General features: G+C 40.8%; 4 protein-coding genes across 4 annotated transcripts in view; 3 read left to right on the top strand and 1 right to left on the bottom strand.

Moving 5' to 3' along the window:
* Positions 1 to 25,195: 25,195 nt before the first annotated feature.
* cspg4 (chondroitin sulfate proteoglycan 4) lies at positions 25,196 to 80,436 on the top strand (the record flags this gene model as incomplete). The annotated part of the gene is made up of 11 exons (XM_083893998.1): positions 25,196 to 25,299; positions 56,714 to 56,877; positions 59,572 to 63,129; positions 65,140 to 65,328; positions 65,468 to 65,743; positions 68,761 to 68,937; positions 73,111 to 73,306; positions 73,680 to 73,811; positions 74,618 to 74,778; positions 77,905 to 78,088; positions 78,608 to 80,436. The coding sequence occupies exons 1-11, from the start codon at positions 25,233 to 25,235 to the stop codon at positions 80,434 to 80,436; spliced, it is 6,933 nt and encodes a 2,310-aa protein (XP_083750124.1). The 5' UTR covers positions 25,196 to 25,232.
* A 22,932-nt stretch (positions 80,437 to 103,368) lies between these two features.
* snx33 (sorting nexin 33) lies at positions 103,369 to 118,517 on the bottom strand (the record flags this gene model as incomplete). Its single annotated transcript, XM_083894415.1, has 2 exons — positions 103,369 to 103,622; positions 117,086 to 118,517. 2 exons carry the CDS (start codon positions 118,515 to 118,517, stop codon positions 103,369 to 103,371), a joined length of 1,686 nt encoding a protein of 561 aa, XP_083750541.1.
* Positions 118,518 to 119,874: 1,357 nt separating this feature from the next.
* snupn (snurportin 1) lies at positions 119,875 to 126,587 on the top strand. Its single transcript, XM_083893224.1, has 9 exons — positions 119,875 to 119,947; positions 121,364 to 121,528; positions 121,828 to 122,011; positions 122,295 to 122,399; positions 124,392 to 124,488; positions 124,860 to 124,957; positions 125,125 to 125,202; positions 125,607 to 125,687; positions 125,832 to 126,587. The coding sequence occupies exons 2-9, from the start codon at positions 121,371 to 121,373 to the stop codon at positions 126,144 to 126,146; spliced, it is 1,116 nt and encodes a 371-aa protein (XP_083749350.1). The 5' UTR covers positions 119,875 to 119,947; positions 121,364 to 121,370; the 3' UTR covers positions 126,147 to 126,587.
* A 5,033-nt stretch (positions 126,588 to 131,620) lies between these two features.
* ptpn9a (protein tyrosine phosphatase non-receptor type 9a) overlaps positions 131,621 to 144,179 on the top strand; it is a gene marked incomplete at its 3' end in the record, with an annotated part of 24,962 nt that continues 12,403 nt past the window's right edge. The window contains exons 1-2 of the mRNA XM_083893501.1: positions 131,621 to 132,044; positions 142,436 to 142,579. Coding sequence (XP_083749627.1) covers positions 132,012 to 132,044; positions 142,436 to 142,579 — 177 coding nt within the window. The 5' untranslated portion in view covers positions 131,621 to 132,011. The remainder of the gene's footprint in view (positions 132,045 to 142,435; positions 142,580 to 144,179) is intronic.

A 144,179-nucleotide genomic window follows, 5' to 3' on the forward strand; every position in this document is an offset into this window, starting at 1 on the left:
GAGCAACACACAAAGCTAAAAATCAGTATTATCCCCCCTTTTAAGCCGCTGTCAACTTGACACAAGAATTACTCCATCAACCTTCAGGGAACTCTAATACACCCAGTACTGAATAAAAGCCTGATTTAAGTGCCCATCACTGTTCTAATTGGTTTCCTCTGGCTCTCTGTCTACTTTCTTCATCCCTCACTAACATTCTGACCATCTCTCTCCCCCTCTCTCGTTCTCTCTCCCTGTGGCTTCAGTGACATCTCTCCTGATCTCTTCCCTCTTACAATACCTTCCCCTCCCTGGTCTCATCTTCGGTTATCAACACCAAAGAAAGGAATGCCCTGTGTTTTTGTGGCCTCTCTAAAATATCCCTTTCAGATCCAATCAAATATACATGCAGTTTAATTATTGTTCTGCTTTCCCACGGGAAGACACACTTGTATTGCCAGTGTTTACTTCTGTGAGGATGGGAAATAAAAAAAAAAGGCAGTGACACCACCTTGTATCATATTGTGGGCACATGGATACATTCTATTTAAAAAGGTGCCATATGTAAGAATGTGGCCAAAAACAGTTACTACATTCAAATTCAAAATACAGAGGTCTTTTAGGTTTCGTTTTCTGACGTAACTGGCAACCCGTGGTTGCTCGGCAGCTGAGACTCTACTGACTGCAATGACTGGTAGACGACGGTAGGTGGCACCACATGCCAAAACATGATTTCAAAACATAAACATGATTTGCAGTCTGCAAAAGATTTTTGTTTTATGCAAATATTCTGGCTGTACTGTTGTTGTTGGTAAGTTCAATATGTTGTATGAACATTATACCTGAGTCTCTGTGACATATTAGGAGGATTTTATGGTCAGTTGCTTTAGATTTATTACATAATGCACCTTTAAACAAAACTGATTTCACCAGCTATACGAGGTACATTTAAAAGTATATGGTCTATGTGGACTTTGCCGACGCCTCAAAATGGGAGTTAAGACGTTTGCACGCGGATATATGGGGAGAATCTGGACATTTTTTTAAGACGAATTGAACAGTATTCAAGCGCATGCACATCAAGTGCAATGTGGATGAAAACTTTTTTGAAGCTTGATTTTACACACACCGTCCCACTGAAGCTCCATTACAACATCCCTCCACACATATTTTAATGATTTTTCTTTTTGTTTTGTTTAGTTTAAAAAGTTGTGAATTTGTTGCTTGGCAAAATCGTCCACGGGTGAAATTACGAGGCCGAAGTGCTGTGTTGATTAGACACAAATATTTCAAATATTATCCTCCACATGAGGGTAAAAGTTGGGGTCCCACCCTGGACAGGTTGCCAGTCCATCACAGGGCCACATAGACACAAACAACTATCCACTCTCACTACTCTTTATTGTCAATTATAGAGTCCAATTTGCCTAATTCCCAAATCTGCATGTTTTTGGACTGTGGGAGGAAACCAGAGGTCAAGACTTAATAACCCGAGGTATATTTGCAACTGTCAACTAGTGCAATTGCAGGTGTTTGCTATGCAGGTCTTGTCTACCTTATTTTATATGTAGCTTTTTTACCCATAGACTTTGACGTTAAAACTCATTTAAAACTGTCAGCAGCAACAACAATGTCCCAGATAAGGCCACATGCTCACACAGACGTCCTCTCTTCCTGTGGGTATCAGGTGATTGACAGGAAGTAGAGCGTGATGTAATGTGTGCAGTGATGTGCAAAAAAAAGAACAAACACGGACACTCAAGCGGAATGAAATAAACACATGAACAATAACAAATTAAAATTTAGGATTTTAGGTGCTTGCTGTGCTGGATTACTTGACCCAAGTGGAAGCATTTTTGTTTGTTACTGTTCCTAATATTGGCACAAAATGGAGGGGAACAATATCTGCTACATTCAGATGAATTTAAGCAGAAAGCACCGACAGCCACACAATTTGCAGAAGCATAATGAGTGCACTATTAAGAGCAATTTTCTGGAGAGAAAAAAGGAGAATGAGTTGAAACTGCATGTTGACTATATTAAAAATACATATTGTAAGAAGCTACGCAAACAAACAATGATAATATGTTTCTGGTTGAGCAATGTGAGAGCAGTGTATTTTACTTTTAGCATGAATATGTCCAATGCAATGGTTATATTCAGCAGTGACATCATGCCCTTTCTGACAGATGTTCGTTCTTGTCATTGTCCTTTTTCTTGAGTATCTTAGTGCATATATGTACCCATCTAATTGTCGAAAATTTAACCACTTACCAAAGTTTAAAGGACTTTTAAACATTTTTTTAAGTGCAATGTCTTTACATATTTCATTCATGTCAGATTACATTAACCATAACACAACCACATGATGGTGGCAATCATTATAAATATGTTTTTTAAGCAGAGAAGCTTTTTCTTTTTATCCAAAAGCAGAGTGAGACATTAAATAGTGCACAACATACACTACAAAAATGGTCTCTGACAGGACTGTCATGTGCATTAATGTACAGCAGTGTAGAAGTTTCACATGGGGAATTGTGCACAACAAAAACTATATAAAATGCAGCATGTTTATAGTTCAACAAACAGCACAACATTGCACTGACACATATTATACAACACAACTTCAAGACGAAAACAAAGAAGATACAAGCCAACAACTACACGGACTACAGATAACCACACATATCACGTGTCTAAAACAATCATCTAATCCAGGTCTATCGGTCAGCCCGATCAATCGGGGGCCCGGGGGGCCACATGCAGCCCAGAAACAACACTAGCCTTCAGGAGAGATCTTCAGCAGCTTCCCTTCATGTATCCTGAATTATTACCAGAGCAAAGCAAGTTTTCCCTTCCATTGACTTGAGCTGCAATGTTTTTGGCTGATGTCAACAAACATCGGTTCCCTCAAGATTAAGAAAGTAGCAATCAACGTGCTTTGGATCAACATGCACATTGCAAGTATGAATCAAGCTTTTCACATTATGAACTCAAGTGCTAGTGATTGCATTGACATCATAAGAGCAGTAGCTGAATATCAACTTAATGTGTGGTACACATGGTGATTTAAAACAAACATGGAGGTTTAGTAGAAATATTCATGTCATATGTTACTTACTTACTCTTGTTATGGGTTTGCACACGAATAGATTTGACAGTATTGATAGTTTGTTTTTTATTCTATAAAATGCACTGTGATGTGCCTGTCAAATGTGTTCAAATCATTTTACTCTGCACTATTTTGTTTTAATGCACCTTGAGTATGTGCCCTGGGTCAGATGTGACCAAAATATTCTAACAATGTATAAACATTGGTGTTTTTTTTCTCAGTACATTAATGTGAGTTTTAAATCTAATCTGTATTTAGACAGCCAACGTTGACAAACCTGAACCATATTTCAGAATTATGACACAACATTCTGTCAAATACATTTAAACCCACAACAAACAGGACGAGCTCGGCGGCTCCTGTAGCCCACAGAGGTTTGTTGTACTTACCCACACGTCCATCAGCTCTCCTTCAGGGCGGAAAAAAGATGTCCAAAAAGTGATGCTTCATGCGCTTTGTTTTCCAGGTCCAGTCTCTCATTCTCTATTCTCAACGAGTCTTGTTTATCCTCCGTGAATGTGAGCTGCAAAGTCTCACCAAAAAAAAACAACAACACAGTGCTTAATAATAGCATTAGCTAAACATGCTGTATGTGGTGAAGCTACAGGACTCCGGACACAACTTTCTTCTCCTGAGAGTCATCAACAGTTTACCTAAACTGAAAGTCAAGAGAGGGCAGCTTCAAAAGGTTTATTCTGCTTCGACCTGACCTAATAATATTAATAATAACATTAATAATAATAATCGATTATCCAGTAGCAGACTGTTCACGGAGGAAGGGTTTGGGATGGACACTAGGACCCAGGAGCAGTTTGGCCTGCAAGGTGAGGTGACCATCCGGAAGTAAGTGACAGGTTGTTGGAGCAGCGGTGTTTCTCCTTTGATTAATCCTGAACAAGTGTGTCTTAATGAGACAAAATCATTGCAATTATTTGATTGTAGAAATACAAATATGTTCCTCCAGGTGTTGGGTTTCGTTTGTCAATATCAAACGTTTTTGTAAAGGCTCCTATCGATCCAGAAGAACAGTACTGAGGCAGTAGTGAGGTAAGATGTTTCTTTATTAGTATTATTAACTCGATTAGTACAAACAGAGTGATGGTTGCCTTTCAATTTATATTATTATTATAATTATTATTATTACCTCCACTAAGGAAGTTGTGTTTTCAGCCACCTGTTTGTTTTTTTCTGACTGTGAGAAACACAACTCAAAAAGTAAATTGTAGATTTCGACTAAACCTGTCTGGGATGTAGGCTGTGGTCCAAGAAAGGAATTATTCAGGATTTGTTGTTTTTTGTTTACCCTTGGTGAGATAGATAGATATATTTATTTTATGTTAAGTTTGCTGTGGTTAAGGCACAGTATTCCTGTGAGGGTGTTTCTGGTGCTGGTGAGGAGGAAAAGTACTTTTATTTTGGACACATTTTGGTTATTCACTGATGGAATACCGGTGGAATGATGTTAGTGACTGATTGTATTTAACAAAAAAAAAAGAACAGGCACACAGGCAAACATTAATACATTAATTAAAAACACCTGTACTTGTTTGACTGTGTTAGTAACTGTAGATTTTCAAATCATCAAATATGGACAATTGCTGTAGTGTTTGATATTCTTTATCATCGTAGCATTATTGTATATCATCAAATAAAATAGTGTAATTCTGTACAGTTAACATTCGTTTAATCTGTTTTGTGTGACTGACTACACGTTGTTTAAGCTTCCCCAAGCTGCAGCATCCTCAAATCTAATAGTGCCATTAGATATTCCATCTAAATTGAAAGAGGAAATGAAGAAGGATATTAAAATGATCGCCTGTGCCCGTTGTAAACATACATCATAGTTTGCCGTTTGTTTCCGATTTGACCTTTTGCACTTTTTTTGTTTTGCTTTGTTGGTGGGAACGATATTATTATGACAAAAGTGGTGATAAATCAAAGTTATTATTGCCGCCATTACTGAACATCTTTATCGTGACAGTATCAAATTATGCTCCTGATGTCGGTTAGTTTGAGTTACTCTACGACTGTTTTTTAGTGAATGAGTCACCTGTTCAAAGCTCTAAAACTGCTGTTCACCAATAAATGGGAACATTTAAACATGGGTTTAAGTCTCAAATTGGAGACAAGGGAATGAACACAAATACATTTGTTTCCCAAATATGTCATCACCTTAAAAATCTGCTTAAAAGGTTTCAGTGAAGAGCATTTTCTCTGGTTCCCAAAAATTATTTATTTCATTTTAAGAAACGAGCATCCTTAAGGTGGTAGCATTGTTAGCCATCTGTATACAAAATATTAATAGTAAGTTTCTCATGTATTAATAAGGGCTTGATAATTACTTATAAAAGCCAGCTGCAAGCAAGTGCTATTGCCGTATTCCAAGTGCAGCTTCACAGCTGTTTTGAAGTAAAAGCACTTTCCCTTCCCGTGATGGTGGAGTGATATAAAAGAGATGTGAGATTAAATTGTTTACCTATTTTTTTTTTTTTGTGCATAAATAAATAAGAAAATGCAGCACGTTATTGCATTTTTTTCCTGACTGGAGTCAGCCTTTGACACTAAAAGATGGCAGCTCCTGTTTTTCCACTCCCTCTCTCAGTGCCTTTGAGCTGTGGTAGAAAAGTGCAATCTGTTTTAGTGATTACTGACTGACTCATGACAAACTGCCCCGCACTGAAGTGCTGAAGGTGCCTTGCCTCCATTTTACAGAAGCCTTTTTTCTGCAGAATGTCTCATGGCGTCTTTAAACAACAACAAAAAAAAAACACTTCAGCAGTCAGCAGCCACGGGCTGCTTTGTGGCTGGAGCTTTTTTTTTGTCTATTATAGAACACAGAGATAGCAGTGTTGCACTAAACCTCCTATCTCCTACTGTGAGATGTTTACATAGGTGGAAGGAATGAGACTCTCCAGCTTGTTAAATGCGCATCACATGGCAGCTTTACGTCGAGTTGTAGCTTCACTCTGACGCACATAAAATACAGAAATATCATGGTATTAAGTGTGTTTTATGACAGTATAATGTGAATGTCATGTCAATTCTGACTAATCGTACCTGCCATTGTTATAATAGGTATTGGGGGCAATTAATCATCCACAATTCTGAATCGATTCATAAACTTAAAAAATCTATTTTTTATTTTTATTTCTAGTTTCTATTTTTTTTTTTTTTAAACACACAAAACATCAGTTTGTTATTTGTGTACAGTTTATTTTTGTAACTTCTGGAAGAAAAAGGCAGCTAGCCTAAGCTTTTATTTATGTAAGTTATTATTTTGTACAGTAAGTAAGTTTTTATTTGTTTTGAATGAATAAATGTTCACTTTTGTCTTAAGTTTGCCTCTGTTTGATCACATTATCTTTTACAAACTGTATTGTTTTGATGCCATAATTTGCCTTAACACACTATGCATTGTATCAATGCTTGAATCGAGAATCAATTTTGAATCGAATCGTGACCCTAAGAATCAGAATCGAATCGAATTGTGAGACACCCAAAGATTTACATCCCTAATAGGTATTATGATTTTATAATACTAACTAAATGTATATACAGTAGGCAGAGGTGGAAAGGAAAGAAGTACATTAACTCAAGTTACTGTATTGAATACTTTTTTGTGGTTTTTTTTTTGTATTTTTTAAGTACAATTTAAAATCAGGATTTTGTATTTTACTTGAGTACGTATTGACTCAAATATTGTACTTAGTTACTTTATAAATCCTATCCGCTACTGAGTAAAAATAAAAATTCAGCAAAATGAAAACCTAAATAGTTTTGGATTTCTGACCCCTTGTTATATTTCTACTACCCTCACACCCCACGCAAAGTAACTAAGTAACGTTTACTTGAAGTACATTTCAATTGAACTACTTGTAACTTCTACTTGAGTACATTTTCAGATGACTACTTTTACTTCTACTTGAGTAATATTTCATCAAAGTATTGGTACTTTTACCTGAGTACAATACTTTAGTACTTTTTCCACCTCTGACGGTAGGTATTATGTACAATATTATAAAAAAAAAAACCTGTGCTTTGGAGTTAGACTTGAACATGTTCCATTTCCATATTCATATTGTGTCACACTGGGTCTGCTTCAGTGTGATTTTGTCAGGTTGACGTGTCTCTGCATATATTCTGATATGTGAACATCAGCAAATGGTCCATCTAATTGTCGCCTCAGCTCAAGAGCAATGTTGATTTGATTTTATTCCTCCTCTCACAGCCGTCCGCTGATTTGCGGCATTTAAAAAATATTAAGTGTAACGAGCCAGCGACATAAAACAATCACCATTATTTTGGGGGAGGGAGGGGCACAAATAAAACAGGCCCAGCCAGTGGTTTTTAAGAGATAATGAAAAAAGAGGTTAGGAAAGCAGCAGAGGAAGGAAGTCATGTCATCAAGCTGTTGAACCATCTCCATCAGGTTAAGTGCCTAAACTCCCGACACTCTGACTGCAAATGAGTTCTGTGAGCTCCTGTGAGCTGTGGTGTGAAAAGCTGCCTCTCCACAGACTGAAAAAAAACAACAAAAAAAATCGAGCCCTCTAGTGGTGCCTGGTGATCTGCTGATCACAAGGTCAGCAGATGTTGAGCTTTGGGCAACAGCTCCCCCTCTAGGGCCCAGTCAGTTTTAAAATTAGTGTTACAAAGAATGTAATAGGAAGTAGGGCCAATTAGAATTGGGTCTGTTGAACTACACGGTCTAGATGCCCGGAGGAGGAAGTTGGCCCGTCTCCTCTTTCTTTCCTTCCTGAAACAGAGCAAATGGCCATTCATATAATTATGTACACATACTATACATCTGTACACTGAGCTCAATTACTTTGACAGATGCACAGTATGTGTCTGAGACAGTTTTAACAGTACAAACAAAACATATGGTATGATTTACTAACTTTATGCTTTCATTGGCATATGCAAAGTTGCATATTTTTCACTTTGCACACACATGCAGTTTAAAGTAAACCCAAGTGTACTTATGTTGCATGCATTTTGTCTTTATTTTATGAAAACTCAGGATGTCATGTTTGATATTCTAAGAAATCGAGACTTTTCTGGTTGCCCCGTCTTACATGTGTCATATGTTCTCACTTTCTTATGTACATTTTATAGCACGTACTATATATTCTTAGTGTTTCCAGAGTGTCTCGACCAAAAATAGCCACTTCAACACAAGTATAATAAATACATGAAAGTGGAATGTAAGGTTAGCGAGGCTTGCGTACAATACATTCCATCTACTTCAGACAGTAAATATGAAAAATGCACAATGATTAATATTTAATATTCACTAATGCCCTCATTGTTTTCATCCTTAATGAGCCAAGAAAGACCCAAATGGATTTCATATTCCCACTGCTGTAAATATCAACCCATTTCAATGCCTAGTATGGGAGCAGTTCAGAGACGTGAGCTGCTGCTCTTGGGATACTCCGTTTGCCAGCTCTGCCTCTTCCTCCTCAAATACACTGATTTCCCCTTGTTTCTCAGCATCTCTCACCTCTCTGCGTTGCTCCGTCTCTCGCTCACTTGAGCGGAGAAACGCGTCTTTATCATAATTCTCAACAATCTGTGTGAGTCTCTTCCAGTGCTTTTCATATCTGATTGAAACTGACACTTTAACCTGAAATTCAAAGTATCAGAATGGTCTGATGATTGGTATGTATCCCCTCCTGGTCTACAGTTTGACATTAATGGATTTTATACTAATGCCATACTAGATGTATCCTCATCATCTGCCTCGGATCATCCTGCCCTCTCCCCTGTGTCCTCAGATGTATCCTCCAGCATGATAAGGAGCTGATAATGCTGTACCTGCAGAGTGTTCTTAAGACCGGGCTGCAGGACATGAAGTATGAGGAGGATGCAGTAGCGCTGGAGGAAAATATGAAGGTGATGTGTAATTGTGGCTGTAAATACAACATTTGTATAAATGTTTGTCATTAACAGGCAGTGTGTAAAGATTAAGTAAAGTCTGAATAATTAAATAACAATAAATAATCCAGTGAGTGAATTTATTTGGTTCATTGTGGTTAAACATTTTTAGTTTGAAGTCGGGTTTATTCATTTGTGGGAGAAATATTTTTCAACCCAGCTGCAAATGTCACAAATTACAGAAGTATTGACACTTGCACATGTTGTGAAACACAAAAAAGCAGCTTTAATTTTAACCTCTGTGCTGACACAATGGTGGTGTTGTACAGTATACGCACATTAGGTTACTATGGCTGTTCTCCAATGCTTGTGATATGTTTTTTCACTTTGATTAAATGAGTGCTCTGTGTTTTAACACCTACAGTGTAAATATGCTTGGCCTTGGACAGACTAAAATATTTGATTGTTGTTACCCACATACTTGAAATAACAAATGTCTGTGTTTAAAGCTCGAGGGACACTTCCTTCAGATAATTGTTCATTTTTGTCCACCCTGTGCTCCGGTGTAGTTCCGTTCCCAGCTGCTGACAAGTCCACTTTATATTTGTAGACATTTGTAGAGTAGTCGGTGTGCTGTTTGTTTGCAGGTGAAGGCTTATGGGCAGAGTGACACTCAACCTGTCGCGTAGCACTCAGCGCTCGATGAGGAGAGCCTTAGGCGCGTTGGAATGGAGCCTTCACCTTAGCCTCCTGTGAGTCTCCTGCACCAGTGTTTCACTCATCGATATTTGATGAGCTGACATCGCAAGAATGTCTCAGAATAATGCTTTGTTTGGCATTGTTTTTCTTGTGTGCGAGTGTGTGTTTACGCATAATTTAATATAGTAGGATAGGTGTGTTTGGTTTTCAGAATGTGGGATGCTGCACAGTTTGAAAATGTATCCTGTGGAGTCTCTTGCCGCTCAGAAATGTAAGCTACGAGCTAAAAATTGCTCCATTACCATCTGCTAATATTTTCCTTTTTGTTTGATACAATTTTTTTTTACCCCATTTGACATCATTACACATCACTGAGGTTACTTTTTTACAAAATGTTTCTTTGCAAACATCCAACACGTCATTATATTGCAAGGATGCAGTAACGCTTTTCTTCATAACACCGTTTCCATGAAGGTTATATTTGCGCAGGTTCTGTATGTAGAACAAGTGCACCATCACTTTAGGAGCCTTTCTGGAGGTCTTTTGCAGTCACGGGGCATTTATTCTCCCTGAAAGTTTTCTTTGTCTTTCAGACCAAAACTTCACCCTTCATGTTAACTGCCATTTAAGTAAATTATAGGCGCTGAAGCTTTGTTATTCCCTCCTGCTTGATAGTCATCAATTTCTGTCATTTTCAGAGTGCGTTAGAGGAGCCGAAGACGAGGTTTGAAGAAGTCAAGGGTTTTACAGAGTTTCAGAATTAGGATCACTTGTTAATGGTTGAAGAAATAGTACTTTTTTGACACAGAATGTTCACCTTTAACTTGATGTGTTTTGTAGATTAGTTAAATGGATTTTCATCTGTGTGTTTTTTTTTAACGCCATGACATTTGGAATCAACAGCCAACGGTACACATAATAGCTAATTCTTCAGTGGTGCTTCCACCTTCAACATGGTGTATCTTATCTAAAGCCAGGATGCCTCAATAACAGATAGCAGAAGAATATTTACTCTTTTTTTTGGTTGATGTAACAGGTAGTGCGACAGTGGATGGTTGTCTCTATGTGGCCCTGTGATGGACTGGACGACCTGTCCAGTGTGTATTCGACTTTCACCTCATGTCAGCTGGGATTGGCACCAGTGCCCCACGCGACCCTCATGTGGAGGATAAAGGTAAGAGATAACGTTCTTGCATGTTTAATTTATTCTGTACGTTGCTCCAAGAAAGATGACTGGTGTACAGTTAGCTTGTATTGTTACGCCCTTTCCAGTTGCAATCACTCATCTTAAGCACAAGCACCAATGCCCCTGTTGCCGATTTAGTGAAAGTGTTGCGTTGAAGTGTCATATGTCAATTCAAAGCCAGCGTTGTGTATGAAGATATTATTGCAATTACTGGCCTTTCGTACAATTATGAGTTTTGGTATCACATGAATACTTATTTGAATAAGTATTTTGGTGGCTCTGTGTGTCTGTTTGTTTGTTTGTTTGTGCTTCCATACTTGCACTTGCCAATATGACCAACAGAGGCCGCCAGCGGTTTATTGTGTGAATGGAGTGAAGTCTGCTATCTCTGATTGCTTTTGTTTGGGTTGCATTATATTATGTGGCTTATGATTTAAGATACATGAAACAGGGCTGCATGTACACATGAAAATGTGTACTTTGTGTGTGTCCAAAAAACATTTTGACCCTGTAGGGACATTTTGCAGGGCTTTTTTTTGTGTTTAGGTTTGGGTTAGGGTAGGGTAAGGAGCTAGGGAATGCATTATGTCTACACTCTTAGAAATAAGGGTTCCAAAAGGGTCCTTCTACAAGGGCTGAGGTCCTACCTGGAACCATTTGCTTCTGAAAAACCGAAGAATTTTTTTTTTTTTTTCAAAGGTTCGTGGTAACACTAATGGTTCCAGTAAGAACCATTTTGATCTAGAGAACCATTTAAAATCCCTTTCCTGAATAAAGGGTTTTAAAAGGGTTCTTGGTGGAACCCTCCATAAGGGTTCCAGGTGCAACCTTTATAAAAAGGAGCCAAAAAGGGTTCTCCTATGAGGACAAGCCGAAGAACCTTATATGGTTCTACTCAGCAGTTTTATTTCTAAGTGTATGATGTGTCCCCACTAAGACATAAAAATAAGTTTTTGTGTGTTCGTGCACATTAATATTAATGTGCACCTGCTCGCATTTAGACATCACTTTCTTTGGAAAAAAAAACTCTTTGAATTCACTGTCTGGGTGAATATTTGTTTACACCAGCAAATTTCGTCTATGTGCAAACAAGATCTGCTTTTGAGGGATGTTTTAATAGGTCAAGTCAATATGTTGGTACTTTAGGAAAATTCGGCAGTCAATAGCCTGTTACCTTCATTAGAGAGTAAAATAAGTCCTTCACAGTATATAATGGCCCCTGTATAGATATTGGAACAGTAAACATGTGAAGGTCTACCTGTAGAAAGCCTGATAAATCACATTCAAAATAAACGTAAAAAGAAACACCCGTTTATTTTTGTGTGTACTTGGGAGTAAAATAATGATCCACCACTTTCCCCTTCCACCTCCTCTTAACTGTCTTTTAGGTTTGTCTTTAGAGCTCTTAAAGCAAGGAGAAAGGATTAGCAGAGGAATTATTGACTAGTTTTACTTTGAGGCGAAAGCATGGAGGTTGTCCATTTGTCTCTGGCTTGGATTTACCAGGTGCAAAAGTCCAGTAATTACTTTTCCTCTGACTCTGACCTTAGGGAGCTCAGGAAAGTAGGTTTCTGTAATCCTTGCTTTTGTGTGATGGAAGTGTCTCCTTATATTCACTCCAGCTTACATTAGAATTCACTGCTCATGTTGAAGCAGGTATCTAAGATCAGTCCCTTCTGAAGGTCTAAGCATGGAGAGGCTTGACGGTTCTGTGTTGTTTAGCTGTCATTTGATTAATTGGTATATCTCAGTAGTGCTAATAAGAAAATACAGCTGTGCTTGTTCATATTAAATTACATCTCTTTGTATTATAAGAAACAACAGTGTGCGTCACTTTTTATAATCTTAAAAGTGTTTGACACGGTAGACCACAATATTTTGAGTTTGTTACTGTCCACAAGGGGGTGCCACAGGGTGCTGTATTAGGTACCGTGTTGTTCATTATTTATATCAATGATCTCGGGCTAAATGTCAGATGCTGACTTGCACTTTTATGCTGTTATTTACTGCTGTGGATCAATTCTTGTTCAGGCCATTGAATCCCTGCAGAAAGCCTTCATTGCTGTCCAACAGTCATTTGTTCTCAATGCAGACAAGACTAAGCTTATGTTGTTTTCCAACAAGGGTGGTTCACATGTGTAAAATACTGTCATAATTGATGACTCCCTCTCTTTGAAATCGCATGTGGGGAAACTCGAGAAGAAGCTGAAGCTTAAATAGGGTTTTTTATTTTCAAGACTAGTTTTGTTTTGCAAAAAAGCGGCTTCTCAGATTAAGAACCCTTTAAGTCCCGCAAGGGGAAATTCAATTCTGCAGTGAGTTAGTGAACACACACAGCACACAGTGAGGTGGAGAACATGCTAACCGCTCGGGGAGCAGTGAGTGGGTTAGGTGCCGTGCTCAACAGCACTTCAGCTGAGGACTGGTCGGGGATTAAACCGGCTACCTTCCGGTCTCGAGCTCGATGCCCTAACCACTAGGCAACAGCTGCCCCCAATTCTCAATGTCTTCAAAAGCTTGACACTGCCTATCTTGGCCAGGACTCCCTTGAAAAAGAGGTTCTCGATCTCAATGGGATTTTCCTGGTTAAATAAATGTTAAATAAGTATTAAAAAAAACTGCTAATTTAATTATTGTGGTAGGCTAATTGAAAGCGGTAGGCGATAAATGAATATGTGATTTAAAAAAAAAAAAAAAAGCACCTCAACAAATCGGACATCATTTTTCTACTTTATTGCGATGCTAAATAGACACAATGATGATGAGGCAACATACGCTAATTGAGAAAATCTGCTATAATGTAATCAATGGCGTTAATGTTATCCAATCTTAATAGAGATCTAATGTTGATCAGTCTCGGCTGCAGATTTGAATGAATGAAAAAAACGATTACACCATCTGTAAATGGACAGCACAATGGCTGCTGCCTGATACGCCATTAACAATGAGTATTGCTACTTTACCTACGCCAATCCACATCAGATGAAGAGCACTGCTATATATCTCTATATCTCCGCCCCCGTGCTCATTGTGGAACCTGAGTTTTTCCGAGCATGTCTCTATTGGTGCAAGTACGACAAGTCGCAATGCTATTGTTTTCTTTTTTAACCAGGACATAATTCTTCAGTACATACAGAATAGTGTTTCACCATTGTTTAACAGTAGAAGACATCTATGACAGTATCCTAACAAAGAGCAACAGACTTTAAACTGTCTGGACACGCATCCTGCACAGCTAGAAAGATAAGCTATTAAGCCGGTCAACTGCAGCACAGCGAGGTGAAAAATGTACCTGACAAAGTCAACATGAGCTGTTTGTGAAATAAGTAATGCCATTCTTATTTTTGCAGTACTAGTAGGTGTGTATATTTCATGGTGTGGAACTGTATCAAGCAACTCTTACCTTCCTTCCACTCCTCACATTAGACAAAAGAAAACTGTATTATTTTTTTAAATGTATACTTGTATGACGGTGGAAACATTAGGAACAGCCTGTACACTCTGGATTCTGGGTTTGTGTTTCTGTCTTCTACAGATGCTAACTAACTAATTAACTGTGTCAGCTTGACGTAAAAGAAGACTTTTGAAAGTTCGAAAAAGAGACAAGAAAGGGATAAAGTTGCATATAGGGTGCAAAATGTACAAATGCACATTTGCAGTTCGAGCAGCACAGAGCTTTACCGCAGAATTGTCTTTTGGCCGTGTGTGAGGCCTTATTATTGCAACAGAAGCCAGGAATCCTTAATCCACAGGGGTCTCAGTGGGAAGGAAAAGCTTCATGAACAATCCCCGGTCGAGGAGCTTGTGGTGAAATCCAGCGATCAGTCAACCCTGAGCCCCTGAGCCTCCTGAGGGTTTGGGACTCGGGCCAGTGTTTTACAATGGGCCCCCATGCATTGAGAGGAAGACAAGGGGGGAGACGGAGGACATAGATGAGGGGGGTGTGGGGAACCTCCATAACATAAAAAATTGGCCCAACATTTGTGTATTCATAGAACTGAGTTACAAGGCTGGCGGGACACAGTAGACGGTGTTGATTTCATGCAATGCCCACACGTTCATATACACATCTCCACATAGTTTATCAGTATCACGCTGATGCAATTGTGTCTGGATAGAAATCTTTGCACAGGGGACCCTTTTTTTTATTGTTTTATTTTTTACAACTCTGCCTTTTAGACTTCACCGTCAATACCATTTCAGGACATCAGAGTCCAGCCGAGGCGCGCAGGAGGCCATCTTGTTCATTTTAAAACTGTGATTTAGAAGTCATTCATGCTGCACTGTGCATAATCTTGCTATGGTGCTTAGCAGAACCTCTTCTATCACTCTGCGCTGTTGTATTGTTGAATTGTGAATGGGCTGCCACATGGCTGTGCACTGCTCATAAAATAAGAAAGGAGGCTTTTGAATGATGGCAAGCCTTCCGCAGATTGGGTTGGATTCTTTTTTTTATTCATAAAATTACAGGGAAAAGTGAGAAATGACTGGTTGTAGCACATGTGTATATGCAATGTAGTTTCAGACATAGCAGTTGCTCAGGACCGTTTTCTTTGACTAAAGTTGCCTTTAAGTAATGACGACCTTTGACCACAAATAAATAACGCCTTTATCTTCACATGCATGATCTAATTTCACAAGCATCCTGCACTGCCTTTGCACCCATTGACCCACGGAGCATTTCTGACCATTTCGGCTTAACACACCGGAAATTACTGTTTACCCTCCACAGTTGTGTTTATACGGTTGACTCATTGCAACATACAGTAGAATGTTTCTACTCAAGACTTTGAAGTAAGAATTCTCTCATGGAGCCGTTTCTGGTGAATAATGTGCGCCTGACAGGCTCTTTAACAGGGAAACATATCCTCTCTCCCCCTTTAAACAATCAGTCTTTTACAGTAATTGCAATGTCACACTCAAGTATGTGCAGGCAAACAGGCCTGATGGGCGGTCATCAAAGCTTATTTGATCCTCCACCAGAGGGCAGTGCTAAGTGCTCTCTTGACCTCAGATCTCTGCTCAACCTCCCAGCTGCTGCAGTGGCTGCTTCTCCTCCCACAATCAAAATTGTGTTTATTTGTGATCAGTGCACACATTTTATGCAATGTAGTGTTGTATGTGTATTTAGGAGGCGGTGTAAAGCAATCGACTCTGTGGAGTTAAACCTTTCCTTTCCTTGACTTTACAAACCTTAATTTCCTTTTTTCACAAAGCATAGATAGGAGGTGCTTTGGGTCAGTGCCAGAAAAGAGGATGCACGGCATCATTGAGTGTTGCAATTGAGCTTATTTAAATAATCGCCTCATCGCGCTGCGCTAAGCTTTGAATCTGAACGTGTCTTTTGTGTTGGAACAAGCTCGGAGCGAGCACAAAAGGCAGTCGAACGTGGGGTTTTTTTTAGGCTCTCTCGGCAGGTGTCGTTAAATGTGAAGGATGTCGCCGCACGGTACCTTCAATCAAGGTAACAGAATAGGAGGTAATTAAGTCTTTCAAGTCTGCTGAGTGCATCATGATGCTTATTTCTACGTTTTGACAGAAGCCCAGAGCAACGACTAGCTTGAGAGAGAAAGTATGTGATGTTTAGAGGAGAATATTACAGGTGTGTAAAGTCTGTGTATCCTTCTGATAATGCAGTGTCCTTCCACAGTCTAAAGACATGCAGCTTATAGATTCATTGGACAATATACAAATATATAAGTTCATATTGTGTCATACACCCGAGAAAACAAAACAAGACATTTTGACGAAGACTAAAAGACACAAAAAATGTTATCAGTAGTTTACTTTAAGGAAACCTGAGTGCAAGCCAAACTGTTCATCTTCCTGTTTATTCACTGCTATAGCTGTGTGTCGTGACCCCTGGAAAGACAAGTGTGTCTCACCACCCACAGCCTGACATTCAAGCTACGCCTTGACTTCACATTTTGAGATATATACGGACCAAAACAAACCCAGAAAACTAATTGTGCAAACAGGATGACAAAGCCCCTCCATCTGTAGCACGTCTGGCGTTACTGTATATGAAAATAATGTGATCATGTGCTCCATTGCAGACCTATGGCTGCATTTTGGACAATGTGTTAGACGGCACTCTTCAACCCCATCATCAAAATCCCAGATTGTTGTATTTCTCTGGATGAATGGTTTCTGTCCCTTCAGTAGAGACTTGTAGAATAAACTCTCTCTGAGGCACTAGTAAATTGCAGCTCTGCAAAGAAAGAAGGATGCTATAACAGTAGTCTGTCTGCAAAGAAAGATGAACTTCATGAAGGATGAAATCGTAAACATCAGGAAAACATGATTTAAGGCTTTGGATGGCTAATGTCCAGTTCGGCTGGGTCCACATCTGTGGAGCTTTTTTTTTTTTTTTTTAACCCTGATCTAAATGATCGTTCGTCAGTTACAGACTCTTTTATGTTGCAATTAAAGGTGGGGTGGGCAAAAAGAGGACTTCTTTGAGCAGTAGTTACATAACCTTTCATCATTGTGTAAGTCAAGTGATCTAAGTGAGAACTGGACTTCTGCATCTCAGCTAGTCTCTGTTTAGTCTGGCCTGTGATGGGAGATTACGACCAATCGCAAAGCAGTTCAGAGAGTGCAGGTGCTATTATTATTGGCTGTTATATTAAAGAGCAGCATTTAATAATTTCTCTGGTAGAAACATTATTATAGTATATGCAGCAACTATACACTGAAACCCAGAAAGGAGTTGGCCAATAATTATAATAAGATGCATGTGCAGGCTGTTGCATATTCTCTGTTGTGGTAGGACAGATAACTCAAATCCAAACTACAACAATAAATGGGGTGATTGATATTGTTTCCCACAAAGACGCTTTGTTATTTTTTTTCCACTCTTCTGTGTTGTGTTAAATTATAGACAGATTAAATGGTGCTTATCCAGTACAACATGCACTACAGTACAGTATAAACTTCATCTTTTTTGTGCGTTTACTTCTAAAACTCGGATTTATATTGACAAAAACAAAGCTTTTGTGCTTGTGAGAATAACCTCGATGGCTTCGAACTCCTCCACATGCAAAATGTCCACGCTCGTTGATCGTGCAGTCAAGGTTTTCATGACTAATTAATCGCATAAGTCTTAAGTTCACAACACTCGCGCATCCCACCGTCGTGAAGAAGAAGAAGAAGAAATTTACTTTGCTCTTCACTTCATTCCTGTGGGTTAATGAGGTCAGTTGAGAACAATTAAAAACATTTTTTTGGAAAAGAAAAACCACTTTCAATCACTGCCCAACTGTCTCTCCAAAGATAACTGACAGCTTCATATGTTCCGTCTTCACGCTGCATATTTGCTGCTTGAAAGCACAGTGATGTTTCGGAGCTCAGCGGGGAGACTCGGTGTTAACAGTAACAACATTTGCTTCCCTCCCATCTTTTCTTCCATTTAGCAAATCCACAGGCGAGCAGCTGAACAAATGACACTTCTCTCCATCTAGTGAAATGGCGCTTGAAAGACTGAATTTAGTTCTGTGTGTATGCCGACATTGGCACTTGGTTAATTGGTAGAAAGATTTCTGTCACGCTGCTGCTCTCTCGGCTCCGATGACGGAAGATCCAGTTTTTTAGTCGATCAGCTGCAATGTTTGTCTCACAATAATGCAAAAGTATTTTTCTGTAACAAAGCAAAGATTTGTCACAGTTTAAATCCAGGAACAACCGAAATGGTTATTTGTATTGGAAATAGTTTGGGTAAGCGATGCGAATCAGCTGAAGCAGAGAAAAGAATTGAAGTGCTTTTCATAGTTACTACAATCATCAACACTCCTGCACAGTTATTCACACTCTGTTTGTCGCACCTAAGGATCCCCATCCATCTGCAGACAGTATCACCTGTCATAGCACTCCTCAATTAATGGAGATTCAGTCTAAAAAAAAAGCTGCCAGGAAAAGAAAATAAACTAAGTGGATGATGATGCATTAAGTGAGAGAAGCGAAACAAGTTGATGCCAATGGATTGTCAAAAAGGAAAAGTAATAGGCTTATGGTGAGGAGATACTACATTAAGTACCAAATATAGCATCTGATTATGTCATAGCAAAAAATAGAAGGTTTAAAGGGGACATACTATGCAAAATCAACTTTTTAATCATATAAATCCTTATATTTGGGACTCTGGAGGCCCTATCAGTCGGCAAAGTGTAAAAAAAAATGACTCACTCATGTTTTTGTGGTCCTCCTCAGTCTAAGTACAGGAGATGAAACACGTGATGATTGACTTCCGTAGTCATTGGGACGTCACAATGCGCTAAATTCCTGGAATTGTTGTCTGGCGTAGCTCCGCTTAGTCCGTAAAAAGTGCGAGAATTCTGGCGAGGACAACGGTATCTGAAAACCGGAAGTCCGCAAAAAGTTCTATTCTTGGCTCCACAGTGCAGCACAGAGTTCTACACAAACTTCCAGCCTCAGAGGATTTATCTGTCCAATGGATACATGTTATATATGACGGCAATGTGCCTGCTAGAGCCTGCAAATGATCACTTTTCCAAATGCTAACTGATGTTAGCTCACAGTAGCCTCTGTGGCTGATGTCATTTCCTGTCTCTTAATTTTTGTTTTACTTTTTTTTAAGGTGGACCTAAAGAGATACTACTAAACCGAGCATTCTGAACCGGGCTGTTTTGGCAGGATGATTGAACTGCTGTGGTGCTTATGGTATTTTTGAAAAAAGCATGACACAGACATGTTCATTAGGACACCAGGGAACTAGTTTAACTTGGAGAAATAGGGTATAATATGACCCCTTTAAAAATGATATGCTTTTTTATAATTACGAAATGTTTGCTGTTGGTCCCTGACTTTTTTGAAACTTGTGTCCTGTGATTGAACAGAATTAATTAGCAACTTTCAGTCAGTGGGCAGGAAACCAGTGTAGCTCGGATGATTTATTAATTAAAAACCCTTCACTATATATAAACGCCAGGCTACAACATCAGACTATAAGTTCAATGAACACCTCGACAGCAATGTTAAGCGTATTTATCACACTGTAACACCTCACTTTCTGTCGGCAGGCAGATTCCCCAAGCTTAAAATGGATTTATTTGAATTAATACTCCAGTAAAATGTATCTATATAAGCCTGTTAACATCGTCTGTGTATGACATATTTAGCTGTTTGGCAATAAGCCCATGTGCCAAATTATATATGGGACTTTGGAATTATCTTATCTTAAAGCCTCTTTGCGTTCCAGAGCTTCTTAGACAGAAACACTTAAAATTCATGAACATTCCCGCCATGCATCATGTCACAAGTCTTGAGAGCAGGAAGGTAATGTGCACAATATTCGCATGTGAAGGGATTACTGATTATTATGCAGTAAAGGTATATACATGTTTAACACGTTTTTTAGACCACCACCCAAAGCCACAGCTGCCCTAAATTAACAGCATTGATAATTCATAAAATATATTTTTTTTATGTTTCTGTAACGGTTAAAGGCGCCATATGTAAGAATGTGGCCAAAAACGGTTACTACACTCAAATTCAAAATAACGAGGTATTTTAGGTTCCGCTTTCTCTGCCATTGTAGCTCAGACATAACTGCAATGATTGGTAGACGGCGGTAGGTGGCGCAATGAATTACAGTTGATAGTTTTAATCCAGGAGCTACCAAACTTGTTAAATGTTTATTGGATATTACTGGATACAGACCAATAAGTGTAAACTGTAGAACTGCAATCTGGTCATTAAAATTATTACAAATGAGATTTCTTTCTGGGTTTTTTTCTTTCTTTTTTTTTTTCCTTTTTCGGCCCTCAGTCCAATGTTGGGTTCCTAAATTGGCCCTCAGGTATCAAAACTTTGAGAACCCCTGCTTTAGATTTATTACACAATTCACCTTTAATACACCAGTATGTAGAAGCATGTGAATTTTCAAACCAGAAAAAATAGGAAAACACATTATTTTCTGATTAAAATGTCAAAATTATAGCTATTTACTTACATTCATGAACAGAAACATTAGCTTTGGTTGAAAGTTATGCTTGATTAATTTCTGACTTCTCAGAAAAGAAGTCCATTGAGCTGGCTAAAATTTGTTATTTGCCAAATAAATAGCAATAACAAGTTGTTTTTTTAACTAAAAATATTGATGTTTTCTCATTTCCATGACAGGTGGTCTAATACAATTGTTAAGCACTGTATATTTCTGAAACATCTGGAAATGGTTGCTTACGTCTCCAGGGTGTTTTGCAATCTAAAATTGTAAATTGAGTAATCTTCCTCACAATGGACCCCTCATAATTTGATATATAAACAATAATAAGGATGACTTATTCCATCCTTTTATTCTTTCTTCTGTTGTGGCTTTTCCCCCGAAATGAATGATCCATGACAGATTACATTTTGAAATGACCTTCTTTGTCCTGCTCAGAATCAAGATTCCTGTGCGCTTCATCTCTCTGTGCTGTTTTCCTTCACACCTCCTCACCAAAGTGTTGACATGTGTTGTTAACAGACAGAGGTTGCAACCTTCAGCCTCCTTTTTAAAAGGTTTTCTACTCGTACGTGGGACACATTGACGTTGTGCAGGTAGTTTCAGTTTATTCTGAATTTGGGCGTGAAGTCACAAATGAATGTGATAATTTTTCCATGCACTTCCTTTTTGAATTGCCCTCAAAGAACAACGAGAGCTTTGACAATGAGTGAGCCGCTGCACTGTAACTGAGTGGGCTCATTTTTAAAGCATAGAAAAGTGATATCTTCTGAAATGAAGTATTTTAATAATGGAACAATTCTATTGTAGGGCACTTTGTACGGTTCTGTCCCACTGAAGTTCTCTCTGTTTCTAAAACCCCTTGATTATAACAGAGTATTGTAAGTGTATTAAAAATCTGTACAGACTGCTGTTATCTGGACATTTTGGCTCAAGACCTTATCCTGCTGTTGGAAAAACAACGCCGACATACTTACTGCGGTTTAATCAAGTCTGGGGCTTTTCCCGAGGATAGCGGTGGTCTGGTCAGACGGGTGCAGCAGCCACACAGCAGGGTGATATTTGAGAACGTGCGGTGAAAACTGAGCTTCATCGCGCTGCCCGAGATAACTCGGTGATATTTCAGCAAAAATGTCCCCAGTTTACCTCTCTGTGTGAAGATTACATCAAGTGGAGAGAGAGATTGTATCTGATAAGAGTTGCTGAACCCACTCCAACCTCAGTGGATTGACTGAGATAGAGTAGGTAATAGGATGAGATGGTAGAATCAAGTGTAGGTCATATTTGCACAAGTGTACGCCTGCATTTGGGGCTATGTTAACATTGTTTAGGTTTCTGATTACATCGTTTACGCGATCATGTATTTAATTCTGGACGTTAGCGAACGCTGTAATCGGTGTGATCAGCCCTGCGAGGCTGTGCAGTGTTTTCCTCCCCACCGTGAAGAGACTGGGGGGGACACAATTCTACTGTCTGCTTATCAAAATTAATTCTGCAGTTTATCTGATGTTCACGTTGGGTTTCCTCAGTCTGAGTTAGTCAAGTGGGGGTCTTGACTTCCTTACGAGTCTCCCCTGCTGAGCCAAATGCAAATAAGCGATTTTCATACTAAAAAAAAAAAGAGCAAAAGATGTGTTATTTTGGGAGATTGGCCCTTGGTTTGTTTAATTCAGACTGCTGATGTTTCATATCGGCCCGTTCTAAAGTGTTGAATCAATGTTTGGACTATCTCATCCTCAGTTTTCCACATTTGTAAGGGATTAGTTCACTGTCGACGTGGAGGAGGAGGATTAATCACAGTGAACAATAACTCTTTCAATACATGTATGGGTATGTGCGTTTTGAGATGAACATTGATTTAGTGACCCTCATAAGGACACAGAGTTACCAACGAGGCACTTCTGTGTAGCCTCTTTTTCCTCATTAATTTAGCTTCCTGGTCTGCAGACTTGGCTCATTTTTTTTCTTTTTTTTACATAATTGCTGATAGCTTTGGGCTGAAAAAAGCTCTTCTTAATGCGATGTACAATACCTGACCTGTGCCGAGCAGCAGATACTGTAGACACATGAGCTGTTGAACACAGTGGAACGTTTAACATAATAATAGCCAGATCATTTACCCAGGCGTAGAAACAGCACAGCAGCTCCAAATGAATACTAATGTTACTTGGGGTCTGCTGGATGTATTTATCGGTTAATGTCAAACAGTTAGGAATAACATTTTATATCCGGTGATGCTTTCAGCTCGTTGAACTGCGAGATATTTTAGTGTTTGTGTTGTTTCCGTTGTGCAGTGATTTCCTGTGTTGTTTTTATCTCGTCTTTAACCAACACGAGGCTTTGTATGCACAGTGGGGGGGGTTACATAAATTAAGATTCACTGTAAAACGTTGCACTGAAGATATAAAGGTAGATAATGAAAGGAAGACGTGCGCATGCTGATAAAAACAAAGCACCTTCACAGGTTTAAAGGGGTTTTATGAGGAGGGAAATGCATTCAGCATGTTTGTTTTTTTTAGGCCTTGAGGGGCACATGGATGTATTTTGGTGAGAAAAGTTGATCATAAACAGACCATAAACAAAGAAGGTTCTCTTTAGGCTCCACGGAACAAACACACAAAAAATGCAATAAATAATAATCTCATGAATTGATTTTATCATGAAGTGGGGTTCACACACTTCTACTTTCATCATCTGGAGTGCTCACACTAAAGGAGCAACAGATTGCATAAGACTGCATGTGCTCGCTCACATTCTGCAGGAGCCCACTCATATCAGTGGGTGACATCCCTCTTGGGCAAATTATGCATCCCCGGGGAGGCAAGAGCATGTCATCGGTGCAAGCGTTTTGGCTTAGCCTCAGAGGGAGCATTTTAATTGTAGCTCATGTCATGCCGGAATAATCACGGAGGCTGTAGTGTCAGAAAAGCTCCTCTGCAATAAATGCTGTCGTGCTGGAGCTGCCATGTGTTATTTTACAGGTTTTCCTATGGCTACAATCATTCACACTCTTCTGTTCTCTCTGTGGCTGTTTTCCCAACAAGTTAATACGCCTCCAGTGTGGAACAGTGAGGTCATTTTGCCACTGGAGGTGCTGCTGATCCAAAGGAAAAGCCCTCAGATTATGTTTGTTTGAATAACTTGCTCTTCTCTGTGTAGATCATAGAAATCAAGAGGAAAGTGTTTGTGGGCCACAACAACACAGACATGATATTATACATACATGACAGTGTTCATAAGCCAGCTAATATGAGGATAATTTCTTAAGGAACTGCTTATTTGGCTTCAAAGAACTAACAAGAGCTGGCATCAAAGTTATTTATCACCTGAGAGGCAGTGTTTGGAAAATACTAATTGTGTTGTCATTTCAGCTGTCAGAAAGTACAACGAATAATTTGCAGACTAGCAGACTGAACAATTGGAGAAATTCAATGCTTGAGACTGTCATCGTGAATGTTGCAACTTAATCTCAGCATTCAGCCACAAAATACTAATCCTTTGAGAAGAGTGTTGGCGTCTTCATAGAGAAAAAAACAAGCAAGTAACCGCACGGCGGAGAGCCGTCAGTGACAGCACTCACCAGGAGTGAATGCTTTAGAAAAGCTTGAGCACTAAAACTTCTCCAGAGTGCCTGACCTGATCAGTAGAGGAGAGATAGTCAATGCAAATCCAACACAACCTCAGTGCTGCTCCACGCTTAAGTGTGAGTTTAATTAGCTTGAGGACAGAGGAGGAGTTTTTTTTCAACAAAAAAAAATATATAGAATGAGACACCGATCAAGGGAAAAGCTTAAAAAAAAGTTAAAGCACAGAGTGAATAAAGCAACCTGATTTTTTTCTTTTCTTCTTTAATTAAAAGTAAAAGGTTTATTCTTGCATAGGCCTGGTCTCTAAAGTCCACTCCAATTACTGAGTTAGACAAAAGGAAGGATTCTACAGATTCAGGAACAGCCACAGTGAGCGATAGAGAGAGAGAGAGAAGAAGAGATGTGTTGTTTCTGTGGTTGCGTTTGATTTACTGCATGGTACAGGGAGCATGACTTATATAAATGTATTTGTGTTTGAAGGGATGGGTTTGTATGTGTGACATTTTGCACATTTGTGTCGACTGACAGGTGTTGTGTAAGCGCTGTGGCAGCAGAGAGAAAGAGAGAGAGAGACGGGGATATGATGTTGAAGATGTGTGTGAATGTACTGCAGAGTGTAGGCCTGTGTGTGAGTGTGAGTGTGAGTGTGTGTGTGTGGGTTAAGTCAAAAAAAAGGGCGTCCCTCTTATGGTTCCTCCCCAGCCCTGCCCCTTCACATGGAGGAGTATCCTGTAGCAAGTCCCAAAACTGGAAACTCATTCAGTCCCTTTTTGAATGGCGTGTCTTTAACGTGAGAGTTGAGGACTAAACTTTCAGCACGAAAAAAATATGAGAGCCCTTCATTCAGTCGTGGTCCTGACCCTGCTGCTCTGTCTCCCCAGCCCTGGTCATGGAGGTAAGTGAAACCACATAATATCTGTGTTAGTCTGTGTCACCTTTGTCACAGATGCATGGTAGGAAATCAGATAACTATAACTCCAAGAGGCTTCCCCCCAAAGACATCAACTAAACAGACTTTAATTTATACCTGCAACAATTAAAAATATTGAACACAGAGTTCAGGCATGATCTTATTTTCTTTACCTTTTCTTGTTCTCCATTCTCTCTATTCTGTGCCCGGCCCTGAAACCTTTATTTTCTTGGATAAACTTAATACATGGGTGGAAAAGATGTGCCAAGGGTAAGACCCTGTTCCAAGGTCTGAGACAACATCTGTCGGACTCTCATCTGATGCCTTTTTTTTTTTTTCTTCTCCCAACTTTCATTCTGTTCCCAGTTGAATGTGTGAATGCATTTACCTTGAGAATGTTTGCATTGAAAGTGTTGCCAAAGGCAGGAGCTAGTGAAGCCGAAGCCCTCTGTGGTTAAGAGGTGAGCCGAGGTTTCTCTGCCAGCAGCGATGAATGCCTCTTTCAGAGGGAAGTGCACGGTGACAGCAGGCACTGCGTCCACTCCACCCAAAGAGGAGAGATGAAAGTGAGCGAGTGAAGGCGAGGAGATTGAGGGAGGCTGTGAGTGTGCACTGCACATATATGCAAGGGAGGGGAATGCTAGGAGGCCAAATCGTACAATGGCCCTATAGAGCAGCAGTAAAGTCGGCTACAGAAGCACGTTTCTCATGCTGTAGATCTTGTTGTATTTTCCCTTGAGAGCCTGAGTACAGTGTTTCAGTGAGGTAAATCCAGTATTTGGATTGACTTTTTTGTCAGCTTCTGCATTCTTGAAACAGCTTACCCACCTCAGTGAAAAAAACTGCACATATGGAGAGTTTTGTGGGATGAGCCTTGGACTCTGAGCAGCTGTTGAGCCCATTGTTTTCTGTCGGCTGTCAAATCTGCAGACTCTCGGTGCAAATTTCACTCCTATTAAGTCTGGGCAAACTTCTGCATGAGAGTCTCATTGGCAGCCAAAGGGGAAAAAAAAGGAGTCTCTTCATCAGAACAAAGGAGCGTTGCTTTGTTTCAGTGGCACAGAATCAAACCTCAGCTGCTCAGAGTTGGATGCCGTTTTTTTTTTTTCCTTCGCTGTGATCTCTTCACCACAAGCATGAAAAGAGTCATCTGCCCCTCTCTTTGCTCAATTATAGATAAACCCCACTCTCTGCTGTGCTTCTGCTAAAGAATTAGACATGCACCGGGTAAACAGTGGCTGCTGATGGAGTGTGGTCACTTTGCATTTGACGGCAATTTACCGAGCCCTCTTGCATAACTTTGCAGTATCTGTATGCAGATATTGATACAGTAGTTGGCAAATAGTGCTGATGTGTTTTTCCACATTATAAACCAAATGTTCCTCTAATCAAAATGATGGCACAATATAATGGGAAATAACTGAATGAAGGAACAATTTCTCCTCCTCTAATTATGTGCTGGCACAGTCCTTGCTGCCTCAGTGTGAACAGTATTCACCCACTGACCCTGGAGAACTAAATGCTAATGTTGACCAGATGTACCAAGTCACTGATTAGATTTTGCCCTCCCCTCTTTTTCTCAACAAAAAATGCTTGCCACAAGCTGTCGGGGGACTCGTGCAGAGGGAGTCATCTCTTCCATGTGTTTACGTCTTTCAAATGCCACAGGCCACATGCCACGTGATGTCCACATACCTGGGTGTTTTTGAAATGACTGACAGCTTTAGATTGAAAGAAAACAAACACACAATCCACGCTGGGAAAAGTCGGTCTGCATCAACCCAGAGACTTTTTCTTTCTCACAGAAACGGATTCAAAGCAAATAATCATCACGGAACAGTGAATTGTTTTTTTTGTATTCTAAAGCTGTGCAAGAAACAATTTCTCATAGTGTGAGCTCACCAGATCAATACTGTAATTTCCTGTGCATTAAGTTAATATATTCTCTCTTTCATTCTCAGAGATCTAACTGTCCTACCTCCTGCTCATTGCATCCATATATTACAAACTTCCGTCTTCCTGGGTTGACTAAATACTGATATACTGGTGTCAGTGAGTATTATGTCATGACTAAATTTAGAGTGGATGCCACACATAGGTTTGTATTTGGCAGACATGTGGCAGCCTTTTTTTAGGGTTGATATAGGGATGAATATTATATCACGACTCAATCTGAAAGTGGACATGACATGTTCCTGTTTGGAGTCTTAAAAAATGCCCTGTAGCCCTTTATTTCGTCTGTGGCTATTAAGGCTCCCCTTTAACCACCGCTCCACCAGAATTTGGAAAAAATGACAGGGCAGCTCTTTCCGAACCATAAATGGCTCCCTTGTGCTTACGTGTTTTTCAGTTGGCCTGGCAATAGAAATTGTTCCCCGTCTTCTCCGTCTGTTGATAGGCGCGCAAAGTTTGGCGTTTTCCTCGTGTAAGTCGACCCGAGTCTGCTGCTACTTGAATGTTTGTCTCCAAATTGCTGAAATAACATCCGATGCAACAAGAATTATCACATCTGCTACAAACGAGGCTTATGCAAATGTGTCAGTATTTTCGAGATGTCTTGCTCCTGAATGTGTTTGCATTGTCAGCTGCAAAACTCAACGGAGGGGATTTGCATCCTGAGACACCGCGAGCCTGCTGTCTCCCCTCCAGTGTATTTGTCACTATGGTTACAAGAAAAAAAAATAAATATAGATTCTGCCTGAGCTTTGTGAAGTGTCTGTATACAAGGTTGCCGTGTGTTCCTCAAGAGTTGGCAGAGAGAATGGTGCGACTACAAGTGTCCGCGCAGGAGATTATTAAGTCCAATATTTGCATTGGGGAAATTGATGAGATTAGAGTAGCGAGCGCGTTGTCTTGGTCCCACAGGCGCACTGTGTGTGTGACCCTGCCCTCACCTCTTAGTTTAAACACCACACAATGTTAGGACAGTATAAAAACTGGCCATTTGGAAGAGATCCATGCGAGGAAATAGGTGTTTATAAATGCAGAGCCTCTTGCCTGCTCTTTCTCCAAGGAAATCCTTCCATATGTGACCGCAGGACAGAATGTACAGAAACTAGACTAGACATTGTGAAGCAAGTCTTAGGAGTGAGTTTTGTATGCTGCTATCATGTTCACTCACATCAATGAATGCTTGCAACTAAATTAGCTGTTTGTCTGTCTAATCCATCCCATGACTGGCCCTTGGAGGTTTCTCTGCTGCAGAGAAAGCACTTTCCCTCCAAAACTAAAGAAAGTTTACATGGGTAATTTGTAAGCTTACTGCTTCCTGACAATGAAAGCATGGGAGACGACCATTATTTATGTACTTTCTATTATGAAATAGCTTCAGAGAGAACATTTCAGTGAGTCATAGTTTATTTTGTGTATTTGGGGGGGAAGTCTGGCCCAAGGCAAACATCGTTGCAAGAATCTGTAAAAGCTGTATGAGCAACCTGATTCACCCTCACTCCTTTCTTCTCTATAATTGTGTTAAGGATTTCTTTTATCTGACCTGCAGCAACAACACGGGAGGCACATATGTCCAGTAATTAAACAACATGTCCATAATGGAAACGTTAGAGGCTTGATCCCAACCAGCTGTAACTCCTGTTTCCTTGTGCAAGACACTCCACCAATGTTGCCTGATGACAGGGAGCTGCTGTCATCGCCGAGATGTCTGCTTAAAGCCAGACATGCAAAATGAAAGTGACAAAATAACGTGTGATACCACAGGAAATGTGAGCAGACTAACAAGAGGACATTGTATAAATAATCCAGTTCCTTCGGGTTGTTTTTTTTATTTTTTAGACCAGCTGTGAATGTGAATGCGTCTGAAAAGCATGTGGTGTGATAATGGTGTGTATGTAGGTCAAAAATGATCTGCTGACTGTGATGGATGTTCACAACCAGCAGAATGGCTAGGAATATTTCTATTCGTGTATTTATTCCTCTTGCAAAAAAGTGATTTGTCTAATGTTGCTGCAGAACTGCACAATCTAACGGCAACTCCCTCGACAAGGACTCCTGTGATGTGTAGAGAGGCATAAATCTCGTTTAACACCTTTGTTATTAATTTCTACCAGTCTTAAATCATGTATACACCCATTTAACCTTCACATTGAGCTGGCTCACCGCGCTAATCTCTAGTGTAATTCCACCAAAAGCATTAACAGTGCAAATACAATTGAAGACATTAGTGATCAACAGGCACCAACCAGATGATTTTTGCCTAAAACTCTTTATCAGAGCCAGTGTGCAGTATTATTTAAAGCTAGTCTGAACATGACTGCTCAGGCTTTTCCTCCAAATGGCATCTTTTACACCTTCCAGAATTAATTTAGCTATAATTACTAAGATTTTAACAATAGGAACCCAGTTTTAATTTAGCAGAATTATCCTTTAAATCGGGGGAAGCATGTGAGGTCACAGTTGTTCGTCACAGGGCTGCAAATGTGCCAGATGCACAACAATTCACTCTGTGTGTTGTAAGAAAAATACTGCAATGTCTTAAGCCTTGAAGACTCTATACTCTCCTGTGGCAGATGATCTTTTCCCACATACATTGCTCCCTTTGAGTTTTCTGGCTGTCAATGTCACGCTCAGATTATATTTCCAGGCCATAATCTGTTCATAGCAGGCACACAGCCCACACACAGACTTAATTTAGCCCCGGGTTTGTATACAGAAGATTTTCAGTACATAAACACAGGCCCAGATTCTGTCCCCAGGTGGAAGGTGAAAGGCTATCTCACGGTGTGTTCCAGTGTTGTTTTAACCCCTGTCACATCAGTCTAATAAGCTGATGGTAATGGGCTTTGCTGTGTAGTTTAGTGATGGATGATTTGCACTGTGGGGTGATAGTTATATGAATGAAGGAGGGAAACTAGTCGACATTTATTCCACGACACTGCAACCAAAGAGCTTTACAGCTACAGGAGTGGAGCCAGTGAAGATTCTTCATGTTTCTCTGTGTTGGCGCAACGAGTACGATAATAAAGTTTAAACGACCGTATTTAGTTATTTACGACAAAATACTGAATGTCACAGATGCTCATCAAAGTTCTCATTGAGAAAATCACTTACCCTTTTTCTTTTTTTTTTTCTTTAAACCGTTCATCTTCAGAAAAGAGTTCAAGGAGCAAACCATTGACTATGAAGTGTGTTTAATGAGCAGTTCTCAAGAGCCTGACCAATTTAAATGGTACATTGCGGCATAGAACATGTTAAAACTAACTTCTTTCTTTATTACAATTTACTTAAATCATGGTTGGCTGAGTCATGGACACAACAAAAGTGTTCAGGGCTTTGTGTTTGGGCTTTGGCCAAAAAAAAATCTTGCTTCCATACTCAAAAATGTTCATTATATCAGGTTTGATTAATGACATTAGATTACCATACATTAATGTCATGAAGAAAGATATTTTTACATTATTATTATTTATTTATTTATTGTGACAAAATATTTATTGGGTTTTTTGTTTTTTAAAGCATATTCCCCAATGGGGGGAAACAAGACATGGCATACATGAATGCATCATACATGGGTAAACGCATGCACACATGCACATTAAAAAATGTCCATCCCTACATAAATAATAATAATAAACAATAATACACAGTCATGTTCAAAACAGTAACACAAATAAAAAGAAGTATATTCTTCCTCTACAGCAACTGCATGAAGGGAAGTCAGTGTGTTTATGTTTGATAAGAGCTGCTGGAGAGTTTAGTGCCCGAAATGAAAATTCTCATCACCACCGAACAGCCAAGTTTTCAATAAGCAGCAATTATGCATGAGCAGATGTCTCGATATGAGTGGCCTCTACTGGTTTTTCCTTCTTAATTCTTCAGATTTGTTTTATCTCTCTTTTGGGGGGGGAGCTCTTTTGGCTGCCATTGATTTTCCTATCCATTGGAAAATAATTAAAAGGGAAAGTGAATGGCAAAAGTCTTCTTGCTCCTGAGGGCTAATGTGGAATCATTCACAGGTCACTGGCTCGATTTATCATAAATGTTATCAATTGGTAATATCCGATGTCATTATCGTACATCCTCATATTAGAATTGGAATTTGATACAAGGAGCTGCACTTATCTGTGCCCGGGGAGCATTGGAGATCAGCTGCCTTGCTCAGGGGCTTTGAACCGGTGACCACTACTGGTTTTAAGCCCAATCCTTTTCCTCTTGGACATGTGGTCCCGCCCCAAATGTGATGATAGGAAACAATGCCTGCTTTGTCTTTCTTCCTCACATGCCATGATCAGTAGCTTCAGACTGTTGTGTCCATTGCGGTAGCATAAGGCTACTGGAAAAAGCAGAGTGTATCATGGGATACCACGTCTCCACTGTTGCGCTGACTCATCAGAGATGTGTTCAGAAAAGAGTGGTTTCCACTCCAACATCTGGATGTGGCTTGGTCAGTTGGTGCTGAGCCAGAGCAGGAGGCATTTATCAATCTGTCCCTCTGTTTCTCTCGCCTAATATAGACAAAACAACTACAATGAAAAGAATATGTGTGCCATAATTAGCCAGCATTTGAAGAATGTTAGATGTGAAGGAGCTGTTGGAACGGGAATAGAGAGACGAGCTTGTTATCTGATTGTGTTTTATGTTCCCGCTGCAAGCCTTCATCCCCTGAGAACTTTTTAGAAAGTTAACCTACACACAATGTTCTTCAATATTAATGTGTACCATGTTCAGTTCCAGTCCGCACTCAACTATTCCTTTAACACTGGGGTCTCCTATTTTTACAAGTCCTGCAGCCAGGGACGGAACAGCTCACACATGAGAATGACTCACTATTTTTAAATATAGAGAAGCCCACTGTAAGTCTGGGGACTCCCTCCAGTCCTGGGGACATATGACTCATAAGCACAAGGCAGCTGTAGTTAATCATGAGACATCTGTGTATGAACTAATAGTTTTTGTGATTCTTATTAGGTCGTCGTCTCTAAATATCATTAACCTTTGCTCCAAGACAAGGAAAACAATAGAGCTTTAGCGGAAGGTGGTATTGTGTGGATCTACTCCATGGTGTTGAGTCATATAAAAAAAAAAGTATAGATACCTTCCTTTCTCTTCCATATAGTCTTCCATGTTGTCTCGACATGGCAGTGGGATGCTGCACCTACAAACCCTACTTTTCACAACATGCTGACATGAAGGCATATCAACACAAGCTCCCATCCTGTTAAAAACCTTCATCAGCACCACTGAGGCGCTGCCAAGGCACCATGAAGTGTTCAGAGTAATTTGATGCCAGGCGGCCTCATTACAGGCAGACAGAAAATGTGGGGCTAGGGATAGCACCAGGCCTGGGATCTACCAGATGACAGACTGAAATAGCATGCACCAGATAAATATAGTGAGACAAAATCTCTACATGCGTCTGACGAAAGATGGAAAGGGGGGTGGAGGAAATGGGGGAATCAGGGTGGGGATTGTGTGTGTGTGTGTGTGTGTGTGCTCACGGGTGTGTATTCTGTATGTGCTGCGGTTCACACAGATCCCAGTGTTAAGAGTCTCGAGCAAGCGTCATCGCCCTGCTGGTGATGAAGGCTTAAAATAACCAGAGGAAAAGATGTGTCCCATTTGGTTTGAGTGACTGTGTGGCAGCATGCGGTAGCACGGAGCAGAGAATAGTTGAGCTGACGCACACGTCACTGGTCCTTGTGTAATCATGTGTTCAATCTTTCACACGTTTATGGAAAAAAACACACGCAAATAAGGTAAAGAAAATTTAACAAAATACTTGGAAGAATTGGTTCAAATGTGATCCTGAAGTAAAATAGTTCCGTTTTACATAATTAGCGCTAAAGGAAATGTCTTACAGAAGGTCATTTTATTCAACTAACTGGGACAGAAACGGACAGAAAAAGCTAGTTCAGGTCACTAGAAGGTCAGAATGACCACCAAGAGCTCTCAGGCTCATTTTATCTTCTTTAATCCATAAAAGCATAATAAGTGATTTTTTTTTTTCCCCGTTAGCTGTTTTCCCTGATGCCAGACCTTGTGCTAAACTAAATATAGCTTTACTGTAAGAGAATCAGATCAATCTTCTCACGTGAGCACATAATGATGCTTCTCAAGATATTGAAACTAATTATTGTATCTTTCAAATCATTTTTGCAGTCTTCATTGTTATTTCTTTCTATGAAACACTCGAAAGGAAGGATGTACAGTAATGTAGGTGTGCAAATATGCCGTTAAAATGTTTGTATCTATTCTCATCTAATGATGAACTTAATGTGAAAGAATATACTGAACACTCTACTTCTGCTTGATATTGATGTTTGACTAAACTCGGTTGCCTTGTTAACCAAATGATTTGTACTTTTCATGTGAAAGTGGAGGAGGCTTGAGCTGAAGTACAGTAAGAAGTAACAGAGAATGATTCAAACCAATTGGAAACCGACAGCAACAGCTGAACACACTGAGGACAACAAAGCGTCAGCCAAACCAGAAGAAATGCAGATGACCGTACATACGAATGTGCACAAAGAAGAACCTGTATTTTTGTGGCCAAGTGTGCAATCTGATGTTCCATATTGTACCAGACTTGGCAATAGGACCTTGGGGAGGGATACAGAAACTGGGAAGCTGACCATGTGACCATGGAGCATCAATTTTCGGGCCAACATTGCATTCCCAAGCATCTCCTCAGAACAGATCACTATTGTGCGAGTCACAACGGAGGGGACACGATGAGTGTTTTAAGCATCAATGAGTCCGGTTAAGGCTTGTGAGCTTATTATCGTTTTGTTCCGACCTCGTTTGCTGAAGGAGAAAGGACAGTGGGTTTAAACGCCATGGAGACATTTGCCACAACATCCATTTACTTGACCTCTCTAGCTTTTTTCAGTCTAACAGCGATGTGGTCTGATCCTTGCACAGCTGTTAGATGGCTAATTTGCACTCATACTGTATGTTGATCAACAACCTTTGGATGGTAATTGGCTCTTGGCCAGCTTTTTCTGACCGCCTGGCTCTCTAAATGTACATCCATATATTATATACAATAGGACATTATTGGTGTTTATTCAACCCCCAATTGATTATCTTCACTTATTTTGTAGATGCTTTGGATAGAGAACATTTTAAGTAAATAGTTAATGGGTTCTTCTCACTTGATGTCCATTAATTGAATGTTGAATGAGGAAAGAGTCTGTTTTTATATCATATAAATTCATATATAGAGTCAACTCTTTCAGGTACATTCTGGTGGAGTAAAGACAGTAAAAGAGAGGTCAGCAATTTAACGTGGACATATTTGATGGTTGGAGACTGTCGTCCGGACTAAAATAGTTAACATCTCCTGTGACTACATTTTACTCCCATCGAAACACTTTTTTTTTTTTTTTTTTTTTTTTACTGCTCTGGCAAACTTTCCCAATCAAAATGAATGTTTTCCACTTTTGCAGCCAGACATAATCAGACTAGATACGACGTCAGCTGGTGTGTTCAGAGAACTGATAATGCAATAAAAAGAAGACTTTGATACAGTCCATCATTGAGAAAGGCTCCTTTAAAAAATAACACCAAGATGTATTCTTATCTATGTGGCAGTAAATATTTCCCGTCTACAGTTTGTCATTTTCGTGCGTGTTGGGTAAAAGTCACCAACAGCGACTTGCTCAACAGCTGCTGTTGCACAGAAATCTTAAGTGTCATCCAACTCGTAGCTACTCGCGAGCACAAATATTTTCCTGGCAGCTGAAAGTGGAATAATCTTGGTTCACTCTGACTTGCCAAATTACAGACTTCGTTTCCAGCCATTGAACATGGATGTCAACAGCAGCAGCACTGTCTTCAAGGTTATATGTGACGTGCAGTACGTCTGCTCCCCTGTTGCATTTTACATGACAAGTCGATACGTGGCAGAAAACATAATTGCGTTGGTGATTAATCAGTGTGATAACAATGGTTGGAAATTATACATAATCAAGAAGGACTCTGAATAGTAAGTGAGTGATTGGGCCTAATTATAATATCTTTATTTTTGACTTCACAACTACCACTCGTGCTTGAGGCCCTACAACTAATGCCGTCATCAATTGTGACCTTCCCCTCTCCCCTAATTGGAAACCGTCACTTATTATATTGTGATTTTCATTCTTTCGTGCACAGATTCCGCAGGGCGACCGGCCATACCGCGGGAAAAAAAATATCTTCACAATGTTTTATTTGGAATCCTCACATCCATATCACACTGCAGAGAAGGCGTTTGTCAACATCACACCTAAAAGTATGATGTTGAGCGATTAAAATACAGTCCACATTGTAATAAAAAAATACAGTACAGCATTTCTCTTGAAATATTGAAATATGCATTACTGCCAGGGAAAGTCCGGCCGTTACCTGACATCTGTCTTTCGTGTATGCACTTCAGCATTCCTGAGCCGTCCGCTGGCCTGAGTGGATACAGTTAAGGGAGCTGATGCAGCGAAATTAACTGCATGGATGTGTCCGTGAGGTTTGGGATTTAGTCCAGAGAGTTTTTTTGTAAGCAACACTTATACTGATTCCTGATGACTAAATAAGAAAAAAACAACAACACCATTAAAGGATAGATTCACATATCTTCAAGTCTTTCCTTCTGTAAATAACACTCGTGCACCCATGAGTGCTGTAAAAGTATTGGCCCCTGTCCATACTGCGAGAAATATTGCTCGTCCAATCCAAGAGAAATCCACAGACTCACATTGCTCTGTGGAGCAATATTGTCTAAAGATAAAAAAAAAAGGAAATAATGCGAGGTTGTGGGGTTAAAGATACTGTAAAGCCATTAAGGTCAGTCCGTCCAATGCAACGTTGTCTAGATCAAGATATCTGATTATGTATACATAACAGTTACAAGACAACCTATCCTAATGAATTAGGAATATCCCTACTATTTTGTTTGCAGCCAACTTTAGCTGAAAACTCCACAATGCCAACACTGTGCCCACAAATTATTTTGAGTACAGGTGGGATTTTCCACTCTCGTGTACACAAGAATCTTACATTCTTGGATCATTATGTGTGTGTGTGTGTGTGTGTGTGTATATACACCATTTTAATCTTACAGTACAGTTTCATTCAGCACAATTTTTTACATTTATATTGTAAGTGCAGTATCTGCATAATACGGACTAATCCATTTAAGCCCTTTGTGATTAAATAAGTGACCCCTCTGATTATCAGCCACCTTCTTTAAAGCCAGTGGATTCAGGCCTTGTGTGAATCTGTGCTACCCTTTACTGTATGTTACATCAAGAGAACACTGTGGTTTTACCTGAACCCGAAGAGACCTTCTCAGCTCTCCTTTAAATGCAAGTCATAAACTATTCATTTTGGTTCTCTGTATGAGCTTACAGAGAACTTACTGCCGACTCCTGGATCACATCGCTCCAGAGTGAAGTCGTTTCAAACGTAGTGGCCCTGAAAACATCTGTGTGTGTGCAGCGGTGGTGGTGGACGGTAGAGTGATTGGTGGTATGTACCGGTATATGTACTGGAACAGGCGTATGCACTGGATTTATGAATTAGGCCTAAACTGCAAGCAGATGTCCTTTGTTACTGATAGTTGACTTCCTTCCTTTAAGTATTGAGCTTCAAAATGTTGATTCGGGGGTGGAGGGAGGGAAATGGGCTCCATGACATCGTTGGGTAAAATAATTGAGAAATAATCTCAAACCAGAGTCCAAAATGGACACATGGTTTGAGGGCACCTAGGATATTGTGGTGACACAGAGCTGGACTATTCATTTCCTTCACTGCCCAGCCCCAGCCCTACCACACCCTTCTCCTTTTCCTCTGTCTCATCCTCACACACCCCAAGCAAATCTTGTCCAAATGTCAGAAAAATATGGAAGTAGTGATTTATTGTTCCATATGACATCACATCACGATACCGATTTGTCTCTGAGCCCAAATCCTGTGGTCTTCCTCATCCAGTCATAACCTTCACAGATATCTGTTTCCCAGAAGTGTGGGCATGGCTATGATCTTAAACTCTTAAACTCTAAGCTACAGTCTACAATCAGTGTATGGCAGCAAATCAAAATTCCATTGTCTCATAACAAGTTAGATGTCCAAAAAGATCACACAGTGTTCATATAGTGTGGGTCATCACGGGTCATCACATTTCTGAGTAATACTCACAACGTGTCAAAACAGTGCTCACCTCATTTGACCTTAAGCACAGTTTGAAACTCAGAACTTTCCAGAACCAATTTTTCTATGTTTTTTTTTGTAAAAATGTTGCACTGATGCATTCCACACTTAAAGGTGCAGTGTACTGATGCACTTATTTCCATGGCTGTTATTCTTGGTGAATTGAGCACATCTGCAGAACACGTGAATGCCAGCTGGATGGTAATGGATGCCTTTGGCAGGATTATTGAGAATCGGCACATATTTGCACAACATTCACTAATAGTCAGAAACGTATGGCCTTTGCTTTATCTGTCTGGAGAAATTCCATCCTTCAACTTAATTTAAAGGTGCATTATGTAATAAATCTAAAGCAACTGATTGTAAAATCATCCTAATGTTTCACAGAGACTCAGGAATAATATTCATATAACAAACTGAACTCACAAACAACAACAGTACAGCCAAAATATTAACATTAAAAAAATATTTTGCAAATCATGTTTATGTTTTGAAATCATGTTTTGGCATGTGGCGCCACCTACTGCCGTCTACCTATCGTTGCAGTCAGTAGAGTCTCTTACTACACTCATTTTGAATTTGAGTGTAGTAACCGTTTTTGGCCACATTCTTACATATGGCGCCTTTAAGTTTGATGAAACCACTGAAAATATGTTCTCAACCGAAGGCCTCACGTCATTTAAACATTAGATTCATAGCGTTGGTATTCATTTGTAACACACTCTTCAGTAAAGATATAATAATCATCTAATAGAGATGATTATTATATTATAATAATATAATAGAGTTAACCGAACCATGGGAAGAGGGGTTAGAGGCTGCCTACAAAAGGAAGATGCGCAGACGTGGTGGCAGAGGACAGGGAGGGCGGATGGGCTGTGAAGTTCTATTCGGTGGAGGTGGGAAAATAGAATCTTTGTTGGGGGCTCAACATCACGTCTCCTAAAAGACCCGGGGCTACAGGAAGACGAACTCCACAAGGCCATGCCTAAGGAGACATCAGAGGAGGTGCAGGAGGCAAGTTTCTGGCTCTGGTTGAAAAGATGCAACTAGTCTTGGGGAGCAAATAACACCTTGAGAAAGGTTAGATTTAACTTAGGGAAACAGACATCCCTGCCATGAATAGTCCTCCATGGGCACCAGTGGAGATATGACAAGCTTAGAGCCCAGCAGGAATACCATCATCACTGTGAAAATAAGGTGTACAGTGAAGGCATTGATTTAGGCAGGTGTTGCTGAACTGCATTGTGAGTTCACTGCAATGTTCGACTCCTTTGTTCCCATTAACTGTTTCTGTTGAACAGAGGACACCCAACAATGGCAGTCGTCACATTGCCATCAAGTCAGCAAACATCGGGAAACGTTACTGCAAATTAAAGCTGTGAACGACATTGTTGTCCTAAATTCAGATGGCTGCGTTAAACAAATATATACATGCGAGTCCACCTTTATCGGCTTGGCTTAGATAAGTTAGAGCTGTGAGTGTGCTTCTTAAGAAAGGTGGGACATTTGAATAAACTGGATTAAAAGTAAGAGATTTCTATAGCACGATTGAGCAGCCCTACATTGTTCGCAGCAGGAGCCTTTCTTCACAGTAGCCACACTGTACTCGCTGAGATTAGCCTCCGCAGTATTTGATTTTGTTATAAGTGGCTAAAAGCTTGAAATGGGTTTTCAGCAGCCTCGCTGTCCATTAGCTGTTGTTCAGCACTGCCTGCTCAATGAGAGGTGTTCACAGTGAGGATTTCGTACCCGTGGACAAGCATTTCTGTCAAAGTAAATCCACAGTATGTGCTTCACATTAACTGCAGCTTTTCATTGACCATGACTGCTGCGTGAAGCATGGCCACATCAGATAACCGAAACGGTTAAAAATAAAACACATGATTAAGGTCTTATGAAGCTGCTGTCGCACAGAGAGTGGCGCTGCTGGAAACAAGACCAACGCCCTGACAATAAGCCAAGGCCTTCTGGTGAAGCAGCAGATCAGAAGCCTCAGGAAGGAGCTCTCTCTCTCTCTCCCCCCAAAAATATATCTTTACTGCTCCTTCCACTGGGCACATGGCGTACTTTTCTCTTTGAGTCTTTCTTTCCATCTGTCCTTTCCTTTTCTGCAGTTAGTAAAGTGTCGGTTGGAGCAGCCTTTTGAGTACACAAAGGCTCCTTTTACAGTAGCCATCTGAAAAATAACGTTTGGTGCCATTTGTTTGGTTAGCTTTTTGGGGAGGCGGTTTCCTCCGCAGCCCGGATTGGATGGCCCCTCCCTTTTGTGATCGAGTGCCCTGCCGCTTATAAATGTTTTTTTTTTTTTTTTAAAAAGCCTCCTGCGCTCGTATGAAAAACCACCTCAAAGCTTGGCAGTGTTGAGAGACAAATGCTGGAAAACACAGCAAACACATTACTTGTCATCTAAAGGTTGTGTGTTTGATAAGTGTAAATCAGTGTGTGCGCGCGATGAGGTTTTCCAAAATCCTGTCAAGTTTCACGCTCAGTGTTTATTTACCACACCCCGCGCGAAGCTGTGCCGTTATTTTCTGCCACTTAATGTTCAGCGGCTAAATAGTGTGATGACTGCTATAGATTTATTGAATTCAATTTTCGCAACTGTTTGTTTTCCGTGTAGCAGAACCATAATTGCTGAGATACGGAATACTCCATATGGCAGTCGTAGAGCGTGATGAGTGCTTGGAAATGCAGCTCCGTGTTCATGTCATTAAGCACATTCACACCAGGGAGGCCACCAGCGTTAACTACTGCACGTCATCATGCATAAAGTCATGTTTTTTTTTCTCTCGAGGACACCTCATTGGACGCTTTAAGTGGGAGGGCACCGATTGACTCAACCCTCAGCTTATTTTGTGATTCAAGCCGTCATCGCTGTAGTCAGAAACCCTCCTCCCTAACCTTCACGCCACCAGCATAAGCATGTGATTTTGCTTAATCATGAGATCCTTCATCTGTTATCAAAGGCTATGTTTTTGCATCTGGCTTGGTCTGAGCTGAGTGTGCCTGTGGTTCACTGGGAGGATTCTTTGAGAGCAGGAAATGGGGATCCTTATATGTTTATGTGTGGATCTTTGAGTTTTCATGTGTGTGGCCGACTGGAAGCGTGCAGGCAGATGGATGACTCATGCTGTAGATTTGAGGCTTCTCACTTGTCCTGCTGCCAATAGATTCAGTTGCATTGTTTTATTTTTATCCACATTTATGTCTCGTGGTCTGTGAAAAACTTTTTTTTTGTTTGCCAGAAACATGGTTTAGAAACAAAACGGATAAATATTTCCTTCAGGAAAGGAAACCATCGGGTATTTGGTGAGAGCAATTATGTTCCTAAATCATACACTACTAAAATATACCGTAACGGACAAGAGATCTGTGCAGTTGACAATTGAAGTTAAAACAGCACATTTTGCAACTAAAGAAAGCCTAGCAACTAAATAACTAGCTGGGATGCATCTATGCAGGATCCAGCACCACACCCTTTATGTGAATCAGAAAAAGGAAACAAACGGTCATGCGGCTTTTAAGCATTGTGTGTGCCTTAAAAGCCAAATCTGCAAAAGAGAGCCATATATACGGCCAACTTTTTAACAGTTAGACTTGTTAACAGTTTATACTGCTAATACTGAGCATGTGCGCATTATTCAATTAGATCGAACATAAACCGTCTCAGCAGGTGGGGACGCCAATGGTAAGAAAAGTGTGGCTGTGATAAATAGTAACTAATTTTAAGTAGCTCCATGTTTTCTGAAGACGGAGAGAAATGAGCTGGCTTTTCCAACCTTTTCCTACCTCCTGTCATCTACATATGCTGCTTGGACCACGGAGCACAGCAGTGAACAAACTGTCTCTCTGAAAATGTTTGCTTTTTAATTTGTCAAAAGATGCCTCAAAACCAAACCATCTGAACATATGCAGCATCTAACCTGCCAAGATATGCTTTTGTCTTCTTCGGTTCAACGGATTGTTTGTTATTGCATCTGGTATAAATTTGGTTGGGAGCTGTCACTGGTTTAAAGTTGTTGTTTTTTTTGGGGTTTTTTTCAAAGAGATTGAGTCGCTGGGATCAAAGCAAGTCTGCAAACACCAAGAGACAGAGATAATCTCGCCCACACACGATGGGGAAAATTAAGAATGTTTTTACGAATGTCCGGCCTCTAAGAGCATCACACTGAGGGGCAGTGAAATCATATGTTCACACATTACTCCTCAGTCTCTACGAAGAGGCTCCCAAAAGGCCCATTATCATGAGAACTTGAGAATGTATTTAAAATCCAGAGGAATTTTAATGACACGCAGATAGCTTTCAACTGGGTTGGCTTGTGTTAAATTTACGGTTTCCGAAGCTGTTTTTCGTTTAATATGCAAACTCAAACCAGAGCAAACAAGCACGCGACAACATCACAGGTAGTCAGTGACTCCTTTCAGTTAATGAAAACGCAAAAATAATACATTAGCTGCTCATAAAGATTACAATGCAGTCTCCATTTTTACATACACTGTATCTGCCACTGATGATTGGTTTAGTGATGTCAATGTATGTATTAAAACAAGACACTTTTGGGAAAAAAGGGTTCAGCAGAAGCTGAAACTTTTTACAGGAAGCACGTCGCCTGCTTGATGGATCATGCAGATCTGTGAAAAGAAGAAGATAATCCTCAGGTTTATGATTACTGTTATCTGCCGGCATGAATTTCCATTTGCCTGTGAGGTGTGACATGTAAATATATGTATATGTTCAGACAATGTCTTGCCTGTAAGCAAGCAGTAAACACATGTGCAGATGCTCGCCGTTGGCTTACATCGTAGGCGGCTTCCTACACCGGTCGTGATTGTATTTTCACAGATTCGATAAGTATATTACCTGGAGTAGAAAATGGAAGTGAATTAATAAAAATGTGTGTTTTATGCAGCCAACAGTAAGGTAAAAACCAAGGAATCGCAGTACAGCTGTGGTAGGGAGAAAGGGAGAATGGAAACACTGCCTGAAGTCAAAGGGCTTGTCACCCTTGATTCAGAATGAGCTGAGGAACAAATCAATGCATCAGTAGACGATGGTTAATGTGAATCAATGAAATCTTCAGCTGCACCAACAACATCAGCGATTAAAAGTGCTCTGTATCACAAAGGAGGCTCTCATATTCAGTGACAAATATTATAAATTCATAGAAATGTTTTCCGCTACACCCTTAATTGAATATAATACCTTCAATACAAGTCAGCATACATATACAGCACTGTATAATTGACCTACAGGAGTGTTAAAGACGTACCATCATGGCGTCTGCCTAATGACGGCATGTTAAGCACATGTTCACAAAGCATTAAAAGACAAAATGAGAAGGTGAAGTACAGAACATTTGCTCCAGAAGGGATCATTATCTGTAATAGTGCCATCCTGACTTCCATGCTCGCCTATAGGGAGCAGTGCATGTCGATTATTTAATGAGATTCATTTGCATATATGGTACATAATTAGTTTTTGGGGAAGGTGAATGCGAGTATATGGAAGAAAAGAGATGAGGACATTTACGTCGTATCGTTTCGTTTGGTTGTGATATTGTTTTTCTGCGATGTGGAGAAACTGTAAATGTTCACACCTAAGTTCACAGTTTATCATAAAGGTTTTAACAGTTTGCATGGTGTAAAATGAGGTGTAATAACATGACATCATTGATTTTTACACTTTATTTTAGCTGTGTTAAATCTGCAATAAGTATTACAATATGTTCACCTTTTATAGTACTTGACATTATTGACTGTTCAGGTAGACTTAATGTTCCTGGGGTTAGGGTTATTTATGTGTTTTTGTTCTCTGCAACATCAAAGTTCACTGCGGTTACGATCCAGCTTGGTCCTTTATGAAGGTAAGCATTGATTTTAAGTTTTTGAGCTTTATTTTAGTCTTCAGTGCAGATAGTGACCGTCTCAATGGAGCATTTTCCTCCAGCAGTGAATAAAAACACATGTTTTTAGTTACTCTGCTGCACTGTTGATGATCTCCCTCTCTCATACTTGCTTTCATTGCAATGTGTTTCAACATTGCTCTCTTCCAACCCCTGAATTCATCAAAGTCTGACAGTCTTGTCAATATCCACTGCCCAAAGTGGGCAAAAAGCCATCTCGAGCCTCAGTGTGATCAACAAATTTGCTCATAAATCTAAATATAGCCGAGGTTGCTGTCAGCATTGTATGTAAAATTATGTGTAGTGATGCGAGTATTATGCACAAAATCGGCACAAGCCATCCGTGCTTATGGCACATCTTACTTATACCATCAAATGACTCACCTGTGTGCAGCACTTTCATCAGTACATGTCATTTTGTCATGGCGAGATTAAAGGTTTGTCTACATGATGATGGATGAAAGGCTGAAATGATGGCCCAGATTTGGATCCACAGACACACTCTGACACAGTACACAATGTAAGACAAAGGCCTCATTACTTTGTGTCTTTAGAGACCCGAACAGAACACAACAGTCAAAGCCTTTGGTGCCTCCAGGTCACTCACCTCCACAGATCAGTTGTGTGACTGAAAAGCAGTCAACCTTCAACAATAGCCGATCTGATTATCCTTGACGTGGGTGGCACAGTTACTCGTTTCAAACAGCAGTGAGCAGCAGCAGTCGTTTGAATCAGCCGTGCACATTTGGAGATTATACAAAGGAAGCTTGTGAGCAGCTCCTCTCAGACTAAATGAAGGAATAACACAGTCATCAGTTGGAGGCAATGAGGTGCATTACGCGTGATTACATCTGTTGGATAAACGGAGAAGTCGCTGGAACAACAGCCCACTCAAACTCTTTGCACTTGTTATCATCTAAATCCAAATGGAGTGTAACACGGACCTTGTCTGTCTATCTGTTGAAGTTGTGTGCCAACTTGCTGGGAAGGCAGGATGAAATAAAGCTCTGCAATGTAGCTCCCACTCTTTCCTGTATTCTCTCTCTTTGTGTTTCTAAATGTATTGATGCAGTGCAGATGAACCCATGGTACTGTGGTCCTTACTCCATGACCTTGGTCTTGTCCAAGGAGATTTGCTGTGTATTGAAGGCTTGGGACAACCTGTGTGGACATTATGTCCTGACCAGTACAGCTAAGAAAACATTCACCAGTGCCGACCACCGCACTACACTGCCCCGACCTTTAAATCTCAATAGTTTTAATTTTTTGCACCTTTCTAAGATGCTGATCCATTCACTCAATTCACAAAATAAATCATGAATGAGTGTATAATAAGGTTTCTGTATCACCTAATATCATTTAATAAAGCCTAGTATTATTGTTAGGGATGGGACGATACCATGTTTTTGTGTCCGATACCACAAACCACAAACTCGAGTATCTACAGGTACCAATATTTGTCCGATACAGTCGTTTTAGACCATTTATGAAGCTGTAAACAACACATTTGTGCCGAGTCATTTCAAACACATACTTCTCCAATTGTGTTATAAATATTGTAAGTGTCCCAAAAAGAACAGGCCAAACATGACTCAGCTAAAATGCTTTTGCTGATTTGTATTCAAATGTTTACAGTCTGTGCATAGTGAAGCATGTGATGTATAGGATTTTTGGATTGTATCGGAATTTTTATCTGACCGATATCCGATCCAGTGATTTTGACCAGTATCGGACCGATACGGATACCAACACTGACCGATACCGATTCCCATCCCTAGTATAATTTTGAACGACTGGTAGCCAAACTGAAGACATTTAGACGTTGAGTCAACTTGCCTTTCACTATCCACCACCACTGCAAAGCCTTTGTTCTTCCTGTCATCCATTTTTTTTCTTCTCTTCTAAACAAAGACCTTTGTCACATACGTAAACAAACACAGCTGCCAAATCTATGTAAACAGTGGCCTCTGTTAGAGGACGCACGCTGCCACGGCGTATCCTCAGGTTTACTGTGGTGTGCAGAGTTGTCACTGTCGGTGAATGATTTGGCAGTGATGCAGAGTTCTGTTACCCATGGGGCCATTTAGTCACCACATGTTAAAACCATTGCCAGAGATGCAGCATGTTAAAGTCTTATAATATGCGATGTGTCGGAAATGGATGGCACTATTTTTTATTCACACTGAGGGAAAAAATTTGAATGACAGAAGTTAAAACGTATTGCTAGTTCCTTGAGAAAGTACCGTGTACATGTGAAACGTGCTGTCAGGCATTCCCTGAAAAAGACGGTCACGCTCAGTTAATCACTTTAAAGAAAGGTTAAGATAAATAAAGTATACGTTTCCCCATCAGACTAAATCCCCAATTGTGCTTCTCGACTTGCCTTTTCAAATAATCATGACTGTTTTGACTATTCCGGCTTGAGTCATAACATTTCAACAGTATGTAATTATTCACATGCCATGACGCAACAAAAGTAAACTAATGTGTAATTCGGTCTTTTAACAAAACATCTGTATTGATTAAAAAATGGGATTTTTGTCTATTTGTGTCACTTGGATCCACATCAGAGTTTGTTTGCCAGAGCTCAAGTTAAAGAGGAAGACAAAGAGGAGTCGGTTTTCACTTTCAAATCCTCGGAGGCTTTTTATGTCAACTATAACAGCGACTAACATTTTCCACTGAAACCAGTTCTATCCATCCTCTGTCCTTTCAATAATGGAACCAAATTGTGGAAAAATTAAACTGACATAATATATAGTATGCCTGGAGCTGGAATACTGGAGTGCTGTTTTAGTTCCAGGTAAGAGTAAAATGGAGGGTCGTGAAAAAGAGGTAACTGTTCAATTTGGACTGAATGAGAGCTGAGCTGGGGAAAAGTGTCTGGGTTGACTGGGTGGAGCAGGGTGCGCCTCCTCAACAGTAGCCTGGTGGAAAATGGTTGTGTGAATGGCGGGAGACTGTGGGCTGACTCAGCCAGTAGGTTATGACTATGTGTGTGTGTGTGTGCATGGCTCACACATGGCTGAGTTTATGTTTGCATCATGTACTTCTGTCTGTGGGTGGGTGCACTAGAAACGGTTTAGAGTAACGCCGGCTGATGGAGGGGTTTGAGATCTAGCATCTGGATAAAGCATCTGTTTAGGAGGCATAATTCAGTGGAGTTAAGCAAAGAGAGAGAGGTGTCTCCAGGGTTTGGGGGCTGGGGTGAAGTGGTGAGTTCAGGGAGGGGGATTCAGTCTGAGCTGGACAGGGTCAGTCTGGTGGTGTGTGCTTTCAGCTGGTTCTCATTACTGGGCTAATGTGACACTCTGATCGTGAACACAAAATGACTTTGCAGACCCTAGTCAAAGCCGGATATGGGTTTTTTTTTTCCAAGGGCCCCTTCACTGCAGCTTCTGTATCATAGTTCTGCTACTTGGTGCCTGGTAAGACTGGGGGCCTCATTTACAGAAAGGCGTCTCTATCAGATTTAGTCATGGAAAAGTGTGTGAGTTAAGGAGCTTGAAACTGGTGTGAAATCCAGCCTAATGCCTAAAGATCAGTGTGACGTTTAAATGAGGTCAGAAACCTTCTTGAATTGTTTGGTTTACTCTTGAGGTGGTGAATCTCTGGTGAACCATCGAAGCTGTCATTTGGTCACCTTCAAACTTCTTGAACTCCTTTACTCAACCTAAATCTTTTAAAGAAAAATCTGAATTGGACAACTTTCTGTCTCATATTTGTCGTTATGTGTTAAAAAACTATGACGATAGTAGTGTCGTTTCACTGCGTTTAACGTGTTTTTCACAGCAGGCGAGGTGCTCCTTGTCACATAACACAGATTTTATGAAACATACCTGTGTTCTTACAGGCGTTTTTTGCTACCAGGGGCCTCACTATAATGCAAGGTGCTGCTGGTCTGGCCATTGGTAGCAATTTCAGGTTTATTGTCTCATTTATGTACATTGGTTACCCTTTTCTGAAAGTAAACCAACCAAAAGCTTTAGCTTTGACCTTTAAAAGAAACTCAAAACTTAAAGAATACCTTGGCTGTAAAGATCCACAAATCATTTTGCATTTTTGAAATAAATGGACCCTTGGAGAGAGATAAAACACAAAAAAATCATACAACACAAATAGAGAATGTCAGTTAACGTATTCGATCTGCCTGGGAACCCGACTTCAACCTAATCTCTATCCAGTGTTTCCCCATCTGAGGGACGTTTCTTTGAATCCGAGTCTTAAATCTCTTTGTGTTGATGTTTAAGTGGAGGGATTTATGACAGTCAATTGCTACTCAGCAAAGTGTTTTCCAGCCCACTGCAAAGCCAATGTCATGCTGATAATTAGTGGTGGAGTGACTGATGCCTGCACTCGTGCTCATAACTACAGTCATAAGGGCACTCTGTGTGAAGGCTAAATGAAGCTATTAATACGTCAGAAATGACTGTTGGCGGGAGGTGAATCAGACCTAGAAGGAATCGGTGTGAGGGCAAACGTGCAGTCTTTGCAAACGTGATCTCCACTCATTCATACCTACGAGTGTGAAAGCTCGAGCACACCTTTTAACAGCTGTGAGTGTGTGATGGGATCATAGGTGTTTTGTTACATTCAAACCTTTGTCATGAGTTCACACACACACAGACTGCACAAAGAAGTGCCCGCACAAGGTTTCAGAAATGTATTTTAATTTTTAATGGTCATCAATTAATTTGAAGGGGGAAAAAAACTGATGGGAAATAATAATGGCTGTCAAAGGCAGCTTTAACTACACTTAAACAGCAATGACGCTTTAAAACCCAATGCATGACCTAGAACAAAGAACCCAAAAGTGCAGTCCGGTGACATTAAGTGAAGTTGATAGGTTTTTAAGTCACTGGGGCAGTTGCTACATCAGGATAGCGGCGGCTCCTCGTCTGAAAGCTGGAAACCTCTACTTGAGGATTAAAGTAGTCGACTCCTCCACTGAAAATAAAAAAAATTCGACCATCAAATATTTATGCTCCCCCTCAATAGTCTCGTTAGAATTCTTGTCGAGAGGTAGATAAGAAGATCAACACCACTAAAGTCAGAGTCCGAACCTCCAATAAGGAGTTGGCGCCTGGAGGCTTTTAACTTAACTTGCTCTACTGTTTACTGAGAAAAAGTTTAATATAAACAACTTGGTCTGAAACTTGGTGGCTATGCAAGGAGGTGGACTGCAGCTCCCACAAGCGGCTCATTCAGTGCATTTTCCCCCCAACATTTTCTATTTTAACTGTAAATGTCAGCTCTGGTAATACTCCTCTGTGGAGCTTAGCTTATGTGGCTACCTGATAAATCGCTCACAAATGCAGGAGAGTGCAGGTGACCCAGATTTTCCTCAGTTTACTCTGGTGACCAGGATTGAAAGTCGAAAATTTTAAGATGTCTGACATTCAAATATTGGTTAAATAATTCAAGATGTTTTCTATATATAGTGTTAGCACATTTAATTTTTTGCAAATGACGCACAACCATTGTTCACTGTTTTCCTTTTCCCCCTCTTCCCTGTCCCTATAACCACTGTCATGTGTTGGGGTTAGTCCAGAATTGTCGTATCACTGTCTCTTTCATGCTTCCTTGCAGGTGAAAACCATAGGAAGATGAGAAAGTGGGTACAATAATTTGTTCTGTCGTGGTTTAAATTATTGTCAATTGAAATTGGCTACAATGTAGCAGCAATTGGAAAAACCAATATCTATCTTTGTGGTGATTATGATTGAGGATAATTTGGTGTTTTAGGGCCCTACATGTACGTACTTGGCTGCTTATAATCAAAATGTGGAATATGGGAAGTTTAGTGTACCAGTGCAGACTTAGCAGAATGTGGACATCTAGTAGTATTTAAAGAACATGAGAATATCTATCTATAAAGCAAGTTGTGTACCGTTACTCAGATTGCCCTAAGACTTTGGATATGAGTTGAGCATGGCCCGATGGTGTGCATCCTTGATTTTCAAGTGGAGGAATTTTAATTTTCATTGATTTATCACGCTGCACAAGGCAGGCAGCGGCTCATCAGCAGCAGCTGCGCTGTCTGGAGCGGGGAGGTGGGAGTGAAGAGGCTGTCCTCACGGTGGGTGGGACATTTTCACACGGTTCACCGCAGAACACGTGTTATACTGAAACGACGATGTGTCCATTCACCAATAAGCGAGCACTTATTTATTTTGCATTAGCATGCTACTACTTTGGGGCTAACTTGGCGAACCTGTTACCAAAGTTAAGCTAACGAGGCAGCGATTAGCATTAGCGTAGGGCTAACATAATACAAACACTGTGCAACCTCATTGGGCACAACACAAATGTTTTCATTTTCGATTAGCATTAGCGTTTTGTGCTGTTTTGCGCCTGTCAGCCAATGCATTACCATAACTGAAAAATCTTCTTCAGCTCCCACTATAGGAATACATACTTCCTACGGTCACTGCACTAGTAGTTCTCAAATAAAGTAAAATGGTAAAACATGGGGATGATTTTGATATCCTCTGTGCTTCAAACGGTTGGTTTAAAATAACGCTTACGTTACATTATCCACATTCATCAGTAGATATAACAATAACAAGACACAGAACCTCTTTGCTCTCCCTCTTTGTGTTGACATTGTAAATATTAGCCTTAAGTGACTACACTTAACTGCTCGCTAATTTCTTGCTGCTATTACTTTAGACCAGATCGGTGCTGAGGAACGAAGCCAAAGCAGTCTGCGCAATCATGCATTATATAACGTGCACTGTGACTGTATAAGATGACGATCCTTTTATTGACGTTTAATTACAGGTGTAGAGGAGCAAAAGCAGGGTAGTACTAGTAGTAATACGGACTGTAAGTGTTTTTACTTTAGCTATTTTCTTGTCCTCCTTTCTATCTCCCCTGACGTGCGACACAACCCCATTTTCCACGCGGTGAGATTTCACATTGTAATTCATTACTGGTATGTTAAAAATGTCCTTCAGCTCAGTCTATAAACAGCCGCGCTCGAGCTGAGGGAAAACAGAGAAAGTCACAGCTAAATGTGTAAAGAATCACTTGTTAGAGCAGTTCTTGCAGTAAACAGTATTTGGCAAATGACAGTGTGTGTGTGGGTGGGGGAGTGTGTATGTGTATATGTATGTGTGTATAGAGGGGGTCAGCTGGTGTGAGGGGACATATAGGTTGAAATAGTATAAGGGGGGTCGGTCTGCTGATGTCACGGAGAGATTATTTTAACAAGACCCACCCACCGGGGCCTTGGCAGTTGATGGCTTCCGCAGCGCGGCTGAGCTGACAGAGGCTTGCTTTGTATGGGCCGGTCGTAAACTTCTGCAGAACTCTGAGTCACTACAATGCTTCTGTTCACGGCCGTGTTTGTCTTGCAATTTTGTTAGGTGAGTGAGATCATCGGTCCAAAGTCACGCCGACCTGTGGCCCTTTTTTTTGAGTGCGATGCGCCAACAAACTGAAATTGTCACACACCTAGTTTGGCTGGAAAAAGGCGGTTGGAGACTATGACGTAAGCCTGAGATTTAAAATGTGAGAATGTCCCATTGTGCACTTTTGAAGACGGACAATATATCTTTTCTTTCAATCGCCTTAAAATACAGAACACTAAAGTTAACGTTGACCTGAAATGCAGCCAACAGTTTTATGGAAACATTTTCCTTGGTAAGAAAGTACAGATTGTAAAAGAAAAGAGTTTATGGGGGATTTGTGAAGTATAAATCAGACAGATCCTTCTTTTCCCAAGATAGGTATGGATGTTATATGGTCTTCTTATGCTACACCCCCAATTCTTCCTGATTCCTTTCTCTCTGTCTGAGTTCAGTATTTGTCTTTAAAACATACTGCTACAGAGAATAGCCCGCTTCCTTCTTTCTTTTTTCCATATCCATCCTTAAACATGGCCCTTTTTGTTCATTTTGTGTGGAAACCCAGCCTCTCTGAACCCCTCTCATTAACAGCACAAACCCAGACAACACTGAGTCCTTCACGTCCTGCTTCTCCTCCCCTCACTCACAGGTCCATTTTCCTAAGCTGAAATTACATTACGCTGCCATTCTCCTTTCACAAGGAAAGGTCATAATTTTTCGTTGCTGTTGCCACCCCTTCACTTGTTCTGTGTAAGTGCAAGTTTGACAAAGAGAGAACCTGACAAGTTTGAATTATTGCCAGAGAGGAGGCCACACGCTGTGGCTCTACAAGCCCTTTTTTTTATGTATTGAATTGCTTCACTTTGGCGAACATTGGACTGAGTCTGTTGCAGAGGTAGATGGGGACGTGAAAGGGGGCTAAAACGATGCTATGTTGGCTTTCACACTGACATAGCCTGGTCTGAGAAATGGCTCCATTAAGCCTGTAAAAGTGTGTCCCTGGTGACTTCTGAAAAGTCAGTGGGGAAGGAGTGGGTCCTTATAAAGCAGTGCTGTCAAAGTATACAGAGTTGTGGTTCTGCCCTCTGCTGTTTAATGGTGCTGGAGTTAGCAGTATTTTTTACTACCGCAAACAAAGTCCGGTCTGTAAACCGGAACGCTCGCTTTTAAAAGCAAACTCGTGTGCTGTAATTAGTGTGAGAATATCTCTCGCTGAAAAAGACATCTGATTATCCAACGTTCTGTGTGTGACTGTGGGTCAGTCGTCGATCTGGATGAACACGCAGTCGGTTACCGAACAAAAACTAAATGGTTTTCCAAGAATTGCAATTGAACGACAATCGCAGTTACAGTCGAGTGGAAAATGGCCACAACTAACTCACCACAGAATACTGACTCACTATTAATTTGGCTTCCTAATTTTGTCATTACTGCATAGAGTGTTTTAAGTGGCAGCACTTTCATGTTTATCCAAAGCAGGGAAGTCAGATCAGGTCACAAAAGTTCTGCGTGCAGTTGGGTTTAGGTACATGATTCGAAAGAGCTTGGTTATCCAGCAATGGAAGAATCTCTGCTGTTTCAAAGTGTAACAAGTACGCTACATCTGAAAATAACCATTTAAATGTCCCATATTATGCAAAATCAACTTTTTAATCATTTTAATCCTTATATTTGGGACTCTGGAGGTCCTATCAGTCACTCATGTTTTTGTGGTCCTCCTCAGTCTAAGTACAGGAGATAAAACATGCGATGTTGACTTCTTCGCTCACTGGGACGTCACAAGACACTAAATTCCTGGAATTGTTTTGTTGTTTTGCTTTGTCCGTAAAACACGTGAGAGTTCTGGCAAGTGCAACGGTATCCGAAAACCAGAAGTCCGCGAAAAGTTCTATTCTTGGCTCCACAGTGCGGCACAGAGTTCTACACAAACTTCCAGCCTCAGAGGATTTATCTGTCCAGTGGATACATGTTATATGACGGCAATGTTCCTGCCAGAGCCTGCAAATGATCACTTTTCCAAATGCTAACTGCTGTTAGCTCCCAGTAGCCTCTGTTATTTCCTGTCCTTTAAGGTTTTTCTTTACTTTTACTATACTACAAAACCAAGCGTTCTGAACAGGGCTGTTTTGGCAGGGTGACTGAACTGCTGTGGTGCTTCATCCTTATGGTATTTTGACCAAATCATGTCATAGACATGTTCATTAGGACACCAGGGAACTAGTTTAACTTGGAGAAAAAGGATATAATGAGTCCTTAAAAAAAAAAATAAAAAAAAAAAACTTGGCTGAATGTTGACTCAAACTGGATGTTTTACAAAAAAGAATCAATTAAATGTATTTTGTTGACAAAAGAAAATAAATTGAAAATAAAAATGTGAATTCTTAATATTTCTGTTGAGAAATATTTTTTGCTTTTTATTATTAGTGGATGTAGAAGACATGTAGTCATTTGTAAAGAATTCCAACTCTGACAAACTCCAGTGAACTGAATTAATTTGCAACTTTTGAAACTGTATGGCTTTCTTTTATTCTCAACTATCTAGAAATGATGTGTTATTGCTGTTTTGTCTTATTTTGTCCAACAATCACTGCTAAAACCAAACGTTTTAATCTGTAGTCTCATGTAAATCCAGAATAACACATAAATGATTGGTGGTGTTGCCTGAAGAATTTAAATGCATTTACCATCAGTCAATAAACAAATAGATTCATATACAGGTGGCAATCATACTTGGCAATCATACTTAAGCACAAGTTTTATTGACCTTTTAAAGAGAGTAAGAGTAATTGCCCATCATTGTAACAGCCATGTTGCCATATGTTAACTGCTATTACACCCGTCAACGTTCTCCAAATCTGTCTATGGTTAACAACACCCTATCCTTCATATAATTATATTATGCCCTGTTGTAGAAGACACAGCCCTGCAAAGGAAACAAATGACCAACATAACCACTATTTATAGTCAAGCTTACCATATTTTAACCATGGGTTATGCACGTAGGTGGTTTGTTTGGATTTCAGACCGTGTTACCATGGTAAAACACACACGCACACGGTGTGTGTGCTTGCCTCTGCCTAACACTTACACGTCATACTGTTTGAAACAAATGTGGAATGTGCAGTCTACAAAATAAGAGCCCTAAGACGTTATTCTGCATGATGTGACTGTGATGCATTGCCATGGAGATGTCCACAGGATGGAAGTCCACTGAATGTGTCAAATCTTCCTGCACTTGCGGTCAGTGTCCCCCTCGTCCCCATAGCGTTTCCGGACATATGTCTCTAGATTGAGACCAAAAGAGGCTGGGGAAGAGGAGGAGAAGGAGGAAAGGGGAAGAAGGACAACAGGCTAATTCATTCAGCCATCTATAAAAGAGAGGAAGACTTCATTTCCTCAAAGCGTTATAAATACAAGCGTAGTCAGTCATCAAATTATAGCCATCTGCACTGGCCTGAGACCAGGATTCTGCTTGACACACAATAAAGTAGTGTGAGGAGGGGTGTGGTAGCTTAAGGGGATCAGAGACTGTCCTCTTAGACCGACACCGACTGTGGCAGCAGCTTCACATACAGTATCTTGCTTGCCACTCTCGAGAGGAGACGTGATTCTTTTCAGATAACGACGCCACGTCAGCGAAAATCACCTGAGCTCGATCCCATCGGCAGCCGCCCAGGAGTCTGTGGAGCGTGGAAAAATATAGCTGACTGTATGAGTGTTGCCGTATAGAAAAAAACGTGAGGCTTGCGATTCAGCGCCGCTCTCAGAAGCCACACGTGATTATGTTTTCATTTCATACAGTTGTTATTCCCTCGTTGCGTATACCTGCGAGACAGTATGAACGCAGGAACCGTTTAGAGAAAAGGTGCAGGGACAACAATCAGAGTCATAGAGCAGGACATTTGCACATAGTATATTGAAAACATGCCTTTGCCTCAATTCTCTGCACAGCTTCACATTGCTTAGCTGTGGACTAATGAATGCCAGTTCCAGGTGCACTGTGGAGTGAACCTATTGTGCGTATCATACTGTAAGAAAATGTGCTTTTTATCCTGAAAGCAATAGCAGCAAGCTGAATTTGAACCAGAAAATCCTCTAGCAGAATTGTCTTGGCATTGCTCGCTCGCTCTCTCTCTCCGTCAGCTTTTTATCCCCGTGCTTAGTGAACAATCCGACAAAAGCTCAGGTTTAAGAACAAGGGAGCTCATTGCATTTTTGTGTTAATGCAATTCCCTGTAAAAAATGATTCTGCCTCTGAGCAATTAGTGCTGGTCTTTTTTTTGATCACGAATACTTAAGCATAAAATCTGGCTTTCACACGTTTACCTACAGCCTTTGAGGGAAAAAAAAAGGGATTGATGCATGACTGTGATAATTAAGTTTGATTTGTGTGTCAACATGTTGTGTGTCCGTCTCATTCGGAATCAACAGGAAGGATATTAACACACTTTTCTTCGCACAACATGGATTTCAAAGTCAGAAACATGTGACCGCGCATCCTGTGATATTTATTTCCAAGCGGCACCACCGAGGCCTTTCTGTGACTGCAGTCTTTGCCGAGACTGTTCATCACTGACTTTGTTCATAACAGCACAGCCCTGAAACCAAAAGCAAATGCCTCTGAGTGAAAATCATAAAAGCCCGGGCATGACGGTAAAAGCTTTGCTTTTAACCTCACTGACATCGAAATGATTATCTTTCTTCACATTTCCAATATTTTGCCGCAGACCTGGGTTGGAAGGGTTCACCGCCTGGATGAAAAAAAACAGAGGACAAATGTAGCCTTCCGCATGATGACGTTGGCAGTGTGGCATTAGTGCAGAGGCAACACAAACACGGGTTGCCCCTTAAAGGGCTTCACTGTACGCACTGCTCTCAGATAAACACTTTCAAAACAGACTCTTGTGCTTTTTTTTCGATTTACTGTTTCATGGGAAAGTGGTCCCACACATTTGGATACCACTGTATGAATGTGAACATCATCTCATCATTTGTTTTATGACTCCCATGTTTGCAAAGTTTTTTTTTTTTTGCAGAGTGGCATTAATCCGCCATGCTACTGGACGCTACTTTATGATCACAGGAATGCGTCGCTGTTTCATTATTCCAGATTCCCCAAGTTTTCCAATGCGTTTCTGTGTCTAGTTGAAGTGTCGTCCAGAACAGGGCGATGGGCCAGCTAATGGAAAGCCCCCTCTCTGTGTCTCTTGGCCGAGGCCATGGAAACCCCATGCTGCGGAAATAGGGTCTTGGAAGTGGTCTAGTTTAATCTGAGAGCATGTGCACGGAGAAAAATGACTTCCTCCGTTTACATCTTATCGAGGGCCCTCCCCCGAAAGCACAGTCAGAGGCAGGTGGCTGAATTTGCATATTGTTGGAAATGAGACAAGCTAAAGCCTGGGAAATCCTGCACCCCGACACTCTATGTGCCCAGAAGATGTCCACAGGGGCAATGACTGATGTCTCAGTGAGAGAATCCCTTTGAGAACAGTGGAGCCACTCTTAAAACCAGGAGCAGCTGAAAGACACCTGATAATACAGACATTAGTTGCCGAGCAGTTGCACTGTAACAAGCCTATAAAATGTTCATCCTCCCTTTTTTCCATGTTAGACGAAACAGAGCTTCCAATCAGCCCTTTTAGTGACGTGTACGTGTGGGTTATCTTTAGGAAGAGAACTATGTTATGTTGCCGCAGTGACATAACAGCTTATTCTTTCCATTTCCTAAAAAGAAATGTGTGTTTGTGCAGTTAATAAAAACGATGTTCTTTTATGAAAGCAGAGTTACTTCCTCTAACACTTAACTGTTAAAAAGTCTAAATGGATCCTTTAAATTCCCCTTATTCACATCCTCTCCTAAATCAAATGTGTTCTTTTGTAGTTTATGCCCTACTCTGGCACAGAAAGTAGTTCAGTAGTTTCTTAGTATTAACAATTAGACAGACTTTTTGGCAGGGAAAATAACAGCGAAAATAACAATAAAAAATGTTTTTTACTATTCCACAGAATCCTACTTTGGGGACAGCTCCTGCAGTTTACAAGTCTTCCAAGACATCTCCACCTTCCACCTGTCACTGCAGATTAAGACAAGTCGGCGAAGTGGGCTCCTGCTGCTGGCTGCAGGGATGGAGGACTATCTGTTCCTTGAGCTCCAAAACGGCAAAGTACAGGTGAGCGTCTCACAAACTGTGGCGAAGCCCTGAAACATTTCAGATTTTAATGAATGTTGGGGGGTCTCAAAAGTAGAAAAACTTGGAGAGTAGAGTGGACGTTAGACCAATTTAAGGAATTGCAGTAATGCTACTCTAGTTGTGCTCATGACTTAAAAGAAAAGTTAAAGTATGGTCACATAATGTGCACATTAGTGGTAAATAAATAAAGAAACTGAATGATAAATGAAACAGTTTTAATGCCTCTTCATCTCTTCTTTTCTCTAAAATGCATGTTTTTTAACTTGGATTATTCTGCTAAATCAATCAATTGCGTACACTTCAAATGTTAATATGGCAATTTTGATTGAACACTGCTGCACTAAGTTATTTTTAAATATGTACATTTTCTGTTGTTGTGCAACTGGAATAAAACCTATTACATTTTGCATATACAATGATTTTACCCCTATATATATATATATATTTATAAATATATATACATAAATATATATATATATACTGGATATACTAAAGGGTTAATGTAGTGACGTCTCATGGTATGTGTGAATTATTCTTGTGTGTATGAACTGTAAGAACAATGTTTGACTTTAAGCACAACTCAGGCCTCTGATGTTATCAGTGAAACTTTTTTTCATTTTTAAACTATGGCTTAGTCAGTATGGTAAGAATACCTGAGCTGACTCATGTGTCATGAATGTTAATGTTATTTCTATTGTGCTCAGACTCAAGTGAGTCATAAGTAAAGGGATTTTAGTTGGCGCATATGCATATGAGACCGAGTCTTCTCAATACTGACAGGATAATACAGCGTTGTAAAAACATAGTGTTCTTTATGACTTTTTCCACCAGAGCGTTTCCCTCCCCACTTATCCACACGGCACCAAAAGTATTTCACTCCACACCTCCAGGTGTGGTGATGTGATTGTCTCCCAGATTTTCTTCAGTGACTTAGCTTCTGGAAAACTATTAGAAGATAATGTCTCCATCTGAGATCATGTGAGTGTTTCCACTTTGTCAGATTTGTGATGTTTGACCTCCATGTCCCCTGTGGACAGACTACCATATGCTATGACGCAACTGGAGAATGAGGGGGGTGTCTTGTGTAGACGATAACTACAGAAGTATTAAAACAGAAGGAGAATTTGACTGTTAGCCCCATATGACCCAAGACCTCAGAGGAAAGAGTCTGTTTTATTCTTTTTGCAAACACATGGAATCCATCCATCCATTGGCTTTACCATTCTCCTGATATTTTAGATCTATTCGTGGGAGCTTTTGGTGACAGATTGGTGTTGAATCGACCTCCAATAAAACATTGTCTGCAAGTTTGCAGACACAGTCACGGCTATCTATTCAGTCACATACTGTTCCCCATTTTGCCTCCTGTCGGGTGAGCCTTTTTCAAGGAGGAAACACATTGGAATCAGCCTCGACTGCCAGTGTTAAATGGAACATGAATAACAAATTACAAACATTGCTTACCATGTTGTCTTTACCAGATGTTGTACAGTTAAATTGCGCATGTGATTTCGGGCTTGTTAGTGTCGACAGAAAGCGATCTCTCTTTGGAGCTTAAGCGTTTGCATGAACAGAGGTTGTTTTGATTTTAAAATGAAAACGTATTAGTGTGATTATGGCCTATGGCTGACTTCTCTGCCCTCTCCCTGACTCCATCGTGCCTCATGGTCCAACGGGATGGACACCAGTGTGCACACTGTCCTGCTGTGTTGCACACATGGCTGCTTTGTGACTGTTTGTTCACGACTGAAAGCAGGGAATTCCGCTGGCTGTACACCTGTCACCACACTGGCTGTGTGACGCTATTCACCACCCCGTTTGCGCTGCAGATTCTCAGTCTTTTAATTTCATCCCATTTTTGTCTGCAGACTTTCTCCCATTGGCCTTATTGTGTTTTGTGGGAGTGATTTATAATGGACGTTTTAAATGTATGCTTACTTTCCTGTCTGTGGTGTGTGGGAAGCCACTTGTCTTCCTATTTTGCTTCCCACTGGATTACCACAGTGTGTCACTTTCATCTTCACTTTATTGCAGCAGTAGGCTTTATTGTGCCCAATTATTCTAGCGACCATTTCATCAAAAAGAATGTTTTTTTTTAAGAAAGCATATACTGCACCCTTTGAGCAGGTATGGGGCCCTGTGTTACCGGACAGAAGTCTAAACCTGTCGTAATAACCTCCCTTGAATAATACCATCAGATTCTATGATCATAGTCCTTCAGCTTCTTTAGGCTGTGGGGCTTTCTGGATCATTATATGTTTATTATGAGTTTTTCTTTTTGTGAGCCAATTGTTCAGTCTCAGTCCAATTTATGCTTAAGGTAACACAATACACAATTCTGCAAAGATGAACCCACCAACAACAACTAAAAGTTGAGACCAATTTCACTCCCTTTTAAAGAAGGGATTCCATTGTAAACATAATTTGATCTGGTTTTAATCAGATTTAATGACCAAACAAATGGCAAACAATTAATACTGCATGTGCCACAATATAAACGCTCATAAAAACCAAAACCACACAAGGCCTGATGAAGGTCCAGTGTTGTAAATTTGCAACAATAAATTTACCAGTGCCAGTTGGACAGTGTGTGGGACGTTTTATTTGTTACATCATAAAAGCTTTAGTGTATGCCTTATATTTAACAACCTTATCTTTTTCTTTCTCCTTTAGGCACGAATGAATTTAGGAGCTGGTGAGGTGACACTGTCCTCATCCCAGGGAGTACAACTGAACAACCTCCTGGACCACAAAATCTCACTGGCATTGCAAGATGGCAAGCTCACCATGATCATCGATGAGCTCTTTCCAACATATGTTCCCGTGGATGATGATGGAGAACAGCTTAATATCGACCTGGGCATTTGGCTCGGAGGAACAGGAGAATTGAACGCTCCCTATCTCAGCAATGCCATCCCCCCTTTCCGTGGGTGCATGACTGAGGTTAAATTTGAGTCACATCAGTTTGATATTCTCAGCACTGCATTTAAACAGTGTCATGACACAAAAGAATCCTGCAGCACCGAGTTTGAGGCTGGTGACGGTGAGGCAACTAGTTTCAGCACTCCTGATTCCTTTGTTTCCTTTCCCACCTGGAGCGGTGCGAGTGATGCTCCAAGGGTCTTGGAATTTCTAATGAAAACTACCATTGAGGATGCATTGCTTGTATTCCACCCTGGCAGAGATTCAGACTTTATTGCTATTGGTGTCATGAAAGGCTATCTCAAAGGTGCCCTGGACGTCGGTAATGGCATGGAGGTCCTGGAGAATACCTGGGTGCAGCTGGATGATGATCAGTGGCATAGAGTCAAGGTTCAGATCAGTCAGCATTCCTTTGTTATTAATGTAGATAGCAAGCCTTCCTACCTCCATTTCAACTCATCTCAAAACCTAGACTTAGTTGGAAATCTGTATTTAGGAGGCATCCACGGTAAGATGAAGGATGTTTTCCGAGAAAGCGGCTCCTTAAATCGCGTCGAGGAAGAAATGACGGCTGAATCCTTCATCGGTTGTTTAGGCGAAATCAAAGTGAATCAGAAGGACCGAAGCCTCCAGGATGCTTTGGTGACCAAAGATGTTCACGTTAAATGTGAAGGAGAGGACTACGACTACTCCAGTTATTATGATGTCGACACAACTACAACTTCTCCCCCTGTACGCATCTACACGTATGCTGATGTGGACTTGATTGACCAACATTGCTACCCAACAGATGAAACGCCGGACATATTCAAAAACGTTACGAAACTTCTGAACGTCAAAACGTTGCTGGTGCCTGAAGGTGGGGAAGCTTTTCTTGATATCGATAACTTAAGCCCAACATTTGACCTCAGTGCTGCAGGAATGAGGCAGTCACAGATTATCTTCACTCTCCAGAATGATCCTTGGTACGGCCTCGTCGATGTGAACATCAACCCAAGACGCACACAAAAGTTCACTCTGCTGGATGTTATTAATAAAAAAATTAAGTACATGCATGACGGAAATGAAAAGCACGCAGATCAAATCCAACTGGAGGTGGTCGCTCACAGTAATGGCTATCTTCCAGCATGTCTAAAGACTGCCCATGATTATATCCTTCCAATTGAAATCCTCCCTGTCAATGATATACCACAACTTAGCGGAGAAGACATTACCATCACAGAAAACGGCAGGACTCGACTGAGCTCCAGTATTATCAAAATCATGGATTCTGACACCCGTTGTGATGACCTGGTCGTCACTGTAACCTCGGAGCCATCCATGGACGTTGGTTACTTAGAAAATGCTCAACAGCCAGGAAGAAGCATCTCGGAATTCACTTGCAGGGAGTTGAAAGATGGAAATATATATTTTGTACATAGAGGGGGTAATGCTGCCGGCATTACCTTGGAAGTGTCTGATGGAGAGTCAGTTAGCCATTCAACTACTTTAAAGATGTCTGTCGCCCAGCCACATATGACTCTCGTCACGAACACAGGCCTTCTCTTAACTCAAGGAAGCAACTCGTCCATAGATCTTCAAAATCTGGCTGTTCTTGCTTCTCCGCGTAACGGAGATATTCTGTATAACATCACACAGTCACTATTATTCGGTGAACTACAGATTAGAGCAAACGACGGGACGTACGAGCAGGTTACATCTTTCCATCAGTCCGATCTTGAGCAAAATCACCTCTTATACGTCAGCACAGACTCAAGCGACCAGGAAGATATTGTTGTGGAGCGCATTCAGTTCAACACCCACCTGGGGCAGTTCTCCCTTTGGAACAACACTTTCTTAGTAAAGATCATTCCTGCACCAGTAAAAGTTTCAACCCTGGTTCCTTTGGAGATGGAGGCTGGAGAGGAGCAAACAATTGGACTTACAGAGCTTCAGGCTGAAGTCAAAGGCAAAAACCCAGATCCGCTATACATAAAATACGTCCTTGTCAAACCACCAACGTTGGGCAGTCTCCTTTTGTTAGACCAAGAACTATATGAGGGTGATATCTTCACCCAAAAGGACATTTTGGACAATACTGTTAGCTTCAAGGTTCGAGTGCAAAGAGCTGTGGATAGTATAGACCAGTTTCAGTTCAGGGTCTTCGTTGACAACCAGTACTCCCCTGTGTACACCTTCCCAATTAATATCCTTGCCAATGCAGATGCTCCTGTTTTGACCAATGAGAGACTAGTTGTCCTCCAGGATGGTGAGCAAACTCTGAACAGCAATTATCTTTGGATGCAGTCACCAGCTTCAACGGATTTCCTTTACCGGGTCACACAGGGGCCAAAATATGGCAGACTGATGAGGGACTCACCTCCTGGTCAGCCTAGATTTGAGGGGGCAATTCGAGTTTTCAGTAACGAAGACCTTGATCTTGGCAGGCTTGTTTACAAGCATGACGGTTACAAGACAGACAGTGACGAGTTCCATTTCTCAGCCTTCGATCAATCGGCGGACAGTTCAGATACACAGGAACCAGTAAATGGTGTCTTTACAATATCAATCCAGTCCAAGAACGATCACGCTCCCGTGAGGATTGTGGAGAAAGTCTTCAACGTTGTCCGCCAAGGTCAGCGCCTACTAACAACTGATGTCATTCAGTTTAAAGATGATGACTCGGGTTTCAATGACACCCAAATTGTCTACGCTCGGGAAGGAATTCTCTCAGGCAACATCGTCTCAACATCTAATCCATCACAGCCTCTTTTCCGTTTCACGCAAGCTGACCTGCGAGACAAGAAAGTCCTATTCATTCACCACGGCGCAGATAAGGAGCGCTTCTCACTCCAGGTGTCAGATGGTTTCCACAAGACCACGGCACTGCTTCAGATCCAGGCCGGCGAGCCCTACCTAAGAATGGTGAGCAACACGATCATTGTCATCGACCATGGAAGCACTAAGACTCTGAACACAACCATTTTGAGCGCTGACACCAACATGGACATCAGGGATGACAGTGAGATCAAGTTCCAGATTACATCCCCACCCAGTGATGGCAAGATTATTGTGAGCGGGATTGAGGCTTCTACTTTCTCCCAGAAGGACCTCAAAAAAGGCGTTGTGTCATATGAGCACAATTATGAGAGTCTGAGGTCCAAGGACTCGTTTGGCTTCACTGTCCAAGCCCGTGGACATTATGAAGAAGGTACCTTCAGGATTAAAATATTCAAGCAAGGCTACCTCTCTGAGCCTGAGGTGATGACCAACGCGGTCATCATTTCCTATGAGGGCGAACATACCATCATCAGCCAGGATCAACTTAAGGTAACTATTACCGATGGTGGTTTTGTATATGATTTATTTACTAACATTTAAATATAGATAGTTTATGTTCCCACAACCATCAATAAATTATGAAAAATAAAATCCTGTGTCATGAGCCCTCACAGTAAAACACAGCCAATAATTTAATTCAGTCCGCAAGGGATTGATTCACTCGCGTACCTGTCACTCACCGACCTGCTTACCCATGCAGTTCATTATGTTAATGTTTAGTGTTGCAAGTTTAAACCCCCACTGTTTCGCATGTTTTCATTTTTGTTTTTTTATTCTAGACAACTTGATTTATTGATGGCTATATGTTGTTTCAACAAATAACATTGAAAAGTGTTTCAGAAACATTAACATTAAGCACTAAAGCGTTAACCTGCTCATATGGTTTTGTTTGTTGGTTTTAAAGACAGAATTTAGTGTTATTGCAATGAAGTAATAATGTGACAGAAAATCAATCGGGTTTATATCATCGTCGCCCCTCGCATGACTTTAAACTCTCTCCCTAATCTACATTATTACCACATGAAAGCAGCACTAAATATGACTATGCAGTTACTTCTTTTAATCTAGTTTATGAACTAAATTAGTGTCTGTGGAGTGTGGAAAACAGAGCACTAAGCATTCCCCTGAGGAGCTTTCTGAAGCCCGCTGTAATTTATGAAAGGAGTCTGCCTGCACTTCATCTTGAAAGGGATTAATGAGGTTTAAATTGTCGGCCCATTCATTACATATTCCCTGTAAATATAGCTTGACTTTTACAGTTTAGAAATGAAAGTATTCCGTCTTTTAAAGTTCAATTTCACAATAGTTCATGCATCTTAAATCTACAGTATTGGCTGGGAAAGACCCTTAACAGCTTGTACACTTTCTCCTCGCCTCAGCTGAATGGCCTTGAAAGACAAAATATTGACTTGGCTTCTGTAGGCTTTTCCAGCGAGTCTCCTTACTGTGCGATGGAAGATAGTATGATCATCTGAAACACGAGCATGACTCGCGAATACACCAAGGAGTTTATTCAAACTTCTAAAAGTGGGGTTAGTTTACATCCACCGGGGTTTGAGTCTGCAGCAGAGATTTGAACGTTGTCACATTAATTTTTTCCTGTTCTGGTTTACTGTACTCAAACTTCATTCCACCGTACATTATAGCAGGACTGTTTTCAATGCACTCTGTTTGTACAGTAACTTACATAGAATGTTTCAAACTGTGTGTGCCAGAAAGAAACTTTAAAGACGATCTTCTGACAATATCAGCAGCTGTGATTCCATGATCTCCACACACACGGAGAGAGACACACATGCTTGGTGTCACTTCTCAAACTGGCATTTGCTTTTTTGATTTTGTTTTACCAAGTGTCATTGGCAGAGCTGCTGCATACCCTTCTGCTATATTAGAGCTAAAAGAGGTTAATCTACTTCCATTGTGTGGGTACTGGGGGACAACAGTATCTGTCTTCAAAGGTTCAGAACTTTAATAAGAGTCGACATTCAGTGGGAGTTAACAAACAACATGAAAGCCATATGTGCATATGTTTAACACTACACATTTTGTGTTTTCCATTAAAAGTCACACTTTTATTCATCAGAAGAGTTGCAAAAAGAATAGAAAATATGATGATTTTTATTCAAAATAATAATTTTGCCCTTCAAACTTTGTTTTTTGTCAAAGAACCAGCAAAACTCGGGTTTTCAAGGGTTTTCTAATCATCCAATAGCCTTCTAACGCGATTAGGAAACACAATGTACCATTAGAACACTGGAGAGATGGTTGCTGGAAATGGGCCTCTATACACCTATGTACATATTCCATTAAAAACCAGACGTTTGCAGCTAGAAAAGTGCTTTTCCTTCAAAAAATAAGGACATTTCTAAGTGACCCCAAACCTTTGAACATGTATTATTGAGTGTATTTAATTTACCCAATCCACAAAGCATGTTTTGAATTAAGACAATGTTGTAGACTAGCTGTACTGATTTCTGAACTCTCCCTCTCCCTTTTTAGGTGGAGCAAGCTGATATTCTGCCGACAGAAATGGTGTTCACCATTAAAGAGCCCCCGCAGCTCGGTCACGTGGTCAAGCTGACAAACAGTTCAGACAGCACGGCCTCGCCTGTCCTCGACTACATTAACATCTTCAGTCAAGACGACATTGACCACGGACGCATCCTCTATGTGTCTGCGTCCGTCCAGGTTTCTTGTCATTTCATGTATTCTGTTAGAGTAAATCAAATGTGGCAGAACAACACAACCTTTGCCTCTCATGTGTTTTGAAGTGTAAAGTTTACTTTCCGTATATATTATAATGTATTTATACTACCATTTCTTTCAGGGTGGAGATGCCTTCACAGTGGACGTCAGCAATGGTTTTACCAGCGTGGAGGACTTGCAGATCTCGGTGAACATTGTCCCCCGGCTCATCCCCATCCAGACCTTCAATTTAACTGTGAAGGAAGGCCTCAGCAGAGCAATCAATGCTGAGACTATAAACGTCTCACATCCCTTCTACAGCTCAGCAAACATAGACTTTTTCGTGGAAGAGGCGCCGGAGCACGGAGACATCCGCTACATCGACGGAGACGTTCTCTCTTACTTTACCTGGGAAGAGGTAAATATTCACACCTAGACAGTAATACAACAATGATGTATCTAAATGTTGCTACGTTTTTTTTTTTTTCTTTATGTAAACTTCAATCAACAATCAAGGTAATTTTCTGCTGCTGGCTGATGAGCAGACGCCCGCTTGCTGGCAGTTAATGAACCTCTGAAGCTCCCTTGATTAATGCACTCTTTTAGCATGCACTCAACGCTTCGGTTAAAATTTACAATTTACATTTACATATAAGCTTGAGGCTTATATGTTGGTGAGTTGGCCATCGTGATTCCTGTACTCGTCGTGATGGTGCAGAGACACCAGTAAGGGTATCAGCCAGTGTTATAGTACGCTCATTAGAAAGAAGGGTTCCAAAAGGGTTCTTCTACAAGGACTCCAAAAGCGTTCCAAAACGTTCCAAAGCGTTCCAAAACCCTTTCCCAAAGAAAGGGTTTTCCAAGGGTTCTTGGTAACACTAATGGTTCCAGTAAGAACCATTTTGATCCAGAGAACCCTTTTGCTCTGTTCACTTTCATCTCAAATCAAACTGTTTGGTCAGATTGCATCAGATTCTAGAAAAGACCACATACCAAAACATCTCCCTCTCTCACAACTAGGTCATGGTGGTTGTTAGAGAGGATTGTGACTGCATGGCATCACTGTGGAACTTTCCCCAGTTACTACTTAGCACTGTTTGGATTTAATATGAGATAGACTGTGGAGCTGCTGATGCTGCTGCTGCTGCTGCACACTTATCTGGTCTCCCTCCATGTGGTCAAGGCCCCAGCTTTAGGAAAATATTAAAAATGCATGAGTAGTTACCAGTGGAAAAACCTCATGCATTCTCAATGGACCGCATAGTTTAGTGGAACACACGTCTGGACACATATCTTATAGCTCGTACATCTAGCCCCTGTTCTCCCTGCCTCCTCTCCGCTCCTCTTTGCTGAACCATTGTGGAAAAACTGACGACGCGATTGACCGCCTGGAGCCAAAATAAACTGGCCCGGTATATTCCTATAATAATGTGAGAGTGCACAAAAACCTCCTGTGGTTAGCTACTGCCAGACACACTTATAGTGTGTCACATATCCTAAACTGCAGCTTGAATGGCTTCAGAACACAGTTGCGATTATGTTGCTGGTGAGGAGATGAAGATACATCATCATCTTCCGGTGTGGAAAGGTCACAAAGGGAAAAAAATCACTACTCACTAGAGACTTAAATGTGTGGCTTTTTTGTACTATTAGCCTGAGAGAATGAAATGGTCACCGTCTCACTGAGGAATAAATGCCCGCGCTTCATTCTAACCAGATCATAAGTGTTCCAATAAGGTAGAGGGGCAGTAAGATAACTTCATCAAGATTAAGAAGAAAATAAAGTGACCGTATGTGCAGTAACATAAGGCTTGAATCAGTGGAGGAAAATGTATGGCTCAACCACAACACTGACGAGATTAACTCTGGCTTTGTCGAACAAAGTAATCATCATGATAATAAACTTTATGTAGGACCTTTCAAAGAGTAGTTATAAAGTGCTTTACAAGACGAATGCGAGGCAAGCGAATGTAATTAAAAGAAAAATGCGGAACAGAATATATCATGCAAATAAAACGAGTATAAGAACAAAGTCGATATAAAACAGTTTGGACAATAAACGCAAGCGATGTACACTTTCAGTAACATATGCTGCTTTGAGTTGGATCCAACTTGATGAAATACATCTTTACTTTAATCAACATCACTTATCTATCACATCTCCTTTAGTTCCTATTCAAGTAAACACAGGTGCCTTTATTTTTCACAAAGTACAATATTGTTTCACAGGAAATTTAAATGGTTTATTTCTCTAATTTCTCCACAAATACATCCACCATTATTTCCCAATGATCCCCACTGAAAGGGAAATAAATGGCACAGCCGCTGTAGGATCAAATATTGACACACGCATCACTCTTTCTCCCGATAAATCTCAGGGCCACATTTCCAACAACCACCCACTGTTTATTATGCCAGCGTGCAGACTGATTGTCTCCCCGACTTTGCCCGATCAGTAATGATGAAGGGGGTTGTTATTCCACAGTGATGCCCGTCATATGGTTTCCATTTGACACTTCCTGCTCTCTGAGGCAAGTCCTCTCATAGCGGCTCATTGACTTTATCAGACAACAGCTCTCACTGTCATTCCCAGCGGGAGCCGGAATCTTTGTAAATTTGTCAAAAAGTATCAGAGGGAAAAGGATAGAGAGATAGAATAATGTGATATAGGCCAGCGACGAGTGGAGAACAAGAACGAGGCAACGCTGGACTCTGACATTCTTCTTCTGTATATAGAGCGTCAACAGAGCGGGCTTGTCCTGGCCACAGGTGCTGTTTTCCATCTCGCTCGTTCAACGCGATGACTGATTCCATTGTGCATCTGGTTTCCATCAAGGTTTTTGTTCAACAGGGGAGATTCTCCTTGATCCTGTGCTGCTGCCAAATGTTAAGCCTTGACTATAGTCTTTATATGGGAACTTTGCAAACACGTGATGCAGGAACTTTTTAAAAAAAAAATAAAAGAGTTGCTTGACACTGGGGATTCGCTTGCCACAATGCAACAAAAACAAAACTCAGCAACACACTCCGTGTAAATACTTACATGCTTGAAGCTCCTCTGTGTAACACAGGCTGAGTTAAAAAATGTGTAGTGTTCAAGTCAAACAGGAGGTTCTTTTATCTGAGGAGAGAAATGTATCAGGAAAGTCCAAGTATTGGAATAAAGTAAAGAAATTCAGCACAAACCTTATTTTTTTGTGGATTCCAATTTAAGTGTCTTCAAGTTTTCCCAGGACAGACATGACGGTGTCTTTGTTTCTCAAAAGCAGAGTGTTCTTAGTAGTTATAGGTGTTAAGAGACACCGTGTCTGTGAATGTAAAAACTTTATTCCCTCTTTTACACTCTCTCCACCTCCCCCTATAGTGCGATGTTTCCTCGCAGTCGCAGTCCGATTCAGATCTGAGTGACACACGGATCCTTTTTGTCTCCTCCAGGTGAAACTTGGACACATCTACTACATGCACGACAGCACCGAGAGCACCGAGGACAGTTTTACGCTCTCCGCCTCGGCTTATGAGATTGAGCGTCGCAGCCTCCCGCTCACCATCTCTGTGACTGTCATACCAGTCAACGACGAGCCGCCAAAACTGACACGTAACACGGGCCTGGAGGTAATGTATTGCTCTTTGAAAACGTGCAAGTTGTTATTCTGAGCCTTCCTCAGAAACTACTCAACGGCTTTAAATGTTAAATGATGGGGAAATCTTTTAAACCTATAAAATGTACAGTTCAAGTTTTGCTTATTTTATTTAATTTTTTTTACGTTTCAGCTGATTAGAATTCAAGCCGTCTTTTTGAGCAGTGGAGGAAGAATTTTGTATTTTGCTTCAAAACACTAGAACGACTGTTTTATGCTTTAAAAAATGACAATGTGGAAACAATAACTTCATTCCCTGCAGGGACATTTTCCACTTTCACCATATAGTTTGTCTTGTCGTTAATATTTTAGACATGCGAGTCCAGTTTGAAAAAAAAGTGATTTAAGATGCCGTAGACGTTCCCGCCCGTTCCAGACTTTGCATCGTTGGTCTGATGCCCAAGACATAAAGAATCGTGTCTCCTATTAAAAATAAGACACAAAATCTGTGACAGTTTGAATTCCGTGATGTATAGCTGCTAATGTAAGTAACATTACATGTGAAAACACATCTGGATCATTTTAAGATACTGGTTCAAGAGGTAAAATGGTGCAATCATGATACGAGTCTATATATAATGAACTCTGTGTGAACTCTGTAATTGATGGTAACACTTTAGATTAGGGAACACATTCAAAATTAACTAGGTGCTTACTATCATGCATATTAGTAACACGTATTAAAACCTTATGTAGGAAAAATCTTGATTCATGTCGTAATAGAGGTAGAATAAGGTGTTAATACGTGCTTAATGGTTACCAATAAAGGGCTAGTATGCTATTTATATATGTTGGTAAGCACCTAGTTAATGGTGAATATGTGTTCCCTAATCTAAAGTTTTACCTAATTTATTGATTTTACCTATACATCCATATTGTGTAGTTCCGTCAACAGCGCACAGATGTGAAAAGAAACTTTTTATTCAGATTCTAAAGAGTACTGACCTGTTTGTTTGTTTGTTTTTATTTGTTAAGACCCACACGTGAATTAGCATATTCTCAGCTCCTTAGCTTTAACAAGTGGAAAAATAAGTCACGTACGCCACATACAGCAGCTGCAGTAGGAGGCAGTGATTCACTTGAAGCTCCACTATCCAATACCCTCTTGTTTAATTAAGTCTATAGGAGGTTCACCCTGTCACATTTTAATTCCTGTCAGTCATAAAAATAAAACTTTATGCAGGATCAGGGAGGGTTGGTTGTGCTTGTAAAAGCAAGGAGGAGCTGTTGGGGAAAAAAGGCAGCAGTAATCAGCTCACAGAACTGGAAACCAACTGTGTCATTCAGCCCCTCTCTTCCGCGTCGCCGTAGCAACCCGTATTTTTGGAAAAACCAAGATGGTCGATGAGACCGCAGCTTCTCTGGCAGAGCAGCATTAGGAGCGAGCATCCCAGTCCCCGTGCCTCCTCTGCTGTGCGTGAACTGAACTCCATGAGGATGTCTATCCCATACACGGCCAAGGCTGGCCCATGCAGCAGCATTTGGATTGATTTAAAGCAGGAAGTGTGTGCGTGTGTGTGTGTGTGTGCGGTGATGATCGGACATGATGACTAACATGGTCGTGATCAGACTCTGTTTAAGCTCAACATCGATCCTGTTTGGTCTGCCGGATGCAGCTGGTCTTGATTAGGGTTTACACTCCAGCTCGCTCTAACCGCTTCAACTTGACTCTGGTGACATTTCGAATAGTTTCCCCACTGCGTCTGTCTTTCTCTCTGTCTGACTCTGTTTGAATGCCAGCCTAATCTCTTGCTATATTAGTGTTTTTTTACATAAAAAAGTAGTAGTGAACGTCAGTGTCTCAGGGGAAAACACACAGGACGAGGAGCTGAAGTCAAAATGTCCCCATTCCTTCTAAGCTACAGCAGCCACTATCATCTTTCCTGTTGGTGTCTGCCTGCAGCTTGTCCAGCCTTACCTCCCACTCCCCTACGTGCAATTAAAAACACTCTCTGTGCTTTGTACTTAAGGTTTCTCCTGCCTGCACAGAAAGAGAAAGAGAGAGAGAGCTGCACTCACAGTCTTAAACATTTAAGAGATGCCTGTATTCTGTGCACTCATTTGTCTATGGTAACTCCTTCCTCCAAATGAAATATTAGCCTTTGTGTCCGATCAAATTAAATTTGCAGCCCATCCTCTTCGGCGCTAAATGCATTGATTTGTTATATAAACCCCCTGGATCTGCAAGGCCGTTTTCAGGTTACCTTCCCCTGACTGTCTGCTGCTTTGCTGGGCTTTGTTGTGGGATGATGAGGCCATCTAGTGTTGAGAAGTGTGCACTGCTCTGTTCAGACCAAAAAGTGTGCTGCACCCTGCACTGACATAATACTGTGTGTATAGTGATGTGACCTCGTTTTAATAGTGGAACCCCTTTTATTTGGCTTTTTAAGGGAATTGAAGGGGTTTATATTAATCCTAGTATGACCTTGTTTACATAATGTACTGTAGCTCCATTTTTTACATCATGGACATCAATATGATGATGTATGATAACCAGTAACTGCTTTTCCAAAGTTACTTTGGGAGTGTGGTTGCATTTAAGCGTTTTCAGGATCTGCCTTTTGGTTTTAGTCGTCAGAGTGCAGTACTAACTTGAAAATAAATGTTTATCAGCCTAATTTCTGTTAAGAATAACAGTAAATAATAAATTCTTCCATTACATTACACTACTATTTGATTGAATATTGAATTTTAAATTGTTCTATAGTTTATCGTTTCATTTAGTTAATATAGTGTGTAATTTTTTCTTTGTTATTGTATTTTGGCACCAATTTCACCACAGCACATTCCCTGTGTATTCCAGCATACATGGCAATAAACATGTATCTGGTTCTGATCTTCAACTGGTTTATATTATACACCAAAGTTGTATTGATATGCGAGTGTAAAACCTGTGGAGCATTGGTCAGTACATAATACAGGTCAACTTTCCCAATGAGTTTATATTGAGCTTTATGTTTTCATTTAGTAAACAAACATCCTACCGTCATCCTAAGCTAAACATTACCCCTGTATGTGCATTTGACTGGGTCTTGTGTGTCTTTGTGTGCTGCATGGTTTTGAACTAAATTGTGTTCCAACATAAGTCTTCAGACCTGCACGTATTGCATACCAAATTAGGCTTTTAGGCTCTAACAATAAACCACTCCCCGGTGCAGCTGTTGTTAATGTACCGTGCCTGTCTAGCTCACTTGTATTATTTGGTGGTGTTTTTGTTTGTTTTGTAAATTCTAGGGAAAACTGGGCACAGGTACTAGACACAGTTGTTTTTACACTGTAGTTATGATAGTAGCTGAAATATCAACAATGATTTGTGAATTTTAATTAAACATCAATAAAGGCTAAATGAATCCTTAAGTCACATAGAGGTGATAGGACAGACGTGGATTTCTAAAGCTTCCTGTCTGCTGTTCCCCTGAGATTCTTCTTCTGTGACTTGAAAAAAAAAAAAAAACAGGATGAGAGAGAGAGAGAGAGAGAAAGGTATCAGAGGGCAAATAGGTTTCTAGACCGATGTGCACCTCTTACTGCAAAGAAGCCTCGTCTCACTTTCTCAGCTGATTCCAGCTATTTAAGAATGTCTTTTTCGGGGGGACGTGGCCCATTTTTTTCAATTAATGCTCCTTTCAGCCAGACAGCCATTAGATGTCCATTAAAGCCGCTTCAACCAGGGAGAATCATTCAGTCTGCGGCACTGTGCTCCATCTTCTGAAAACAGGAGCATCCAGACATGTCTCAGAGAAATAATTACGCTTTTAAATAATGTATTTGCACATGTTTTTTTTGTGTGTGTTGTGTTTTGTTTGTGTTATTATTTCAGTTTCTCTCTGTGGTTTTATCATGTCTAAAAATTACCTGGGGGGATAACAGCTATGCGTTATTCTATAGTGTCTTATGTACGCTGCATCTGCTCTAACAATCCTCAGATAAACTCCTCACCCTTAGCTTCTATTACCTGCGAACATAACTCTGACTTTAATGTGTTCTCTTTCTCTCAGAGAACATACCATTTTGGATGTTGAGTTAATGAGATTTTAGTCCGACTAAGATTAGATTACTCTTACAGTCTGACTGAAAGCCTTAATTCACGTTCCATTGATTTTTTTGTGAGCAACTAAAGAGTTCTCTTTTTCTTTCTATTTCACAGGTTCTTGCTGGGGAGGAGGCTGATATCACCTCCAGCATGCTGAACACTGAGGACAATGACACTCCAGCCGAGGAACTGGTTTACAACGTCGAATTGCAGACCAATGGGATGGTGGCGTTGAAGGAGGCGCCCGATGGCGTCCTGAATTTTACACAGGCTCAGATAAACAACGGCGAGGTCGTCTTCATCCACGAGGGTGAGAGAAACATAATCCTCTGTTTATTAAGCAGTGTATCTTACACTAATATGTGAGGTTTATAGTCACAATAATAACAGCACAGCGTCAAATGATCAGCTTCCACACAACTATCTGAGTCTCACTAAGCAGAGGTCTTAATATCAGACAAAGCAATCAATTGGTATCGATCAACTACTCTATTAAGTCCTGACAGATATGCTGTGATACTGCATTTGACAAACGAAAATACATTTTCCAATGATGCCACGAACATCCAGTGTATGAATGAAAGAATAGCACAACAGAAGGAATAAAAGAAAGAAAGTCAGAAGGAAGCAAACGCTGAAGGAACTAAATGACCACTAACAACCGTCTTTATCTGTTGCTGTAGGTGAGGAGTCTGGTGGTTTCAGTTTCACTGTGACAGATGGAGAGCACACGTCTCCTCTCTACCAATTTGTCATCACAGCCAGGCCTCTCACCATCACCATGGTAACGCAGGAGGAGCTCATGGTATTTCCAGGTATTATGCCAAAAAAAAAAAACCTTCCAGAATTTAAACTGCGAAGACCACAGCGATGGAAAGATAACCATGGCGACATGGCCATGTCTTTTTTTAAAACTGTATTTGTTTTTTTTCTTCTGTTTTATTTTTGCATCCATACAATTTGCAGTGTGTGTACAGGAATATGTCTTATATAACGCCACTGTCAACACATTTAGACATCATAATCAACAATGCAAAAAACACAAAATTAGCTCATTTGCTGTAGTGTCCTTGTAACGTTGTATTTATTCTACTTAAAAACTTTTTGTGCTCTTATATGTTCTTAGTTATATCGCCTTTCTACTGCTCATATCCAACAAAATAGCTTTGGAGCAGCACTGTATTGAATAATTGCTTCATAAGATTGCGTTGTCACCCAGTGACAATTCTCTTAATGTCACTGTGCCTGTAAAATATTGATTTCAGAAGCTGCTGTGCACCAAAGAGATATATGATTTTCAAGTTTATCACATAAAAGTATGTAAAAGAATATAGCACAGGCAGTCGCCTAAGTTCCTTTCATAATAAATCTTTTATTTAAGCTATGACAATGAAAGCTATGTGTCATGAAACTAACTGCACATCAGGATGTGCTTTCGTACAGTGGTGCGCATAACTTACTCCGGGCGATAAATGCTGTGACATTTATGAACTGCTTAATTTTACAAGCCTCAACTACACTGCAGAGAGAGAGAGAGAGAGAGAGAGAGAGGGCACTTTCCACAGAATTACCTGAGCAGTCAAGACCTTGTCTGTCTGTCTGTGTGTGTCTGTTTTCACAGGAGCCAGGCAGCCCATCACAAGTGCCAACCTGGGGGCCGTAACCAGCGAGGATGGAAACGAGATCAGCTACTCACTTATCCGCCCACCTCGTTTGGGGAGACTCATCTTGGCCAATGACAGGAACCAGTATGAGGAAATTACACGCTTCTCACAAACACAGGTAATTACTTTCTGTCTCTGCCTTACTCTCAGTGTGTGTGTGTGTGTGTGTGTGTGTGTGTGTGTGTGTGTGTGTGTGTGTGTGTGTGTGTGTGTGTGTGTGTGTGTGTGTGTGTGTGTGTGTGTGTGTGTGTGTGTGTGTGTGTGTGTGTGTGTGTGTGTGTGTGTGTGTGTGTGTGTGTGTGCGTGTTGGACACACACATTAAACTAGCATCCCTTCCTTAGACTAGTGTTCTCCATTAATGTTTCATAACAGTAATAATGATAATGATTATGCAATGAAAGTAAATATTTTGCAGCATTTAAACGGCAATTATTATTATAATAGCGTCAAAAGTGTCGTTCAATCGGAGACTTTTGCAAGTGATAATAATCTTTTGATTAGATTCCGCTTTAATAAGCGGTTAAGAGGCTTCACAATATTCAGCTATGAGTCCCTGGGTTTTATCATTCTGATGAATAAATAACAGGTTTGCAGCGATAGTCGCCCAGATGTTTGCTATAATATAATATAGTGCCACTTGAAGGCATGAAAACACAGCTTGTGTTTGTTTCATGTAGCAGCTTCGCATATACAATGAACGTTAAGACTCTTTCACCTCATCTTGAACTTGATAAAATAAAATAAAATAAAATAAGATGGGGGAAATGTACATTGTCACAGCAGCAAAGATGGTAAAGATAAAGATAATAAATAATAAACATGCATTTCCACATAATGTGAAAGTACAATATAGAAAGATATTAGCCATATGACTATAAAAAAGTTCAAATAGAAAGTACGTTATCGACAGTTATTATATATACAGTATGGGCTGGATAGTTATAGTATAAACAAGGAGTGAACTTGGGATATTAGGTATGTATATTGCACTAAACTATATTATATATTATCTGGCATATGAGCTGATTAACCTGTGATGTGTGGTCTACTGAGAGCATTATTCTAGAGAAGTCAGTGCAACAACCTTGATAGTCGAGCTCATTTTAGTTCCTCATTCCTCACCACAGTTTAGTTTTGAAAACCGTCTAGATGGACATCTGGAAACGAGAATACAGTCTCCACATTCACTTTCTGATTGAACTCAACTACCAGTGGTAAATAGCATAGCATTCCTCACTTAAACTATCACTTCCACCTTATCTCTGGTCTAAGAAAAAAAAGAAAGTGTCAGAGAAGAGAGCTTTTCTTTTTCTTTTTTCTTTTAAATTACATTGCATATTGAATGAATAAGTAGACGTAGCTCTAATGCGACAGATAACTGATAATCATTTACAATTCATCATCCTTCAGTCATCCAAGTGTGTTTGCTAATGAAGTCGCCTTTGTGTGTAATACATTGTAAGATCATGAGATCCCTCTATGTCACCGCTTGCACTTTGAAAATGTGTATTCTTGTCCAGTGAATGAAGTCGTATAGAGACTTTAGCTCAACTCAAATATTAGCCAGTTTTTCCAACTGCAAATAGACACATTTAAGTCTTAGTTAATTTATCTTATTATTTCTCTCTGCAGAGATGAAAGGATAAGCGGCAGGCAATGAATTAATGAATGAATGAAATCTGCCAAACTAAACCCAACTAAAGCTCTCAACCTGTCAGGCAGTAGAGTGAAGTGCGACCTTCCTACTTTATTGTCCTTAACTCAATAGTTATGGTCTTACCAGCACTTAAAAGAAGAAATTACACATTAGAAAAGCACATTTGAACCGTTTGACAATCTGTTTTGTTGTAACTTTAATGTACAGACATTTATTTCAATAATCTCACAACTTTGCTAGTTATCTCTCTGCAACCCTTACCCAGTCCAAACACATTACTCTCTTTTATTAATTAACATTAAACCAATGGAAACCTGAAACTCCACACTGACCCGTTTTATCACCTGATTATGTACAAATTAAGTTTTATTGTGTGCTCTAATTGCAGTCTGTTTAACACCAGGATCTCCACTCCCTTGAGCATTGGGCCATTAGCTTATAGATTAAGGCAAAAAATCACTGCTAATTCTCCGTGTTCTTATACATGTGATGTTCCACTGAATGAGATGATTACATTCAAGAAAACACAGGTATTGATGGTTCATTTAATATCGGTTTAAGATTATAGGGCTAAACAAGTTGACTGTATGCATCATAGGCCGTGTTTGTTTCAAAACAATCTTTTCATTTCCATTCCTGTCTTACCCTACTAGGACGGACACAGGAACAAATGCTTCACATGCTAACTGCTCTGTTTAGATTATAGTGACGGCTGAAAACACGATTTGACGAGTTGCACTATTCAGCAGTTTGTTTGTGTGCGCATACATGGATATTTGCATGCACATTTTGTTTGTGCAAGAGAGAGAGAGAAGAGTTGAGTTTAGGACACAGTGACCTCAGAGAGTGAACGCAGGCCATCACATTCCACGTCTCCAACCAGTAACCCCAACCTCAGAGGAGCCAAACCACTGCTGCAGCCATTTGAGCTCCCTCTTACTGTGGGTTTTTACCAATGTCAGTGGGAAAGGGAGCAATAAAACTTATTTTCAACCAAATATATTGGTCCTTGTCTGTAAAATGACTTGACGTCAAATGATGTTATCAGTGTGACTGCAAACACAACACTCTTAAACCTGAGCTTACATTTAAAGTAAATAGACAATATCCTATTTTCTATGCGTTTACTTAGTATGTTTTTGTTCAAGACCAAAGTTGCCAGTGAGAGTAATGAAGTATCTATCTATCTATCTATCTATCTATTTATCCATCTATCTATCTATCTATCTATCCATCTATCCATCCATCTATCCATCCATCCATCCATCCATCTATCTATCTATCTATCTATCTATCTATCTATCTATCTATCTATCTATCTATCTATCTATCTATCTGTCTATCTGTCTGTCTGTCTGTCTGTCTGTCTGTCTGTCTGTCTGTCTGTCTGTCTGTCTGTCTGTCTGTCTGTCTGTCTGTCTGTCTGTCTGTCTATCTATCTATCTATCTATCATACCTACCTCTCTAACTACCTACTTACCTCTCTATCTGTCCTCTCTACCCTCCATCTACCTACCTACCTACCTCTCTATCTAACCCTACTTACCTCTCCACCTCTCTATCTACCTATCTACCTACCTCCACAGTTGGAGTCAGGAGCCATCTACTATGAGCACCAGATGCCCGAGGAGCCTTTCTGGGTGGTGAGAGACTCCGTAGAGCTCGCACTGTCTTCCCAACCAGCTCCAGACGTCCGTCACATTCTGCCCATCACCATCTCTTACTATGCTGCTCACAGCAACATCTCCTCACAGCTGTGGAAGAACAAAGGTATACATGTCAAAATGAGAGAGGGCTGTATTCTTTGTTGACGTGCTCAGACGAGTGTCTGATCCTGAATCAACACACCACCGTCTTTCCTTAAAAAGCCTCTGATCTGAAAATGGCAGCCCTTTTTGAGTCTTAATTTAAAAAATTGCTCGTCACTCTGTGGTTTAAAATCACATTTATGCCCCTTTCTGATTGATTGGCCATTATGTTGGGGAATGGCTTCAGCTGTCCTTTATTGTTCATAATTTGAATTTTTCATAGAGAGAATCTTTCTTATTATCTACTGTAATTGCCTGAACAGTCCACATAAAGAGATTTATCATGCCTGCATCTGCCGCTGCCAAAACAACTAGCACTCTGCTACAGCTGTCTCTCCTAATGTGCCAACTGCCTTGATGTACTGCGATGCATAATTACACAGCGAAAGGAGACAAAGTTGGACATACAATATCTCAGAAAGCTGAATATGATGACGTTTATATAACGTTTACTGTCTGTTTTTTTCTTGTTTCCATTCAGGTCTGGAAATGGTACAGGGCCAGAGGAAACCCATTGATGATTCAATCCTTGATGCCTCCAACCTTCTGGCTAGCTTACGTGAGGCTGAGCAAGATGATGTGGATGTCATTTTTGAGATTAAGCAATTGCCTGTCCATGGTCGTATAACCCTGGGGGGTCAGGACCTGCCTCGTAATGCACCAACCTTCATGCAGGAGGATGTAAATCAAGGAAAGCTGGAATATCTCCATGATGACTCAAGGGCCTCTTCTGACAGCTTCTCTTTTAGGGCCCGTCTTAAGTCTGAGGGCCGTGATGTGGCCTCACCGGCCGACGCTGTGGTCTTGGAGGAGATATTTAACATCTCAGTCAAACAACGAGGCTCTGATCCCCCTGAACTTGTTACTACAGACATGCTTTTGGAGGTGCTTCAGGGCTCCATGACTATCTTGACCAAGAAGCATCTCAACACTCAAGATGAGGACAGTCCACCGGATGAGGTCCACTTCAAGGTGACAAAAGCCCCTGGCAATGGACGACTGGTTGACTCAAACACAAGAGACCCTATCGCTGATTTCACACAAGAGATGATCAATCGTGGACAAGTGGGCTTTTACAGTGATGGAAGCCTTGTAAATGGCTTTGTGGAATTCATCGTGTCAGATGGAGAACACCGAACAGAGCCACACACGCTCCACATCGGTGTCCTGGCTCGCACCTTGTTTCTCAACAAAGCTCCTGAGATCAAGGTGAAACAAGGTGACGATGAGACGCTTGTGACTGAAGACATGTTGAAGGTCTCTACAGGGGGAGCGGTGGAGGAGGACATCCTTTTCAAAATCACAAGTGTGCCTAAGTATGCGGCTGTCATGGTAGACCGGCAACCCACTTCAGCCTTCACCCAGAAACAGATCAAAGAAGGCCGAGTCAGTGTCCGCTTTGTGAAGTCCACCTCACCTCGAGATAGTGTCGCATTCGTGGCCCGCAGTCGCGCTGCTAATGTCTCCTCTGTTCTCAACATCACGGTTCAGCCTCTGGCTAACATTGCTCAGGATCCTCTCTTACCCCAAGGTACCCTTGTCCAACTGGACAGGAAGCTTCTGGATGCATCTCCACTGGCAAACAAGACCAGAGCATCCCCCACTTTCACCGTCATCCAGCAGCCACGAGGGGCTCGTTTTGTTAGGTCTGGAGGTGCTGGTGAAGGTCAGCCAGTGGACACGTTCAGCCACAGGGACTTGGACGAAGGCCATGTAGCCATGGAAATCCTAAATCGCTCGTCTGGTTCACAAGATGGTGTTAATCAGGATGAAGCCCGCTTTCTGCTCAAAGCCCACGGGGTGCCTCCTGCCGAATGTGTACTTTACTTTCAGACAGGCCCCTACAATGCCTCTGGTGTCTACCCTGTCACTCTGCTGAGGGTTCCCTCAGGAGACCCAGTTGCCACTCCAGCTAGCCCTCACTGGAAAAGCAACATGGACTGGCCCCATGGAGATGCCGCCACTACAGCATCTTCTGGCTCTAACTCCCATGGGAAACCACACGTCTCTCGACGCAGCAACATCTGGTCTATTCTCATCCCCATCCTCGTAATTCTCCTCCTTTTGCTGCTGGCAGCCGTCTTGGCCTACTACCTGATCCGTAAAAACAAGACGGGCAAGCATGACGTCCAGACAGCGGCTACGAAGCCCAAAAACGGAGAAGTGGCCAGCGCAGAAACCTTTCGCAAGACTGACCCAGCCAATAATATCCCCATGTCCGACATGGACTCCAAAGAAACAGACCCGGAGTTGTTGCAGCACTGTCGGACAACAAACCCGGCCCTAAAAAAGAACCAGTACTGGGTCTGAGACACTTTGAGATACAAAAGCACACAATGAGGTGGATCCTCGAGTGTTTGGAAGCCTTCTCAAATCATTCCTTTCAGTATTATTGACCTCTTGCCACAGCAGTTTAAATGAAAATAATTTTTGATGGCCATTGTTTACTTCACTAAACACAACTGTGGACAAATTCTCAGGCAACGAAACACTGAATACTTATTGGCAAAGAAAGAAGCTGTTTCTTATCCTAGAAGGTTCCTGCCATGTCTATTTATTTTTGTTTTATCATTCCTCTTTGTCAAGGAGCACGGACGAAGACATAAACATGCCAAGTGTTTGCAAAACCTATTTTTTGAGTGTGCTCTGTCCTTGTATTCGATATGATATCCTAAAGCAGTATTATTCGTTGGAGTGGGTACGCGTAGTTAATTTACAGTGTCGGTATGAAGTTTGATTTTTAGTTTGTGGTTCATCACAGAAGTTATAATAATAAACGTGTACATAAAGTGCATGATGAGGTGAATCGGTCGATCCATTGTGAAGAAGATCATCACAAACTGCTCTCGTTGTTTTTTTTCTCCATTTTTAATATGTTTACGGTTACTGTTGTATGTTGCTTCTCAGGGCTAAATTCAGTTTAAAGAAAGTTTTGGTCATTACATCTTTTTTTCTCCCTTAAGACACCTTAAGAACCATTGTTGTTACCATGGTTACACCACCGCTTCTTAAAGGAGCATGAGATTACAAAAAACAACAGAGCCGAACATCCCCATAATGTCACAATTTGCCGAACCCATGCTACACAAGATTTGGTGAATTATGTTAAGTATCAAACGCTCAACAAGAAAGTGCACCAGCATCATCACACAAATTAGTATGTGTGAAATCCCAAAAAGGTTGGATTTGGATTGAATTTAGCTCTGGGTCACGTCGTCGTCTGTCACGTGTTAATAGTTCTTTCTGCCTGCGTCCAAATTGCGTGTTAATGTTCACTGGACTGGCGCAGCACTGACAGCAGAAGTACAACAGTAGACCGCAGGTGGTCCATGTTACTCTGTCTTTAACATATCATATAGTGTTGTTTGACAGACATGAGTAAGTCATGTTCAAGTGGGATGTTTCCAAGTCTCCAAGTCTGCAATTAAGACGTCATAAAAACTGGTGAGGTTATTCTGGAGTGGATTATGAATAACATCCTCCACTGGTGAGATTTGAAATGAAGACACTGACAGAGTTCAAATCTGCAAAGCTATTTTTATTTCAAGCATTCCACACATGTAAGCTGAATATACAGATTCTCAAACAGGATGCTTGTTGTTGTTGATTTTTTAACTCTTTGGACTTGTGTTGTGTATATTGAGCATTACTGTAAATGAGATGTGTCTTTGTCATCTTCTCTTGTCACTCACAGTTAACTTATCTGATTGTTGAATGTTGAAAGACATTTTTAAGCTGAGGTAGAACAATGAGAATTTAAAAATAACCTTTTTTTTTTTTGGGGTCCACTATAGAAAAGACAAGTGTGTTGCCTATTTGCTGTATATTTCTTTCCTCATACTGTATACCAATGACACCTTGTTCTTCATTAGTCATATACTGAATATAGAATTATTTTGTTGCCATATTCATCTTTTGATTTTCTATTGCGTAGTGTTCTGAGAGCATGAAGAGTAAGTGCAGACTGTACAGAGTTGAGACAGCTTTGTGTGTCAGGAGATGTGTATTATCTCTAAGAATCGTATCACAGAAAGGGGGGGGGGGGGGTGTCACATGTTTATGTGCATGTAACCACATTTTAATTTGGTCAACTAGTAAGTATGAAATGCTTGTGTGTGAATGTGTATGCATGTTGACAAATTTCATCATCACTCCTCATTTTTTTTGTATGTTCATTATTTATTGTTTCCGTCACCCCCCACAAATCAATTCCTACTCAGTGTTATCTGTAAAATGCGGGTTACCTTTTCTTTTTTTTTTAAATGTGGCAACACAAACCAGTGTTTCAGGTCTGCAGAAACAAAACACACGTCTATTAAAGTCACAGGATGCCTCTGAGCTTGTTCGCAGCACTAATGGAAATAAAATGTTCAATGCAACGAAAACGAAGCGTTCGTCAGTTTGTAACGTCTGCTGAAAATCTCCCTCTATAGGTTGCACGTGGTTAAACATGCACAGCTATGCTCGAGCACATTGTTGTCACTTTTATACGTGTAGTATGTTTATTGTTTGTTTGTTTGTTTGTTTGTCTGGAGGAACATTATTTCTCCATTTGTCATTAAGCTATTGTTGACATCCTACATGTAGGATACATGATCACATCGCATAAGTCTTTTCATTATTGTTTCTATTTTTAATTGGATCCATACGTTTGCGTTGTCACAGCTGGATTACTGTGATTGATTCACTCCTGCCTCGACCGAGAGGCTGCAGATAATGTTCACATGATGCAGGCAGTCCTCTAAGAACTCGAATTACATTGGATTTATATAATAAATCAAGTCTCGTGTAGCGAAACATATTGTTGACATACTGTTAGGCTAGATATTCAGCATCAGTTGACAATTTATTTTCTATCCTACCGTTTTGAGACAATATCTATTCTGTAGCTCTAGTGTCTGTGATATTTTTTATGGATTTTATGCTGTAACTTTTGTTTAAAAAAGTGCTGCATACTTTCAGAACAAGGAAATCTAACGTGATTATTTGGCAGCAGGTGTATTTAACTTGATCATTTTTTCATTTCAAGGTTTTAGTTGTCACTTTTAACAGTGCTGATACACTATACAAGGTGATGAATTACGTTATAGTTTTGTAGTGTTTTTTTTTGACTGTCTGAAGATGAATTGAAATGAAGACTGGAAAAACTCTGCCAAGGTTGCTCAGTTTCCCACACACTCCCTTTTCTCATAACTGGTTATATATATATATATATATTAGACCACCTGTAATAAAAATGAGAAAACTAATATTTTTAGAAATCTTTCAAAAACCTGTTGTAAACTGAAATGTTATTATTTATTTGGCAAATAACCTTTTAATACCACCCTTGTATACCCAAAGTTGGGCCCTGAGAAGTCAGACATCAATCAAGTATAACATTCAACTACAAAAACAACATGTTCTGTTCATGAATGCAAGTAAATAACTATAATCTTAATCAAGAAATAATAATAGTTTTTTTTGTAAAATAACAACAATAATAATTATTATATTTTAGCATTTAAAATATCATTTCAGTTAAAGAGCTTCTACATACTGGTGTATTAACCATTGCAGAAACATTTAAAAAAAAAAAAAAATGTTTTATTGTAATTATTAATTACCAATGCAGCTTTGGCATAAACCTTCATTGGCTGTTGGTCTAAATAACAAATACAAGCACAACAATAACCTCCTCGGTAGAGATAATATATTGTACAGGTGTTAAATGTACCTAATAGTTTTAATTTACCAGGCCAAAGTGATAAAAAACATCTTTACAGGGTAAATCTGGGCGTAAACAAAATTGGCGCGTCTTTCCCAGGGAAACGTCATTATTGTCAACATTTTATTATCTCCTGCTGTGCACATGTTGACCACCAGATGGCGTTAGGGTGAAGCAGCAGACACAGCCAGACACTAGAAGAAGCCAGAGGAGTGAGAGAGAGAGTTCTCTGCAGCCTCCGTCCGTCATTGTTTCCAGTAAGTGGCCTTTGCTTTTTAACGCTTTTCTCAGCTTTGAAAAAGTCTCCGCTCACTCTGCAGCTTTTATATGCTGACAGGAATATTCCGCTGTAGCCAGGAAGCATATGAACATAGCAGGGTGAGGGTAACTCAGGGGGCGTGGTTTGGACGTCTTCTCATGGCGTGCATGGGCGTGTTTTTGTTTAAAGGGGCGTGGTCTGTGGAAGGAGCTCGGGCTGCAGCTGTGGACCCTTCCCTCACAGCTGTTCCTCCTCCACGTGTCTGCTGCTGCTGCTGCTTATGTCACTGTCTGTGCTGTTGATGTCAAAGTCTCAAGTTTAAAATGTATTTTTCATATGAGCACAACAAAGTTCCCAGTCATCCAGGCAGAGGCGACTCTAGAGTCTGTAGGGGCCCTCGGCAAAAATTCCCAGGGGGCCCTTCCTTCCAACCAGTGTTCGTCACCATTATGTTACAAATAATCAGACACCAACGAAAAATGTATGACTTCAAAATGATTTTTTTTTTCTAAATTAATGGAATAACATGGAAAAAGCTTGTAATTGAAAAGTATGTGAAAATATAAACGTACACATAGAACAATAAAATACTGTAAATAGCTTTAAAAAAACTATATAAACTTAGTAAAAAAAAAAACATCACACTGTAAAGAACCATCATTATAAAACAATATAAATATATAGAACAATAAAATACTGTAAATAACAGGGGGGGAAACATATATAAACTGAGTAAAAAAGATATGCATTACACTGTAAATAATCCTCTTCATTTTCCAACTTGCAGAATGATAACTTCACGGAGGTTAAAGTGAGGTGGGGCCCCTTTAGGGAGGTTTCTTACAGAGATGTCATTGCAAATTGCCAATTGTTTTTTAAGGGGGACGGGGAGACGCCTGGTCACTGCACATTTCAGTAAAAACAGCCCTCAGGCTCTGAGTGTCGGGGGCCCCCCTATCAGCTCGGGGCCCCAAGCAGTTGCCTGCCTTACAAGCTGCGCCTCTGCATCCAGGTCATAGTCGTCGAAACCACACAAGGTTTTCTGTGTAATACTACACTGTGGGGGTGAAAAACAATATATGAGAACACAAGGAAAGAATGAAAGTGAATCTAATCCCCAGAGGTGGAAAGTAATGAAATACATTTACTCAAGTTACTGTATTGAATACTGTATTGACTCAAGTATTGTACGTAGTTACTTACTATAAATCCTATCCGTTACTAAGTAAATATAAAAATTCAGCACAATGAAGACCTACAGGGGGAAAATATGCGCCAGAACCAGACGAATGATGCGTGATGTAATATCCTGTGTCACGTTGGGCGCGTGAGCTCAAAAGTAGTTTTGGATTTCTGACCCCTTGTCATATTTCTACTGTCCTCACACCCCACGCAAAGCAACTAAGTAACTTTTACTTAAAATACATTTCAAATGAACTACTTTTTACTTGGGTAATATTTCATCAAAGAATTTGTACTCATGTACTTATTAATATTGTAGTACTTTTTCCACCTCTGCTGATCCCTCAGTCACTTGCACTTTGAACATTAACATAACCAAAAACTAGCAGAAAGACTTGGTTTGAATGATGCTGTTTTTTAAATAGCATAAACAAAACATAGAGGTGAAAGTGATTGTGACACAAGCAACAACCCATGGGATTTTTATTTAGTATCATTTCAGTTCAACAGTATATTTTGTGCATGTGACCTTAGCAAAAATGAAACCTATTCGTCACAGAGTCAACAGCAGGGAAGTCTAACTAAAAAAAAAAGACTCGACTAAAGAGGAAGCTTTAAAAATAATTGTTTTTTCCTGTTATAAGGAGTGATTATGGTAATATTTATCATTTATCTTTATAATGTCCTCCTCCTAACAGTGAGTGACACCACCCACTGTCCACTCCCACACACTGTACGCATTGGATTTTGAAGTTGTTTTGGAATCACTGGCTTTTCTTTCTTTCTTTCTTTTTTTTTTTTTGGTAGATCCCAGATTCCTGATTTGGATGGAAATGTGTTTTTTTCCCCCCAAACCATGACTCTTGTTTTCTGCTTTGGCCTGGTTGGAGAGGCTGAGCTGCTGATTGTCAGATGTTATCCAGCGTCAGTTTGGAAACAAAAAACGCCTCCTCCTTTTTCTCCCTAAAGACCGAGAGGAATGAAAACACTCAAGGAAGGGAGGAGGAGGAGCGAGTGAAGATTAAAGGGAAAAGTTCAACCTTTTGTGGGAATTAAGGACAAAGAAAAGGTTCATACACATTATATTCAATATACACAATGTAGTGTCATTTTGATTGAAAAAACAACAGCACGAACAATTACTATAAATGCAGAGTATCAGGTAACATGGAGTGAGCTTTTTCGTCTAGAATATTAGTTTGCTTGTTAACCTTCAATATGAGTCTGAGCTGCGTGTGTTGACATTGGCGTTAGCTCTGAGTCAGACCCACAGCACAAGAAACATGCCTGTTTGCTTTGGATTTCACTCTCCGGCTACATTATCTGCAGGCTCCATCATCAGGCCTCCAGACGCTATTTGTGGAATGAGCGGAACAAACCGCACAGAACCTGGATGTGTTTTCGATGCGTGCTGTTCTCACCTTCCCCTGACATCTCTCGCGTCACCACGGAAAGACGCAAACCTCAAAGAAAAAAAAAAAGAAGAGAAACATGTTCTGGTTGAGTGGTGCGTCAGTGCTGTCCAGTTTAACCCCCCCCCCCCCCCCCCCCGGACAACTTCTCTCTAAATTCATGTGGTCACCAGCAAGTTCCTGTTCAGTTCTCATTTTGGAGGAAAATGTGTTGATGTTGCGACGGACGAGAAGCTGCTAAACTTCTCAGGTATCTGCTGAGGTTTGGGAGGAGCCGTCGTGTCTTGTTGTGTAGATTTGTGTTTGGAGTTGAGTTTTGATTCAGTTCAGTGGGGAAATCATTTGGAAAAATGTGTCACAGGAAAGAACAGGCAGAGCTGTACATGGAGAAGAGACTTTCACTGAGACTCAGCCTACACTGATTGACCTTTTGACCTACATTTTTCTGTTCATCAAAATGTACTTTAATGTGTATCTCCTTAAAGCTGAGCTTTTGCTAATAAGTCAGGGTCACATCCCATTAGTTAAATCCCTTTCTTGCAAGTTTTGTCATCTATTTCCTGTTTTATTTTGATACTTTTAAAGGACTCGTGTCCTGTGACATGCTTTGGTCAAAATACCATAAGAATGAAGCACCACAGCAGTTCAATCACCCTGCCAAAACAGCCCTGTTCAGAACGCTAGTAGTAGTAGTAGATAGTAGTAGTATCTATTTTTTTTTTTTTTTAAAGTAAAACGAAACTTAAGGGACAGGAAATGGCATCAGCCACAGATGCTACTGGGAGCTAACAGCAGTTAGCATTTGGAAAAGGACAGAGAAATCCTCTGAGGCTGGAAGTTTGTGTAGGACTCTGTGTTGCACTGTGGAGCCAAGAATATAACGTTTTGCGTACTTTGCGGACTTTACGGTTTTCGGATACCGTTGGATACCCTCGCCAGCACTCTCGAGTGTTTTACGGACAAAGTGGAGCTCCACGGGGGAAACTATTCCTGGAATTTAGCGCATTGTGACGTCCCAAAGAGTGCGGAAGTCAACATCGTGTGTTTTATCTCCTGTACTTAGACTGAGGAGGACCACAAAAACATGAGTCATCTTTTTTCACACTTTGTCAACTGATAGGGCCTCCAGAGTCACAAATATACGGATTTAAATGATTATAAAGTTGATTTTGCATAATATGGGACCTTTAATACATAATGTCTCATTTCGGGCATCTTCGCTTCTTTCTCTCCTGTGTTTTCTGCCACGATTTGTACAATTGAGTCCATGTAACAGCCTTTTTGTAAAGACTCTCATAGTGTTTTTAATCTTTTCTTTACGTCTTATCTTTTACACTCGTTTCCTTCATTGAATGGACTCATTTCCTGTGTGCCAATTTTAACTGAAGGACATTGAACTTTGGATTTGTCTTTGACCGTGTGAAAGTCAGAGAAGCAAGTTTGCATGGAGCAGTAACCAGAAAAACTGATTTAGTTTCCCAAATCAAACCAAAGTTTTACAATAAAATGCTCTGAAGTAAATAATAAGTTAGAATATTAAAATGTGTGCATACTGTAAACATGGTTTTCAGAGATCCATTGTGAACGTGTGTGAAACACAGCTGTTAGTGAGGAGGTGGGTCTCTGGGGCCATGTGCTCGGGTCAGAAGACGAGTGTCAGTTGCCGGGCTGGGGTGAGAGACACACACACACACACACAGCACCCTGCTGCTGCGGTCAGTCCTGCAGAAAGAAAGCTCTTTCATTCATAAGGACAGACAGCTGGAGGAACCATGGTGTTCTGTGGCTCTGCCTGTTACCCACTGTACAGCGTGTGTGTGTGTGCGCGCGCACGCGTTTGTGTACATTTTAACTTCAAAAAGAACAAATCTTGTCACCATTTGTTAAAATGTCCACACTACACCTATCCCTTCCTGATGAAAACATACTATCATTTGAAGGTTCATTGTGTAACATTTAGGATGGTTTACTATCAGAAATGAAAGTATGTTTGTGTATAATTGCTTTAGAATAAATGCTGTTTGGTTTCATAGCTTCAGAATAAGCCCCTTTTTTATGTACGTTGGGCTTTAGGGAGATCTCCATCTTGTGCCGTCGTGTTTCTACAGCAAATCACACAGAGGGTTTTTGAAGTGGAAGCTAACTGTCCAAACAAAGAAGAACAACATCCTTTCTTCTCGGTAAAGGCCAATGTCGTTCTCTAACAAAGTGCAGAAAAGGGAAACGTTGAGTGGCGATGTCACAGATTCCTATACACTGGAACGTGGAAAATCACTAACTCAAGTTAGTTTGTCTTTATGAGTCACAGATATAAAGAATTGTGTTAAAGCTCACGCTACAAAAACAATCTATAAGAGAAGAGCAGTCATGATTCATCAATATAAATATCTCTAATCAAAACAACAAAGAACCTTATGATTTCCACAGCAGCAATAATAATATAACTGCATATTATGCAAAATCAACTTTTTACTCATTTAAATCCTTATATTTGGGACTCTGGATGTCCTATCAGTCTGCAAAGTGTGCAAAAAGATGACTCACTCTTTTTTTTGTGGTCCTCTTCAGTCTAGTACAGTCTAAGTACAGGAGATAAAACACGCAATGTTGACTTCCGCACTCATTGTGACGTCACAAGATGCTAAATTCCTGGAATTGTTGTCTCGCGGAGCTCCGTTTGTCCCTAAAACAGGCAAGAGTGCTGGCGAGGGCAACACTATCCGAAAACCGGAAGTCCGCAAATCGTTCTATTCTTGGCTCCACAGTGCAGCACAGAGTTCTACACAAACTTCCAGCCTCAGAGGATTTATCTGTCCAGTGGATACATGTTATATATGACGGCAATGTGCCTGCTAGAGCCTGCAAATGATCACTTTTCCAAATGCTAACTGCTGTTAGCTCCGAGTAGCCTCTGTGGCTGATGTCATTTCCTGTCCATTTCATTTTACTTTTTTTTAAGGTGGACCTAAAGAGATACTACTAAACAGAGTGTTCTGAACAGGGCTGTTTTGGCAGGGTGATTGAACTGCTGTGGTGCTTCATTTTTATGGTATTTTGACCAAAGCATGTCACAGACATGTTCATTAGGACACCAGGGAACTAGTTTAAACAGGATATAATATGAGTCCTTTAACTGTGGAATACATGAGCTGTCAACTCAGGGACGCATTATGTCCATGTGCTGTGTTTGTGTAACCACTTAAGACCACATTATACTCATACTCATACACTCATTCATTCATTCATTCATTTATTCATTCATTCATCTTCTACCACTTTATCCTCCACATGAGGGTCACCAGTCCATCACAGGGCAAACACACAGAAACAAACTACCATTCACTCTAACATAAAAAGCTATGGGCAATTTAAGGGTCCAATTAACCTCTGCATGTTTTAGGGACTGTGGAAGGAAACCGGAGAACTTGGAGAAAGGGTTCTCCGGTTTCCTCAGTCAGACTGTGTCATGAACCCAAGTCGTATTGCTGCAAGGCAACAGTGCTGGCCAATTCTTCACCGTGTGTCGCAGCCCAGTTAATGATTTAAGCATTGTAGCCTTTGCATCTTTCCACGATAGAGCATGCAAACCATATAAACCGGTGTTTCTCAGGCTACGTTTACACGATGACGGTCTGAACAGAAGACGAAAAAATTGGCGTCGTGCCTTCACTTTTTATTCCGTGTTTAGACGAGCGTTTTTCGGGAGGAACTCTGCGTGCATACGGTGACGCAAAAGTGTGTGGAATTCGATTGGGTATGCATGCCAGGCAGCTAGGTAGTGCTGTGATACCACACAACACCACCATGTCTGAGCGCATATGTAGAATCTCCCTTCTTCTATTATCTGCGCAGTGAAAACCAACCAACATGGCTACGGGAAACGGAAACTCTGCGACGGATCGTATTCAAGTTTTACACTCTGGAGGGTGGATTTTAGATTTTTGCGCGTGTGTTTTTGTCAGTAAAAGCATGAAACATCTGCAGAAAACATGAGTGTGTATCGTGTGTATGTATGACAAAGCTAATGAGACCATTAAGGTTATGTTACATTACGACCATGGATGCTATAGTTTTGTGCCTGCCTTTGAACCATAAACTATGTCTCCGAGCTACATTCCGCTCGCAGTTGGACATCTTATACCATTTTTAATGAGATTCACATTAACTCTTTGTGGAAGTACACACCCTTAAAGGCAGCAATGCCTATAGTGGCTGTTGGAACAGCGACGTGGATTCAAATGGCGATAGCCTGAATGAGTTTCATAAACTTTCAGTGATATACCCACAGCAATAATCACTGTAACTCCAAATAACATAACCGTCCATAGCACAGTTTCTTAAGTACTTAATTAAGATTTCCAGTGATTTATGCATTCCACACAATTGATTCCTCAGCTTGCCCCACGGGTAAACCACTCCACCTCAGGGTTGCCTCTACACCAGCGTCCCTCTGAAGTCCTACTACTTATTTCTTTGGTTTTTGTGACATGACTGGTCTGGCTCCGAGCGACACTTTCTCCCGTCTCCTCCTCTGTGAGAAATGCACTGTGGTCGCCCTTGCTTTGTTATTCCCACTGGCTGGAACACTATTGTCATGGAAATGTCTGTTGTGTTTTGTCTGTGTGTGTAATACCCTTTAGTGGGGCTGGGACACACTGCAGAAACGGGCCAAGAAGAACAAAATGAACATCGCCTTCTAAACCTTGCCTGCAACGTTTCATATGAAAACAACCGAGCAGACAAGAAACAGTCAAAGAAAGCACACTTCCTTCCTCTCACTATCCCCTCGTCCATCTGAATGCCCTCAAAGTCCACGGAGGCCGGCCAAAAAATCTGCACCGAGCAGGAAAACACCAGGGTGGAACCCTCATTACCTCTCCCCAAGAGCTGCAGAGGAGCTCAGATCTAGGCAGTGTTGTTGCTCACTTCCAGCTGATGGGGTGGAGATTTAACTCCAGGGTTTGTTGTGTCACTACAGGAAGCAGCGGAATAAAACTACACCAGTTTTAAAAAGGCCTGTGCACGAAGATTCAAAACAGGTTTTCAGTCACAGTTTTGTTTTTTGTTTTGTTAACGACGGCGGTTGTGTAAAAAAAGGCAAAAAAAAAAAAGGTTTTGCGAGGATAACGGTAACCTGATCAGAGCGGTGGTTCTGCAGTGGTTCTGAAGGTGTATGAGCAGGGAGAGACGCGGCGGTGGTCAGACCAGGGCGGGCTGGGGGTTCGGCGCGCACACACAGAGACATGGTATGCAGGGACTGACTGGGAAGTTATTTTAAGGGAAAAGGGCTTCTGGAAATTCACTCAAAGCTGTCTGACTCCACTGTTTTTCATCGCCGATGTTATTATACAGGCCGCCACAATGTGAGGTCGCACAGTGGACGGAAAAAAGGGCCTAAATATACAGCTACTAATGAGAAATATTGGCCTACGACAAATGAACGTATGTCAAAACAAAACAGAAATACTTTTTTTTTTCTCTTTCATGACAAACACGGTGAATTTGAAACAAAAGCTCGAATGTTTATTTTTCTTCTGTTTAAGCGTGTAAACCCTCTCTCTTGTCTAATTGACGGTAATATCTGTTCACAGTTTGGTCTCCAACGACCCAGGAATGCTTTCACACCCCAATCAGTGAGCGGAGCGTATAGTGGAACAAAAAATAAAAGTCGCAGAGCTGCAGACGAGAGGGGGAAAAATGTTGGCAAACTTCCACAGCTGAACAAGCAGGAGGATTTTTTCTTATCTCCCCCCTCCCCGAGCTCTGACATTTGTACAGGGCTTGATGTGAACAGATTACACGCCGACGCTGCACTGTATGACCCAATCTTATTTGTGCACTCTAATCTAATTCCTGCTTTTAATTTGACCCTTTAAAGTGTTGTTGAAATGATAAAGAAGGATGCAGTCTGTTCTTTTTTTTAACAAGGGCATATCTGACTTAATGTGAATTCACCATCTTTTAAAACACTTATAAGTGCAGGTTGTTATATAGTGAAAAACTAGTCTCATGTGTTAATGCCTAAATCTGCCTCCTCATGCACATTGACCAACGAGCTGTTTGGATTCATCAGGTCTCCTTCCTAGATTAGGTAAACAAATTAAAAAAGAGTCACAATCTTAAACACTGCAGGCAAGGAAAGTAAAACTCATTAAAAGTGAGTGGTGATGTAAAATGGATCTAAACTGCAGTTCTGTGGAAATGTGAAGCAATGTGTTTTGCACATCAGGGAGTATTGTATGACTCTGACTGGATGTCAGTGTTATTGGAACAAAAAAAAAAAAGGCATTCTAATCACGCTTGCTTCTGTAATTTCTACAGTTTAAAGCTCAGTGTTGGCATTTTGCTCTCTCTGTCCATTCCACAGACAGATCGTTCTGTCCCTGTGGACCAGACCAGAGAGTGTTTGGACGACTGGGACTGTTGTGATTCCAGCGTTCAGCCTTTTCCTCCTCCCTTTTGAAGGTTAAATCAGTTTGTTCATCAATCAGTAACCATGTGATTTTCTTTTGTTTTGGGTTGTTTTTTTTGTCAGTTGCTCAGATTTTTTGGATTTCGAAACCTGCTTTTTTGGCTTCTACTCTTTAAAACAATAATACTTGTCCAACTTATGAGTGCCGAAGCTATTTTCACGATCAGCACACTATTTTTTACACTGGGTTTTAATGCTAACACAATGACGACAGCATTTCTCAGTCCATTTCCTAACGAGTTTTAAGTGTAAAGTCAAAAGTCCTGCCATCTGCTGTCATGGAATAAACAATTACTCTCACATTAATGGGATCTTGAGAGCTCTTTTCTTTATGATTGCCTCATAACCCAGTCTTCAAAATTTAAGACATCTCTGCATAAAGAGCGTCAGGCCCCACATTATAATTTGTAGTGAGACACAAATTAATCCGTGTTCCGTCAAGAGAGTTCAGTCTGTTCCTGACGTTTTTTTTATGGTTGACATGTTTGTGAAAATGAACGTTCTCAGTCAGATTATCCTCAGCTGCCTCTTAATTGCCTCGATTCATATTCATTCTTCAGACTCTTTTCTTAATTACTTCCACTCACTGAGTGCCGTCTCTGCCGGGAACCAAAACCAAGGACTTAACATCTTCTCCAGGATTTTTCAGCTCAGAAATGTACCACGGGAGGGATCTGGAGTTTGTAACGCAGTCGCAGCAGATCCACTACAGTTGTCTGACGTACTTAAGTGTTTGCAGTTCAGTGTCATAAGCCACAAACAGCTTGTGTGCCAACTCACAGACACTGGCGGTCCAGTTGTGTGCCACGGTTCAGACGCTGATCTCAAATAGCCATGAAGTTCAGCGCTGTGTCATGAATGAAGACGAGGCTTTTGAATCGGACAGTGAGATATCGGTTTATGCGGCTTTTACCCCCCCCTTTTATTTTTGTTACCCAAACAATGTTGTTTACAGTCGGTGGACAGTGTCTCAGGAATGCAGACTGTGTTCTGAGGAAATGGTTGTTGTCTCCAGAGGGAACGTTGGACAGCCTGGCTGGAGATCCACCGAGGGGAAATCTCAGCTGACAGGGACAGATTTCATGTGAAGCCCAAAGGGCATGTTTTGAAGATAGAAGAGATTATTAAAAGTAACATAAACACTTTAAAGCATCTCATATTCATAATATACACAGAATAGAAAACAGAAATGAACTGGATGGTTTGTGTAGTCAAGTCAGTATAAAAAACCCTTTTTTTGTTTTACCTTGCAGCCATATTGAGACTGGTGTGACCTCATTAACTTGCAAAGGATTATCTGGAAAGAATGTGAAGTCATTTTGTGTCCAACCCACTGGAAAGTCCTCTGTGGTAGCTGAGTGTCAGGGAGAGTGTAAAAAAATGTTAATACCAGGGATGGGACCGTACCACTTTTTTGTGTCCGATACCGGCATCACAAACTCGAGTGTCTACACCGATATTTGTCCGATACAGTCATTTATGAAGCTGTTAACGACACATTGGTGCCAAGTCATTTTCAAGACCTAATTCTCCAACTGTGTAAAAAATGTGTACAAAAAAATAAAATAAAACAGCCCAAACATGACTCAGCTAAAAAGCTTTTGCTGATTTTTATTCAAATTTTTACAGTCCGTGCATAGTGAAGCATGTGATATAATTAATTTTTGGATTGTATCGGATATTACATTTTTATCTGCCCAGATAGCCGATCCGGTAATTATTTTTTATTTATTTCTTAACCTTTATTTTACCAGGAAAGTCCCATTGAGATTAAAAACCTCTTTTTCAAGGGAGTCCTGCATGACCAGTATCGGACCGATACCGATTCCCATCCCAAGTTAATACCAATCTTTTATCGTAAGTTCCCTTTAGGACTATCAGACCAAACAGTGGAGCCATGAGAGTGCTGCCATCTTTGTGCCTCACAAGCGATTGCTACTATTTAGAGATGTATGTGGATTAGTGTAACTATAAGTATAACTAGTGCAGTGCCCGTAGGAAGTATGTATTTCTATAGTGGGAGCTGAAGATGATTTTTCAGTTATGGTAAAGTGGCTGACAGTCACAACAGCTAACTACACTAATGCTAATCGAAAATTAAAACATTTGCGTTTGTGCCTAATGAGGTTGCACAGTGTTTGTATTATGTTTGCCCTACGTTAATGCTAATCGTAGCCTGGCTAGCTTGAAAAAAAATAATGAAAATCGAGGATGCACACCGTTGGGCCATGCTCAACCCATATCCAAAGTCTTAGGGTGATCTGGTCAGCGAGATATGCCCGTCACAGACACACAGACGCAACTTGCTTTATAGACAGATTATAAGGCAGCTAAGCTGAGCTCATGCAGCGTAGCTGAATATTCCCATTTATATTTTGTGACCAAGCTTGTGTACAATAGGGAACAGCATCACATGACGTATGTTGTTATTGTATATTGGTAAGAAACCTCTTCAGAAACCTGAAATGCTCTCTCGCTCTCTCTTCTGATTGTTAGTCGGATGCATCTGGAACCAATCTGTTGAAAGCACAGGTCACCTCCTCCTCCTCCTCCTTATCAAAGAGTGGGTGGACAGAAATGAATCAGGGAGGTGAACGAGGGCAGATGGAGAGACATAAAAGGGCAGAAAGAGAGACAAAGGGCGGGCAAAGATTTAAGGTCTTTTCTGTCAAGGTCCTTCAGGCCTTCATGACATATCCCTTATCTTACTTTATCCTGACCCAAACAACTAAGTATAATGATATGAGTGATTTAAAAGGCAACACTGAATGTGTAGCTCTGACCTCCTCGGGCACGTCATTCACCCCCTTTGTTTGGGAGAGGAAAGGGAAAAATAAGAGATCTGGAAAAAAAAAACTAGCAGCGAGGCCTTTTGCAGCTCTGTGAGTTATCAATAAATAATAAAAAAGCTACTTTAAAAACAACAGGGTTTCAGTGTAAGGAAACAGAATATGTCATCGTGTTTATTAGAGTTAAATTCCTGGCGGCAGATTTGTGAATGAGATCGAGACGAGAGGCAGACTTTTCACTGATGCCAGAAATTAATAAACTACAGTCGTTTGCTGAATATTCATGAAGGTGTGACTAAAAGCTGCCAGATGTTGGGTAGATATGATCTCTGCAAGATTTCTACAATGCTGAGAAATGTTACGTAGTCTATCAGTCTTAAATGAAGTTAAGGGAAAGAATACGTTGACAAGAGGTAGAGGAGTGGGCCCAGCACAAAGCCCTGTGGTACCTCACACTTGAACACCTGTTGCATTAGACGTGGCATGTGTCATACCAAAGCAAAACTAGATCATATCATTGCAGTCTCTTTTGGACTGTTACTATTGCATAATGCGTTGCCCTCGCTAAGCATAGTTCCACCTACTCTCTCTCTCTTTCTCTGTCTACCAGCAGATAAAGAATAGATATAGAATCCACCATTAGATTGGATGATTGGCAAATAGATGAACATCAAAGGTTGTGAGTGAAGGAACAACTCACACTTGATCCAAACATGAGGAGGAAAAGTCAAAGTAGGAATTATCGATTGTTTGTTGTTTTAGTGATTCAATGAGGAGACTTAAATGATACCAAAAGACTTACAATGCCTTGATTCTCCTTCTAAATTAACTCAATGGAGCAACAAATCTGGTTTGAATGTTGCCCTGCTGAGATCACCAGACTCACCATGTGCAGTGTTTTTGACCATCTGTTGCCCTGTTTTGTACAGACGCTGGAGGAGGAGGAGGACTCTGTAATGTTCTGCACCGTGGAGGTCAAGTCCATGTCACTTTAGACAGTTCAGAGGTGAGACAACAACCCTATAAGGCTCATCCATCAAAGTTGCAGAAACAAAAAGTTCCTTTTACTGCTGAGCAGACCACACACCCCCAGGTAAGCTTATCCCCAAATAAAGAGTTCATTTAATTCTTGAAATTTCACAGTGTTCAGTACAGCTGGGATTGAGCACATTTGCGTCAATGCTCTAGAGCTCAGACATATTTTAAATGAAGGGAAACAAATGAGGACTCTGGGTACATTGCGTTCTCTGAGGTATCATATCAAGGGACTCGATATGATACCTTGCCTGACTATGCAGACGTGAAATTGCTCCTTTCTTTCACTTCTTTTTCTTTAATAGACATCTGTTGGCACTTTGGGTCTTAACGCTTTTACCATCTGCCCTTGCAGCCAAACTGCAGACCTGAAAGAAAATAGTTTTTCTCTTCAGAGGAACAAAGCGGGTTACTTTGGAAGTTGATGGCATGAAGGAGAGTTAAGAGTCGAGTGTAATCAGAATGTGACGCCCAAGTATTAAATATCCAGTACCAACAGGATTATTATGTTGTGATAAATGAAGGAGTTTAATCCATCCCGACATTTTTAGATTTTTACTTCTTTTGCCACTTCCTCTTTTACACCATACCAAGTGCTGCTCATTTCTAATGGAAAGTCTGTAACTCGTCCAAGCTTCACTTCTGTCGAATGGAAAAAGCCTACAAGGGTGACAATTTTAACTGATTTTCATTTCCTCCACTTCCTCAATCACGCAAATTGAGTTACTGCTGCAGGGAAGTACGCTAATAGAATGACTGGCAATATACCGCAAGTGTTAATAACAGCTTCCATGATGTGTCAATTGACTACCACTGAGGCCGCTTTGGCACCACAACTGGTTTGTGGTGAGCGTCAGATAAGTATGAGATTGGCTTCCAAAGTGGCTTTCACCAATCTCTTTCAAATACAGAGTCTCTTTCTCGTGTCAGCCTTGAGTTTCTCCATGTCTCGTCCTGGCACGTGGTCACGAAGGTGACGTCATCGCAGTTCTTCAGTTTATCATACTCTGCGATGGCTTCGCATGCAATTACACCCAAGAATTTCTCTGTGGAAATAGAAACATCTGGTTTGGTTCATTTTTAAGGCTATAGATAAGATAAGAGAATCAAGTGCTCCTGTGATATTCAAGGATATAGACAGTGATGTGGTGGTGATCTCTAAGAATCAATGAAGAACTACTAGTTGTATTAGTAACATTTGTTTGTTTGCTTCCAAAAACATGTGGAACATATTAAAGAAAGAGGCCTGGCTTGGATTATAACATATTGTACTCGGCTTGAGTTAGGTGTTTTTTAAAAAAAGAATCAACACAGTAGGAGGAAACTTTCAATTAATAATTCTTGGATCGTAAATGTGTAACACTTAAACCAGAGAAGCACTACACCACTTATTAAATAATACAACTTAAAGGTACAATATGTAGTATTTATGGGTTTATATAACCCAAAATCCACTTTTTTATACATATTATGTGCTCCTGCATGGTCTAGTCGCTGTATAATAGTTTTTGTTTCATTTTCGTAGTGTTTCAAAAAGTCATGTTAAATAACATGACCGCGGTTGAGTAGCCACTGTTAGCAGCGAGACGCCATGTTTCTACCGGAGCCTGTAAGGACAAACACGAGAGAACAAAACAAGCGTCTCTTTACTTGTAGCGGAAGTCCCGCCTCCTCTCTCTCCGCTTCGTCTGCTACGGCCGTGGTAGCTCGCCCTCTCCCTCACCTCACGAACCTCATCTGCTGACACGGAGAAAGACGACGAGGACGACATTTGACCAGCTGCGGATACCGTAGCGCTCAGGGAAGGGAGGGGGTGAGCAGAGGAGCAGGTCTTTGTTGTAAATTTCAGCCTCTCCTCTAGATGGCACTATAAACTACTTATTTCCCCTTTAAACCAGAGAAGCACTACACCACTTATTAAATAATACAACTTAAGTAGTGTGGCTTTTAAAGCCGACCTAGAACGGAGGTTCTTGGTGTGTATCTGCGCCATTACCTGGTTTATGAAGTCCTGAAGGTTCGACACAAACAGTGCTGAGCCGCTGCTGAGAACGCTGTGTTAAAACAATGTTTTGATAATGAGTAGCAGTGCATCCATGGTTCCAGAGGGGGAGCTGTCTGTCTTCTGGGGGTGAGATTTCAGTCTGAAACAGCGCGGCTGACGAGAGCTTCAGTGAGGAGAGATTCCTGTTGGCTCGTTTCCAGCAATTAGGAGGTTTTTTGACCTGATAAAAACAAGGTAATGTAAGTAATGTAAGTAGACCTCCATAACTCCCATATATGTGCAATAGGACCACTCTATGGGAGCTTTAAACAATAGCAACTAAAAAAAAGGCTATCTCACATAGAAGAAAAAACTAAACTAAACAAAGACTCTACAGCAAATTATAAGTCCTGAGCGTGGATGCCAATAGTACTAAGTTTGAGGAAAATGTGACATTATGAGATCCCCACCCAACTGATATTAAGATTTTACACAATGACAAATTTCATCCTCATGCAGGCACGAGAACATTTGCAGGACACTCAAAAACAGCTGCATTTGCCTTTGATTCAGAATGAAAGTCTGTGCAAAACATCGTGGTAATCCCTCCAGTAGTTCAACATATTTCAGTCTGGGCCAAAGTGGTCCACCACCAACCAACAGTGCAGCATTGCCATCTGCAGAGCCCCAGCACTTATAATGTGGCTTAAAAAAACAGAACGATAATAAACTTAGCAAAAATGATTACTCACTCCCAGACTCCAGCATGAAGAGAAAAAAAAGATTATTCTCTTTTCCAAATTCTGGCAAGTTGTGCAAATTTTTTTCTTTGTGTATCATTAGTTTTGCAATTACATCATTATGTCTAGTTTGTTTACACGAACAAAGATGTGAACAAAAGCTCTTGGCTGTCGTGAATTGTTTTGATTATATTCAGAAGAATCTGTCGTCCTGGATTTAATCTGTCGTTACAGCCCGTTCACAACAACAATCATGAAACACCAAATGAATATGACATTATGAGCTCTTTCAAATTAAAAAATAATATCATACAGTGCATGGGTGTGTCATTGTCCGGTTCATGTAAGTGTTTAGGCTTAAAGGTGCCATATGTAAGAATGTGGCCAAAAACGGTTACTACACTCAAATTCAAAATACCGATGTCTTTTAGGTTTTGTTTTCTCCACCATTGTAGCTCAGAAGGTACTGGCAACCCATGGTTGCTAGGCAGCTGAGACTCTACTGACTGCAATGATTGGTAGACTGCGGTAGGTGGCGCCACATGCCAAAACATGATTTGCAGTCTGCCAAAGATTTAAATGCAAATATTTGGGCTGTACTGTTGTTGTTGGTGAGTTCAGTTTGTTATATGAACATTATTCCTGAGTCTCTGTGTCATATTAGGAGGATTTTATGACCAGTTGCTTTAGATTTATTACATAATGCACCTTTAAGTGCCCACATTCATGGAAAGAAACCCTCAAATTGCAGTGCTGTCACTGGATGTTACTGTGTGATTGATAGATGACAAAGACAGAACAAAATCACCATCATAACCTTTATTAAGATTTTTTTAACCCCCTTCCCGATGATCATCTGACAAACTACTAAACTGAAAAAAAAATCACCATGTGTTTGTTTCAGAGACATAAAGTAAAGCGTAGAACCTCCAGCAGTTCACAAGCTCACATGTCCATGTTGAGAAACAGTCACCTATGTGAAATGCCTGGCATTTAACTTCTCACGAGGCTTTGGAGCACGGGAGATAAGCGTCACTATATGAAACCAGTCTGGGGAACAGTCTGACTTTCCTTATTCTTTCCTCGCAGGCTCCAGTTTCTATCACACACACAAAAAAACAGAAAACAGAGTTTAAAAAAGAAGGGAAGTTTGGTGTAAAAAAAACAATGTTTGGTCTTGACGTGAAAAGCAGAGGGTTGTTGAAAAATCAACAAAGCGACATTTAGACGATACTGTGTTGAAGGCTGCAGAAATGGGCTAAGCAGCACCAGCAACTGAGACAACACAAATCTGAGTCACACACACACACACACACACACATATACACACGCCCCATTTTGTTTGGCTGAGGAAATCTGCACTCTGAGTCAGCACGTCTTTGTGCTGGAAGAAACCAAACTCTGAAACTCATTTTCACTAGGGATTTTCATTCACACCCAAAACACACCAGCGAGAGATCAACCCCCACTTCCATCACAAATAAACAGTGTCTCACCACTAATCAACACTCAAAGCCACTTGAGGACAGAAAACAAAAACAAAAAAGGCGCATCAAACTCGTAAGTACTAGTCCACTTCTTTAAAGTAATGCTGGTAACAGTGATGCAGACTCCACATACATCTCTACGGTCAGCAAAGCAAAACAAGTTTCAGTGAAACATCTCTCTTGTTAAGGAGAATGAGTAATACGACTGGAACGACTCGTTTAATGATAAACACAGGGGCACAGATATTATCGCCGGATGTGGAGGAAAGATTTAAAAGTAACATTTGTGAGCACAAGTTGATGGAGTGTTGGTTTTGGTCCCGGCAGCCATCAATAAATTAAGTTTCAGTATCAAGATCCGATACTTCCGATTAATTACGCACCACAAAAACCCGGCAGTAAGAATCCGAGTCAGGCCTTTAGACGCCCAACAGTGCAGTGATAAAGCCACATAAATCCACAGACTGATAGTCCTACACTTTGAAAACAAATAATCTGGCAGTCCTCGTGCTAAGCTAAGTGAATATAGATGTATTTTCACATTTAACATGACGGTGCTATCAAATATTTATCCAGAAATATTAGAAATGTACTTGTCTTTAAATAGACAAGGGTTTATTTGTGTCAATAAATGTAGAATTCTAACAAATCATACACTCAAATAAGGGTTCCAAAAGTGTTCTTCTACAAGGGCTGAGGTTCTACCTGGAACCATTTGCTTCAGAAAAACCCTTTCCAGAATAAAGGGTTTTTCAAGGGTTCTTGGTAACACTAATGGTTCCAGTAAGAACCATTTCGATCCAGAGAACTCTTTAAAACCCCTTTCTTGAATAAAGGGTTTTAAAGGGGTTCTTGGTGGAACCCTCCAAAAGGGTTCCAGGTGGAACCTCCAAAAAAGGTTCTACCCGGAGCCAAAAAGGGTTCTCCTATGAGGACAAGCTGAAGAACCTTATATGGTTCTACTTAGCACTTTTATTTCTAAGAGTGTACTAAACAACCTCATTTAACAATTAAATTATTAAGGGATATTCTGCACCACCCAACCATCTGACTGTGTTCATATTAAAATGCAAAGTAAATCTACTGCGACATCAAAAAGATGAGAAGAAGTGTTGTTGACTCGGGTCACTTGCCTCCACATGAACACGTACCCTCACCCACCAGTACACAAAACGTGCAAAATCGTCTCTAAACATGGATCATTCCAACAATTCGCCCAACAAAGACAGATGTTCCATTAACGAAATAAGCCATCAGAATGCCTAAGATCCTCAAAGGCACTTACTTTATGAAAAACAAAGCACATGAAACTGAATTACATGGCGTCGTAAGGTTTCGACATTGTGCTGTGATTCTTAGTAAGAGATAAAAATGAGTGAACACCTGAGCGAGTCGAGTCCTTATCAAGAACCAAAGGCAGTGGTGGTGAAATTGCCCTGAACTGATAAACTCCTACAATGCTAAATTAAAAAGAAAGAAACATCTGGAATGTTTATATATATTGTGATTTTTGTTCCCTCTTTTTTAACATAGTTAAAACATCTTGAATCAGTCTGTGGAATAGCCAAAGTGCATGATGTTAGCGAGAAGGGGGGGGGGGGACAACTTTAAAATGAAACCCGTTTCATGGCTGTCATGTGGTACACTATATATCCACTATAAAAGTGAAAATCGGATTCTTATTTTAATATTACAAACACCTTAAATTACAATATTCTTCCTATGTGTATTTCAGAAAAACAAATGGTACAGTAGGTCTTTAAAAAAAAAAGTCTATGAATCCATCAAAGCGTAAAGGGCCATTTGCATGTAGCATCTAAAAATGCATGGACGAAGCCAAACTAAGGCGCTTGGGGGTCGCACAATGTCACACCTGAGATTTCTTTCATCCCGGTGCAGAGTGGATGCTCCCAGAAAAGCATATGCATCACTTTTTTGTGCACATCCACATTTAAAATAATTAATTTGTGCATTCAAAAGACGCTAAATGCGAATGGCCCCCTAGGACTGACCGGCTTTTTATCTCTTCCAGTAAATGTGCTCGCGTTCTCCAACTGAGCCAAATATATCCGACATAAAATGCCTTGATAAAACGAGCACTGAGACTCGATCTTTCGTTCCTCTCTCCTGCGGTTTTCGGCATTGTTGTACTGCTGCGGCAGCTGTTTGGTGTCTCTACAGACAGTCGTACATGCGCAGGGTGCGCTCCAGTTGCTGAACAACGCGTTGGTAGAAAGCTATTTGCTCCGTGAGGTAGGCCTGCATCATGTCTTTGAAGTCCACCTCTCGCTGCTGATGGAAGTGGCTCATCTCTGCCTGGAGGGCAAACCCAACCGTCCGGCAGCGTTTCCTGATCCCGTCGGCCTCGTCCTGGTCCATCTTCCCTTCGTCAGTCATCCGCTGGCTCTCTTTCACCTTTGCGAAGGCGCCTGGGGGAAGAAAGAAAATAATTGTCTTTAATTAACTGGAATAGTCTGATTACAAAGGCTAAATGTTAAACCGGTGATCATTCCCTCACTCTGGTATGTAGTGATGCAGGTTGTTTCAGTTTGACCAGGGCAGGTTTGAGATGTCAATCTGAGGCGTTTGAGAGTTTCGGTTTCGTTTCTGAGGAATTCATCCTGCCTTTATCACGCTATATTGCAGTTGAATTTAATTTGTGTTGCTCAGTAAAACAGAAAACTACATCATCATATACAGTATAACGGCAACATTAGCGTAGTTGTCCCGGGGGGAATTGAAAAGAACAAAGGGCCATCTGTGTTCCACTGATTATCCAGAGCAACAGGGAAACTGACACTTTTATTTCGTGTGTGGGCTCATGACTTAAACTGTGTTACACAGATGTTGTTTTAAGTAATTAAATTAAGTCATTCGTGTCTAATAATGAGACGTCAGACGATGAAACATCACAGTACGACGTCAGGGTGTTAACAATAGCTATATGGTGTCACAGGAAAGCTGTAACATGTGGCTGTTGGCTAATGCTTTAATTGCTCTTTGGGTGTGTCTGTATTACAGGATGACGTGCCTTATTATTGCAAACAACTGACACGGTCATGGTATGCCAAAGTCTTCTCATTGCAGCTCCGACATTGTAGCTCCCAACTTCCAGAAATGAACGACACTAAAGCTGCACACTTTAAAGGTAAAGCAGGTCCACACAGTTACTTGTTCACTTGGCTGCTGCTGCATACCAAACGTCTAGTCAGAGGAGGACAAGTTGTAACCACATCTCACCCACACTGCCATGACGTCACTTTCCATACATGCAGAACATGGAGGCCTAACGGTATGTCGCCACACTACATGTCCCATCAAATTAGTGAGTCTGACTCAATCTGATATATCCTGAGCACACACACACACACACAGATTCCAGTCAGACACTGATAATCAGATAATCGCAGATAATCGGGCTCGCAGGACTAGTTTGGACAAGTTAGCCGCTCTGCCACACTGCGCAGGTCTCCTCTCCCTTCACTGCGTCTGTGGGCTCATGCCGACCTGGAGTTTGCATGGAATTCCTGGCAAACGTCTGTTTTTGAGAGAAAAAAGTCTTTGGTGCTGACCTACATTCACGTATTCTGTTTTCCACATGAGGGGAGAATGTGCATGATCACATATAAGGAAAAATGCTTATGGTCATAATGGATGTGTGTATGGGGAGGGGAATAAGTGAGGGAGGGGGGGGGGTTACATATTTTTGGATCAACTATTGCAAAATCCCTCGCATAAACATCTTGATTCTTGCAGCTTAATATGACAAAAGTAAGTAAATACAAAGAAAACTGTACAGTTTCCTTATGGTTAAAAAACTTTTGGATCAGCCGCCAGAAAATGTCCTCACATAGACATCACAGACAGCTTGATGAATTCGTCCTTGTGGCTAAATCTGGTTTCTAACTTGACACAAAACTACAAAACACATGCTGCAAAAAGAAAAGAAAAGAAGCTGTGTATGTTTCTTACTGTGTTTTAAACCAATCCCTCTTTTCCACTAAGGTCTTTCTGCCTTTCTTTCTTTCTGTCACACCAACAATTGCTGTGTGATACATGGCCAGGGGTCTGGAAAGTCACCAGATTTGTTTATCTTGCTCAACCAGACCAGATACTACATGCTTTACGGCTTAAATGTGAAAGGTTCATGTGGCTGTACTGGGCAGATACTATACTCCAAAGGGGATTGAGAAGGGGTCGGACGAGGATGTGAGAAGATGGAAGGGAAAGGAACGTGTCAGTCTGAGTTTTTCCAAAAATCAACAATGTGTTCTCTCTTAAATATTGTCCATGTCCAAATCCACTTTTGCTCATCTATCAGAAAAGGTTAATGAATCATGGGTGTGTTTTGAGTTGAACATACAGTAAACCAGATCACCATCTTCCATTCACTTTCAAAGCACTTTCGTCTATTTTTTCAGATACTGGAATTAACCTCAGATCGCCCGCTGTCTTTAGTTTAGAAGTCCCCACAATGTCTGACATCTGTAAGTCTGGTTTGTTTCTAGTGTCCAAAAATGTGGGGGAACTTGGAACTTAAAGGCTTGTGTCTTTAACTTTGGTTAACTTTGTGGGTACCATTGTTAATCTTTGTTGCGAGCTGTCTGATTTTATTATCTGACAATATTAAATTATTTGGCTTGTATCTTTACAGGAAATGAGCTACATAACTAAAGCTATTACTGTCGTTGTTATTTATTGCCAATTCAGATTGCTTTGTGTGTCATAGCACAGGAAGTTATTTATTTATGTAATTATTAGGTTCTGAGCGCACAAAGTGTGGAATATGGATACTGGAATTGTTATTATTTTGTGTATTATTATTATTTTATAGTCCAATCCACACTCAGTCTTATATTCTATTTCATCTTTGCATAATCAGCATCAATCGTCACTAATATACCTGGGAAACTGGATCAAGACACAGGAAGAAATAATGAAATAGTCAGTGAACTGATGAGATTCCTTGTTGATCATTGCTGATGTCTCAAAAAAAGTGAATGAAAATATTGGATATTAAGTTAGGTTCAAAATTGGCAAAAACATACATATATCTTATAATGTTTCTGTATTGTGATCCAACCCCTGGAATTCAGCCTGTGGTGATCTTTATTTAAGAGGTTTAAGATTTATTCAGATCGTTTGTAACTCCTGTTTCAAATCCTTCCTCCTTTGTGTCAAATTCACTGAACTTAACAATTGAACTTAATATTTGCTTATCTCCTGAGGCTGACTACGGCCTACTGTGAACAGACTGTTGTTGTCCCCTCACAATGATGACATTTTCATTTAAGACCATGTTGAATCCCTTAGGTTAACTATTAGATCACTATTAGATTAGTTCCCCTTAGTGACAACTGACTGGAAATGAAAGAACTGGCTTGTATCTTAGTGGAAGTTGTGACACTCGTATAACGATTCGATTGAAATGTATTGTAAATGTCACATTGTGATTTATTCTACGACATGTAAGTAGCGAGATTTAAACTTGTTGAATGGAGAGAAGAGGGGAATAGAGAAAAAAAGAGGAAAGCAAGCAGCTAAAAATAGAAGAGGGAAGTTTTATAGAGAAGATTTGAGGAGAGACGGGAAGAAAAACTGAGACGCTGCTTTGAGAATGCATGACAGGGTCAAGAGAACTTTGCAATATCTGCCCGTGTTTAAAGATGGCCTTAAAAGCCTTGAGGATACGCAAACATAAAAAACCCCTGCTGAGTAAGCAAACAGTAATTATGTTTACAGCTAGAGTTTATGTCCTTAACTGGAATGTGCTTAGAAAACTGATTTTAGCCATCTCAAGTATCCTTTGTCCATCGCGGCACAATTTTCCACTTTTATTTCTAATGACTTCAGGGATGAGCAATGTTCAAAACAAAACCACCCACTCCAGGCTGCACAGGGAATTGCCAGAATTACCAGAAACCCTTACCAGAAATCAGGCCACTTCCTCTGTAAGTGACATCCTATGTTGCACTCGGCCACTCTGTTTCTGACAAAGAGTCCAACTGTTACATATTCTCCAGATAAATCCATTAACCAAAGCCAAACAAAAACAGATGTTTGTGTCAACAATCACTTCAATTACCTGCTTCACATTTACACAAATCCACGCTTGTATCAGCCATGTTAAACATCTGCAGGATATGGTAATGCTAATGCTCTTGATGGAAGAGTTGCCAATTTATCAGGAAGTTTCCTTGAGTAGCAAAGAGCACACTGTCTAAACTTGCAAGACTGATTTTATTGGTGCATGTTTTATCCCGTTTTTCTTCAAAATGAGAATCCCTCTTTATTGTTTGTCATGATTATGCAGAAAAATGTATTTTGATGTCGCTGGGCGGTTCGCACGCCTACAGCCACACAGATGGCTTCTTGGAGGTCTAGGACCGGTATGTTGCAGGAATTAAATCATTCTTGCAAGTTTAGACAGTGTGCAAGAGCCTCGTTGCTATACTCAATGATTAATGTTTTCCCCTAGATGCACCTGTCTTAAGAAGTGGATGTGCAATGTTTTTTTCCTGTTTTTATTCTGGGGTTTCCAAAATTTGTATAAAAATTACAGTTGTTATTGAAAACTGGACTAAAAATGGATTTTCAGATGGAAATGACCCAGCTCAGGTTTGAAAGCGAGGGTTTTTCTGCTTCTCCAAGTTCCCCCCCGCCAAAACGTTATTTCAGAACATAAACATTTAAATAATTGATAATAACTCGAGATGCTGTGATCTCATGACATCTGTCTAGGCAAAGGCTGTCTGTCCTGCTCCCAAATGTGGTAATAACTCCTAAACCTGCAGCAATGTTGTCTTTTGGCTAAACTTTGACGAGCTTCCTGTCTGTTGCCCGTTCCCCTCGCTTCTCCCTATGTCAACTCATGAACCCCTGACCCTGACTGGATAAAGTACTGTGGAACACTTGAAAAGATTCTCCAACATTTACAGGAAACGATATTCGTGAACAGTATCTGTCCAATACTGGTCAAAATTTTTTGGATTAGATATCAGAAGAAAAAGTGATACAAAATACAAAACAAAAAACCTCAATATACACAGGCAAAATACGTGGACTTAATCTGGGATAAAAGAAGAGAAGAAAAAACAAAACGTTCAAGTGGAATTTTGTAAAAAAGAAAGATATTGATATCGATGTTGGAGCCAAAAACATGGTGGAGCCATTCCTAACATTTACTCTCAGTCAGTATGTTTACATCCACAGTTTAATCAACATCTGATTAAGACAGGCAATCGGACAACTTGCTGAGTCTGTATGTCTGACTCCACCTCCGTAGGTGGTGCTGTATCTATAAAAAAATAGTGCGTATTGAATCAGTTTCCTGGAGACCTTTAATTCACATACTTCTGTATGTTTTGTACCTGCTGTACATGTTCATTGTGATACAGATTAGATCAAGCTTGGCTCTTGTGGTTGCTGTGAAGAAGAAAGGTGCCGCCGCCGCCGCAGTATGATTTCCCTTTTTTTTGTGGTTAATACACAGTCTCCTTCTACTTTCAGGTCAAAGTCCGGGGGAGGAGAGCAAGTCCAACTCAGGTCCAACTAAGCATGTGCATGCAGGAGTAATCGGACTATGAATCGCATTATCCAGGTATGTTAGTCTGACTAAGACTACAGCTCTATTTTAATCAGACTACATGACGTGCGTGCATGTAAACACACTGACTGACCAAACAATAACGCTCAGCATGTTCTGTCTGTTTGATGACAACTGGCAGCATGGATTTAAAAAGAGGTACAAAAGACATTTTAGTTCCCCTTGACAGAATCAGAAGCATTTTAAATGACAAAGATTTTTACCATTATCCGAACATGAATGAATGTATGTTATTGCTCTCATAACAAAACATAACACAATGAAATACTAGAGAATGCAGTGCAAACAACACTCTCCTCTGAGGGATATCTGGGGCATCTTGATGCCAACCACAAGCATCTTGTCAGTGTTACCATGGCGGGAGCTACAACTGGTGAACACCCCGAGGTTTTTATGACAGTGAAAACTTCATTTCTTTCATGGGAACAGAGGAACAAAGGAGATTAAATTTTAGTTAGGGGCTGTTTTAGCTACACTTAAGCTGCACTGGAGGGGGGAAATGTCCCTATCTCAATATACAGAGCCAAAGCAACAATTTATCTGTAGGCTAACTGATGAACATGATGCCAAAGAGCGAACTGAACAAAACATCAATATACATGACGGACTTCCTTCATGTCAGAGCAAGCTCTTGGAGAGCAGAGGCTCAGGAGATGAATTGATGAGAAGGTCAGGGGTTTGATCCCTGGCTATAGCTTCAGACTGTGTCCCAGACACTTGACTCCAAATTGCCCCTGACTGACAGCTGTGGCGGTACTGTGTGAGTAATGTGAATATAGGGTGACTATAGCATAAGACTGTTTAAAGAAGGTGTAAACAACACTGAGCTGTTGAGTCCAATATACAGACGTGCTTAGTAACCATCCTTTATCTAGCTTATCCCATCTAACCCACAATGTGTGGCCTCGAAACAGGCATCAATATTCAGAAAAAAATACATTTATACATAAAAGCAATGCAAGGTTTCCAGTTAACTGCTTGCATGTATTTTGCTAGTAGACGATTAGGCTGACGACTCACACAAAGCCCTCAGCTTGCCTGGTTGACTTAATGCTGGAGGGAGAAAGTGTGAAACATTCAGCAGTGTTATATTTTTAGACTGCATTTAGGAGCAGTAGACCAAAAAAAGCCATCATGGTTTCTAAATGTTACCATTCTCACATTATGCATACTACTTTTAGCCATTGTTGTTAATATAAATATACTTGTTATATTAAGAGGGAGGTGTTGCTACTTTCATTAGTAAGATGATTAACCACAATCCTTTTAGACATTTAGGGCGCTTTCACACCCTATACTTCGATTGCTTTCACATATGCATATTTCTAAAGGAACCAAAATCGACCGCGAAGACCATCGGCACCGGAACCAGACTAACCCCCTGATCGCACTGGACGCGTCACCGCCACGGAGCGTAAGCATCGTGGTCACCCGAGCTGATCGCTGGCTCGCTGAATAAGGCTGGCTCGCAAGGCAGCGCTCATGGCAGCGATTCCATAACGCGACTGGTGGGGATTGACGCTGGGCAGAGGACTCCGCAAAACCATGGTTCTGGCGTTCCACGCCCGGTGGAAATTTGGGGTAATCCTGTATCTCATATCATACCCATAATGTATAAAACTATACCGTACCAAAGTAGGGCAGAAAAAAAAACGTCCAGGACCTGCCAGTTTGATTTGGTGTGCACGCAAACAAACCGAACCAAGGGACCAAACACGGACGGCGCAAAACCACAACGCTGGCGTTCCGTGCTGCTAGCGCCCCCGGTGGAAATTCAGGGTAATCCCGTATCTCATATCATACCCATAATGCATTAAACTATACCGTACCAAAGTAGGGCAGAAAAAAAACTTCCGAGACCTGCCAGGTTGATTTGGTGCGCACGCAAACGAACCGAACCAAGGGACAAAACACGCTTGGTGCGCACCAAATGCTGTAGGTGTGAAAGCAGGCGTCACGCTCATGACTCTTCCAGTACCAACACTCTCTGCCAATATGTGGCCAAGAGTCTGTCGACATCACGTTTAGTAACGGCTCAGCTTGCTTGGAACCTCACCAGAGCAGGCACTAAGAAAAGTGCCAGGTACTATTGCTAATTGAAAAGCAGTGTAGTGTAGTCCTGTGTAGCTAATGACATATTTTGTCATCCGTAATAGCTATGGCACCGGTGTTTTATAACATTTACCGGCCTCCTCATTCATCTTAAATACAATAATGTCTCACAACATGTGTTTTTCTCCAGTGGGGGCAGGAAGCTGAAGTGGTAAAAAACTGGATTCTTGGAGACATCTGTGATCTGCTTTAGTGTGAAACAGCATTGAAAAGGGCCAACACAGACAGGAATGCTGAAGCATTTGGATTAGACAGTGTATGTGAAGACGAGGGCCGAGCCTTTGTCAGGATTTATGAGTGAGCAAACAGGAGAGAAAGAACGTTTGCTCTCCAAAGTCACCACCCTCAGCAAAGGGGAGTGTAGCCAACAAAATAACATACAATCAACATTCAAAGGGGCCATAGCTGGGTCAATACACTCTTCTGGAAACCAGAGTGTGCTTTCATTAGAATGTTTTTTACAGATTTCATTCTGTGGACTTGTTGACAATGTGCTATTTTGTTGTTTGTAACCAGTTTATGGAATGTTAATCAGTACCATATATGTCATGTATCATCCTGTAAAACATCTGGTCACTGCTTGGTAAAGAATTAAGAGAATATTGAGAACTGCTCAGAAAAATATATATACTTTTGCATACAGGCAAAATCCAAAAACAAATAAAGCGGAACATTTCCTCAGTAAAGTTTCCCTCATTCCTTCAAACTGACACAACGTGTGGTTTTGTACTGTGTTGCCATATGGGGGACAACTCACCTTTTGTCCAGATTAAAGTCTGGCAGTTCAAGCTGGAGACATCCCAAGGGATCTCACTCATTTTCAAACTGAATAGTGCAGATCACACAGGGTTTTAGCACACTGTCAGCAGCAGCTAAAGGGCTGTAAAGACAAGCACAGCACTTTCTATACCAAGAAAATGAGTCATGACAAAAGCAGAACAAATAAAATCCTGGTGCATTTTATCTTGGAGCACAGAACATTTGTTTTTGGTTTGGGATAGTGTCATTCACACCCTTGTAATTAAGGATTGTTAACTATAGTTATTGTGCTGTGGCCTTTTCTAACTAACCCACAACTTTGAGTTTAAACTAATGGAGAAATTCTTATTTTTATTGGTCAAGACACAATGATTTAATCGTCAGGATTGCCTCGTCTCATGCCGATCCAATGCCTCAGATTTCATCTAACAAAAGTGAACAGGTTATACTGATACATGTGGGGAGGTTTGGTTTCACTGTATTGTGTTCCTTATGACAATTGTGACTATTCAAGAGGTGGTTTTGTCCGCTAATAGTGGGCTGTTGCCAGGCAAAAAAAATGCACTGAACTTATTCCCCTCTTAAGGCCACAGTATACTTCTCCGACTGCGTAATGCGTTATCCAACTGCGTAACCACGGAGACCCCTCAAGCCTTCATAGTTCTCCATCGTGGTGCGCTACGCAAGGTTGTTGTGCTTCTTGCTACAGTGAGCAATGGCGTCCGAGAGAGAAAGACTGTTGTTGTTGTGTCCCGGAACACAGTTTTAAGATCATTTGAGGCAAGAAATTGGCCATTTAGAGTCTAAACATGTGGTGTGTGTATTGAGATATGACGTATTTATAGTTTAGCAGCGACGTTGTCGAAGGTGATCAGCTCCGTCTCTGTGGACGCTCGGTGCGCACACAGTGGCCGGCACAGGGCAGCATTAGCTGGGCCTCTCCTGAGGACCAATCGCAGCCCTTGCCGTCTCCGTTGTCCCTTGATAAAGTGACGGACACTTAAAAAATATTTTGTGCAGCCGGAGACGCCGGAGAGGCTGTCGTAGAGGGGTCTCCGTAACCTACGTAGAGCACTTTACGCAGAAGTATACATTGGGCATTAGTGTGCAAAGATTTCCAGCTGCAGATTACAGTGTTGCATCCTGTGTGGCGCCATATCAACAACAACAACTGTGTTAGCCACACGTGTTGTTTGGAATCCTATTTGCTTTTTGAAGCAGGGGAAGAAGTCGTCTTCAATAAGTGGAACTATTTGGTATAGAGTGATTCAATAAACGTTTACGATCAAGATTAATGCAGAATTTCAGTGACCATAATAACCTAAAAGTAACTGTAATAGGCAGCTATAGGCAGTACTTCTCACATCAGCCTCTCACGGAAAAGCCTCTGAGGGCCTTTATTCTATAACAATGCATTGTAATTGAACAATTAGAGTAAAGTATTTTATTGTATTCAATGTATATCAATGTCTAGCGCTGGCAGTGGTTCAAAGTGATGCACTGTACTATAAGAAACCCAAGACTCTGGACCAGACAGCTTTACTGTGATGATTGAAACCAGGGCAGCAGCATAGACACACAATCACGCTATGGATGTCCTTGAGGGAAACAGAAGGGGAAAAGAAGAACGGAATACAGGTGAATCTTTTAACTGAAAGCCAGCAAACGTAGAGAGAAAATGGAAGACAAAGATTTATGGAGCACATGCTGACATTTCCCCCCAAATCTTCTCCACCCTACGCCCACTTTATCAATGCAATCATTGCCTAACACCATCTGAAAGACAGGTAACATTCCTGCAGATCAAAAGCTCTCCAGGAGATGTGGAAAAAACAGCTTCTATAGGGGAAAGTCAGACAGGGAAAAAAGCGATGAAGAGAAAGGAGGAGGAGCACAATAAAAGGTTGACCTCAGTTCTGCGTGTTCTGTGTTGCCACAGCTGTATCTGGTTCAACACAACACAAGTCACATCAAGGAGAGTTTTCTGGACAGGCAGAGGGAAAAGGTCTCTGCCTGAATACAAACATTAGTGCACAACCTCCTCGTGAACGATATCAAATACCAATGTTTATGTGTATCTTATCCCATTTCAAATATCAAATAATTATACTGACATGTCCATGTTGAGTGGTTTGAATGAACAAGATAGAATGTAATAAATTACAGAGCCAGGCTGTTTCACCCTGCTAAGCTAAGCTAAGCTAAGCTAAACATCTCCTAGCTTCAATATTCTTCTGCTCACTGTGAGCACATTTCATAGCATCCATCGCCGCCATCTCGTAAAATGCTCTCCTGTTAGCCTACCTCGGGCTATTTTGGCATCCTGGGACACAATAGCTATCTACAGTCTTCACTTTTATCATTAACACAGGTGGAGTAGAGGCTAGTTGTGTGACATATTGCCTGATTTATGTGTTGTTTAGTAAAGGAGAAGCAGCGTAGTATCACCTTGGTTGTGTGACATCAGCTACCGGAGCTCGATATGCTACATTTGACCTTCACCAGGATGGATTTGGATTAAATTTTCAGGAAATGTCCGCAATGGGACCAGGAACAAATGATTCAATTTGGGGCGTGATCTGTACATGCTGCGCTCCAGCAGGGTGTATTTTGTAGTCGCCTTGGCGGAGGTCTGCGCTCTCCGAGTGCTTTTCTAGTTGACCAGGAATGTGCAGGAATTAGATGTTACTGGTCAGAATACCAACAAATTAACAAAATGATAACCTAAGATGTCAACTCATAGTCCAGACAAAGGATGTGCTACGTTTGAAAAGAACATAGTAAATGTACTGTATACCACCTCCTCCCTTTTGTGTCTCCCCTCCTAGTTTTAATCATGTTGCCCTAAAACAAGACAACTTCTCCAAAAAAGGGTAAATGCTATTGCACTTTTGTTAACTTGTCGTATGATAAAAAGTTACTTTAACAAATAAAACATTTTTACTTCACCTGAACTGTATATAGGTTTAAGTCTGAAAACTGAACTACCTACAGTACATGACCTCAAATCACCCGGCCTGATTAGTAATATGAATCTTTCACAATTTGTCTGACTTCGATATTATTCAGATGGCTTAGCCTTTCTCATTCCATATTGGGTGGAGTATCAACATGCAACTAGCTGAACTGGATCCAAATGAACTATGGTAATGAGGTACAGATGTATGAAGAGGAGAATAACCTTTACTAACAGCATTGTTCCTCATAAAAAAAAACATTTCTTCCTCCTGTGCCAACACCTGAATACTGATAGTATTCAAATCAGGAACGTTTCAGTTATAGGACAACAGTGTGTATTTATGATTTCATGTCAATCTGGTTAATTATTAAACACTATTATGCTACTATGGAGACTTTAAAAAGCCAACAAATCCAGTATTTTGATTCACTTGGTGGGAAGTACTTCACATGTAAGACAGCAGCTCAATAAGTATTAAGGGTATTTGGCATTAGGATCGCTGCACATTACTTTTTGACCACACACCACAACAGTGACAATAAACATTTTCCCTCAACAAGTTGTCACAGTAAAAAAAACACTGTGCATCAAGACTGTCAAAACAAACACATTTAAAGACTGTTTTAAGGATCATGACTTTATATCCTACCATATATGTTTGCTATAAGCTCAAATGCTGCAGATTAATTGGTTCAATTTAATATTTAAAGTAAATCACTTGACCACACCCCCCTGCAGTGCTCCCTTACCAATCCTTCTACAACCCGCTTACTCACAGCTTAACCTCAGATTATTGGGGTTTAGTAACACTTTCATCATATTTTAAACCTACTGACCCAACCAAAATACTGAATAAGGAGGACCATGGTCACAATGTTCAACCTGACAACACACGGCAGTCCTTACCACTGTGCCTCTCACTTCATGGCTGCTGGTTCATTTATTCTACAACACAACTCTTACCTCATCAATGTAATATTAATGGCCGTTTTGTTATATCTCTCCTGAGGTAAACAGTTGGATCATATTCAGTCTCTAAAGACAGCCTCAGTTAGCACTTTGTCTATATAGGCAGACAGGCTTTTGTATGGAGGTTTATTGAATGTGACGCTCATGTTATCATATTCTACTGACGTATGTAAAGTATCTTTTATCTTCAATTATTTTGTAATTTACTTAATAATTTAATCAGTACAGGGTTAGTACTAGACCTTCTCTTCACATGTTATCGAAACCCATCAACATTTGTGATGGTGTAATTTTATTTCTTGCCTCTTTAGGACCTCCTTTTGCATAAACAATAACCTAGTCAGGACCAGTAGTACTCATGGAGACCAAAACCTACACTCTTAGAAATAAAAGTGTTAAGTAGAACCATATAAGGTTCTTCAGCTTGTCATCATAGGAGAACCCTTTTTGGTTCCAGGTAGAACCAACCCTTAGTGTTACCAAGAACCCTTTTAAAACCCTTTATTCAGGAAAGGGATTTTAAAGGGTTCTCTGGATTAAAATGGTTCTTACTGGAACCATTAGTTTTACAAAGAACCCTTTCTTTGAGGAAAGGGTTTTTCAGAAGCAAATGGTTCCAGGTAGAACCTCAGCCCTTGTAGAAGAACACTTGTGGAACCCTTATTTCTAAGAGTGTAGTCCTGATAAGGTAGAACGTCATTTCTGAGGAACTGGTTAAGATCTGGGCCAAGATACGAATTGTGGTTAAGGTAAGGGATAACCCCTTGTTTAGGTCGTCAAAATGAATGTAAATCAATGCAGTGTCTTAAGAAGAATAGTTGCGCAAACCTGCGTGTGTGTGTGTGGCGATTGAAAGGGAGATGCTGGAGGCCAAAACTGACCTAATCTGTCATCAACAGCAAAATAAATAGCGCAGCCTGAGAAACAAAACATGATCACTGGCCATCAGCTTAGTCTGATCCCATCACCACCAAACACATTGTGTATTATTCTTAACTACAATCGAGGCCTTTGCAATGCTTTCCCAGAGCAGTAGCTGTTTGTCCACATTCTTAGATACCACAACACCATGCAGGACAAGCAGATGCATAGTTTCACTTGTTATCATTGCTGTGCTACGTCCGTGTCCGAGGATTTAGCTTCAGCAATAATCTGTAAGAAACTTGAGGGGCCTTCTATCCTCAATACAGATATATTAGGTGTGAAATGAAAACTCCAGAATGTGGCCAGATGTTTGGAAAAACAAAAACTGGGTAATAAAGTGTAATATTTAACTATGAGCCGATTAGGGCGTTGAGTTAAAATGTGAATGTAGCTGCAAGAATGAAAAAAGGATGTAAGGCTGAGAATGCATCCAAACATCTGTGGGGATTTTATTTTTCCACCATGTTTACACATATCTGTTTCCACTTACCACACTTTTCACACAAAGAAATTGGAATACAAAACATTAATAAATTGAAACTACACATATATGGGGTCATTACCTTTCTGTAGATGAATAATATCGGGGAAGTTGGCAAGCAGGCCTTGGTAGAGTGACAGCTTGTCCAGCATCTGGAAGAGGTCATACTTAGGTTGCTCTGCAAACATCTCTCCAATGTTCTCATAGGTGCGGCCTGTGTGCGAGATGGCGTTGTTGAGGGCATCTGAGCTGTGGGGAGGGTCCAGCATAAAAGCCTGGCTGATTGACTGGAACGCATTTCCCAGTCGCTGGAACTCTTTCCTGAACCCACCCAGATGTTTACGCACAAGCTCTGAGGCAACATGTGTGAGCTGCATCACACTGTCGTCCATTTTCTTCGCACAGTTCTTGAAGGTGTCGACCCGCTCCTCTACATCCTGAAGGTCCTGGTGCTCATTAGGAATCTGGAGGGTGAGCATGAAATGTGCACCCACCATCTCATCCTTCTCCGCCCGTCTCTTGCCGAGTTTCCACTGCTTGTCGTCACCACACATTAGAAAATGCTCAAAGCCTTCGTACTGGGAAAGGACTGGGTGACTGGTCATGTGGTTCATCCACAGTATCAGTCGTCTCTTGCGCTTCTCGATAAAATCTTCCTCGAATCGCCCCGTGGCCTGCTTCTCGGGCAGGTGGGGCACAGAGATCACAGTGAACTTGTGCAGTAAGCGGTTGTACAGCCAGTCAAAGTGTTTGTAACGCCTGTAGACGGGATGCCCCGTGTGACTTGGCGTGACCCGGTATGAAATGTAGGTCTTGATGCCCTTGAACTTTGTTTGTTTTGTGGGGTCTTCAATGGAGCAGCAGAAAGGCTGTGGGTTTGCCTTCCAGCCGGGCCCCAGAGGACTCATTTCGATGGTGTATGATTCAGCTATCTTTGCCATCATGGGCACATCACCCAGTACAAATGCTTCCACCCCTGAGCGAACAAAGCTGGAAAACCGATTCAAGTTTCTGCCCACCATACTGCCTTTCCTGGAGCTGGAGATGCTGTCCTGTCTCTCCATGTGTGGTTTGGCTCGGTAGTGCACGTTTGGGTTGTTAGACACTGGGCTTCGATGGGCATGTCCATTAGCCCCGGGGCTTCTGCTATAATCAGCATCCTCCACCACTGTGGACCTGTCATCCCAGTCATCCCAGTCATCATCATCATCATCATCATATGGTTTCTCCAAATGAGGAGGGGTGATTGGAATAGGGGGGAAATAGCAGGTGTCCTTCTCTAAAGAGCCTGCTGGGCTGATGGAGCAGTCGGTCACATTGGAGTTAGAGCGAGTGCGAATTATTTCCACATAAGATGCTGGGAAGAGACCCCTCTCCCCTCGGCTGTTTTCCCCCTGGAACCAGCCGTCGACTGACTTCTCATCAAAAATAACCAGTTCCTCATTCTCCTGGATGCTGATCTCCTCTTTGTTTTCACTCAGAAATGTGTAGATGGCTTTAGCTTTTACTGACATCCTGATATTAAAGTCTGTCCCAAAAAAAAAAGCTGAAATTTCTACATGCACATAGTGAGTATAGTGATGCTACTAGCTTGATGTATGCAGTACTGGAAACACGTAACACAAGCTCACTGTAAAATTAAAACTCATATCAAATTACATGTCCACTGTTGGATCAGGTGAGCAACAACAGCACAAGATGACCTTCATGTAAATTTAATGATGTGGTTCTTTAGAAACACAGGCAGCGTGAACAGTTAACGTAACAGTCAAACGATTACTTCATTTCAGTCTAAATTTAAAAGCCTGTTGTGACCACTAGCATCCTCAGCCCATTGAGGCTAATGCACTATATGCGCCTTGTATTCTACGCTAACAGATTTAACAATAGCGTTTATACTATAACAGCGTTATAAAGCATTAACTCCTCCATAACAGAGATCAACATCACTTCACTTCATATCACGCACTCAACAGGTTCCAAAAACAAAACCAATATCAAGGATCTCCTCCAACAGCAGCAGCGATGCAGGTTTTAATCCTCAGAAAGTGGTCACTGAAACCTCGGACACTTGCTTCTCATCGCAGAGCCCAGCAAAGATCCTTGACGAAAACATTTCCAGGACTAATTGGTCTAGCGTGAGGAGAAACAGAGGCACGAGTAATGGTATCCGTGTGCATTTTCAGCCTGCCTGCTCCACATTCCCCCCAGACTCAAACTTGCTGCGTTTTCCTTGTAAACAGGTCCCTGCGCATCTTCTCCTCGAGCCTTTGAACAAACACGCGAACAATCAAATCCTACCCACGATCGACACGCATCCGGGGCTAACTGTTGTTTCATACGGTTTATTCCTGTGCGCGCCGCAACAAAGTAACTCTTTCCATGACGTTAGGCTTGGACAATTGAATGCAAGTTCGGCTCTTTTTTTTTTTCATCAACTCCTTTATGGTCTTCGACCAGAGGAGAAGTTAACTCAACATCGCCCTCAACAGGAAGAACTGAGAATAACCACAATACAAACCACAAGGCTTCAAATAATGATCATGTCCCCTGAAATTTATGAAATCAAAATATGCCAAAGTACAAAAAAATGGCCTCACAAAGTCTTATCATGTGTTTATTTATTTTAACTTAATTTTTTTTGTTGTTGTTAATGTACATCTTTCCATATGTTTTTATAACGCATGATCTGCTGTAAGTGTTGTTTATATTCTTGCGTATCTCAAGATTACAGTGTTGTAAATGAGAAGTTTAAAATAAATATATGTACTTTTTGGGGGGCTATTCTTATGTCTCCTCCCTGTGTACATAACTGCTCTATGGAACCCCGGGATAGTTTGCTGCTGTTGGTCGGCCAACTAAATGTTGCGTGTGGTGGGAAAGATGACAGCGTGACGCCTCAGCTAAAGGAGCAGCAGCCGTGCTAACACCATCCCCGTCCAAGGTATCTACCTGAGTAGCTGATGATTTATCCGCTGTTGTCCGTCCACACTAACTGCACAGTTATTAAAACGAGGTCGATAATTATGCGTGTTTGATAAAACAGAAACGGTAACGCGGCGTTTGTCGAGTCGGCGTAAACACAACTGTGTGCTACAACATTTAGCCTAATGCTAGCTGCTAAAATGAACTGGTATCTTCTCGGAAAGTTACTGCGTTAAACCATCCAAAACAAACTGCGTCATACCTACTAGTCAAAACTACAGTGACACGTATTTGTAATTCAGTTTTTAACCGGTCTAAATTACGTCACATATATCCGTAATTAAGTTTTTACTCGTCAGAATGACTTAACGTGTACAACGTCATACTGGTCATAATTAACTTGAATTGTGACTTGTCCTAATGATATCAGAAACTGAATTGTAGATATCTATAATGACAAACCCCATACACACTGTAGTTAGTAAAAAAATAATTTAAAAACTGCATATACAATCTCATACTAGTCACAATTAAATTACTTTTCTAAAGCAATAAACAGTAAAGAAAAAGGCAAATATGTCTGTGAAGGCTTTCCAGAGCATTCATAATTGTTTTTTCTTACCATGAAAGAGCTCAATGGTGCAATGGAGGCTGGGACTAATACAACTCCAGACCAGGATTATGATTAGCTATGAACTGTTTAAACACTCTTTATATTTTGTTGGGGGATGTCCTTGGTCCCTATTACTACATATGGGATGCTAGGATGTTTGTAATATAGAAGCATGTAGTGGTGATGACACTTTTTTTTTTTTTTTAAAAGGAAAACATCCATCCTGGTCTTCACATCAGCCCATAGCATTAACATCTGCTCTTTGTACTTTAATGGAGAGAATGGTTTCGAATAGCTTTATTTTAGTTGGTTTATTTTCTTGAAACAAGTACTTTGAAATATCAAAGGCAGTGGTAAGGTTATGAGAGTTTTGTGTTCGGGGCAGCTGCTTAATCCGTTCTCTGCAAACTGGACAGGGTGCAGGCAAAGTCCCTGAGAATCCACTGTAGAGCTTTTCCAACATTTTTCCCAGTCTTACTTGGTGCAGTGGGAGAATACCCTCTGAAAATCAGACTGAGCAAATTGGGGCTACACTTATGGGCTAGGTTTATTTGCCTCAAGCACAACTCTACTACAAAATTACTATTGGAGGATTGCTGGGGGTTGGAGGGAAAACCCCCAGTGCAGGGAAAGAAATGTCTAAAGGCAGCTTGCACAAAGCAACTGGTGATCTTATGGGGCCCGCCCTGACTTGGTTGTTGAAATCTTATGTTGCCTGTTCAGGGTTATTAATCATGTATTTAGTGGCCTCTAGTGAAGGGGATAATGATTCTCGGCAAGAGGGAACAAATGTTCACAAGCTACTTTTGCGCTGATTTACAGAGTCCCCATGGATGACCTGACCCGAGCTCTCTCGGCCAGCTTTGCTGTGTCCAAGGAGCACAACAGTACAGCTGCCCCCCACCCTCGGCTGGCCCAGTACAAGAACAAGTACAGCATCCTGGAGCAGAGTGAGAGGCGGAGGCGCTTCCTTGACTTACAAAAAAGGTATTACATTCTATTATTTATCCAGTCCAGTCCTAAGAATGCTTGTTTAGATAGAGAGAAAATGGACTTAAATTTCCGGTTGCCTCTGTTTTGTTTGCGGTGTAAATGGTCTCCGCTGCATTTATATTCTCGGTGACCTGGAGGCCTTTACTCCATCGTGATTCACATCTGGTTTCTGCTGTTTCTAGTTACTAGTTACATACATACAGCTAGTGCACCTTTTAGTCCACAGGGGATGTTTTTAAAAATCCATTTCTCAGTCAGGTTATTTATTTTTATTTTTTTTCTGTGTGTCTCAGTAAAAGGTTAAACTATGTCAACCATGCGCGGCGTCTGGCTGATGGGGACTGGACGGGAGCAGACAGTGATGGGGAGGAGAACATGGAGAAGCTGGAGGAGGGTGAACAGGAGCAGAATGGCACTGCAGAGGAAGAAGGGATGGAGATTGAGAGGAGGAAGCTGCCAAAACATTATGCTAACCAGGTCAGTGTTTGAAATATTATGACCCAGATGTATGTATTGTATGTATGGAGTGAGGGACACCACATAGCTTGATCTGCTATAATTGTGTTGCATTCTTCCTTTAGTCCAGCAGATGGCAGCTCAGTTTCTAGAAAACTAGCCCTGCTCTCCAGCATCAGATTGTAAAATACAAATAAAGAATATCATGCTAATGTTACACACAAACATTTTTTTAATTCATTCAAATGTAAGACGAAGTGCTGAGTTTGTTGCTTATATAAAGGTTGATATGCATCCTTCTCAGCTCATGCTGTCAGAGTGGCTGGTGGACGTACCATCAGAGCTGGACGCTGATTGGCTGATGGTCGTCTGTCCTGTGGGGAAAAGATCTCTGATTGTTGCCTCCAAGGTAGGAACTTGTCACTGCGATTTCACTGTTTTACATGTTCTGTTGCTGCAGTCCTAATTTCAACAAGATATTTACTGTAATGCCCCATGTGGATAATTGTCTGCATATAAAACCGTCAGAACCAGTTGAAATTATTCTGTGACCAACGTCTTAATGGCTTTTGAATCACTTTACATCTCTGCTGATTTTGATGTGTCATCTTCCAGCCCTCATGGAAAGTCTCACACTAGTTTCCAGAATTGATTAACTTGGGGCACAGAGGCAGACTCTTCTCATTTGAATGCAGTGTCACAGCTTTACTGAACAAGTGTTTTGTCAGGATTGCTGCTCTTGACACCAATTTCTTGTAAATTGGTGCATTCCTGGTATCGAAGTGAATGAGTTGAGTTGTGTTAATCTCTCTTCTCTGAACAACCTCGCACAGTCTTAATAACGTGTGGGAAAAGGAAGAATTTTCCCCGATTGTGTGATTAGAGAAAGCAGGAAACCAGAAGTGATTTAATTATAATAATGCTCATGAGATGTTAATTTATGTTTGTAACGTGCAAATTGAGTACCATATGAATCATGCAATTTGTGTAATTTGAGCATGAGTCGCTATGTGAACCAGTGTAATCAAATAAATGTGCAGCTGCATAAACAGTTCTATATGACTACAGAGATGTAATGCTATAATGCAAAAACAAAAGGGGTTTGGTGCTGTAAATGAAGTGTTGAGGAAACTGAAAAATGAGAAGTTTCAAATGCACGTTTTGCATAGATATTGCATATTGCATGGAGCCACAGTGCCTCAGTACTCAATGGGAAATAAGAGAAGTTGACACGCTGATGCAAATATGTATCATGTTTGTAATTAAATCAACAGACGTTCTGCTTTGCTTTTTTGTCTAACATTTCACCTCTTTTGGGGCAAAGTGAGACAAACAAAGTTTGTCACAAAGGTGAAGGTGATATTTACTTCTTTTTGGGGGGGTTATTCTTGTTTTTAAATTAGTGTTGCAGTTTATTAGTCTTTAAAAATGCTTGGAAATACTTATCAGTATGAGATGTGGATTACTTACTAACTGGAACAACATGCCTATCCTGTCACACTGGCCCTGCGGTTTTCCTCTCTATCAGGACACACAAACCTGTGTTGTTGTAGTGCCACTAACACTCCACACCCTGTGATGCAACAGCCATCTACAGTATCAGACTGTGTCTACAGTCAACCAGCTCCTCCGTCAATATTTCACAACTCGATCTCGCTGATAACACATTTGTGACACTCCACTGCCAAGTGGAAACTGAGAATTTGTCTTAAACATAAGGAACACGTGCTGCAGAAGACAACTTTACCAGAGTTCCTGTAGCTTTGTGGGAGCTTCATGTCACTTTTGCTGCATCAACTCTGATGAATGTGGGAATCACCTAGACTGAAATCTATTGTATTGATGAAGCTGATCCCAATTTTTCTCATTACTCCTGCAAATAAAATCAGAACGTTAGGTAAATGCTTAAATATAATACCCCAGGATATGAATATAAACATTGATATACTGTATTTAAAATAGGGCAGGGCAATAATTCAGTATCATACTTGTACTATTAATGCTTCCACATAGATATCTGCTTTATTTTGTTTGTTTTATTTCTTTACAGATTTATCCAAATCATCAACCTATCAGTACTGTAAATCATGTAGATCTAAGTGTAAGGTTTAGAGCTGGATGTATGTTACTCAAGTCAGCTTTCAAAGCCATGTGTTACATAGCTACATATAGATAAGGATGACCATATGGCCAATCATTAGAAATACTATGAAAGAAAAACTCATTCACATTCTTTTTTTTCTTATGTTGTTTCTATTTTTGTATAAAGACATGGCAGATGGCACATCTAATCCGGTTTAACTGATGCTGCATGGATAAGCTAACAAAGCAGAAGCTATTGTCTCTTTCATCACGTATCGTCTTCTGTTCCTGAATGTTTTATTTTTTTTATTTTCTGAAGGGTTCCACTGCAGCGTACACTAAAAGTGGTTACTGTGTGAACCGTTTCCCCTCCCTGCTGCCTGGTGGGAACCGACACAACTCTGCCATGGGAAAAGGTAAGTGGGCAGCATCAATCTGGAGGACAGTTGTCCCTAAAATGGACATAAAAGGGTCTCACCAACAAAGTAATAAACTATATTTGTCCACAACCTTTATTCCATGAGAAAGGTAGTGTTGCGCTTTCCCTCCATCACTCATGATATAAAATGCATCACATAGTGTCACCACAAACACAAACTAAAACACCCAGTATAGAGTTGAACATACTCTCTCCTTCACTCCTTGAGTGAGGAAAACTTCTGGTTTAAGTCGTTGCATATTTATAGTCATGGTTTTCACCCTTTTTATATCGTCAGTAATATATTTTGATTAAGGAAATTTACTCTTGCACATCTGTAAATAGTTTTCATGTATTTCCTCGATGCAGACTACACAATCTTGGACTGCATATACAGCGAAGTGGACAGAACATACTACATCCTGGACGTCATGTGCTGGAGAGGCCACCCGGTCTACGATTGCCCAGTAAGACTGGCCTCGAGTCCTAGAGCGATCCAGGAATGCTTGTCTAATTGCTTAAGTAACAGCGTCTGGGCCACAGATGTGCATTTTGACCATATTGCCCATCTCATTGGCTCAGGATTGGAAATAGGAGTTTTTTGTTTACAGGACTTGTTTTTCCTCATCAACAGACCGAGTTCCGTTTCTACTGGCTTCAATCCAAAGTCCAGGAGACGGACGACCTATCAGAGATCGCCAAACGCAACCCTGTGAGTGTCAGCCAGCGGAAAAGTGTCTTTGCACTTCTTACCCTAGTTTTCTGTACTCGGCATTGTTGCTTGAGACATGTTTATTTAATCTTGTGCTTTTGGTGGTTTGTGTTTGACTGCTGCTGCACCTTTTCCCCTCATGTGGGGAAAAACGCAGCTCTGAACTTGAACCTAAACGTCCTTAGGGGAAAATGAATGCCATTGGGGGAGTAATTACAGACTAAAATGATTATTACACACAAATCTTGAAGATTATGGAGCTTGAGTGAACTTCAAGTATTAGTGTTGCCCAATCCATGAGATGCAGAATCAGGCTTAGATCTCACCATTGCAAACTATTTGACTGTAGACAAATTATAATAATCATAACTTCATGGTGCTCTTGACTTTGTTTGATCCAACAGTTTCGGTTTGTGAGTCTCCAAAGCGCAGACTGCACGACAGAATCCATTCAGAAAGCCCTGGCAGCTGAGTACAGCTTCAACGTAAGAACAAATCTTTGCCTCTGTGACCCTTTTTTCAACACCTTACTCTGCTGAGTCAGAGTCCCATAACTATAAGTCCATTAACATATTAAATGTAGTGTACATTATACCTCAGTTGGTCTAATTCTGAATTTGTGGCTGCAGGTGGACGGTCTCCTCTTCTACCACCGACAGACCCACTACACTCCTGGCAGCACCCCACTAGTTGGTTGGCTTCGCCCCTACATGGTTACTGACATCCTGGGTATCGAGGTCCCTGCAGGACCCCTCACCACAAAGCCTGAATATGCAAGCCACCAGCTACAGCAGATCCTGGAACACAAGAAAACATCGAGCGAAGTCCGCCCGGCCAACAGAAGCGGTGGCTACGAGTTAGAGTACCTGTCTACGCCCAGCCAGGACGGTGGCGATTCTCCGAACTTTCAAAAGCCAATAAGAGAAGCAAACATGGAGGACTGAGTGGGACGCTGAAGAAAGAGCTATGCTGCATGTGTTTTTATTTTAGGCTAAAACATTGACGTCGTTTCTTATCTGCTGCAGATAAGGTCACCAGTGGCAATTAAGAGTAAGAGCGTGCAGCAGTTAAGTATTTGATCAAGTGTTATTTTGCTGCTCTGCACTTTTTGCGATCTTTAAACTGATCTCGCGTACAGAAAAGTACATCTCGTCTCCTCGCGTCTATTCGCCAAAACTCTTATTATGAGCAGCATTAGTCTGTGAGCTGCTGTGATGGATTATTGAGGATTCGCGCTTGTAAGGTGAGATGAGCTGACTGTTCAGACCGATGTTGTGATCTTGCCGAACAGCAGTAGCGATTATTTTTTAAAATTAAAAAATGTAGTTTGTTTAAAATTGTTGAGAAGGTATTTTAACATGTTTATTTCTAAATAAAAAACTTTTTATCCGACAGTACTCCTGTTGACTGTGTTCTTGAAGGTATTTAATTGAATTATCTGTTAGTCTAGATTTTACGAAAGGTAAGTCTAACTTAAATCTTAAGTATTTTGGCTTTGTCATAAAACAAAGACTGAAAACTACAAATGTAGGGATAAAATGTAAAAATACACTATTTAATGTACACCATAATACTCCTGTGACTATGTACCTGATTGTGCTTTCTCTCACAGCACTGTCCGTGTACCTGCGAGTAGCTGACGTTGTTCCAGTATACGGTGAGATATGAGTCACTGATGTAACCACCTCTCACCAGCAGAATTCACGTGCACCTGTTCCCCTCTGCACTGAGGTCACTGTGCCATTAGCATAACTGAAGAGCGAGGAGGAAACCGTCAACAGGAAAAGATGTGTGGATTGTCTGGCAGCCAGGGTTGTGAACTTTGTTCAGTGACCTGTGCCAACATTATCGTCTGAGAGAGAACGCCTACGACTGCCTTAGGTTACGAGATCTTTATTGTGTCGGGTAGTTTACATTATCTGAGGAAGGCAGTTGACCTGATTTAACTTTTTTCTTTTGTATCATAATTGAGATGTTTTCTGCTTTCACTTTTTGATATACCGAGGTTGGATGTGTAAGTAATTGGTTTGAGACTTCTAGTCTAGACTGTGAAGGGCCCGGCTTTGTCAGCTCATCTATTACTTTGCTTTTAAGTCGGATATTTTTAAATGATTGCACTGACGGCCATGACTGTGGTGTTGGGGATAAAATCTACACGGTTAAATCTCATTCATGGGATTGGTGCATATAAATGGCAGGATTTTTATGGTTTATCACTAGCACTTTGCCTCTTTGATACGTTTGTGACGTAAGTGACACTCTGTGTCACTCTGCATTTATTGACCTCCGCCAAGGAGGTATGCGTGTTCGCCGGAGTTTGTTTGTCTGTCTGTTGGCAACATAACTGGAAAAGTCACGGACTGATTTGGATGAAATTTTCAGGAAATGGGACCAGGAACAAGTGATTGTAGACGCTATCGCTATTTTTATCGTTATCTTGTAGGCACTGAACTGCCTTGGCGGAGGTCTGCGCTCTCCGAGTGCTTTTCTACTTGAATCGCAATGTTATTGTGAGCTTCTTGGTATGCTAATATTAGCATTTAGCTCAGAGGTCTCAAACATGCAGCTGTTTTTTTAAAGTTTATTTTTAAATTAATAGATTCAATTTACATCTTTAATAAGGTTTTATTCTGAGCTATACATTGTTCCACATGATTATAAACACTTTTATTTTGAAACTCTGTGATATATCATCACAGATATTGTGATATTGCTATATCATTTCAAGCCCACCTCTATTAAAGTTGGACTATATTTGAATTGACTGGCCCCCTCCTGACTGCACTCGATGCTCAGTGGCCCCGAGCTTATTTAAGTTTGATTTAGCTCAGTGCATTAGCTCTGGCAGCCCCGGCCTGTGGATTAAGCACTTTGTGGTTGTTGCCCTGAGCAACTGCACAAAGTGGCCATAACATTAATTGGTTGCATCTTGCAACTGTTACATTGTTTCGTAACTTCTTTATATGGTTGTTGTAATGTATGTTGTTTTCTGATGTGTAAATGAATTGTGAGGGAGAGAGAGAGACACTTAGTGGTTGCTGCAAACCGATCTTGAATAAGGCCTCAAAAATACGAGGGCGAGTCGATGCTTGGAATGGAAGGCTTTTTAATTTAAATGTATTCTTTAAAGTGGGGGACATTGCAACATGTAAATATGTCAGATTTGCTAATTTATCTATTGCCCCCCCTTGGCAGCTTGATGGAATAAAACGAAATATATGAGAAGAAAACAGGAAAATACTCTAATTAAACTATTAAGACTATACAATATAAGATATATGATGCAGCCAGACAGGCCAGGAAATGGGGACCATGAGTCTCAGAGTGCTAAAGGGACCACAATGGAAAAGTGACTTAAAAAGTGCTTATTTTATTGCATGTGGATTTGTAAAGGAAATTGAGGACAATTGCACATTTTAATACACAGACTTTTAATTTGGAAGCACACTAATGCAGAACAGTGCACTGCTGTTTTTCTTCAGAAACGGCAAACAGCAAAAAAAAAAAAAAAAAAAGGCTCATTTTGTGTGTGAGCCACCGCTGCTCGCTGGAAAGAATAACTCTTGTTTTCCCCTCGTCGTGCTCTTGTGGTGGTGTAGTTCATGCCACCTACACGGAACATCGACAGGTGAAAAAAAAAAAAAAAAAAGTAACACGTTGACTCACCTTCTGCGTGCGAGCTGATGGAAAGCAGTCGACATTCTACAAAAATCGGACAACAAATACTGAACACAAGTCGTGTTGTTTTTTGTATTTGTTTTTTTTTTTGGTTAAACTATCACCTTTTAGGGATGTTTTCAGACACACGTCTGCATGTGGTTTGACTTTCATCAGGTTAAAGTCTCCCCAGAGATGTAGGATAAGTCTCCTCTTATGCCATTGGATCTGAGGGACTTTACTAAATATGATGTTTAATAAATAATGCTCATTTTTTTCTCTCTCTCACACACACACACACACATTCAGCTTCACCTACTTCTTGGGCTCTGTCAGCGAGAGCACATTGAGGCATGTGGTTTCTGCAAGAATTCAGCTATTAGTCAGCAGCACGGATCACTTTCCAGGAACTGAGCACACGTCAGTCCAAAGTAACACTTTTTCAGAGGCTCCCACACACACAGGCTGATGCGTGCAGTGTGTGCTGTTTACTTCAGGCTTCTTCTCTGATCTCTATCAAAAACCCTAATGTCACAAGACTTCTAGGGAGTGGAGCAGATCTGTTTCTTCTGAAAGTCATTGACCTTCCACGGCTGGGTCTTAGTTCCTGGTATTAATCTCAAAAAGAACGAGAAAGAAAGAAAATATATATATAGATGTATGTTGAAATCCAGATGGCTAGAAGCAACTTCCTGTCGGTGTTCATTATTCATAGATAAATGCTCCAAATGTGTGAAAAAAATATATATACTGTTATACTGTTTATACCCTGAATAAGTCACTGCAAACAGGTAGCGTGTTTGGAAGCTGTTGCACTCTTTGTCTCCTGAAGCTAAGAAAATAATAACAATCACATGTTCACCTCTTTATCCTAAAAACTACATCCAGCGTTCTGTAATTTCAGCTCTTCCTCGAGTCATGCTGTCATAAATTTTCATCTTCATACAATTTCCCAATCAGTACAAATGTCTTCTTTTGAGAGAGTTCACAGAAGGCATTTCCATGAAGCCTTTGTATGGACATTAACCCATTTAGACTAAACGGAGTCATGTGATCTTCTCGGAAACCAAATGCCTCGTGTGGTGTGAACCGAGGTTTTATCTCTTTAAGAGGCCGATTCGCCGCAGTGGACAACGACAGGAGTTTATCAATCAAATGTTCACAAATGACTCCCAACGTCAGCTGGTCTCACAGGACGTCTATTGTTGTCCACTCCGTTTTTTCCCTATGAGATTTTTTAAGCTGCGCTGACTTGCGCCTCGTTATCTACAGTCCACCTATTATGGGGTCTTGATAGATGAGAGATGTTTTCATTCACATTTGTATTTTTACAGTGTCATTAGGCACACGTGTCACGGTCGCGCATCACTGACCTTTGCAGGAAACTCCTGACTAAACCTGAACTGACCTCCATTCTGAGAGCCATCAGGAGCTGATAATATTCCTATAGTTAGACCTGTGTGCAGGTCATATTACTGCAACTTTATCATCCTGTTGGGTATTTTCTGTTTCCTATGATGTCATGCAGTTCCTGTAAAGTGTGTGGAATGGAGCCGGGGGATGCATGAGTTGAGACTTTCACTAATTAAATCACTATTCTTGCAATCAGCTACATTGGGGAAGGGCCTGCTCCCTTTATTAGTAATTTCCTCTCGCTTTATTTCATGCAATAACAGCAGGCGCTGTTCCCGTGCTACACACAGGAAGTGATTTGTTTCATGTCAAAGACGGACTGAGGCGACAGCAACCCAGAGAAGGGAGTAAGTCACACATGTGACTGACTGTGAATGTGAATGACTTGAAATGTTCTATGATAAAAGTCAGCATCACCCTGAACAAGGACCCGTTGAAAATATTTGCAAACCTCTTAAGGAATAATTTTATTGCATTTTTGAAATTCAGGAAATGATCCATTTTGAAACAGAAACACTGTGTTACTCATACAATGTTTGATCTCACACAACTGAATTGTCTAAAATGAAATACTGACATTAGGCCGACGACAGAGATGTATTTCAAATATTAGGCTAAAAAAAAAAACAGCACATAACATCATAACCAACCGACTGACTTCCTTTGTGGGATTTGAAGAGTCTAATGAAAGTTCACATATGTGGTGTTGGTGTCGCTCGGTTGCCAGGTTTGTACGCAAAGGCTGCAACAACAACAACAAAAAAGCAAACACTCAAATGTTTTATGTGTTTCAAAAACAAATTGTAACGTTAACCCCTCTCAATATTTGAAAAACTGTCAATATCCAATGAGTCAAGTCGTTTTACTCAAGTCTTTATTACTAGACTCAAGTCTGGTAGTATTGCTTGACAAAGCCTGTATTCAGACAAAGGGCCATGTCATACAAATGATGTTTCTTTGTTTCAGAAGCAGTCTGACACTCAAAATGGTATATATTTTTTTTCCCCCTGTTTGTTTTCCTGATTTTTATGAATGAAGGCGGGGGTCGATGAGCTCCTGGTATTTCCTGGTCCTCACCACCAGGGGGTAGAGCAACACGCAGAAACATCATCATCCAATCTCTCTCTCTCTGTGTGTGTGTGACTAGAGCTACCTCCCTCTCACAACATAAAGGCAACATTCAAAGCAACAAACTAGCAGCTCATGGCATGGAGGAGCCGTCGGGCAGCTGCAGCCGTATGATCCGTGCGAGCCTTGATGGATGAGCGGCAGATCATGGTCTGAGCCCAGCGATCATCGAAGCCGAAGCAAAGCCTCGTTCCTCCGCTCGAGTGTTGTCCTTCTCTCTCGCTCGTCTCTTCTGAAATCTGACTTTTACATCATCGCCTCTCTCTTTTTTTTTTTTCCACTCCACTTCTGGATGGCAGACTCTGGCTAATTTTTTTTTGTTGTTGTTGCCTGCGCGTTACGCAGTCAAACAGTGACAAAAGGGAAAAGAAAGACAGACAGAAAAAAGGAGGTCGAGCTCATCCTGCAGCTCCTTCTTCAGATGTCTTCTTAAACTTTGAGCGAGAGGGACACGAACCCTGAAGCCCCCGCTGCTGCTGCTGCTGCTGCTGCTGCTGCTCTCGCTCTCCACACGAGGGACAAACACACACACACACGTCTCCGCTATCTTCCACTTTGTGAAAAAAAGGACGCGTCTTTGGTGAAGAGGGATCGTGGAAGTGACGGAAATCATGGCAGCTACTTTATCAGCAGACGAGGAGCAGGTAGGCCTCAGCAGTCTAAGTGCTTACACTCTTTTTTTTTTGTTGTCGTTCCTTCTCCCCCCTCTGTGCGCTTGAGGCTGCAGAAGCAGCAGCAGCAGCCTCGGCCTTACCTGGAGGTGTTCGTGTCCGTGTGCGCACCGCAGCCACTGGCGACGGTGCGGTGCGCAAATGGTGGATGATGATGATGATGATGATGATGTGTGTTGCGAAACGAGCCCCGGAGTATAGAGCGGAAATGTAGTATTGATTTCGGGCGCATTATTGCTCACGTTGCATCACTGTCAGTTCCTCTCCAGCGGCTCCGGAGCTGCTTGCGAAACAGGCCGAGCTCGCCCTCACTCACTCAGTCACTCAGCAGCAGCCTCTGCATCGCCCTACCGGAATGATTGCGTATCGCGATAATCGCGGTTACGGTTTTTTTTTTTTTTTTTTTTTTCGCTTTTGGTCAAGATGTGTAGTTTGCACTTTTTTGCTTATTCAGAAAATTCAGTTAAATATGTCATTAAAAAATGAAACAATCTAACCATCTAATAACCAAACTATTTACTTTTTTTTAAATTTGCTTTTGTGTGAAAAAGAATGTTCTGATGTTTCTGTGTCTGAGCACTTCCTAAACTTGTGATTCTTAAAAGTTATGTACACAAATATTATTATTATTATTATTGGAGAGAGTGCAAACTCATTTTCAAAAAAGAAATCCTGAATCCTGTATCCGCATACTGACAGAAAATGTAGTCACATCTTGTAAAATTTCATCTAAATCTATCCTTTACTTTTTCTTGTTGAAGGTAATGATGCAGGAAGTCGCATATCAAAACATGAAACACAGGAAAAACAAATTAAAAAGTCGATCAGGACTGAAGATGAAAATCATCCTTTTATTGATTTCATCGTAAGCTTTATATATGATATAATAATATAATATATCGCCCAACGTCAGCTGAGATAGGCACAGCACCCTGTCGCGACCCTCTGGTGGAGGATAAAGCGGTAGATAATGGATGAATGGATGGATAACTTTGCAGTATGGGTGTGCTTTAGATCAGAGAAAGCACAAGTTTCTTTTGATGAAAACGAGACTCGACTCTAAACTCTCTGAAAAGCACATTTGATTTGAGGTAGATCTGAGGTTTTTTTGGTAGGTTTTTCTTTCCGTGCTGTCTAAAAACGTCAGTTTATCACAAGCAGCCCCCGAGGTGAAAAGATAAATCAATTAACCGTCAAAAATCAAATTAGCATGTTTTCCTCTTTTTTTGTTTCGTTAGTTCCACATCCTGCTTGTATGTGATACTAAACTGAGCTTTAAAGTTGTAGAGAAATTGCACTTAAATAAACTTGGATAAATGGTGCTGATTATTTAAAAGACATAGTTTCAAGTAACATGTGACAAAACTTCAATGATATCCTATCTTTATCTCTGAATGTGATGTGAATCAACTTTACAACAACTTTTGTGTTTTCACCTTATGTCAGTGACTAAGTAGGTCAGTACGTTTTAATCTGTCAACACTTTCAACCAAAAAGTGAGCGCTCCAGCTGTTTTTTGGTGCTGCCGTTTTAAGACTGCGCTCACTTTGCACAACTTGTATTTAATAATCTGGTGTGAAATAAGAGCGTTTGTCGCTCACGTGTGAGAAATCCAACCGTGAGAAATACAACAAGAGCAGAGCAAACACCCTGTGTTTGTCCTTTTGTACATTGTTCATTTCACTCACAAGAGTCACTGTGTGTGTGTGTGTGTGTGTGTGTGGGTGATAAAACAATCAGGCCACACACACACACATATATATATATATATATATATATATATATGTGTGATTTTTTTTTTTTTAAATCATCCTCTTTCTCTCCGCTGACTTTCTCACATCATCTGGTCAGCAGAAAGCCTTATCTGGCTACTCCATTTCCTGTGTGAGCCAGGGCCCCCGCTAGGGTACCGGACGCCCTCATTACATGTACAGCTATGTGGGGGGTGTTTTTTTTGGGTGGATTGTGTGTGTGTGTGTGTGTGTGTGTGTGTGCGCGCGCGTGCATGTGTGTGTGTGTGTGGTGGGGTGGCTCTCCTGGGAGTGTACACTGGTGTAGTGGAACTTCGTTCTAAAGGCAGCTGTTAAAAGCATTTCCACAAGACTCGGGAGGAGGGGGAGTTTATGAGTTAGTGTGTGTGTGTGTGTGTGTGCATGTGTGTGATTCTGGTTTGTGCTTTTAAAGTGTGTGTGTGTGAGTGTTGTGTCTACTCCCAGGAAGCAGTGGAGTGAGAGAAAGTAGGGAATGGGGAGAGAGTGACGTTGCTGACTTCCTGTTTTGGTATTGACTTGTGCCCAATGGGACTCAGTGAAATGAAGCACAGGCGCTTAGCAACAGCAAGTCCAACAATGTCAAGGACATTCCCTCTCAAACTTACCAATAATAATAATAATAATAATAACAATAAGGACAAATGTCTCCATCTCTAGGGTCAAGGTGTCATCATGACTCGACAGTCTCCCCGCCGCTATTTCCCATCATGCTTCAATAGAATTTCTTTCGGCTGGAACATTAACAGTTGTTCCCATCGTACGCTGTGACTCCCCCTGGCTGGAATGTTGATACAAGGCATCAAAGCCTCAATCCTGAGACATCACTGACCACTTCTTGTAACAAATGATCGTGACGATAGTAACAGCAGGGAGAAAAAAGAAAAAGGGGAAAGTCATCCAGTAAGTACAATACCGCATCAGCATCTTAATGAAGTGCAGCCGTTATTAAAAACGTTTAAAACATCGCAGGGTAAAAGGGATCTGTCGCAATATAAGGTACTGTTTAAAGCCCAGTCTGTGACATTTAGGAGGGTTTATACGACCACCTGTATGTATGTTTGTAAATAATAGATAGTTTAAAGGTGCATTATGTGAATAAATCTAAAGCAACTGGCCATAAAATTGTCCTAATATGTCACAGAGACTCAGGAATAATGTCCATATAACAAACTGAACTCACCAACAACAACAGTACAGACACAATATTTGCATTAAAAAAGAATTTGCAGACTGCAAATCATGTTTATGTTTTGAAATCATGTTTTGGCATGTGGCGCCACCTACCGCCGTCTACCAATCATTGCAGTCAGAAGAGTCTCAGCAGCCGAGCAACCACGGGTTGCCAGTTACATCTGAGCTACAATGGCGGAGAAAACGAAGCGCTAACCGACCTCTGTATTTATTTTGAATTAGAGTGTAGTAACCGTTTTTTGGCCGTTTTTCAACGAATGATGGAGTTAAAAAGGCAGCTGGCAGAGTTATTATAAGCGACTTTGGGCTCGGTTTTCTGTAAAGTTGCTAACAAATATCGGTAGTTGTGAGTTTTGAGTTCTTTGGGCTTGTTCCTAGTTCCACGATTTGTCAAGCAAATATTTTTGATGTTATTCAAAGGCAGGATAGTCCGCCCCTCCCTTTCCCACACACACACACACACACACACACACACACACACACACACACACACACACAGGTGACTGCAGAGCTTTTCCCACCCACACCCTGCTTCTGATTGGCTCTGGTCCTGATGGTACTAGCCAATCACAGGTGGATTTTTTTTTTTCTAGTTGGGAACTTTGGAAAATCTGATTGATGTGAAGTCCTGGTTTAAGTCACGTTATTGTTGACAGAGATATATAAAGTGAAAGAGGGAAAATCTGAGTTTGGTTCTATTTTATGACACATTGGTTTGAAGTCCTGTAACTTAAAGGAAGATAAGAAACATAAAAAGTAAAAAATTGATTTGCAAATGGTCATATACCATATGTTTTTCTAGTGTTTGTTTAAGTCCCTCTTGTGGTCATTGTGCTGAACGTATAAGCACAGACCCCGTTTGCGTGTTTCTCTTGCGAGATCTGGCAACGCTGGCAGCTGGCAATTTACAAGTCTCTCGAAGTTTGTTGCTGGTTGTTGTTGTTTGTTATACGTAAGTACTTTTCCTCAGAGCAGCTGTTGTGTCACCATAAGCCATGGTAGATACCAGGTGAACCCTGTTCTTTTTATTGTTTCGGATTAAGAATAATGTAGTTCCCTTTTGTGCTGAAAATCCAATTTTCCCCATCCTAGTGGCCAAGTGGCCATCATTAAAGCAGCACAATGTAGGATTTCGACCTTCAAATTAAGATTATTTTGATTTTACCAACTGTAGTGGGACCCATAGAGCAAGTATCACTTTGTAGAGTAGGACCGTGAAATCAGTTCTAATATTATAATTGCAAGTTTAAGACCGAGCTTTCTATTGCAGCTTTAACCCTTTAAGGTACTACTCAACCATTTGGTCGACCACACTTTAAGTCACGATATCTCATTGAAAAATGCATCAAGCTGAACTCACTAACGCTAAATTAATGTCACTTGTTCTGAATGTTGTACTTTATAAATTATGCAAACCAGGTTTATTATGAATCTCAACCGTTTGGTAGAGGCCTGTATCTAAAATACTGTAGGGTCAAATAAAAAAAAAAAAATTATATATATATATATATATATATATATATATTGATTGTCATTATTGTTATCATAAGTAAATAAAATAAAAGAATGCAAAGAAATAATTTTTCCTTGGTGCGTATCTTAAAGGGTTAAATGAAATTTAACATATTATCGTCATGCTTCGAGCAGTTAACCACGACTACAACGACCTCCAAGTGTAGCAGTATTTTGATGAGCGGTAGCAGAAAAGGCCAAAATAGATCATGGTGGGATGGTATAAATATTAAGGCTGCATTCATACAACTGTTGCATAAAGGAATTTACAGATAAAAGCATGTTTAGAGGAAGAGGAACTTTGAACTTCTGTGCCGAAGAACCATCGAGAGCTTCTAATGAACCTAAAACTGAAAGTAAATGTTCACGGTCCATTTAATTGACTTATTTAGATCAAGTTGTGGTCGACGAAAACCAATAAGGAAGTGAGATTTCCTCTCTGAGAAATGCCAGAATTTGTGCATTTTTAAATGAAAATGGAGCTGTGTGCCCGTAACCTGACTTTCAGTTTCAGCCATCATCGTCCATTAGTTTCCTGCATAAGAGATTCTGAACACGGAGGATCTAATCAGTGAATAATAACTAGAGCAGTGAAGATGGGGGCGAAAAATAAGACTTCTGACCTGATCCAGACTGATTCTGTACTTGCACGCACCTCTGTTTACATTTCATGTCAAGCGTTTTAAACCAGAATTAAGTGTTTCAATGAATAATCGAGAAGTTTTGATTAGAAAAACATCTCCTGTCGTATCAGAAGTGGAACAGGTCAAGTAAATATTTATGCATCCTCCAGGAACTGAATAAATCTCTCCTCTGGAGCGCGTCTTCCACTGCAGTCCAGTGTGCTATCATGAAAACAAATGGGTCCGTCCTCAAATTCCACTTTTGGCGGATGTGGGCCCGAGTGCAGAAAAACCAAACAAGAGCAGGCTTCTCCAGGAACCGAGGGTCACTGCTTTTGAGCTGGCAGGCTCCCTTTTCAAAAGGCTAAGAAAGAAAGAAAGAAAGAGCAGCTGCCAGAGCATAGAAAGCTGGGAAACCTGAGCGTACCTGACAGCAATCTGACAGGAAGTTGTCTTTGGCCAACACTGAGGCATTAACCGGTCACAGTGCAACAACAAAGAGCAGATGGCCAAAATTAGAGTTACGATGGATGGTTGGTGTTTATGTTTTAACGGCAGTGTTCTTTGTGACGTTTCAGCAGTCTTTTATTTATCCGTTTGTTTTTCTCTGCGAGTCATTTTCTACTGAGACGAATCGTAGCTCTGTGGAGTTCTCTTTTTCCTGGTTGAACACGTTCATGAAAGTTGAATTTTAAAGACAATCCTATCATTACGGGTCATCATCCCTTTTACGGCCACATTATACTTCTCCGACTGCGTAACCACAGAGACCCCTCGAGCCTTCGTAGTTCTCCTTCGTGGTGACGGATACGCGCTGCAATATCCCGCCCGATCAGTAGGGGTCGCTACGCAAGGTTATTGTGCTTCTGGCTACAGTGAGGAATGCCGTCCGAGAGGGAAAGACTGTTGTTGTTGTTGTTGCAGTGGAATAACATTGAAACAGTGGCCGTTTCTCACCTGAAATAAATATTTTCCGTGTCCCGGAACGCAGTTTTAAGATCATTTGAGGCGAGAAATTAGCCATTTAGAGTCTAAACATGTGGTGTGTGTATTAAGATATGACGTATTTATAGTTTGGCAGCGGTGATCAGCTCCGCCTCTGTGGACGCTCGGTGCGCACATTGGCCGGCACAGAGAAGCTATATCTAGTCCTGTCCTGAGGACCAATCGCAGCCCTTGCAGTCTACGTTGTCCCTTGACGGAGTGACGGACACATAAAAAAGATTTCATGCAGCCGGAGACGACGGAGAGGCTCTCCGGTGAAGTAGAGGGGTCTCCGTATTCTACGTAGAGCACTATACACAGGAGTATAAATTGGGCTTTAGAATAAGAATAAGAATAAGAATAAGAATAGCCTTTATTGTCATTGTATTGCATACAACGAAATTACAACTCCTTTTAAACAGTTAAATTAACACATAAAAAAAAAAACAATTTAAAGACAATTAAAACAATGTTATAGTACAAGAATAAATAGGCTATATGGATAGAAAAGAGGAGAATAAAGACGTGTGGTTGCTACAATTGCTAGGTTGCTACGATTTCCACGGGACAAATGACACTAATCTGTTTTCACGCAAGCATTTTTTATTTTTTTCCAAATACAAAATGTTTTGTGAATCACATTTAATGTTGAATTAAATCAACAAATCCGACAAAGTGGAATTCGCTCCCCCGTTTGAAGCGTCTTTCAGAGGATGCAGCTGGTTCAGCTTTTATCATGTGACCCCAGAGTTGAGCGTCAGTCGTGTGACAAGAGCTGGCTGTATGGAGATCATGACCTATGTCTATGTTGTTGGTTTTTTCTTTTCTTTTTTGAAAAGGTTCTTTGGGAGACGAGATGTCAATGGCTTCTTTGATCTTTTCCTCCATGTCTGGTGTTCACAGTCAACTGATGCCACATTAGTTCCACAAATGGCTTATGTGGGGGGACACACAGAGACCGGCTCCATCGCTTTTTAACGGAACGCTCCAATCGGCTTGTTTTTTTTTTTTCACACATGCTGCTCCCAAAGGGTCAAAGGTCAACTTCCATTGTATCATTGTATAGATATAGGGAGAGTGAAATGAAATGTTGTCACATGTCAATATGTGGGGTTGTATGAGGTTCTTGGGCGTAGTCGGTGTTTGGCGTACAGTTTACGGCCTCGTCAGTAGATTAAAACAGGGTTATTTTATGACTTGAGTGACAAACTAAACCAGAGTGGTAGCAGTAAACCAGCAGCTCCCATATCCTGCAAGCTTAAAAAAACAAAAAAACAAAAACATGAATTTATCCATGGATTCTAGTGCAGATTACATGAGAGAGTGAGATGAGGTGGGAAAAGTAGATGTTTATGAAGTGAGTCTTGTAAGTGGCTGAATTGTTGTTTTGTTTTTTTCCTGATGTCCCTGCTGGAAGACACATTTTCCAATGAGCTTGTTCCCATCTGTCCCAGCTGTTTTCTGCACTGAACGGCACATAGCGTGTAGTTGGTTTCATGTAAGGTTAAATTCACAATGCTGATTTTATTAAAAAAACAACAACAAAAATGGCTGTTGCTTTTGTGAGACTCCAATTTGAAAGTAATCCATGTCCATAGTAATAATAATGATGACTGACCATGCAGATACACAGGAAGTTAATTATCCTCTGCAGTTGTTCACTTTCTACTAATGAGAAATGAGAACTGAAAGTGTGTGTTTCAGTTGATTGTGGGGTCACAAATGCAGATATCATTATTTCTAAAGGCTGTGTAGAGCGTGGTGGAGCGATTTGGCTTTTAACCAAAAGGTTGAGGGTTCGATCCCTGTGCAAGAAAGTCTGATTGCTGTACCAACATCGAGTAAATAGCTATGATAGATTTGTAAAAAAGAAAGAAAAAAAAATGCTGCTCATAGATGAGCTGTATTAATGTGTGCGGAAATAAGTGAATGGAAATGTTGTGGTGCAAAAGAGCTTTGAGTGGTTATCAATACAGACCATTTTCACCCATCCTGATTGAAATGCAGCCCTGGAGCCAGCAGCGTTTTTTTTTTTTTTAAATCGCTCCATTTTGTGGCTCTAAAACACTGGGGGTAGTGTGGGCGTTAAGCATATCTGGAGCAGAAGCTATGTGTTTTTACAGAAAAACAGTCGTCGTCTATAGAAGCTGACTAATAACAACGCTTGAACTATCCCTTGTGCGTGTTCTTCATAGTTTATGTGTCACTTCTTGTATGAATATCTTGTCTTTTATGCCAGTATTTGGGTAATTTGCTATCAATCTTTAGAGATCTATTACCTCTTAAAAAAACGGCCCCTTCACATACTTCCCCATGGGAATCGGGGACATGAAGCGACCTCAGTCCTGTCAGATGCAGTCAGCCCCATCCCTTGCATGTTAAGGCATCTTAACAGAGCAGAACACACACACACACACACCTGTCTGTAAAAGCACTGGCTTTCCTGTGGAGAGACAGTGGCATCCTGTCTTCAGGCTCGCCGCTCATTCGTCAGTGATCGTTTTGTATTCCTGAAGAGCCGCCGACTCCCAGAACTTGACTTCCTGTCTCCTATGCATGTCCTCCCCCACCACCACCACCACCACCACCACCGCTGCTGCTTCTGCTGCTGTGCCTGACCAGAAGAGCGGAACCCTGTGTTTAAAGTGTGAGCTTTCATTGCCTCCTGTGTCGCCTTTTTGACGATTCACTGGGTGCTGCTGACTCGCTCGCTCTGCGGGGCCAGAGGGCGGTAGGGGTGTTGGCCTGAGAGAGTGTATAATAAGAGCAGAGGGGAGGACAGGAAGCTCCTGAGAGACTGCCGGCTAAATGCATAAGTTATTTGTAAGATGGCTGCAAGGCCTTAATGGTAGTGCAGCATTTTTTTAATCACTTTACTGGAGAGTTAAAAAAACAACACACATTTTGATTTTTCTTTCAGGTTCTCCCTCTGTCTGGGTCACTACAGCAGATTACCTACATTTTTTCAGTGATTCACATTTATCCGGGCTTGGGACCGGCACTAGGATGTGGCTTTGGACAATTTCGAAATTAAGGAACCTTGATCTGTTGGGATTTAAACTGGCAACCCTCCAATTATCCTTCCCACTTGGGCATGGGCTGCCACTTTAAACTACTGATCATCCATCCATCCATTATCTACCGCTTTATCCTCCACCGGAGGGTCCCGGGGGTGCTGTGCCTGTCTCAGCTGACATAGGGCGATAGGTGGGGTACACCCTGGACAGTTTGCCAGTCCATTGCAGGGACACATACACCTACTCTCACACCTATGGTCAATTTAGAGTGACCAATTTACCTAATCCCCATATTACATGTTTTTGGACTGTGGGAGGAACCCGGAGAACCTGGAGAAAACCCACGCACACAGAGGGAGAACATGCAAACCATGAAACCTTGTTCCAACCTGGGCTTGAACCCGGGAACCCAGGTATTCTTGCTGCAAAGGCGCGAGCGCTAACCACCAACCGTGGGCCCACTACTGATCATAATAAGGATAAATGTGTCTGCACTTTGTCACAAAAACCTGGGTGCGATGTTCTCAGCAGCTATTTTCAAACTAAGAGCTCTGAAAACCTCCCGTTTTAAAATTTTCTAAATCAGCTCATCAGATGTCCATAAAACTCAACTCAATCATGTGTCTAATTTCTTAATTGATGCCTAACTTCCTCTCTTGTGGTTCTCTCCTGTGGTTGCGTTCGTATTTTGCAATAAACAAATAAGCATCGACCAGCTTTGTAATCTCACAGTTTGATGGACGTTTAATCATATTGTCCCGTTGCCAAGAGGGACAGGAAATCAGGTTTGGATATCAAATCAAAAACATCCTTTCATTAAACCTCACGGTGTTGCCTTGGACAAATACACGTATGACTGGCTTTTTTGCCAAGCACTATTAAAAGTCTGAGCGTGTCACCCTGTCATTACTGCACTCCTCCAGTCATAAACACCAGTTCAGCAGGATTCCATCTTTTCTTGTGCTCTTGGCACAAAATTCACCTCCATTCTTTTGTTTACATGAATGCACTCTTTTTTTTTAAGTCTGTCCCATTAAGTGACCAATCTTTCACCAACACAGCTGTGGTCACCACGACTGGTGAACCCGAGTTTAACTCTGTGTCTGTGTGTTGCAAGGCCTGTCAGAGTGGTGTCAAACACTCTGTGAGGCTGTAGGTGACACTTCCCTTGAGGATGTATCAAGTTTTAAAGCCCCGGGTTTCACTTCCTTCCTGTTTGGCCCTTCGATTCGAGGAGTTTGTGACCGCATGTGTGTCTGTTTCAGGCTACCAGGCAGTTTCTGGAGGAAATCAACAAGTGGACTAGTCAGCATGGAGTGTCACCGCTGTCCAGAGAGCTGGCCGTCAAGTTCCTCATGGCTCGCAAATTCGACGTCCTCCGAGCCATCGAGCTATTCCACAGCTACAGGGTAAGGAGAGACGGATAGAATCATTTTCCTACCACCATTGAAACACTGTGTGACATCTAATTTTTGAAATATATACTGTTTACATGGGTGGATCCATGGGGTGGCAGCAGCTCCCAAATTCAACATATTTGTATTTATTAAAACTAGGGCTGCAATTATTTTTACGATTAGTCGAGTAATTGTTTGGTCCATAAAATGTCGGAAAATGCCAAACCTGGAAATGACAATGTTCTCAAATTTGTCCACAAACCAAAATGTTTTAGTCACACCAAATAATCCAGTAATTGTTTCAGCCCCAATTAAAACACAAAAAGTCAATGATGGCTCCACAGAACGTCAAAGCGTTGGATTCAGACTTTAAATATTAAATACTCCTCATGACTCTACTGGCACAGTGTGGTCGAACTCTTAAGCACTGGGATTTAAGACCTTTGCCATTTCTATTACTTGGTTAAAACTCAAGGTCCTAAAGTGAAATGTGAAATGGTAGACAAAGCTATTAAAAAAACAACAACAATGTTCCATGCTTGTGTTCGAAAAGACAAATATCACCATGTGAAGACATTGTTTTAGATACATGACTCATTTCAAGCTTGTTTCAGTGAGAACATAACTCAGGTTTTAGTCATCTAAATTTAGAAACATCTGTTTTAAACATCCCACCGTAACTGAAAGGTCCCGTACCTGCACTGGAACAGTTTTCTCCGCGTTTCCAACTTTTTCCAGCTTATTGTGTACACTAATAATATCAGCCATTATCACTACTTGGACATTTTGACACAACAACAAAGTCATATGGACAGAAACGAGTGACAATATTTGACAGATAATATAAAACATAAAGATATTTTAAAGAAATCTGGGGGACATCACTAAGTACAGAAGTACTGATGGACATATACACAAGAGTGTAAAATCTGTTCGGTCAGACCAGGTGCATGAGATCAGAACATTTAAACATGTCACAGCGCACAAACATTAGAAGCTAAACAGCACAGACCTGCAGACTGACTGTGAGGTAGACAGTTTCAGAAGGCCGTGCCAAGCCAGAGACCCTAACCCTAACTTGCACACACACCGACTCGACACGCTTTAATTAAACAGTGAGGGGATATTTTTCAAGAGGTAAAAGTGTGCAGATGTATTTAGGCTTTCCACAAAGCTTAAAGCTCACGACAAAGTGTTGCTGTCAGAGGGGAAAAAAGTGGTTGTTCCAAGTTTATTAAACAACACTATAAATGACATTAAATGTTATTTAATCCCAGCGGCACACACTGAATCTCTCTGTAGTTTAAGAAACAACTACATAGAGAATCTCTAATGAGCACGCCTGTTTCCCTTTTTTTGTTTCCTGTTTGTTTGCTTTGGTCCTAACCACCTCCATGAGGGGAACCATAGAAACAGACCCATGTGTGGCACGTGTGAAACACCACATTGGAGTAGTATATCTGTATATGTGTGTGTATATATATATGTATATGTATATGTATATATATATAAATATGTGTATATGTGTGTGTATATATATATATATGTGTGTGTGTATATATATATATATGTTTATGTATATATATATATATAAATGTGTATATATATATGT

This window comes from Microchirus variegatus (assembly GCF_963457635.1).
Source record: "Microchirus variegatus genome assembly, chromosome: 8".
In the NCBI taxonomy this organism is placed as follows: domain Eukaryota; kingdom Metazoa; phylum Chordata; class Actinopteri; order Pleuronectiformes; family Soleidae; genus Microchirus; species Microchirus variegatus.

Excerpts from the sequence above, each read along its gene's own strand:
- snupn (XM_083893224.1), top strand. The coding sequence starts at position 121,371 with ATGGATGACCTGACCCGAGCTCTCTCGGCCAGCTTTGCTGTGTCCAAG. Across the intron at positions 122,400-124,391 it reads CTCTGATTGTTGCCTCCAAG|GGTTCCACTGCAGCGTACAC; the intron begins GTAGGAACTTGT and ends TATTTTCTGAAG. Across the intron at positions 124,958-125,124 it reads ACCCGGTCTACGATTGCCCA|ACCGAGTTCCGTTTCTACTG; the intron begins GTAAGACTGGCC and ends CCTCATCAACAG.